The 144,179-nt window shown below is 42.5% G+C and overlaps 2 protein-coding genes across 4 annotated transcripts; one reads left to right on the top strand and one right to left on the bottom strand.

Annotated features, from left to right (window-relative positions):
* Positions 1 to 2,974: 2,974 nt before the first annotated feature.
* Positions 2,975 to 9,883, top strand: slc26a2 (solute carrier family 26 member 2). Its single transcript, XM_068573741.1, has 5 exons — positions 2,975 to 3,052; positions 4,161 to 4,770; positions 5,294 to 5,584; positions 5,705 to 6,153; positions 8,017 to 9,883. The coding sequence occupies exons 2-5, from the start codon at positions 4,177 to 4,179 to the stop codon at positions 8,837 to 8,839; spliced, it is 2,157 nt and encodes a 718-aa protein (XP_068429842.1). The 5' UTR covers positions 2,975 to 3,052; positions 4,161 to 4,176; the 3' UTR covers positions 8,840 to 9,883.
* Positions 9,884 to 30,039: 20,156 nt separating this feature from the next.
* Positions 30,040 to 85,193, bottom strand: htr4 (5-hydroxytryptamine receptor 4). Of its 3 annotated transcripts, XM_068572012.1 has the most exons (7): positions 85,107 to 85,193; positions 81,774 to 81,887; positions 75,096 to 75,296; positions 63,629 to 63,782; positions 59,668 to 60,224; positions 42,515 to 42,614; positions 30,111 to 30,162 (listed from the first exon to the last, which is right to left on the bottom strand). In XM_068572012.1, the coding sequence occupies exons 2-6, from the start codon at positions 81,878 to 81,880 to the stop codon at positions 42,551 to 42,553; spliced, it is 1,083 nt and encodes a 360-aa protein (XP_068428113.1). In that variant the 5' UTR covers positions 81,881 to 81,887; positions 85,107 to 85,193; the 3' UTR covers positions 30,111 to 30,162; positions 42,515 to 42,550. The 3 variants fall into 3 exon arrangements, with proteins under 3 accessions (XP_068428093.1, XP_068428113.1, XP_068428103.1); XM_068572002.1 differs by lacking the exon at positions 85,107 to 85,193 and having other exon boundaries at positions 81,774 to 82,004; XM_068571992.1 differs by lacking the exons at positions 42,515 to 42,614; positions 85,107 to 85,193 and having other exon boundaries at positions 30,040 to 30,162; positions 81,774 to 82,004.
* Positions 85,194 to 144,179: the final 58,986 nt, after the last annotated feature.

Here is a 144,179-nt window from a genome sequence, read left to right as displayed (position 1 = left end):
TTTGTTAAATATTTTGAATGAAAGATGACGAGGATTTGGTTTTTGCACATCGTTTGGCTCATTTCAACGAAAAGAGAGCCAACAGCTCTGAAGGGCTGAGAACCTGTGACGTCAGAGTAGATTATAATCCGATGTTGTCCTTTTCTGGTTTCGCTACATGTTTTAAAAACTATACAAAATTGTTAAATTTCAACAAAGCCCTCTTCCTCAGCACGAAGCGTATCTTTCATATCTCTGTCGGCACTTCTCTTCTCATACATGAGCATCACGAGCTTCCAGGAATATTACTTTGTCTTTTCTTAAATATTTTATGTCGTCAACTCTTAAAATCATCACAATTGTGTAGTTTTAACATTCCATAATTACATACATGATGAAATGATGTCGGGATCAAAGCAGAGTGGGTGTCGTCCACTTTAAATAATCTTAATATTAATGTCACGGCCTTTTAGTTCTGCAGATTGGTGAGTCCAAGACAAGTCCAAGTCAGTTTAAAATTCCCCTTCCTGGTCCAAGGTTTTTCTAAAAGACGTTTATTAATAAAGGTATGAAAATAATGTCATAAAACACATTGTAGATTATTCTCATGAACGTAAAACAGTCCTACCTGTCGAAGTCTTTGTGTCTCCAGCAGAGAGAGTAATCCCTCTGTCCTGCTCACCAAATCTGCAGGTGTGTGAGGAAAGAAAAGGGATTACAGGGACGGCTTTAAATGGTCATGTGTGGACGTAATCCTGCATCCAATTACACCGGCGGGATTACGACACCTTGTCACGTTCAATGACATTGAATTGAATGAAGATGTAAAATTATACAATTAACATGTTTTGTTTTAGATCCACACTCACACACACACACACACACACACACACACACACACACACACACACACACACACACATTCTGTTAAACCTCAACAAACAGATCCAAACACAGTCATACAGTTTGTAAACTGGAGAAGAAGAAAGGTTCACAAATCAATAAAAAAAAATTAAAAATGTAAAAAGTTTGAAAATTTGCAAATTACTTTTTTTTTAAAAAATACTTCCTGACGATGGGATTTCATGAGTGTACTTTTCCTGAAATACCAGCCACAAGTGTAGTTTTTTAAAACTCCATTTGATCCATTTTCACTGTTAAAGTTAAATTCTATTTGCTTGAAACTCTTCTTGAATAAATGTTAGTTACAAACGATCTGAACTTATTGAGCCCCGAGTAAATCAGATCATATTTTGATCATAACTATGAACATCCAGCATGATCTGAGCAACGTTTCCTAAAAATGCCTTTTTTTCGAGCCGCCACCGAGTTTTCCCAACTCCGTGGTTCAAGGCCTAAACAACAACCTACAGAGTTTAACATCACAATGAAACAAAGCCTTGGCCAGTTACCAAGGATTTTAATCAAAAAAACTGTGTCATTCTGTTCAAAAATGGAAAAGTTATAACCTTTATGCCTATATATGCTCGGATTGTGGCATGCTGGGTATTAAAATGTGCATAAACTTCTGCTTAAGACGTGTGAGTAGGGGGAAAAAACAGTCCGGCCGCATTTGAATTTCTCAGGTATTAATACACAACCCACAAGGATCTGTCATACTTTAATAGTTTCCTACAACTCATATGGTTAAGAAGAGGTGTCTTTTATTAAAAAAAAAACATTGTAAAGTGTATTTATCAACAATCTAGTGAAACATTATGGCCGCGAGCAAAAGTGTGGACAAGGTTACGGGCTTTATGTAAATACACAAACTTAACGGTAAGTTACATTTTTTTCTGTTTGGTTATAATCCTCCCACAAGGCTTTACTGTATTTCAGCAATTTAAATGAAGTTAATCCTATAAAATCATCTGTAAAAACCTCTTAAATCCTCCAGCAACACTTTGCTTTTCATCTGAATGCAAAGGAGTTTGAACCATATGGAGGAAAAGTTGAGTGTGTGTTATAATATTCGGGTGTTTTTTGTTTTTTTTGCTAAACAGTTTATCTTAAGAACTCATAACTTCCTCTAGTGCAATGTCCTATGCTTATGAATTAATAACTGTATCTATATTTGTGGTTTTTCCAGGTTTATTACTGTGCAGATTTTCAATATAAATTAAAGTTGGCAGTAAAAAAAAACATAAGAGGACCCCATCAAAACTATCACTAACTAGTCCTCCTTTCACACAGTCACCTGTAACACAGTGCTCATTGTTCAGTGTTGTTGGTGATGTCATGTTATGCATACTACATCTCTTGCTTATCGTATTGCATCACGTGGTCTTCACTGTGGCGATGAACAGCAAGCATCCCTCACCCCGACAGCCTCTCCCAGGAATCTGAGACTAAGAATAACAAACACAGAGAACATAAGTGGCCATGCCAAATTGGAGCTGGTCATAAAGTTACACCTTTCTCACGTGTACAGCTGTCTTTAACTTTACAGTGTCAGTCTGTGAGCGCACCTTCAGAGAGGTTGACAGCCAGAGGAGCTCTCACTCTGTCTGGAAAATCAGTCACCGAGAATAACGAGAGGAATTGTTTTATTAGACGAGGAGGACAACTTCCTCGCTGTGTTTCCAAATAGTTTTCTCTGTTTCACAAGTGGCGTATTGGTTGATGAGCAATTAAAGTTTTAGGTTAAGTCAGTCACGAAAATGGAAAAGTTGCTTTGAATTTTTTTTTTTAAGGGTCTTTCTGGAGAGTTTTCACGGAATATTACAGTACAAAAATATATTATATCTTAAGTACATTTCTACAATGACCACATAAACTAACTCCCGTTGCTTTAACTCCTGCTCTGATGTTTGCATTCATACATTTTTAATCCTTTAGTTGTATCGAGCGGCGTCTCGTTTCACTACAGAGTGGCGCGCCTGTCAATCACACAGACCGGCTCCGGTTGCCGGGCGGCGGGTCACGTGACGCAGGCCACACCCCCTACGTTTCCGCTCCTACGTCATCACGCACGGAGCCACAGGCTTAAACATGAATTTGAGGCGGAATGACAGTTTAAAACTGAGGACCACTTTGAATTAACTTCGTGAACCCGCGACTGAATCGAGCTCAGGTCAGTGACTGTCACACTTGAAACAACAACAACATAGTAGTGTACTAGCATTGTTGTTGTTGTTATTGTTGTTATTGCTGTCATGTGGATGTATTTGAGCCGGCTGTAAAAGTTGCAGCTGGTGTCCACGTTGTCAACTTGTTTACAATGGTGCCCATTCATAGCGACACTGCTGCTTACTGGGACTTAAACTGTGCTTTTTAGTGGGTTTTATGTCCATAAAACCTGAAATAACTTCGGTTTAGAAGTATTATCTGACACAAGCGTCGCTTCACAGGACCTTTATGACGCATTAGTGTCAACACAACCACACATACGTGTGTTTAATAAAGCAAACAAAACCAGCTACGTCACAGTAATCCTATTAACGTAAGTCTGCGGAGACGTTTTGTGACGTTTGACATTAAAACGGAACCAACCTGTAAAATAAATCACCTTTTAATGCAAATAGCACGTGCACGTTTTGGGAACTTCTTTTGGTTTAATTTTTTTTTTTTTTAAGTGAACAACTGCGTTTTTGCGTTGGACTCAATACGTTACGTCACCAGCTGTTTATCCCGCATTGTAGTCAAGTTACAAAAGTTGAGACTTATACTACTCACACACACACGTTTAAACAGCTAAAAACTAGGATTAAAAATCTACTTTTTATTCAAATTGAACGCAGTTTGACCTTCTTAAATGACTAAATACAAGCTTGCCGCATGTATTCACTCATAAAAAGTGGAACAACTTTATTGAAGTGGAACTAAAAATCCAGTCATCACGCAGTCAGTTTACATGCTGACCTTAATTTGACACATTATATGCCGTGTTATCTGTTTCCTTGCATGTCAGGCGTGGTGAGTGAGAGTCACTAAAAGCACGCTGACTCCTTTCCAATATCAGGAAGTGACATATCTGTATTGTGAGGTAACATCACAATTTTTTGGGCCTCAGCAAAATGTCCGACATGTGCAGCGCTTCCTCTTCGGTCATTCGTGTTCATGTCATTTTTTCGCGAGGACCAAATACTAAAAGATGCAGCACAGAGTAGATCTAGATGATTTCCTGCAACGTTGGTGCGACCATGTGACTGACATGAACCCTTTCTTCAATCTGCTAACAGAGAAAAGGGCTCCGCCATGACTCACTCCGACTGGGACCGGCAGCGGCAGCCTCTCGTCCTGCAGCGCGTGGAGAAGGAAGCGGCCCCGAGCTGGCGGTCCTCTGCGTCGCGGCGCCTGAAGAAACACTGCTCGTGCACGTCGGAGAAAGCCAAATCCAAAATACTGGGCTTCGTCCCCATCCTGAAGTGGCTGCCGCGCTACCGGCTCCGCGAGTGGCTGCTGGGTGACGCCATGTCGGGGCTGATCGTGGGGATCCTGCTGGTCCCCCAGTCCATCGCCTACTCCCTACTGGCCAGCCAGGACCCCATTTACGGCCTGTACACGTCCTTCTTCACCTCCATCATTTACGCCATCTTCGGCACTTCCAGGCACATCTCGGCGGGGGTCTTCGGGGTGCTGTGCCTGCTCGTGGGTCAGGTTGTGGATCGGGAGTTGGCGTTGGCCGGATACCTCACGGAAAGCGACGGCGACGGAGGCGGCTGGAGTAACGGTAGCGCCGCCCTGTTGGCCGGCCTGGGGAACGGCAGCGTCGCGGCGGTGGGATGCGACAAGAGCTGCTACGCCATCACGGTGGGAGCCACGGTGACTTTCACTGCCGGGGTCTACCAGGTGAGAGAGCAGGGGCGGCACGGGAAGCTGGGTTTTACGGTCATGGAAATCCTGGAAAAGTTATGGAAATGAGTTATGTTCATGTCGTTCATTTACGCTGAGTTTGAAATAATTATTATGCTTTTACAAGAAAGAGGATCAAAATATAAGCAGGCATGCATACAGGCATCTATATAAAGTTAGTTTAAATACTACATTTTATCACTTTGTAATCCAGATTTCAACACGTTTGATCATGGAAATTTGGTTTAAAGTCACGGAAATATGGTTAAGTCGAGGAAAAGTCATGGAAATATGGTTAAAATTCGTGAAAAAGTCATGGAAATTTGGTTAAAAGTCATAGAAATCATTGGTCCAAATTTGTATGAACCCTGGGATGGATCTCACGCTAAAAGTTTGTCTTTTTACAAATGTTCTTCTCTCTCTCTCTCTCTCTCTCTCTCTCTCTCTCTCTCTCTCTCTCTCTCTCTCTCTCTCTCTCTCTCTCTCTCTCTCTCTCTCTCTCTCTCTCTCTCTCTCTCAGGTACTGATGGGTATTTTCCAGGTCGGCTTCGTCTCAGTCTACCTCTCCAACTCCCTCCTCGGCGGCTTCGCCACAGGAGCCTCCCTGACCATCTTCACGTCCCAGATCAAATACCTTCTGGGCCTGAAGATCCCGCGGCCCCAGGGCTGGTTCGTGCTGTTCAAGACGTGGTACAGCGTGCTCGGCAACCTGGGAAACACCAACATCTGCGACCTGGTGACCAGTTTGGTGTGTTTGCTGGTCCTGATACCTGTCAAGGAGATCAACAAGCGCTTTAAAGCCAAGCTAAAGGTGAGCATACCTATTCGTTCATTAGACTCAACGGAAAGGTCCCCCATTCAGTTTGTGAAAAGGTTTCAGGTCCGCCTCGAAAAAAAAAACCTTTCAGGAAGTCCTTTTTCCCTCCCGTAGGCTCCGATTCCCTTCGAGCTCTTCGTGGTGGTCATTGCAACGCTGGCGTCCCACTTCGGGCGCTTCAACACCGACTACGGGTCGGACGTGTCCGGCGACATCCCCACGGGCTTCATGCCCCCCCAGCTGCCGATGTGGAGTCTGATCCCCAACGTGGCCGTCGACGCCTTCTCCATCGCCATCGTGGGCTTCGCCATCACCATCTCGCTGTCGGAGATGTTCGCCAAGAAGCACGGCTACACGGTGGACGCCAACCAGGAGATGTACGCCATCGGCCTCTGCAACATCGTGCCGGCGTTCTTCCGCTGCTTCACCAGCAGCGCCGCGCTGACCAAGACCCTCGTCAAGGAGTCCACGGGGTGCCAGACCCAGGTGTCCGGGCTGGTCAGCGCCCTCGTCCTGCTGCTGGTGCTGCTGCTTATCGCGCCGCTCTTCTATTCCCTTCAAAAGTAAGCATGCACATTAACGGCAATTCAATCAAAAGGTTCAAATAGATTTGTCATAGGATGCTATTGAGCCAAAGCAGAACAGTCTGAGGCAAATGCCCTAATATGAGAAAACCCAACTGCCCAGAAAAGCAGTTCAAGGTTGTTTTTCCTGCTCGATGGATTCCAGTAATTCTCATTGTTTATCTAATCTGTAAAAAAAAAAGAAAAAAACCTTGAGGAGCATCATGATTACAAAGCTTACATCACCAGCCTTGTGCAATAGAGACCGCCTCACGTTTTCATACTGAGCAAACACATGATGTTGAATATCTGTAAAAAGAAAAAAACTTCACATTCCAATGTTTCAGTTAGTTTTAGGATCTAAGGCATTGGTGTCAAACTCAAATCTGCCTGATGAAGGAATACAATGTGAGCAGGTGTGCCCCAAACCATATACAGGTATGTGTGCAGGTGTGCTCCAAACCACATACAGGTATGTGAGCAGGTGTGCTCCAAACCACATACAGGTATGTGAGCAGGTGTGCTCCAAACCACATACAGGTATGTGAGCAGGTGTGCTCCAAACCACATACAGGTATGTGAGCAGGTGTGCCCCAGACCACATACAGGTATGTGAGCAGGTGTGCCCCAGACCACATACAGGTATGTGAGCAGGTGTGCCCCAGACCATATACAGGTATGTGAGCAGGTGTGCCCCAGACCACATACAGGTATGTGAGCAGGTGTGCTCCAAACCACATACAGGTATGTGAGCAGGTGTGCCCCAGACCACATACGGGTATGTGTGCAGGTGTGCTCCAAACCACATACAGATATGTGAGCAGGTGTGCCCCAGACCACATATAGGGATGTGAGCAGGTGTGCCCCAGACCACATATAGGGATGTGAGCAGGTGTGCCCCAGACCAAATCTGTCACACATGTTATTAGCAACTCACAACTATTTGTTGAACCAGAGTTACGTCATTCTCAACTGTGAGAAAAAGGCTTTGAACAAAGTGAACGTGATGACGTGCATTTGATCTTTGTCTTTATTTTCTTTTTTTAAGAGTTTGGTCTTTGATCGGGTAATATGCATTTCTTAACCCTATATTAAATGGATTTTTGTTGCAATAACAAAGAAAATAGCTTACTTATATTTATAGAAATGCATGTACGATAATATTACATTTGAATGAACAATAATCATATGCAAATATGTTAGGGTATATTTGGTATATTAGTTTAAACAGTGTTGCAGTTCCAACCGGCCCTTTGAGGGCGACCGTAATGCGAGGTGAAAAAGAGTTTGACACCCCCGATCTAAAGGTTTTCTCTTGAGTTCACGCGTTTTCCAGCTTGCTGTTCTTATCTCTTTCACCTTGAAAAGAGTTTTCCAAAATGCACTTAGACAAATACAGACGACCTCTAGTTGAAGATCAATGCTGACTCTGCTCGCCCTGCCAGTTGGATTATCTGCCGGTCGCAACCTAAAGCAGATAAAGACGGACTGATTTATTGCCGGTTGCAGAAGGTAATCAGGACTCCTCACTCGTTGGGAGATGTTCGGAGTCTTGTCACCATCTGTTGTGATTACAGCTGATTACCTTATTGCCGTTGATTTACTGCGTTATCTTTGTACACGCCTGTGTACTTGCCGCGGCTAGACTGTTCCTTTAACCCTTTTATTATCCCCCTTTCTCTTTTCTCTCTTCGGCGGATTCTGCCTCGTACTCTCTCACCCAGTGTTTTTCTTAGAAGAAAAAAAAAAGCTCAGAGAGAGGTCGAATGCCACGTGGCAGAGTTTTCAGATCGCAAAACACCGTGTAGCTTTCTCTCTTCCTCCGTGAACTCCACTGAGCCCTGAACCTTTTGCCCTCTGCAGGTGTGTGCTGGCCGTCATCATCCTTGTCAACCTCCGCGGCGCTCTGGAGAAGTTCCTCGACATTCCCGCCATGTGGCGCCTCAACCGCGTGGACGCCTCCATCTGGCTCATCACCATGGCCACCTCGGCGCTGGTCAACACCGAGCTGGGTCTGCTCGTCGGGGTTCTGGTGTCCGCCCTCAGCGTCCTGGGCCGGACCCAGCAGGCCCGGGTCTTGGAGCTGGGCCTGGCGCCGGCCGGGGAGCATTACGAGGACCTGTCTTCGTACCGCGGCCTGCGGACGCATCCCGACGTGGCCGTTTTTCGATACGACGCTCCCATCTATTACGCCAACCAAAGCATGTTCAAGAAATCCCTCTACAAGTGTGTGGGCCTGGATCCCGTCAAGGAGAAGGCCCAGCTCGTGAAGTTCAAGAAGAAGAGGAACAAGCAGCAGCAGCAGGAGGCGGCGGCGGCAGCGGGAATCCCAGATGTGAAGCCGGAGGGCGACGGTAAAGAGGAAGAGGGCGGAGCCTCCGTCACCTTGATGCCGGACCAGAAAGCCCGCCGCTTACGCAGCCTGGTGGTCGACGGCAGCGCCATCTTGTTCCTGGACACCGCCGGAGTGACCGCCCTGAAAGAGGTCCGCAAAGATTACGCGGAATTTGGGATCCGGGTGGTGCTGGCCCAGTGTAATACCTCGGTACTGGACTCGCTGGAAAGAGGCGGGTACTACCCCGACAAAGACGGAGAAGAGGACCGAATCCTCTTCTTCACCATCGCGGACGCTGTCCACTACGTCCAAAGCCTGTCGGCGACCAACGGAGACTGTGACGCCAAATGAGAACGCAGTATTTATTTCACACCATTTCATCACGGTTCTGTCGTCCCGGGAGCATTCTTCCGAGACGTCTTTAAAGAAACGAAGCCAAAGAACTGAGCACTTTTGCGTACGGAAACCCCAAAAGAGTTCTTGCAAAGTCTCCCATCAATGTAAACAAACTATATATATATTTATATATCCGTACTGACTCAATCTGAAATCGTCGTAGTACAACAGCTGTTTTACTGTAGAACACAGTACACTTTTTAATAGTTTTTGATCCTGCTATTGGTGTCCCTATAATGCAGAGCGGCTGTAAAGCTTTATTTAATTTCACAGCAGGAACTTTAGCTCAGTAAAAGGATTTCCAACGCTGTCGCGGAGCTGCTGTCCGTAATTGGAGAGTCTGAATATTTTTTAGGGGGGGTAAATTTCAGCGTAAATGGTGATTTCTTTATAGTTATATTTATTTTTTGGGGTGGGATGGCAGATAATGTCTGATGGGAAAGTGTAGCAATGCCGCTATGAGATCTTCCTTTTTAAAATATATACTGAAGACCTTTAATCAACATAAATCCCACACTCATGAACGCTCATGACAGTTCATAAAAGCCATCAGAGAAGACAACAGGTTTTGTTTGTTTTTGTACTTGGTCGTGTTTACAAAGCCTTACATGACATGACTGTTGACGGACACGATTAAACGTCTGTTTACTTTCCTTCTGGCAGCCTTCATGGATCCAAACTGCATCTTTAAGTGAAGCCTGCAGGGCCTTCTTCTTGTTACCGTCACTTTAAAAGTTATGTCCTGAGAGCAAAAGTCATGTTTTCAGGATAAAGAGCATGGAAATACGGATGCAGTGCTTTTCTGTCTGTCTACAATCTATGTTTGCTGAGGGTGACGCCTTCTCTAGCTGTTACTGTAGCTTCGGTAAATACATATTAATACATAACTGTCAGCAGGGTGACGAATGGAGGGCAAAGTTTGACACTTTCCTGCAGTGATAGCGCAAAAAAACTCCTCATTACTCCTTGATGAGTGGTGAGGAGCATATATTCATTTATATGTTGATATAATATATTCCGGCCAACTGGAGTCAGTACTGTATCGTCAATAATGTACTGTTCAACAATACATTATGGAATGTATCGTCAATAATGTACTGTTCAACAATACATTATAAAATGTATTGTCAATAAAGTAATGTTTAACAATACATTATAAAATGTATTGTCAATAATGTACTGTTCAACAGTACATTATACAATGTATTGTCAATAAAGTATTGTTCAACAGTACATTATTGAATGTAATGTCAATAAAGTACTCTTCAACAGTACATTATACAATGTATTGTCAAAGTATTGTTCAACAGTACATTATTGAATGTAATGTCAATAAAGTATTGTTCAACAGTACATTATTGAATGTATCGTCAATAATGTACTGTTCAACAGTGCACAACAGTACATTATACAATGTATTGTCAATAAAGTAATGTTCAACAGTACATTATACAATGTAATGTCAATAATGTACTGTTCAACAGTACATTATTGACGATACAGTACTGCCTCTCATACCTTACTGCTTAAGTAAATTATTGTAAAATGTTCATTATTATTATTTGAATACTGGAGGTTCATTCATTTCTCAGGGTTGGTTACACGATGGTGGTCTTTGTTGGCGATCGAAAAAAAAACATATTCCGGCCAAATAAAACCATCAAGGCATCTGCAAAAAGAACGTGAGGAAGTTCTGCTGCTCGCTGTCAACACGCTAGAGTTTAAACGATGTGAAATGTTCTCAACATTGACCTCGCCAATGATTTATGAGCACTTGATACTTGTGTTAAGTCACACCGAATGTAAACGTGGAATCTCCACAGGGCAACTTTTAAACGTTGGAAGGGAGGGAGGCCTAAACAAAGAGCAAACAGGTTGTTCTGCTCGAGCAGGTGAAGATATTGAAAGAGAAGCATGAAAGGAATGAAACCGGTTGGGGATGAACTCGTGTTCAGTTGTTTAAAACTGCTCTCATGAAACTGTTTAAAGTGTAAAACGGTTACAAAGTTCACATTCATCATTTTCTATCAGCACAAGTGAAATCCAGGTTCACGCAATCATTTTGTATACATTTATAAATATGTTAAAATATATGCAATATGAGTCACACCTTTTTCCTTGACTTCTCATTGTGTGTGTGTGTGTGTGTGTGTGTGTATATAAATGTATGTATATATATATATGTATGTATATATATATATATATATGTATATATATATATGTATGTATGTATGTATGTATATGTATGTATGTATATGTATGTATATGTATGTATGTATATATATGTATGTATGTATATGTATGTATGTATGTATGTATATGTATGTATGTATGTATGTGTATATACATATATATATATGTGTATATATATATATATATATACATGTATATATATATACATATATATGTATGTATATATATATACATATATATGTATGTATATATATACACATATATATGTATGTATATATATACACATATATATGTATATATGTATATATACACACATATATATATATATGTATATATATACGTATATATATATATATGTGTGTATATATATATACACACATATATATATATGTGTGTATATATATATACACACATATATATATATGTGTGTATATATATATACACACATATATATATGTGTGTTTATATATATACACACATATATATATATGTGTGTTTATATATACGTCTGTATATATGTATACATATATATGTATACATATATATGTATATTTACACACATATATATATATATATATATATATATATATATATATATATATATATATATATATATATGTGCACATAATGTATTTGTGATTTTAGAAAATATGTGTGTCAGTAAAAGGTCTGGTGTTTATGTATTTATAATTGAAGCTGTTTCATGTTGTGGATCCTGTCGGCCAATGAAACGCTCCGTCTGTTTCACTGAATCGTGTGTTTATATAAATATATAATAATATATAATAAGAATTAGCTGTTGAGATATAAACTAACACTCCATTCTCAGCCAAAAGAAAAACTCCCACCAGCACCGAGAACACTTTAAAAAGTGAATCAGAGAAACAAGTTTGTTTGCTGGACGCGTCGGGACTTGAACCTTCACTCCTTTTGTCTCACGACCTCTAAACCTCTCAAATAGCCGTTGATCCTTCACAGAGAAGCGACTCACTCAACCTGCAACAGGGAGTCTGTCCAAACCTGCAGGATATCACAGCAGATCCCTTTTCTTTCATACCTGCAGATATAAAACAATATCGCTTGTTTCATACGCTTCCATAACACAGGCTTTGTGTAGCGTGTTTATTGTGTATTGTTCCACACTTTCTTCCCTGTTGCGTTGGTGTGTTTTATGTAAAGAAACTCATATTATATATTGCTTTACATGAAGAAACGGGACTTTTTTTATTGGCGCCATGCAAACAATCAAAGGGGAAACTAAAAGTGTGTGTGTGTGTGTGTGTGTGTGTGTGTGTGTGTGTGTGTGTGTGTGTGTGTGTGTGTGTGTCTCCCCCCTGAGGTTAATGATCTTCCTCCTGAACCAACACTGCTCTCTGCAAACATCCAGCAGCCTTTTGTTCTCCATGGTGTGTTGACTCCGGTTGAGTTCACAGTGATTCTCTCTCCTTTCTGCTAGCGTCTGCATGAGGGAACCTGCGGTTCTGTCGGTTCTCTCTGGAGACGAGACGAGGAGTCGACATGGAGAACGTGAGCGTCTTTCATCTTCATGCAGAGACGTGAAATGAGGATCAAACACGTCAACATTTTGCTCAGTGAAATTTATTTCGACAAGTTGTTCTTTCCTGTCGCGAGAGTCATCTGAAGGTGACCTCTCTTTCTCTCTTCACCTTCTCTCTTTCTCTTTTCATCTTCTCTCTCTTTCTCTCTTCATCTTCTCTCTCTTTCTCTCTTCATCTTCTCTCTTTCTCTCTTCATCTTCTCTCTCTTTCTCTCTTCATCTTCTCTCTTTCTCTCTCCAGCTTCTCTCTCTTTCTCTCTTCACCTTCTCTCTTTCTCTTTTCATCTTCTCTCTCTTTCTCTCTTCATCTTCTCTCTCTTTCTCTCTTCATCTTCTCTCTTTCTCTTTTCATCTTCTCCCTTTCTCTCTTCATCTTCTCTCTTTCTCTCTTCATCCTTTCTCTCTTCATCTTCTCTCTCTTTCTCTCTCCTCAACCTTTCTCTCTCCCCATCTTCTCACCCCTCTTTCACTCCTTAACCTCATCTTCTCTCCCTTTTACTCTCACTCACTCTTCCTCCTCATCCTCTCTCTATTTCTCTCCATCTTCATCTTCTCTCTTTCTCTCTCTTCATCTTCTCTCTTTTTCTCTCCTCATCTTCTCTATTTCTCTTTTTGTCTTATCTCTTTGTCTCTCTTCCTCTCTCCTCTCAACACATTAATACTTTCTCGTTGCTTCATGAGGAACTGGTTGTTGTAGGGAGACGTTTGAAATACTAAAATAAATTTAAGTTAAAAAATAAAAAACACAATTCAACAGAAGGGACGCAAAGACAGAATCAAACCTGGATAATGAGTGTTTTAGAAGACGTAAGACATGGAGTGGTAGCGTCTCTGGTTAACTTGCTGTGTGTGAAGTGCAGACGCAGTGGAGTTGTTCTGCCACCAGGTGGCGGCATCGACCAGGAAGCCGGATCGAATAAGAAGAAAACTGCTTTTAATATATTTAACATTTATTTCAGGGAAAAATCAACAGTAACAATGTGGCGCCAACGAGCTTCTTGTGCTTTTAATGACATGGATTAATTTCAAACTTATTAGTTCTGATCTTCTGTCAGTATCTATCCGCTTTCTGTCTCTGGACTTTATTTAAAGCCAACTTCTTCAGTCTTGAGAATTAAAGCACCTAAAAACCTGTAGCATACCTACTGTTTTTTATGAGTGTAGACTCTACACTCATAAAAAAAAACCTGTAAGCATTTTTGTTGCAGATAATATTGAAGCTCAAAAACTAGACCAGAAGCTTCGGTCCAGATCGACTCCAGTTGAGGGTTTCGAACACTGCTGAACACTGAAAAGTCAAAATGGAGTCAAAAGAGAGATGAAGCTCTTTCTGACTCTTTTACAGGAGACTAAACGCACACATGTGGTTCATGGGATGCAATAATTAAAGCACCCAATAAACGAAATTACCTGATTTATTCAGAATAACTGCACATAACACTCGATCTCAATCAGGTAAAAGAAAAGAAAGCCGGCAGGAACGAGGATCCGGAGGTGATTATAGTTGCTTTTCACGGTTTGGTGCCGCTCCAAATTAGCATTTCTCAGGGCGACGCGGCAGCTGTGTTGACTGACGAGAAACTCCAGTTTCACTCTCGCGCTCGCTTCCAGTCTGCAGCTCAGCTGTTTGTTGTTTTTCACCATTAATCACCAAATCCCGAGCTGACCTTCATCGGGAATAATAAGGATCTGTAGGCGACGCAAGAGCGATTCAATAATGGGATCTAAAGTTCATCGGCAGCGTTTTCAACTCGAGGCTCAAGCCCTTAAAAACTGTGGAACCAATTTTGGATCCAGACCTCTGTTTCCCCTGTGTTTGAGTCATCGTAGGAACCACAATTTAATTTAAATACTTGTGTTTATTGTATGTATTTGTTCAGCAAAGTCTTGGGAAAAAAATGTATATCTGCAAAAAAATCATTTTTAAAAAGATATTTTGATTGTAACTATGAACATTCAGCTTGATATGAGCCAGATTCCCCAAAAATGCTTCCTGGAGCGTCAATAAGACACCTTTTTGGAAAGATTAAGACCTAAAGAATCAAAATCTGCAACAAAAATCACAATAAAACAAAGTCTTGGCCTGTTAGGAAGGAGTTTCAGTCAAAAAACTGTGTCGTTCGGTTCAAAAATGGAAAAATTATGTATTTCAAGCCAAAAGATTGTCTGAATGGGGCATGCTGGGACTTAAAATAGCCGCGGGAGGATTTCCGTGCACGGTTTCCAAAAGGTTGAGCTCCTCTGTTCATTTTATTTTAGAAGAAAGGAGATCAAAATTTATTTTCTGAGTCCATCATTAAAATTCTGATTAAAATCAATAAATAATATTTAAAAATATGCGTGTTAAACAGTGTGTTCTCTCTCGCAGACGTAATTATAATAAGGAGGATACATACAGGGAAACGTTTTAATAGTGTTTTACAAACTGTACGACCACATGTGTTGTGAGCATGTTTCCAAGATGGCCGCCAGCAGTTTGGCGTCGTTACAACACAACAAACCTTCAGTCTTTTATTTTGTGTTGTTTGTGTGTCAGAGGAGACGGGAAACGAGGAGGAAGAAGCGAGCGATGAAGCAGGAAGAGTGTCCTGGACGGGGAAGGTGCTGAACGCTTGTCTCTAAGTGCATTATGGGTGAGCGTTATTGTTCTACAAATCCTATTTTCTGAGGTCACCGGCAGGTTAATACGATGGAATTAAAAAGGCCGGCGTGAGGTCAAACGTTTTACAACAAACACATTCTCAGGTAACGGAGGCCGAGGTCTCCGCTTCTCTGACTCCGGCTCGTCTCCATTTTTATTTCAACTCCAGCCGCTTCGTCCCGTCAACGCCACGAGCTTCCACCGCCGACATGTCTTTGTTTGCTCTGGTACAGACAGAGGAGGGAAGGAGGGAAGGAGGGATGGAGGGATAGAGGGATGGAGGGAAGGAGGGAGAAAAGCTCACGGATAAAGCATTTGTCATCCAGAGAGTTGTCAAAAAAAAATCCCAATGTTCTGTGAAGGGACATTTCCTCAGAGTTCTCTAAAGGTTTTGGAGGAAGCCAACAGGCATTGTATGCTCGCTGTCAGAAACTGTTTTCCCAAGCGCTCTCTTTCACATCAGCTCCACTTTCTGTCTCCACCCCCTCCTCCCTCTTACCTCAGAGACAGCCGACTAGATCTGGAACGAGTCGATATTTCCGCCGGTGAAAATGTCTGCTGTTTTTGGTCGAAATAAGTCGCCAGAGTGCAAACAAAAAGGTGTTTTTGTTGCTGTTCGGGCACAAACTACGGCGTCCTAACAGGGTCAAACTAAAGAAAAAGTCGGAAGGTAAAAAAAAAAGGTCAGTTTCTCTAAAAAAAAAAATCCCCAAATAACATTCCTTATTGACAGAACCATGTTGGGATTGACATGGTTTAAGTGATGGTTTAACTGGGAGAGTGAGACTCTTGAAACTGACGAGACCAAAGCCAGGCCACGCCCCTCCACAGCTCCACCCTCTTGTCCAGTTATGGTCACCTTTGACTCCAAAAAATGGCACAAACATGGAAGTCATGGTTTTAAAGCGTGAGTCGGGTGACCACGTCCTCCTCTCTCGTTCATGTCTGTGGCCTGAACATTTAACATCTAACATTGAACATTTGACTTACTGCCCCTTACGTTAGCTGCACGCGGTTGTCGAGCATCCGTCTGGTCTCTAAATGTGCAAACAGAACTTCCAGAGCTCAGATTATGCACAATATTAATGCAGAGCCATGATTGGAGTCGCTGCAGAGGCCTGGAGGGAGTCGGAGGCGACCCGCTGTCCTCCAGTGGGCAGATGGCCGAGGGCAGCGACACACACACACACCAAACACACACAGACACACACACCAAACACAGGGCTTCATCCACTGACTGAAAATGAGTGGATCAGTGGATCAGTCAACCACCAGTGGCTTGGACTGCATTTCAAGCCAAAGAATGACGCTCAGCCACAAAAAAAAGAAGAAATTAGGACCAAAAAATAAATAAAAATTAGGACCAAAAAGAAAAATGGACCAAAAAAATAAAAAAAAGATTAGGACAAAAAAAAAAAAAAAATTAATCAACTTTTTTTTTTCGTTGTCTTTTTTTCCCGTTGACTTGAAAAAAGGCAACGAAAATAAAAGTCAATTTTTTTTGTTTTTGGTCCTAATTTTTTTATTATTTTTTGTTTGTGGCGGAAATGGACTTCCATAGTAAATCCGGCCCTGTTGTCTGATAGTTATTTCATTGTTGTTGCTTTGAAGGACGCCCCCTGTTGGTTTCCTGCCATCTGCCCGCCACACTTTGATAAAATACGTCAACTGCTGTTTTAGTCTCGTTTGTCGGCGATGAGGTGAAAGCATCGCGTCTATCGGAAGACTGATGTGAGTAAACGTCCTCACGAGGAGACACAGGGAGAAAGAAACGAAGGTAGGACACAAAGGAGGAAACTGAAAACTGGAAAAAAAAAGATGAATTAAGTGGCTCATCTGCTCGGAGCGCTGTCATAGTAGCGTGAAAGTATCTCCTCTCTCCTGACCACCAGGGGGCGACTTTTCTGGTTATATAGAAGTCTATTCTTCATGTGTTAAAGCTGCATTCTCTCTCCTGACCACCAGGGGGCGACTCCTCTGGTTGTATAGAAGTCTATGCTTCATGTGTTGAAGCTGCATTCTCTCTCCTGACCACCAGGGGGCGACTCCTCTGGTTGTATAGAAGTCTTTTCTTCATGTGTTGAAGCTGCATTCTCTCTCCTGACCACCAGGGGGCGACTCCTCTGGTTGTATAGAAGTCTATTCTTCATGTGTTAAAGCTGCATTCTCTCTCCTGGCCACCAGGGGGCGACTCCTCTGGTTGTATAGAAGTCTATGCTTCATGTGTTAAAGCTGCATTCTCTCTCCTGACCACCAGGAGGCAACTCCTCTGGTTGTATAGAAGTCTATGCTTCATGTGTTAAAGCTGCATTCTCTCTCCTGGCCACCAGGGGGTGACTCCTCTGGTTGTATAGAAGTCTATGCTTCATGTGTTAAAGCTGCATTCTCTCTCCTGGCCACCAGGGGGCGACTCCTCTGGTTGTATACCTTTGTTCAGTTAGAACTATTGTTCTATTGACGTAAATTGCTGCATGGATCTATAAAGTTGTGTTTGGTGGAACTACAGAGGCGTGTTTTCTCATAAACTACCTGCAGAGAGTTCCTCCATCATGATCACCCGTTTCTGCGAGAGAGGCTTTCATTTTGAAGCAATCTTTCTCTGTTTAATAAGCTGCATAATGTTCAGCTTTAGACTAATCGTCCTATGCCTGTGAGGCAGAGGATCATAAATTCAAATCGTTTGTGTCAAAAACACAATTTAGATTTCTAATTTTGTGCTCATTTCAGAATTTGCGCGACGGAACGAAACATAAAAGTCGCCGTCCTCGTCTACGCGGGAGCATTTGGAAAAGATCCGACTATTTATCTCACCACTTAGATTAGGTCATTTACATCCACTTCCCCTTACGTCGCATTTCGGTGTAATGAGAAGGAAGCCGGCTGAAAGACGATGCACGGAGGGACTACTGTGTGTGTTCATGATGCAGTGGTGGGGTTTCTCCGACGGCAATCGCAAAAGCATGCGCATGAATCATGTGAAACTACGTCCGCTGGATGCCGAGATCGTCCTTTTAGTTCCTGAAATTGTACATTTTCTTCACGAAGCCTCGGTAAACACAAACACCTGAAACACACGCACAGGGATAACAAGACTACTTTACATCTGTTTCTCCTGGACGACAGCCGGCCCTCGTTAGCCACCTTTAACAGTGAAGTCACAGGACTAACGAGCCTTTCAGCTGCGATGAGCACCGATGCACAAACAGCCGCCATGTTGCATTGTTAGCCTAGCGTAACGTTAGCGAGTGTTTGTTTTTAAATCAGTGAATAAATGCCACAACAAATCAAGACAAACCTTTTGAAATCCAAGCCCTTTACTCCAAAAATGAAAAAGTGGTCATATCCATACTTTGTTTTTTCCTTATGGATCATATCTTATCACAAAATGTGTCATATCTCCCCCATTCAAGGTCGGAATTGAGTCGAGAAACCCTCCTTTTGATCGCGTGAGCGTCTGGGAGCCGTCAAAACCACCCAAATGAGACTGACAAGCCTTTTTACACACTCAAAATGAGTTAGGAAAACAAAAAAAAGATCTTCTCCCACAAGAAAACACTCTAACTTTCTTCCTGGACCTTGAATGCGCCTCAAATCACAAGAAGTTGGGATGGGACATCGTTTTCACCCAAAAGTATGTGATATTTCATATTTTGACTGATGAAAATGCCTGTGATTCAGCGTGTGTTTGACCCCACGGTCTATTTGAAAGTATTGGTGCACTCAGTAGGTCATAATCTATTGAGAAAGAAGCGCTAATCGCAGGTAGCATGCTGCTAACGGTTCGCAATTATGTATTTTTACAAAACTTGTGGAGCTCTCTCATGGTCATATTTGACACATTTATTGTCGAATTATGTTAAAAACATGAAAAATGTACTTAGATTGTATTGAGTAATGACTTGCTGGTTGATTAGAGGCCAAGGACAATATGTCTGGGTCTTCATACCAGAGACCACCAGAACCTAAGATATGAGCCCTTAAAAACACAAACCTCCACCCCTAAAGACAACAGCTCGTAGATCAATACCTCCTCCCCTCGGGGTGGAGGTTTGTGCTACGAGTTATTGTGTGTTTTCATGCCACAAACTCGTCAACATGAACGGGGTCAGCGGCAGCAGTCAGGCGCTCTCAGTGATACCATGACTCCATCACTGCACTGCAACAAAAAACAACAGACGCACACACTACTGCACTGGCAGTCAGACAAGTGGAGCACGAAACCACATTTCACTGCGAGAGGAAGGACGAGGCGGCCGACTGTCTGGAGGGAAACAATGACAGCGAGCTGCAGTCGGCAATTACCTGGAAACCCAACGAGAACCCAGAGACGTCCCATCATCCCCCGTCAAGACGCTTTGCCACCGGGACTGGACCCCTTTATTTGGTCTGCTGTCAAGTTACAAACACAGCCGCCCGAGATGAAAGCAGTCGATTACTGACATTGATACCAACTGAGACTCACTCACTCACTCTCACACACACACACACACACACACACACACACACACACAAACACCAACACACACCAACACACAAACACCAACACACACCAACAGCCCAGCGTGAGGAAATGTTGTGTGAACAACATGTTTTCTAGTGCGGATAATCTCATCTAAACTTGCTACTATATATATATATATATATATATATATATATATATATATATATATATATATATATATATATATATATATATATATATCCTGTTGGGAGGCGGGGTTTGTCCCGCTCAACGTTGACTGTAAATATTAAGCAGTTCTATTCAGTCGTATCCAGTTGGAGCCGCTAGATTCCTGCAGGATTAATTTCTTTATGTTGTGCAAACAATGTATTTGTGCACATAGAATAAAAGCTTGTGTCAACAACACACGGACCCCAGGGGCTTTATAATCCACATGTGAGCCACTTATATACGTATTTATATACAGAAAACATAACAACATGTAGGAGGGAGACAGCAACAGGGAACCAAATTATGAGCCAGCGTGCTAAAATATGGTCAAGAAGAAGTCAGAGAGAGGAAATATTAGAAATAACACGAGACAGAACGAGATAATGTGTGTTTTAGGTGATTTTAAAAGAGTTAAACATTCCCTCAAAAGCTTTTCTGGGTTTTTCTCTGTGTCTGTTTTCTGCTCTGTGGACCTGCACCAGGAGGTTTAGAGTAAAGTGCAGCTGGGCTCCACAGGAACAGCTTCTGACATGTCGGACCGGACTGAGGAAGGGGAGGAAGAGGAGGAGAGTTGTTATTTGGAGAAAATGAAAAATGACGAGGTCGGACATGAAGCTATCCCCAGCGGGAAATGAGAAGGTGGGGATGAAGTGCAGCCGGAGAGCTGCAGAACTCTGAGAGGAAACCGAGTCATGAATCAAATTGATTTATTTTTTTCACTTTATTTTGTAGAGGGGCGGTATGGAGAGAAGAAGAAGAAAACATAAACCCATTTTGAGTTTGTCAAGATTTGAGAGTAGAGAGACGAGAAAAAAATACATTTTTGGAAGAAAAACTTTTTTTTTATTGCTTTTTACTGGTGAAACAAAGTCATAGCGTTAAGTTATGACTGACGGTTGCGTAATCTCGACACGTCTGAGCAATTTGCATTCGAAAAAAACCTTTAAAATGAATAAAGGAAGAAAATAACTCTTGTTTTAATATATATTATTGGATATAACAGCTTCCAGACCACGAGGCTCCAGACCTTGAATATCAGACGTTCAGGTCCAGGAACGAGCGTGATTGTCTTTTTTTTTTCAACTCTCTTCCTCCTTCTTGTCTTGAGCTCACTCGTACCCGCCTCCTCAAACCAGAACAATTACAGCGATGCGGAGCCGCCGGTGGACATTGTGCGAGTGGAAAAATCCATTTAACGCTCCGGGAATGAAAAGACTCTCCGAGTGATGGAAGGAATAAAAACATTTTAAAAAAAAGGCCCCGCTGACAGTCTGCGTGATGGATTAGCAGAGAATGGAGCGTCGCCGCCGCTTTTAGCGCCACGCGGCGTCGCGGGGGCGGATTATTTATTAAGAGGGAAGAGGAACCGTGTCTCACAGGGAAATTTAGATCTCATTGAAAAAGGAGTTCACACTTTTGTGTGTCCGGTGTGCGTTACGCTTTCATTACCTCATTTAAAATAACACTTAAAACACATGGAGGATCACTGTGTGAGGATCCAGCTCGCTAGTGACAGCTGCTGGACAGGTGGGGGAATTACAGGCTCTGGAAAAGACACGCCTTCTATGTTGCGCTGTCACTAATGAGACCACGCCCTCTATAGTTGATGCCACGCCCCCATTGAACCCTCTAAAAAAACACAAACATCACATCAGTGACTTTAATGAGCTACAGATACTGTGATGAGAATAACGCAACAATGGCGACTTCAGACCTGCGGCTCAGCGTCGGCTGCCGTCGTCAGGAAGGATTCTCTCCTCCTGATTGAAAACCACCGTGTGGACTCACTTCCTTATCTCTGTCTGGCCGTGTCCTTACGTCAGCTCTCCGTTTATCTCGCTTCTGTCCGTCTGGCTGGCTCCTCTTTTTCATTTGGAGTTGCTGTGGAACACAGAAATACTTAAACCAGCTCCACGGACCCCCATGGTGGTCTGCACCTCTTTGACCCCGAAATCCAGTAGTCGAAGGACCCCCAAATGAGTTGTAATACGTGCAATACTTGGGAATAAAATGTGTATTTTCAAAGATATACCATATAACTATGAACATCCAGCATAATACGAGCAAGATTCCCCAAAAATTGCCTCCTCGAGCGCTCAAACTGTGTTCAGGGCCTTAACAACAGCCCACACACTAATAAGACATCTTTTTCAGAAAGATTAGGACCTGAAGGATCAGAAATCACAATAAAACAAAGCATTGGCCTGTGAGGAAGGAGTTTTAGCAAAGAAAAATGTTCGGTTTAAATACTTGAAAAATTACGTATTTTATGTGGAAACATTGTCCGATTATGGCGTTTAAGTAAATATTTAAACTTGACGGTTACTTACTTTTTTTTTTTAAACCACAGGTCTCTTCTCACGAGGTTTACGGTGTTGTAACAATTCAAATGAAGTTAAACAACTAAGATAATTGAGGTGTCGTTTTTAAAAACCCTTCTTTCTTCTTATTTTGGTCTTTTTCAGCAGTGAAAAGACTCGTTTGTTTCCTGTAAAGTCAGTTTTACGTCAGTTTTGACGAATGTTAATGTGTCGAAAGTAAAGTAAACCCAATTTACATAATACAGAGCGGGGCGAAGGGAAAGAAAAGAGGCATGTTTATCATGTTTTCTTCCTCGCATCGACACCGTGGAGACGTTTTCATCACATTTCCTCCAACATTTATTCATTAAATCATTTATGCTCATCTCCAGCACTGGGACGGCCCTCTAGAGGACGCTGTCCTCCCTCTGTCTCCACTGGAAGGGCCCGCCATCGCGTCTCCTTTCCCATCGCTTCACACCTTTCTTTCACCTTTTATTTGTGTATCTTCTGCCTTTCAGAGTGAATGACCTGCTGAAGCTGCTGAACACAACAGTTCTGTCACTACGATGTGAACACAACATTTGTGTCTCCGTCGCAGCGTCTAGAGTCTTTAAAAAGGTTTGTGTGGACGCATTCAGCCACATATTATATTCAGGGAAGATGTCTGCTTCCTTCAGCTGTCTTCACTCATCTATGAGCCGATCAAAAGGATCCACTTTTTACGTCTTTTTTATATGAAACTGCAGGACAGTAAAACAAAAATTAATAATTCACCCGTGAATATTACCCGATGGCTCGAGGGATGAAGACATGTTTCAAACCCAATAAATAATAATACATTATGAATAATAATGCATCCTCCCTATGAAGACGAGCCGTGTGGCGTCCCGACCGCCTGGTCGCTCGTTTGAGTCTCAGCTTATGAAATAAATACAAAAATTAAATAACCCCGAAACACACAGAGGTGATACAAAGTTGTCCCACGAGGTAATTGTGTTGAACCGTTTTAGAAATCTGATCTAGATAGTTTTCTGCTTCGTGTTTATGCTGTAAAAAATGGAGGTGGGAAAATGACATTTATTCAGTTACTTGGATACAAGTTTGTAGTTTCAGTTGCTTAAGTGCTATATTTGGTGTAATATTCCTTTTAATAAGCTAAAGTGCATGCGCGAGACAACATTATACATGCCTCTATGCAATCTCACTTGCACAAGGTACCAGTGGCAGGAAGTCAGGGATTTTGTTATTTTTAAAAATATTAAATATTAAAAATCAGCGATCAGCTGTTAAACAGCCGGCCTGGTTACCAAATCCACGGCTCGCCACTGCAAGGTGCATAAAGGTAAATATTAAATATAAATATCGTGCTCTAGCAAGTAGAATAGAACATATGCGCGCCGCAGCCTCTTGTGGTCAGAATTAGTATTACAACAAACACTTAAAAACGATTTTTATCTGGCAAAACATTTTTTTTCTCCAACCAGTTTTTATAGATTTAAAAAAATAAAAAATTAAAATGATTGTGACACAAAACTTCTTTCATCTGTTCAAACACATTTCTCACTTTTGTCTCAGGGCTTCCGTAGTTTAGAAAAGTTCATATTAGTAATAATAATGATGATGATGAATCATTAAATCCCAACTTGTCCCTTCACAGATGTTTTTTCACAGATTTCATTTCATAAAATTGCAAATTGAATATAATTTGAAACAATATCAAAGCAGGAGATGCGCTTCTTACAAAGAGCAAAATCAAAAAGATTTGAAATGATGAACATGATAATTTGAGTGAGGCGGAGAGACGGTGTGTGTGAAGCATCATCATCTCTTTATGCGCTTTTATCTTCCACAGATTCATCTCTCTGAACCGCCGACTTAAATCTTCCCGAGTCGTCGACGTTTCGCTCTGGAAACAGGAAGCGGAGAGAAAGCCAGCGAGCGGATTATCTCTGAGCGAAGCGAGCGCTTTGACGGCGCTTTCGTCAGCCGCAGACACAAAGCAAGTCAACAGGATTATCAACATCTCTTAAATCTTTAATTAGCCTTTTCATCAGAACTGTCACATAGCAACAGAAAAAAGTCAAAACGCATTCCAGCTCCCTGAAAGAGAAGCTTCTTTATGTTCTTTTCATACATGAAAATACCCATTTTGTTCTGTCAAAATAAATACTGAAGAGTTTTATAAAAGTTTTTTTTTTTTGAGCTCCTTTGGACAATTTGTTGGAGTATTTTTTTTTTCTTCTCTATATACACATTCATGCTGTAAGCTTCAGAAACATAAATGAAATAAATTAAAGAGATGGAGGGGATACAGAGCACGTGACGGGGAACACAACATGGCAGCCGTCGTCCAAATCCTGCCGCACATTTATGTCATTTTATAATTCTGTCTTTAAGAAATAAAAGTCTCCAAACTGTCGTCCTGCGTCTCGTACAACGAAGCAAAAAGCTCTTTTTTAAATCACTGCTTTAAATGTTCTTCAGTGAGATTCAGACGGCGGCTGACATTAAAGAAGGCCCGTTTATGATTTCATTTTTTTGCAAATAAAAAAGGCAAAGAGGCTTCAGTACCAAATATTACCTGCACGGTGACATGAAGTTTCAAATCCAGCATTTCAAAATGTGCAAAAAAATAAAAAAAATAATGAAACCAGAACATTAAATTGGCGATTAATCTGGACAAACGTTTCCTTTTTGTTCACTGGATTCAGAAATAATAAATCATCAACGACAGCAACAGTTTTCCCCAAAAACAAAAAAAATCATAATTTTGGAGATGAATTGTACGCTAGATGCTGACTGAGGGATGTTTAGGAGGCAAAAGGCTTTTAAAAGGCTACGGAGTGGATTCAGGTGAAGAGGAAGAGAATGGAGGACGTTCACGCTGTGATGAGCTGGTCTGTGTTGGTGGCAGTGCTGCAGTTCCTGGCTCTTGAGGACCTTTTTGGCGTTTGAAGACCTTTGAGGACCTTTGTGGACCTTTGAGGATGTTTACGGCTATTTTGAGGACCTTTGTGGACCTTTATGGCTCTTTGAGGTCATTTGAGGCTATTTGAGGACCTTTGTGGACCTTTCCTGCTCTTTTAGGACCTCTGAGGCTCTTGGTGGACTTTACGGCTCTTTAAGGACCTTTGTGGACCTCTATGGCTCTTTAAGGACCTTTGAGGACCGTTGTGGACCTTTACGGCTCTTTAAGGACCTTTGCAGCTATTTGAGGACCTTTGTAGACCTTTACGGGTCTTTAAGGACCTTTGAGGACCTTTGTGGACCTTTACGGCTCTTTAAGGACCTTTGAGGCTATTTGAGGACCTTCATGGACCTCTATGGCTCTTTTTCCGGACGTTTGAGGCTCTTTGAGAATCTTGGTGGATCTTTGTGGGCCTTTGAGGCTCTTTAAGGACCTTTGTGGACCTGTACAGCTGTTTCAGGACATTTAAGGCTCTTTGAGGACCTTCGGGGACCCTGGAGGATGTTTGAGGACCTTGGAGGAATCCTTCACAGGTGGACGGACGCTCCGACTGTGTTTTTGAAGTAGTGAGAAGAAAAATATATGGATTTGTGTTGAAGGAGGTTTTTTCTTCTCCACGACCCGTTGACTCTCTCGGATCGGTTCATAACTCGAGCGTTTTTTTTTTTTCAATCTCCAAAAATGTTCTTCATGTTTGGCTCATTAAATTCATGATGGTGGGCGAGCTTGACGTTTCCTAATTTTAGACTGTTGAGGAGCTGCACACACACACACACACACACACACACACACACACACACACACACACACAGACACACACACACACACACACAATGGACTTGCACACCGCCTGACATTCAGCGGACTCAGATGTCATGGAAACTGCAGCCGTGGAAGTGGGCGGCGATCGAACAGCAAAGTGAAGAAGAAAAAATTGGGCAGAATATAAGAAAACATTATTTTTCTTAAAAGCATGACACTCAAGCCGCAAAGTCTGTCTCCGTTTATGCGTACGGAAAAGCTACAAACAAGTTTGTTTGAAAAGAAAATTGTGGGTTCAAAGATGCTGAAAACACGAACGATTGCTTATAAAAATAATTTTCAAAAAGGCTGAATTTGCAACTTCTCTCTCTCTGTGGAGTTTGGTTTCGTTTATATTCGGCCATCTTTGTTTACGGACGTGTGCGGCTTCCTCTGCAGAGAGAGGTCACGCTAGTCAAGGACAGAGTGAAGGAGACAAGGAAACGGCACCATCAGTATATCTGCAGCTTACGCTTCTGGAATATTAAACTCTGGAGAAAAGTTGACCCCAAAAAAAAGGTTTTACGCTGCGAGTCAATTGTTGCGAAAGACAAATGAAATGTGTGGAAACAGAATGATGAATTATTTACTGATGGAAATGACTCTTGTTAATCTCTACTTGCAAAATGTTGGACATCCAAAATCATCAGGATGGAAAAGCCAATTTATTCTGGGAGCAAAATATTTTAGGATACTTTAAGTGAAACAAACTGAAATGAGTGTCATATTTTTATAGACTTCTATACAACCAAAGGAGTCGCCCCCTGGTGGTCAGGAGAGTGAATGCAGCTTCAACACATGACGCATAGACTTCTATACAACCAGAGCAGTCGCCCCCTGGTGGTCAGGAGAGAGAATGCAGCTTCAACACATGAAGCATAGACTTCTATACAACCAGAGAAGTCGCCCCCTGGTGGTTAGAAGAGAGAATGCAGCTTCAACACATGACGCATAGACTTCTATACAACCAGAGCAGTCGCCCCCTGGTGGTCAGGAGAGAGAATGCAGCTTCAACACATGAAGCATAGACTTCTATACAACCAGAGAAGTCGCCCCCTGGTGGTTAGAAGAGAGAATGCAGCTTCAACACATGACGCATAGACTTCTATACAACCAGAGCAGTCGCCCCCTGGTGGTCAGGAGAGAGAATGCAGCTTCAACACATGAAGCATAGACTTCTATACAACCAGAGCAGTCGCCCCCTGGTGGTCAGGAGAGAGAATGCAGCTTCAACACCCCGGAGCGTGATCTTTCCTCAACCTAACGAAGTAGCACAACGTTAAATAAAACGGTCACGGACGTATTTTATGCGAGTTCTTAGCAAACGGTCCACGCAGTGGCTTCGTCATCAGGACGTGTTGACAAGCGGAGAGCTGGAGTTCGTTGGATTTGATGGTTTGAGACGCGTATGTGGATCCAACTGGAGTCCACTGGAGTCCATGAACGGCTCGTGGCACTTGGAGACCGCCGGAGGGGAAAGATGCTCCACAAGATGTTTGATGTCTGGACGAGTGTCTCCTTCAGATGATGGATGTTCACGCGTCGCTCAAGGACGCTTCAGCCTGACGAGGACCATCACGCCGCTCCACGCCGGTACGCCACAGCAACTGGCTTTCTCCCCGATGTATGTTGTCGATTGTACAGTAACAAAAAATAAATATATCTATTAAAAAATATAGATTCTCAGCTCTTAACGCGTCGTTGAGTTGGACTCTCTCGTCTCATCAACCGACGTCTTCTGGCGAAAGAAATGGAAGAAGTGAACTCTTCATCTGAGTCTGACAGCAGCTGACCCTCCTCTTCCTCTTCCTCTCTCTCTTCGGCTGATCTGAGATATGCCACGCTCATATTTATGCATCTGGAGTAACATGAGAGCAGCTTGTCTCAGATTGGATGTTTCCTTGTGAACTGGGTCAGTGGGGGTTTGTAATTACCTCGTCCTCGCACTGTTTTCCAGTCATGAGCTTTTTTCTCTCCAGAGAATCAACGCTCAACAGTGTTTTTCGGCTGATTAACGAGATTTGAGGGCTGCGATTTGTTCCTTCTCGACTCTTTTTGGAGAGTTTTCTGCGCCGACTTTGGCTTCACTGTTTGTGCGTCTCAGCCGGCGTTTAAGAAAAACCTGCGAGAGGAAACTAGATGCAAAGTTTAAATTAAAAAACTCGGCCCAGAGTTGGCAACTGTTTTCCTGTGAAAGTGGCTAATTCAACAGCTCGGCCCTCCAGACGCCACCGGGACAGAATTAAATATTTGGACTGGTTTATACAATTACCCCGTTTTTATTGTCCGAGAATTTTATCTATTGATTGCTAGAATTTCAACAAATATTACCCCCGAAGAAAAACATCACCTTCCCTTGTTTTATGCTCGTTAATAATACACTGTGGAAATAATAGACTGTTTTTTAAATATTCTATTTAAATAAAAGAGAAGTCTGAACCCATAAAAGGATAATTTGTTGTTGTGTGTTTTTGTCACTCTGCACGTTTGTGCGTACAATCTGTCGAAAGTTTCAAACCGACGCATGAGTTCAAACTTGGAACGATGCTTTCCATGAAGCGATGTTGGAAAAAAGACTCGCGGACGCGTCTCGTGTCTCACGTTCAATACGGTTTTGGTTTTTTCTCAGTAGTGTGTTTGCACATCCAGCAGAAACAAAGCGACGTTATCATGAATGCTAAGTTGTGTCTTCTTTTTTTTTTAACACATCTGGCTGCGGCGGCGTTGTGTCTTTCTGCTGTTTGGGTTTCCATGAACACGACCAGTGGAAACACGTCCGCTACATTCTGCGAGGTTTCATCAGAGGAAGGATTGACCCAGCGTTTGAGGGATGATGGGAAAAAAGGGGCGTTTCATACGCGCAAATATCACACAATGAGGACATGGACACACACACACAAACACACACACACACTTGTGCTCCAACGTCATCATCCCAGCGTTGAATCGTTCATGAGCAGCTTAATTTTTTTAGTGTCGTGAACCCCGAACTTTCCCTGCAGCCGCAGCCCCGTTGAGCTAGCGGTGCACTGCGGCGCCGGAGCTAGCAGCTTGAAGCTAGCGGCGCAGAGCTAGTGACGTGGGAGCTAGTAGGGTGGAGCTAGCAGGGTGGACCTAGCAACGTGGAGCGGAACGGAGTTAGCAAGGCGAGAGCTGGTGCCGGGGAGCAAGCGAGGTGGAGCTAGCAACATGGAGCTAGCGCTGTGGAGCTAACGCCATTGGAGCTAGCGGAATTAGAACTAGCGGAGTTGGAGCTAGCAGATTAGGGTTAGCAAAATGGAGATAGTGGGGCGCCGCGGCGCAGGCGCTAACAGCCTCATTAATAATGCACTTTGACAGTTTAGCTCAGGGGTTGAAACGCAGCCGTGCAACACACATCTTATCTTTCATCTTAGTGAGAATTTTTTGAAGCTGGGAAATTATTCAACGACGTACCGGGTCTTCAGCTTCTGTGTCAAGACTTTAGTTTAGTTTTGTCCAGCAAAAATGAATATTCCTCTAAACTCTGCCTCTTCATGAACATCACTCCAACTTATTGAGTTGTACACAGAACAACCTCCGTCAGATCGAGGGTCAATCTTTCCGACTTCGTACCGGGAAAAACCACAGGGAGCATCGTTCTAATAATCAATAAGGTCCTCTGAACGTAATATCAAAGAGCTTTGGCAACATAATTCCCCTCCACGACACCCAGTCGGTCAATAATCACACCGTGAAATTCCTCCTACACATTCCAGGCCGAGCTGCCGGTTCTCCGCGAGACGAGAGGAGCTCCGCGGATCGACCAGCGGGCCTCGCCGGTTCTGAGTCAGTTCCACTGGGACGGCTCAGTCTCTGTGGGCCTGCAGACGGGAGCACCAGCACGACAGAGAACTGGTTTTTAGTTCCAGTCACTTTCCTCGCCTGGACCCCCCCCCCAACCCCAAACCACTGAAGTCCAATCGGGGTGGTTCTTGTTCTCCAGGAGACCTGCTGGGGTCGTTTTGTAGTTCCAGCTTGCGAAGTGTGAGAGCCGAGGTCATCGGAGGGGTGACTGAGGCGGCGGCGGCGGCGGTCACAAGCAGGACTCGTGGGACTCTGTGACGGCGTGCAGAGACTTCTTCTTCTGCGCCGCGTGGTTCCCGTTCTGCAGGACTGAATACCTGCGAGGGAAACAGAGGACGACACACATTTAACATTATGCAGCTCAGAGCTGCTGAATTCTGGCGCTCTGGGTTCGATGGACTTTAAGTAGTAGACAAGATTCCCCAAAAATGCCTTTGTGAGGTTCTGGTTCGAGGCCTAAACAACAGCCACGTACTAATGAGACCCCTCTTTGTAAAGATAATGACATAAAGAATCAGAATCTGCAAGAAAAAATGACATTAAAACAAAGCATTGGGGCGTTACGGAGGAGTTTCAGTCCAAAACACAGTTAAAAATTGTCAAAGTTCTAACCTTTATGGGTAAACATGGCCGGAATGGTGCATGCTGGGTAACCATCTCTGCATAAATTTCTGTTTAAGACATGTGACGCGATCTAAGAAACCTCCCCCACCCACGGAAGCCGGCGCAGTCGAAAAAACAGAACAGGAAACCTTTCAATACCGCAGACGGCATTTAAACACAGATCTTGTGTTTCAAACACAGTTTTCTAAGTAATATGACTAAAAACTGCAAAGAAGAAAGTTAAAAAAGGATTTTCGGCCCCGCCCCCTCGTCCTCTGCTGCTGCACCAGGTCCTCATGTCTAACTATGAAGCCCTTAATCTCCGTCTCGACGTCAGCGAGTCCTTCACATTTCTCAAGAGCTGCTCGTCCGATCCTCTTCACACTTGGTGGGCGTCGTGCCGAGGACCCGATCACAGTGCGACAAAGAATTTTGGTGCAATTTTTGAACTTGCAAAATGAATAAAGTTTGAATAAAGAAAGGCTCATCGCCTGCACGCCGGGCATGCGGGCGTTTCAGCCAAGCGGAGCGTCCGAACGACCACCGCACTGCTAATAAATCCATGAAGAAGAGACGGGAAGGGGCCGTGAGGGTCTTTAAGGATGCAGGAAAGATGCTGCAGCTTCATTTACATCTTACAAAATGAATAAATTATCATCCAAACAACACAAGAAAACACGTTCACGGCCCCTGAAGGATTCACGCGGTACGTTCTCTACAGCTTGGAGAGGAAATTCAGTTGGTTGCAATTTGCAACCTCAACACTAGGTGGCACTGGCACCCGAAGAGTCTGAATGCACTGGAAAACATTTTAGAAATCCTGCGTCATCATTCTGGAGATGGATGAGAGGTCTGAATGTCTTTGAATAAACTATTTTGTGTGTGTGTGTGTGTGTGTGTGTGTGTGTCTGTTTGTGTGTTTGTGTGTGTAAAATATGTATTGTGAATGATTAGTGACATTCTGTGCAGACATATCTGTGTAAATGTACGAATGAATATATGTGTGTGCATGAAATGTATATGTACGAATGAATGTGTGTGTGTGTGTGTGTTTGTGTGTGCGTGTGTGCGTGTACCTGTGTTTGTGTGTGTGTGTGTAAAATATGTATTGTGAATAATTAGTGTCATTCTGTGCAGAAACCTATGTAAATGTACGAATGAATATATGTGTGTGTGTGTGTGTGTGTGTGTGTGTGTGTGTGTACCCGCATGTGTGTGTGCGCGCACCACAGTGGCCTCACCGCGGGCTATAAACCATTACGAGCTGTTGACACAAACACCCGGGCCCAACACACTTCCCGCTGCCAAACTGGCCGTGAAATTCACCTTCCAGCCTCCAACATTCAGGCTTTTTTTTTTTTTCAGGAGGAAACGAGCGGCGGAGCTTTCGCCAGAGCGGGGAGAAAAAAACACCAAATTGCTGCCACATTGCGGCGTTAAACCCTCAGCCTCTCAGCGTGTGTGTGTGTGAGACGTCGATGCCGCTGTTCGGTGGACACGAAGCCGTTTGGAGAGCCGCGTTGAGAGCAGCGAGGAGGCGGCGGCGCCCGCGAGGTCATTGATCTTTCATCGAGTAGCTCAAAGCTAATCAAACACGCTCACGCGAGTTATGCTGTTTGATGCTGGAGCTGTGCTGCGTTGATCTTCGCACGTTTACGCTGAAGCGATTTGCCAACGCAGCCGAGGATGTTTGTAAAAGAAACCGGATGTGTTAGAAATGTCAACATCAAAAAGCATCAACTTAACCTTCCTCTTGCGTTAGCTTGCTGTTACCGTCTCTTGTGTTAGCTTTCTGTTTCCATCTCTTGTGTTAGCTTTCTGTTAGCATCTCTTGTGTTAGCTTGCTGTTACCGTCTCTTGTGTTAGCTTTCTGTTAGCATCTCTTGTGTTAGCTTTCTGTTTCCATCTCTTGTGTTAGCTTTCTGTTTCCATCTCTTGTGTTAGCTTACTGTTAGCATGTCTCGTGTTAGCTTTCTGTTTCCATCTCTTGTGTTAGCTTGCTGTTTCCATCTCTTGTGTTAGCCGTCTGTTAGCATCTCTTTTGTTAACATGAAACAGAAAAACACGTGTCTTGACGTGTGTTCAACATTAACAGACTAATTTTGAGGATGAATGTGTTTCTTTTCACAATAATTGTTCATTATGTGCTACCATCTGCGTCAGCACAATTTTTTTTTAATTGATAGCCAGCTTATTAAATCCTTCAATAAACCTTTTTGTCATCATTCGATTGCCATTTAAATCCTGTTTTTAGCGATGAAAATACACATCAAAACACACTTGAACATGGAGTGAGTGCGTTCGAGCTGCATCTTCATGTATTAATAAACATGAAGTGCACTATGAAGTAAACCAGATGAGAGTCTGAAGCTCCGTCTCTCCTGCGTGATGAACAGAAAACCTTCATCTAAAGCCTCATTAAAAGAAACAAACTCTTAACATGAAAGCCGGTGGCGAACAGCGAAGGCTGATGTCATACACAGAAAGGCTTGTTATAACGGACAGGAAGCAGGAAGCAGGAAGCATCGGACAGGAAGCGTCGGACAGGAAGCAGAAAGAATCGGACATGAAGCATTGGACAGGAAGCGTCAGACAGGAAGCAGGAAGAGTCGGACAGGAAGCGTCGGACAGGAAGCAGGAAGCATTGGACAGGAAGCGTCGAACAGGAAGCGTCGGACAGGAAGCGTCAGACAGGAAGCAGGAAGCGTCGGACAGGAAACTTCGGACAGGAAGCAGGAAGTGTCTGACAGGAAGCGCAGCTCTGTTTTTGGTCATTTTTCTCTTCGGATCAAATGAAATTGTTGTTTTTTTTGCAGCGGGACATGTGGACTTCATTCACTCTGTTTACTGGAGGTTTTGTGTGTACGCAGCCGAGAAAACAGAGAGAGAGAGAGAGAGAGAGAGAGAGAGAGAGAGAGAGAGAGAGAGAGAGAGAGAGATCATCAACAGACTAAACAAATCTGTTATATGGAAAAAAAACAATCATCCTGTTAACGTGCCTTTGAGCAAAACTCTGATGTCTGAAGGAAGAGGAGATGCGAGGAAAGAGGAGAGGAAAGAAGAGTAAAGGAAAGGAGAGAAAAGAGAAGAAAAGGAGAGGAAAGAAAAGAAAAGGAGGAAAGGAAAGGAAATGAGAGAAGAGGAAAGAAAAAGAAAGTAAAGAGAGGAAAGGAGAGGTGAGGAAAGGAGAGGTGAGGAAAGGAGAGGTCAATCAAACTCATCTTCTCTATCTCTCCTCTCCAGGTCTGCCGTAACGGACGCCACCGCGGCATCGAACCGCCGGGAGTCGAACACACGGCTCTGATCCAGGAGGCCTCGAGGGATGAAGCTGCTCTCTGGGGAACAGGCGGCCGCTCGGGGGCTCGATGCCGATACAATCAATATGATGACACAAGAGAAGAACAACAAGCTTCTGTCGGAGAACAACCTCTCTCTCTCTCTCTCTCTCTCTCTCTCTCTCTCTCTCTCTCTCTCTCTCCACTTCTTCTGATGATCCCACTCAGTTTTTCTGCCTGAAGTGCAGTAATTGATCCTCACAATCAGGAAGCCATTTACCACCTCTCTCTTTCCCTCCTCCCTCTTTCTTTTCTTCCTCTCTCTTCCTCTCTCTCTCTTTCTCTCTCTCTCTCTCTCTCCTTGTGCTCTGCGTCAGCGCCATGTTTTCTCTCCTGGTCACCAAACTGCTGCATCGAGTGGTTTCAGCCTGAAGCCGCTCGACAAAAACATGTAAACACCAACAAGTGAGAGACGAGAGCTCGACGTGATGCTGAAGAGGAGAGGAAGGAAGGAAGGAAGGAAGGAAGGAAGGAAGGAGAAGGATGAACACAACAGACCGGGATGTGAATATAAAAGAGATTACACAGCACTGAAGAGTTTTATGGAAAACATATTCAAAGTTCACGCTGAGGAGGAACAACAAAAGCAGAAAACAGAACAACTTTCTAAACTTTCCCCCAAAAGAAGACGAGAACGTTCACCTCCTCTGACCTCGAAGGAAAGGTCTTTGTTTCGCAACCGAAATGTGAGTCTGCAAAACAGATTACTGTGAGAAACATCACCTCTATTACAGAGAGAGAGAGAGAGAGAGAGAGAGAGAGAGAGAGCGAGAGAGAGAGAGAGAGAGAGAGAGAGAGGAAAGGGAAAGAAAGGGAAGAGAGGAGAGGAAAGGCAAGGAAAAGGAAGGAAAGGAAATGAGAGAAGAGGAGAGGAAAGGGGAAAAAGAAGAGGAAAGGAAATAATAGTGAAAGAGAGAAGAGGAAAGGGAAGGAGAGGGAAAAGGAAAGGAAAGGAAGGAGGAGAGGATAGAAGAGACAAGAGGAGAAAAAGAGTAAAGAAGAGGAGTGGGAAGGGAAAGAGAGGAGAGGAAATGAGAGGAGAGGAGAGGAAAGGGGAAAAAGAAGAAGAAAGGAAATGATAGTAAAAGAGAGGAAAGGAAAGAAAAGGAAAGGAAAGGAAAGGAAGGAAACCAGCAGACAGGAAGTGGACTCTGCTCCAACAGAGTCAACACTGATGGAGTTTTTTTAGGAATCGCACTTGTTCCCGTCTCTCTTGCTTCTGCCGCCTCAACGTTTGTCTCTTTGCAGTGGGGTCAGGTCGCCTACAGGTGTGTGTGTGTGTGTGTGTGTGTGTGTGTGTGTGTGTCTGTGTGTGTGTCCTGTGTGGTGCTGAACCTCCTGCTCCGTGTGTCTCTGAGCATTAAAAACCGGCTTCAGCCGGGACGCGAGCACTGAGGCGTGAGGGTGAAGTACGCAGGCGGGAGGGCCTGTGGGGAAGTCAACAAAACACACATGCGTGTGTGTGTGTGTGTGTGTGTGTGTGTGTGTGTGTGTGTGTGTGTACGTGCATGTGGAAAGACACACACATGTCAGATCACACGTATCAGTGCAAAAGAAGCAGGATTCTTACTTAAAATACGTGTAAAGTAGCCTGAGTCTCCAGGTAAACAGAGTCTCTGTGTGTGTGTGTGTGTGTGTGTGTGTGTGTGTGTGTGTGTGTGTGTGTGTGTGTGTGTGTGTACAAGAGATCCCTGTGCTGTGGATCAGAAGTTTGATTATTTCTGGATGACTGACGCCTGCAACGCACCATCCCTCGACAAATTGCTTACATGTCTGGAATAAGGAGATATCACTACTGTGTGTGTGTGTGTGTGTGTGTGTGTGTGTGTGTGCGTGTGTGTGTGTGTGTGTGTGTGTGTGTGTCTGTGTGTGTGTCTGTGTGAGATATGTACTGTGAATGATTCGTGACATTCTGTGCAGACATCTGTGTAAATGTACGAATGGATATGTTTGTGTGTGTCTGTGTGTGTGTGTGTCTGTGTGTGTGTCTTTTAAAAGATATTTTGATCTTAACTATGAACATCCAGCATGATTTGAGCCAGATTCCCCAAAAAAGCCTCCTGGAGCGTCAATAAGACACCTTTATGGAAAGATTAGGACCTAAAGAATCTGAATCTGCAACAAAAATCACAATAAAACAAAGACTTGTCCTGTCAGGAAGGAGTTTCAGTCCAAAAAACTGTGTTCAAAAAAGAAAATATTACATATTTTATGTCAAAAGATTGTCTGAATGGGGCATGCTGGGACTTAAAATGGCCGTGGGAGGAATTCTATGAATATCTTCATACGATGCGCAGACAGAAAACAAACAACATTTTAGTTTTTCCTCTTCTCACATCCTGCAGCTCAAGACGCATTCAGGGAACTTTCATATTTGTTCCCACCGCTTCCTTGAATTCAGACGTCAGAGCGGCGGCGGCGGTACCCATGGAGACTGAGTTTCACCTTTAGAGACTGCTCGATGAAAAGTTTAGATTATTTTTATAAGCCTGTTTCTCTTCAACACGTTCCCCTGAACTACAGCGTTCAACGGAGCCAGAAACTGTAAAACTCTGCATCCGATGATTGAATTTGTCATTTGTGTCGAGTCAACCGATACGAAGCTTTAAAATGTCTTTTCAAAATAAAGTGCCTGACTACAGGAAACAGAGTTTCCACTCTTTGCATCCATGAAGTGTGGTTTCAAATGAAACTTTCCACGTTGGTTTACAGAGTTTTTTCAGGTTTTTGTTCAGGTAACAAATAGTTTGCGTTAGATTAAGTATGTTTGTTGTATAACCTGCATTAGTTCAGTGTGAAAAAGTACACGAGAAAAGTCAAGTAAAGTAAGTCAGTGTTGACAAACAGCGCTCTAAAGTCTTGTGATTTCTCTTAACAGACGTCAATTAACTTCAGACATTATTGTTTAAACGTGAATAAACCTACACATTATCTTCATATGATTTCTTTTTGGGATAAACAGGCACATGCAGCAGCTGTGAACCACGCATATAGATGTTGTTTATGCTTGATTTCATTGTGTGTGTGTGTGTGTGTGTGTGTGTGTGTGTGTGTGTGTGTGTGTGTGTGTGTGTGTGTGTGTGTGTGTTTGCAGATGCGAGCCAGACTTATCTACTGTATATTGTTTACTGTCGTCTTTCATCTTGGCAGAGTTGAGAGTCTGTGTTTGTGTGTGTGTGTGTGTGTGTGTGTGTGTGTGTGTGTGTGTGTGTGTGTCTATGAGAGAGAAAGAGAGACGGTGAAGCAACCCACACCAATTCAATTAGGAAGTGGAAATCCTTCCTGGCCGGTTAAATGTGGTTGCTGATCGAGGACAGCTCTCCAGCCGCTGACTAACAATCAGTTTTCCTGGAGAAGAAGCGACACTGAAGGCCAATAAAACACTTGATTTTACAGAAGACTGCGTTCACGCTCTGCCGGGAGCTCTTTAGCAAATTATGGGGTGGGGGAAACGTCCAGTCAACCAACTGAGCCGTTACCCAGAGCCACATCCAGGTGATGAGGGTCGACCACGGCGCTCTAGCAGAGCTGAACCTTTTTAAAAACCAATCCAGACGGAGCGATTGTTATTTAAATCTGTAAATCATAGCTTGTTTTATGAGAAAAAAGAGACCCAAATTGCTGCATTAGGATGTATTGAACACCATAAGTAATATACAAGTGAAATATATAGTTTGGTACATGAGACAATTCAAATAGCCCCAACGGCTCCAATGGATCCAATGGCCCCAATGGATCCAATAGCCTCAACGGCTCCAATGGCCCCAATGGATCTAATAGCCCCAATGGATCCAATAGCCCCAATGGATCTAATAGCCCCAATGGATCCAATAGCCCCAATAGATCCAATAGCCCCAATGGATCTAATAGCCCCAATGGATCTAATAGCCCCAATGGATCCAATAGCCCCAATGGCTCCATTGTCCTCTGTACTAAACCCTCTCTAACTTTGTTCTGCTTCATTTGATCAAAGTCAACCTTTGCAGACAAAATGTTCACGTGTTGAATGTTCACATGTTGACTGTTCACATGTTGAATGTTCACATGTTGAATGTTCACATGTGTTACATGGTTTGGGTGAGAGTTGGACTTTACGGCTGCTTCGTTTCAAACAAATAATCATCCTGAAAGTGTTTTTTTTATGGGCGGACATGAAACCTTTTCATTTCTTTCTGTGTGTCATCTTCATTTCCTCTTAACCAGTAACATATAACCTGATATCTCACATGTGTACCTTTTATTATAACACAGAAATGATCCAAATAGCCCTAGTGGTTGCAGAGAAGCACTCTTTGTAGTTTGGGGATGACATTTTCGAGGAAAAGAGCCTAAAAATAGTTTGGTGTTCCATATTAAGAAACTTGACTTGTGTTTTGGTTTGGTTTCCTTCAGGCCGTTATTTACAGAGCTGTTTCGGGCGAGAGGACACACTTTGACCCTCCTCACCCACAATGCAGCAGGGAGGGAGAGCCTGGAGGTGTAAAAAAAACAGAAGTCAATGTTGACGTGTTTGCACATCCGTCGTTCTTTTTACCCAAAAAGACGATCTTTTCCTAAAATCTGACAACGTCTTTAACTCTCAGACGGCTGCAGAGACAAAAACAAGTTTTACCAGCTGCCTACTGTTTTGTGGCGATACTGTATATTGCTGTGAGAGCAATGCATTCTGGGTGTCAGAGGCGCTGGCTTCCATAATCACGAGCACAAGTGTTTCCTTTCATGGTGATTTACAACTAATTTACAGACTAATTACTGTAAATTATACAGCTGTTGAAAGTGCAGCCGGTCATTTACTGTAACAACGCTGAGCAGAAACCAGACGTGTAAACACACACCGTCAATCTATCACGCAAATACACACACACACACACACACACACACACACTTCAGTTCAGTCATTTGCAAGGATTATTCTTGTATAACTAAAATTAACTTGAACTGCCGTTGTGCTGCATAATTGAGAAATGAAAAAAAAGATAAAGATTACCTTCTCAATAATTCATCCTTTAAAAACCAGAATTTTGCTTTTAGGGGTAACACTTTTGTCATGTTTTTTTTTTACTAAAACCTTTCAGCTTTTAAACTTACATAACATAATCTGAGCGTATTTCTGCTCACAGTGTTTGAAGTATCCGTTCCTCCCACCGACTGGATGGTGTGTGTGTGTGTGTGTGTGTGTGTGTGTGTGTGTGTGTGTGTGTGTATGTGTGTGTGTGTGTGTGACCCGTGACAGTATGAGGGCATTGATGTCACTTTTCTCCTCCTTGGGATCGGATAATGTTTCCAATTTCTGGCACAAAAGAAATGCGAAGTGCTCGGCACTTTTCTGTCGACATGAAAGAAGAAGAAGAAGAAGAAGAAGAAGAAGAAGAAGAAGAAGAAGAAGAAGAAGAGTGACAGGTTGAGAGGACCAATGTCCCGCCCACAACTGACAGCACACACAGAACACACTGCGGGAGGATTTATTCAGTTACGACGAAGGCGTCAAAAGTTGTCATTATAACTATAAAACCAAGGAATCCCTGTGTGTGTCTGTGTGTGTGTGTGCGTGTCTGTGTCCTTTGTGTCAGTCTCACCGCCCTACTTCACGCTTGCTGTGAGGGCCGAAGGACACGCTGTCAAATTTGGTGCAGAACACGTTCAATATTAATACGCTTTAAACACAAACGATAGCAGCACGCTTTTATTTTGAAGGTGTGTTACCAGAACAATATAAGAGCGACAGCGAGTTAACATACAGGATGTGAATCAGTTTTCTTTTTAACTCAATATGTATTCTAACGGTGTGTCCATCAATTTCGTTGCTTTTCTTGCATGTTTTTTGTAAGCAAAATGCATCTGGTTTCCTGTTTTGAGATAAGGTGCTTTTATTTTGAAGGTTTGAGTCGCGGAGTGTGCCATTTAGCGGCTAAAGCTAAGGTAGCTACAGAAGTATTATAAAAGGGTTTTTTATAGTATTGTGCTTTGATTATTTACTATCTGGTTTGACCACATCTGTTTTTTTACTACACAAAGTAACACATTTGTATCCTGTCTGATCCAACGTCACAACCAAGCTCTTCTTCAAGTTGTCCGTCTTCTCCGTGACCAGCAGACTTCCTCCCCGGTGGCGGCGGCGGGTCCGTTGAGTGCGGACAGCAGTACCATTTAAAGAGCTATGACCACGTTCACACTTATAGCTCTGAAAATGGCGCTGACGTCCACAACAAATCACAGGAGGCGTCTTGGAGGCGGCGGCGTGCGTTGTCGTGTTAAGAACCAACAACCAACACTGCGCTCCAGGACAGCCAGGGGGCGTGGCCTCGATCGGATGACGTCGTCGCGAGGCTGCTATGTTTTCCATTTCCGAGAATAAAAATCAAAAAAGTCAGCGACGGGTTTGCAAACATTTAGACATTTAAAGTTCTGCGTGTCAGCGGGGTGAAAGAAAAAAAGTTTTAAGAAACGGGGCTTCTTCTTGATTCTAACAAATACCCAGCATGCCTTTCTCCACTCCACTTTCAGTTTGATCAACCACTGTGCGTGTGTGTGTGTGTGTGTCGGGGATCTCTCTCATAATCAATGTAATGATGTAATTAGACCTGATCTTCCCCATCAGCCATCACTGATTAATGTTTCGTTTCATTTCGGTCCTCATGGTGCAACGTTTCATCTGGTTTAATTGTATTCTGGCGCGGACAGAAACAACGTCTATAAAATAATATAGAAAATATAAACTTGCGCTATTTTTGCTGCCTCAAACTTCGAAAAAAAACATACATCCTTGCGCAAGTTTAACATCTTCTTGGGGCTTCATTCCCCAAAAACCCGACTCAGACAGTAGAAACTGCCACAAAAACTCGTGGCAACTCGTAGTGGCAACTCGTCAGTGTAGGGGTGCCCGAGAGGTGCCACAGAAATGCCTGTAGGTGCCACAGCATCTGAGAGGTGCCATAGAAAAAGCCTGTAGGTGCCACAGCATCTGAGAGGTGCCATAGGAAATGCCTGGAGGTGCCAGAACATCTGAGAGGTGCCATAGGAAATGCCTGTAGGTGCCACGGCATCTGAGAGGTGCCATAGGAAATGCCTGGAGGTGCCACGGCATCTGAGAGGTGCCATAGGAAATGCCTGGAGGTGCCACGCCATCTGAGAGGTGCCAGACAGGAAATACCTGTGGGTGCCACAGCATCTGAGAGGTGCCATAGTAAAGCCTGTAGGTGCCACGGCCTCTGAGAGGTGCCATAGGAAATGCCTGGAGGTGCCACAACATCTGAGAGGTGCCATAGTAATACCTGTGGGTGCCACGGCCTCTGAGAGGTGCCACACAGGAAATACCTGTGGGTGCCACGGCATCTGAGAGGTGCCATAGGAAATGCCTCTACGATTTGAGCTCGCCCTCTTTCTCGTGTGGTGCGGACGCAGCATTAGTCCTCTACAGGGGTTTGTTTTTTTTCACTAACACCTGTCAATCACGAGGTAGCCTTGAACACGCGTCCCTCCTCCCGTTTCTCTCTAAAAACATGGCCGCTCGTCGCCAGCGTGTTTCACAAGACAGATTCAACAGAGGTTTGCTCAAGTGTCTCTGCACCGTTCAGGAAGCGGCGCACGAGAAACAATGTTGCAGGTTTTGCTACATTGTGTCTGAAGAGGCGCTCCGTATCGAGGACGAGGCTCTCAGGAGTAACGCCCGCTGGATCTGATGATACCGACACCGACAGACGGGCATTTTGCATTCGTCCCCTGTGTGAAACGTGCAAATGAACACACGCACACATCGACAAATAACGCAGGAAGCCGTCGGAGAGAGAGAGACGGCGTGAAGTATAACCGCCGACGTTGCAGGAGAAACGTTATTCATCCGGAGTTTATGAGCAGGGGAGTGCCGTCCAAAGAGACTTTCACATTTAGAGAGGGAGAAGTTGATTAAGAGCCTGAATCACTCCGAGGTTTACGAGTTCCACGTACGCAAATAAGACGATTCGTCACATTTTCTTCTTTTAGACGCCGACAGTCGACTCCGAGTGGAGACAGGAACGAGATGAACAGCCAGAGACACACACACACACACACACACACACACAAAGGCTCACACATAAAATAGAGTAGACAAACAAGAGAAAAGGAAGATGGAAACAAAAAGCAGAGGCTTCTATACAACCAGAGGAGTCGCCTCCTCTGGAGGTCAAGAGAGAATGCAGCTTCAACAAATGAAGCATAGACTTCTATACAACCAGAGGAGTCCTTTTCCATTCACTTCATCAGTAATCAGTGTAGTGAACATGAAGAGGTTTAAGAAAACAAAGATAAGCAGTGAAACACTAAACGTTCAGGTATCACCGGGTGTCGACCATCACACACATCTACAGCTCGTCTGTGCGTCGTGGGATGGAGCTGCTCTCCCTGAGGGTTTTAGTTTTCACACTTTCACACCTGTTAAAGGTTTTTTTCCTCTCTCGTATGTCTTACTAACAAGATCTCATTCCATCAGAACGACTTGAAAGACGCAGCAATCACACACGAGAGGCTTTGAAAAAGCAAAACTCTCGAGAAAACACGTTCCAGCACCTGCAGCATCGTCCTCCTCTGAGAGACAGATTGTTCTTGATGATTGGCATCATCAAGGCCTCGTTTTCCTATATTTATACACGTGAAACATTTATTGATGAAGCTGCGAACAACTGAAACATCTGACCTCAGTGTGTGTGTGTGTCTGTGTGCGTGTGTGTGTGTGTGTGTGAGGCTGCAGACTCACTTGATAGAGCCTTGAGACGCTCTACACACACAGCAGCTAGACAGGCACTGGCCTGGTGTTGCAGAACCAGAGCAGCAGCTTGGAGGCAGAGGAGCAGCCGCTGGAGAGACGGGAGGACGGGGAGGAAGAGGAGGAGGAGGAAGAGGAGGAAGAGGTAATGAGGAAATGACATGGTAAGGAGAGGAAGGATGTAGAGATTCGGTAAAGGATCGAAAGGAAAAAAAGAAGTAATGAAGTCAGCAGATGAAAAAGGGAAGAGGAAATGAGAAGGAGGGCGGGATTAAGGAAAATAGAGAACAAGGGATGAGGAGATAGGAGGAAGGATATGTGGCGGGTTTTAAGAAATTATGAGGTAAGAAAATAGATGAAAACGGAGAAAGCAGACACAAAATAGAGGAACAAAATGAAGGGAACAGGAAGGAAGAAAATAAAGGATGTGTCAAAAACATGTGGAGTGGATTAGCAACACAATGAATGAAAGGATGAAGGGATGAAGGGATGAAATAACAGGAAATAAAAGAAATAGATCAGACGAAACAATGCCGAAGGAGGAAGGAAATAGGAGTTGAGTGGGTAAAGTGAGAGGAGTGTGGCATCAAAGGAAACAATGGAAGGAAGGAAATGATGAAAGGTGACGACAAAAAAGAGACAAAAGGTAAAAAAAAGAAAGTAGAGGAGTGAGAGAAGTGGGAGGAGCCAAAAGGGAGAGACAGAGAGGGAGAGAGAAAGGGAAAAACAAGGTTAGTTTACACCCAGACGACCGATCGGACATCCGGTGAGACAAGACTGTGTGTGTGTGTGTGTGTGTGTGTGTGTGTGATATGTGCATTAAAATAAAACGCGATGGCGAGACTGTTGGTCTGCTCGTCCGACATCTTGAGTATTTAATGCCAAAATGGAAGAATGGGAGGATTTTTTAACCTGTCAATCACCTTGTAGCCCCGCCCCTAAAGCGTCCCCTGCTTTATGGTCTGTTTGACTCTAAATGACTATAATTTACTAAATGAACATCTTGCTGTATAGAAGAAGACTTGAAACTAGAGATTGAGACATAAACTCATGTTTACTATGTTTACTGAATACATCAAGAGAGAAGTAGAGTCACTTATATAGACTTCTATACAACCAGAGTCGCCCCCTGGTGGTCAGGAGAGAGAATGCAGCTTTAACACATGAAGCACAGACTTCTATACAACCAGAGGAGTCGCCCCCTGGTGGTCAGGAGAGAGAATGCAGCTTTAACACATGAAGCACAGACTTCTATACAACCAGAGGAGTCGTGTGTTTTGTAGCCAGACTGTGAGCATGTGTGGAGCGTTAGCTGCAGTTGTTTGTCGCTTGTGTTTGAATGCAGATGACAGCATTCAGCTTGTTAGGATTGTCTCTGTTTGACTTTGTTTATATCCAAAAGACAATGTGGTCCAGACACACACACACACACACACACACACACACACACACACACACACACACACACACACACATACGGAAATGCAGACATAAACACTAATGCAGAAACAAATATAGACACATGGAATGAAAATGGAAATAAATACACACATTCCGTTCCTTTTCTCTTCCTCTCAGACAAACACACACACCTGCCATCTCCATCTCTTTGAGTGTGTGTGTGTGTGTGTGTGTGTGTGTGTGTGTGTGTGTGTGTGTGTGTGTGTGTGTGTCATTGCTTCAGATCAACAAATTTATGCCACACACACTGAACACCGGTGGAAACGCGATGCAGAGAAGAAGGCCGACACATTTGTAGATGTGTAGAGATGAAAACAGAGAAAAAGAGGGTTAAGGAGACGGAAAGAGAGGAGGAAAAGAACGAGAGGGAGAGAGAAAGAGAGAGAGAGGACGGAGGGCGAGTGATGGGAAAAGACAAGAGAACATCGCAAAGCAAACCGCCGTCAAACTGATGAAAAACAAGTGACTGGAGGAGTATTTTCTTCCTCGCAACTGGTGGCTGCGAGTCCGCTTTGTCAAAGTGACACATCGATAGCGCACACAGAGGACACACACACACACACACACACACACACACACACACGAGGGGAGCCACTGAAGCGCAGCAGACAAAACACACGGCGCCTGTCACGACCGGTCGGCCGTCAAATGGCGGCGCTTTGCATCGAAGGACGCGTGGGAGCCCGCGGGGGAGGAAGGGGCGTGGCCACCATTGGTCCCGCCCCCTTATCAACATCTCAATAGTGTTATTAATAGTAGTGCATAGTAGTGAAGAGAAGATAAAAGAAGAGAGGAGAGAGAAGAGAGAAAGGGAAGAGAAGAGAAGAGAAGAAAGGAGAGAAGCATCAACACCTGACGTTTTCTCTTTTTTTCACTTTTTTGGTGGACACTCTTCCTCTCCACCTTCCTCTTCGTCATCATCCTCAGTGAATCCTCATCAACCCGTGTTCACGTCGGCTCGGTGCTGTCCGTGGTGCTGAAGAAGCAGATTCATGACTGTACGTCTTGTCGTCTAAGTCCCGCCCTCCTGTCAGTCACTTCTGTGTGTTTAACAGTCTCTCTTTTAACCACATTTACATGACTTTTAAACACATTTTTATGACTTTTAACCAAATTTCAATGACTTTTAACCACATTTTCATGACTTTTAACCATATTTCCATAACTAACCAAAATGATATGAGTTCTGGTGACATTTCCATGACCATTAACCACATTTTCATTACTATTTAAACTAACAATGAGGATTCAAAGCATACAGTAAACCTTTTAAACACAAACAACATAATAAATGTTCGGCAAACACGTCACAAACATCGCATCTACAAAATAACTCAAACACGAGGTTGAAATCCTGTTTGTTCAACACAATAATCTCGATTTATTCAGACTCCTGTGTCTGTAATCTCTTGACATCTCCAGCTCTTAACCTCCACACAGGCCTTCAGGAAGCACGACTCTCGCCAGGTGATGAATAAACCTCATCACATCTTCCTTTAGGAAACCTTTGATGCTTTGACGTGAACAACACATTCTCTCTCTCTCTCTCTCCCTCTCTCTCTCTCTGATGATGAAATGAAACGAGATAATCTTCCATCCAGTTGATGAGACGCTCAAAGCGCCAAATTGATTTCAATCCGAGGAGACGATTAACTTGTAATTGGAGTACAGAGGCGCTTCCGTTAAAGCGTGTTTCTACAAAGCGAGCGGCGTCATTTACAGGAAACACACAAAGGAACAGAAGCGTTCCCTTTTTGTGTCGCCGAAGGAAAAAGACGTTTATAGACTGACGCAAACATTGAGCATCATGCGGAGGATTCAGCGCGTTGAAGACTGTGGAACCAATTTTTGGCTTCAAACCTCTTTTCTCTGTGTTTCAGTCGTCGTAAGAACCCCAAATTAATTACAATACTTGTGTTTATTGTATGTATTTGTTCAGCAAAAGTCTTGGGAAAAAAATGTATATCTGCAAAAAAAAATCACTTTTAAAAATATTTTGATAATAACTATGAACATCCAGCATGATATGAGTCAGATTCCCCAAAAATGCCTCCTGGAGCGTCAATAAGACGCCTTTATGGAAAGATTAGGACCTAAAGAACCAGAATCTGCAACAAAAATCACAATAAAACAAAGTCTTGGTCTGTCAGGAAGAAGTTTCAGTCAAAAAACTGTGTCGTTCGGTTCAAAAATGGCAAAATTACGTATTTTAAGACAAAAGATTGTTTGAATGGGGCATGCTGGGGTTTAAAATGGGAGCGGGAGGACGTTAAAGGTGATTCATCCCTCCTCCTCATCCTCCTCCTCCTCTTCCTCTCTTTCCTCGCTGTTCAACAGTCGAGATCATTTTGTTCAGCTGAAAGCAAAACAAAAAGCGCGTCAGGCCGGCGGCTCGAGTCCGCCGCTACGCCGCAGGAGGCGCCGCAGGAGGCGCCGCAGGAGGCGCCGCCGATGACGGACGACGGCAATTAAGTCCAGTGTCATTTAAAAGACGGAAAGATCCAGAATGAATAGAGAGACTCTGACGAATGGAAGGAGACGTTCTCGTCTCCTTCTCCTTTCCTTTCCCTCTCTCTCCTGTTTTTATTCGCTCTCTCCATCTCCTTTCCTTCCCTCTCATGTCTCCTTCTTACTGTCTCGTTTCCTCTACCCTCATTCTCTTAATCTCCCGTCTTATCTCCTTCTTACCCCTTTTCTATTCTTTCCTCTACTTCGTCTCCTCCCCTTTCTTTCTCTCTCTTTCATCTCCTTTCTTTTCCTGTCCGTCTGCTCTTCCTCTCTTTTGTCTCTCCCCTTCCTTTTTCTTCTCCCTCTCTTCTTCCTTCCTTGATTTTCTTGCTCGTCTTTCCTTTCTCCTCGCATATCCTTTTTCTTTCACTCTCCTCACACTCTCCTTGCTCCTCTCTTCTCTCTCCTCTCCTCTCCTTTCCTTTCCTCCCTCCTCTCTTCTCTCTCCTCTCCTCTACTCTCCTTTCCTCCCTCCTCTCTTCTCTCCTCTCCTTTCCTCCCTCCTCTCTCCTCTCCTTTCCTTTCCTCCCTCCTCTCTTCTCTCCTCTCCTTTCCTTTCCTCCCTCCTCTCTCCTCTCCTTTCCTTTCCTCCCTCCTCTCTCCTCTCCTTTCCTTTCCTCCCTCCTCTCTTCTCTCCTCTCCTTTCCTTTCCTCCCTCCTCTCTCCTCTCCTTTCCTTTCCTTTCCTCCCTCCTCTCTTCTCTCCTCTCCTTTCCTTTCCTCCCTCCTCTCTCCTCTCCTGTCCTTTCCTCCCTCCTCTCCTCTCCTTTCCTCCCTCCTCTCCTCTCCTCTCCTTTCCTCCCTCCTCTCTCCTCTCCTCTCCTTTCCTCCCTCCTCTCTCCTCTCCTGTCCTTTCCTCCCTCCTCTCTCCTCTTCTCTCCTGTCCTTTCCTCCCTCCTCTCTCCTCTCCTCTCCTCTCCTTTCTTCCCTCTTCTCTCCTCTCCTGTCCTTTCCTCCCTCCTCTCTCCTCTCCTCTCCTCTCCTTTCCTCCCTCCTCTCTCCTCTCCTCTGGCAGTGAATAATTGCTCCTTGATCAGTTTGTTCTCTTTGGCAGCGACAGGCTTCAGATATGTGACTCCAGTGAGACTATAAACACTCAGTGTGTGTGTGTGTGTGTGTGTGTGTGTGTGTGTGTGTGTGTGTGTGTGTGTGTGTGTGTGTGTGTGTGTGTGTGTGTGTGTAAAGGTATTTTGTTTCCTGCTTAATGGCTGATTCATCATATTCATCCAAACAGCTCTTCACACTTCAAAGTCTTTGTTCTTCTAGAAAACTAGGTAATAATAATAATAGTAATAATAATAATATTATTATTAATAATAATACATGTAGTTTGTACAGCACTTTAAAAGGTGCTCAAGGCTTTTTACGTGAAGACAAACAATAGAAGCACTAAAACAAGAAAGACGACGATGGTGAGGAACAAAATGAAATAAACTCGTATCACAGTTAATAACAGATTTAAATGAAGGAGTTTAAAGTGAATTAATATGTAATTTATTCGCAGATTGCAGACACACACAAAATAAAAATAAAAGAATTACATTTTTTTTATATTTACAAATTTAAATTTTTTTTTAAAAATGACAAATTACAAAATTTATAAAAGATTAAAAACAAAAAAAGACTAATGAAAAAGTGAAAATTTTAAATTTTAAAACATTAGAAAATTTAAAAATTTAAACAGAAAATTTGAAAATGTAAATACTGGAAAATTTGAAAATTTAAAAAAATTAAAAATTTGAAAATTAAAATAGCTGGGATGAAATGAAAGATAAGTACAGCGCAGAGAGTATTCATACAATAACAAAAGTGCAAAATGCAAAGTATGTACATTATGTGTAGTGTGTATGAAGCGTAAATAAACATAATCATATGATCCATTAATCCATAAAGGATCAGTTATAATAAATACATTCACAGATTTATTCCAGTTATCTTCTTTCATGAAGCAGCGAGTCCTGTTTGTTTGTTTGTTTGTTTGTGTTTCGAGTCTTCTGGATTTAGACTTTTAAAAATAAGGAATCAATGATCTTTGTGTATTGTTGTTGTTGTGTTTTGCGTGTTTATTTTCCTGTGTGGATGTTGATGGAGTCAACACTTCAGCAGCAGTCCTGAAAGCCTCTGTGGGAGTCTTGTTACGTAAAGCCTCGAGCCGGAGGAGCTTCACACCGCGGGGCAGGAAGCACATCCATCATATCGCCAAATATCGTTTGTTTTTGAATATCAATATGAACTTTGCTGCCTCTTCATTTATCCTCCTGAATATTTAGCGCTTTAAAAGGCCCAAATATTGTTTTTATATCCTGAAAAGTTAGCAATTTGGCACAAAAAGAGTCATTTAGCTGATTCCTCTCAAACATTGGAAACCTATAATAACACGTTGCCGTATATTCTACTACACGGCATCATTAAAAGTGTTTTATTAACCCACAGGGATCTCTCTCTCGCTCCCACACATGTTGTATTAATATTCCATAAATGAATCTTCACATCTTCACGTGAACCTTCATGGTGAGATGAAACAAATGGTTCATTACGTTTGCAGCAGCTTCTCTTTCACACAGACGTGAGATGTTCAGGCGCATCCACAGGCGGTCCACGCGATGTCTTTAATTACATTCATGACATGAACTGGAGGGATAAAACACGTCTTTAAAAGTCTCTGGATTATGTAGAACACATGCAGAAGAGAAGAAAATGGACGCCGCTGCAGTGTTTCTATCTTTTATTTTGGTGTCTCATCCAATCAAGTGAGTTTTATTTCATTTTTTTATCGTGTTTTTTATGTTCATTCTGTACCGAATGTCTTTTTTTTTGTGTAAAGGTCCAATGCAAAAGCTTTATTGTGTTAATAATGCACGTTTCCTCCTCCAGATGTAGTCCAGATGTGTCCTTTCCATTCATTATGTGTTCATTCAAACTGTATCGCCTCACTTTTCTTATCAACAGCTCAATGATCACTTTTAAAAAAGAACAAAAGCAACACAACTCACACATGAACTGAGACTTCTTAGATCTCTTGTAAGTATCATTTCCTATCATGTGTTTTTTTTTTTACATCTCTCTTTCCCAAAAGCCCGATAATGACTTTCCTTTGTCGTGCAATCAAACCTTTTTTTCTCTTTCTTTTTAGATTTCGACTCTCCCGGCAGCGTCAATCACACTTCGCGGTCGCACAAAAGACCCTCGACAATGGGGAACTCGTCGCCCACGTTTGTCCGTGGGCAGAAAGTGAGTCACGGCCTCCGACACGCAGCCGCCGATGAGCTGAGGAGCGCGGCGGCCGCCGGGGGCGGCGGGCGGAGGGTGAGGGGGGTCAAATGGGAACAAACCCCAATCTGCGTAAATTGCAGATGCTCTATAACTGGAGCGTTTCCCAGAATGCAGCAGCAGCGGCAGCAGCGCCCCGAACGAGCCTTCGGTACAGCGCGTCCTTCCGTACCGTGGAGTGTGAATTAAGTGGCGGCGTTTCAGTGTATATTTATATAGATTTTTTTTTTTTCAGTGGCCTTGACCCCACCTTCGTTCGCGAGCGAGAGATCGTCTCGGGCGGAAGGCGAGATAAATACGAGCCGACTTGGATAACGACCGGGAAGCCGCCGCCGCCGCCGCCGAGCGTGACTCAGACATGCATTCATCTCCACCTCGGGGGTCTCGCTCCGGGGAGCTTTTCCTGTACTGTGCGAGTCAAAAAAGGCGGAGCCGCTATAACCCTGGCATCTAGAAGAAAAAAAAGCCCCCCCCCCCTCCCCACCTCCCTCTTTCCACCGCCTCTGATTGGCCTCGCCGTAATGGGACCGCGGGAGAAAGGTTACGTGGAAACAGGGTCGCCCGTTAAAGACCCAGCGGGTGAGATAGTTACAGCGCTCCTTTTTCTGCACCTCCACCCGTGCCGCTCTATTTGAAGGCGCCGCGTTTAATGAACCGCTCGCGATCCTCTGATTGACAGACGACCGGCTCCACCTCTGAGCCGCCGCCGCCACCGCCGGGCGGATGTAAATCTGTGGGATTGAGAAGCGGTCAGAGATCAGCGCTCTCTGCTCCGCCGCGGTCGTAAAATGGAGATACAGATATTTACTCAGCGCCTTTTTTTAAATTTTTTATTGGGCATCGACCTCGTCTGTGGCCTCGTGGCGTTTATGTGTCACAGGACTGGAAGTGTAGAGTAGACGCTTCCCGCACTAAGACGGTGCGTAGATTAAAATTATTAATCTGTTGCCTTAAAGGTGGAGAGAGTGGAGAGGTGTACGGGTCCTCGACTAACAAAGTAAAACAAAACATTCATGAAAAAAGAATCTTTTCAAAAACAAAAAAAATCCTTTTATGGGTTTTTTGACAGATTTTTTGGGTTAAAGCTGCATTTTCTTTCTTGACCACCAGGAGGCGACTCCTCTGGTTGTATAGAAGTCTTTTCTTCATGTGTTGAAGCTGCATTCTCTCTACTGACCACCAGGGGCTGCTACCGTGGTTGTATAGAAGTATATGCTTCATGTGTTAAAGCTGTATTCTCTCTCCTGACCACAAGGGGTTGACTCCTCTTGTTGTATAGAAGTCTTTTCTTCATGTGTTGAAGCTGCATTCTCTCTACTGACCACCAGGGGGCGACTCCTCTGGTTGTATAGAAGTCTATTCTTCATGTGTTGAAGCTGCATTCTCTCTACTGACCATCAGGGCGCGACTCCTCTGGTTGTATAGAAGTCTATTCTTCATGTGTTGAAGCTGCATTCTCTCTACTGACCACCAGGGGGCGACTCCTCTGGTTGTATAGAAGTCTTTTCTTCATGTGTTGAAGCTGCATTCTCTCTACTGACCACCAGGGGGCGACTCCTCTGGTTGTATAGAAGTCTTTTCTTCATGTGTTGAAGCTGCATTCTCTCTACTGACCACCAGGGGGCGACTCCTCTGGTTGTATAGAAGTCTATTCTTCATGTGTTGAAGCTGCATTCTCTCTACTGACCACCAGGGCGCGACTCCTCTGGTTGTATAGAAGTATATGCTTCATGTGTTAAAGCTGTATTCTCTCTCCTGACCACCAGGGCACGACTCCTCTGGTTGTATAGAAGTCTTTTCTTCATGTGTTAAAGCTGCATTCTCTCCTGACCACCAGGGGGCGACTCCTCAATACACAATACGACGGGTCACTTCTTACATACAGTCTTTGTATGATCCCAGCATGCTTTTCACCTGCATTCCTGCCTGCATGTTATGCTCCATCGAGTCCCAGAATTAAACATGTAATGATGCAGAAGATGAACGAGTGGAGACATTTATGGTGAATCTCTTCCTACCACCAGCTCGTGGAACTAAAGTACTTCAGCAGTTACACGTACGCGCCTGTACGTTCATCCTCGGAGGCGTGCAGCTGTAGTAGTATCATCACGCAGCCGTACATTCTCTACACCTATACCTGGTGAGGCTGTGAAGCGTTAATTAGCCTGATGGGTTTTTAATAACAGCACAATAATCAAAAGCACTTAACATTTCAGTGGTTTTAATTGATCAAACGCGCCGTACACCTGTGTCACATCTCCAATAGGAGAACGTCAGGAGGAAATCTTTCTGCTGGATGAAAACACTTCATCCATAATGCAAATGAAGTATCCATCGTTATCATTTGTACTCCCATTGGAAGAGGCAGGTAGCATGAATTACTTTATTATTATTATTATTTTTATGACAGGATTTACTGAATGAATTACGTTTTGCAGATCGACTTCCTCGGTTTAAATTGAACATGCTGTAGTTTTGCTTGCACACACAGTTTTTATGTACTGATGAATTATTTCCAACATGCCAGGTGACGTGTACAATAAGACTAAATTGATGGTTTGTTAAATCACGTGTAGATTTCTAAACTGCTTGAGTTGCTGGAGCACAAGCTCAGCAATTAACTTGTGAGTCAAATGTACTCGTAACGAGTATAAACGACGTTGAAGTAATACAGTTTAGAGAGAGAGGAGCGGGATCTCTTGGATAAATAAAGCACAGACGGGTTAAGTACCTGATTACGACCTCTGCTGACGGGGGAAATGCGCAGGATCAATCCAGAGATCAGTATCGACGCACCTTTCCCACCAGAGACACGTCGATCCTGCCAATAGCTCCCCACTGTAGACAGCTAGCGCTGCTGCTAGTTTCCCGTAAACCACCGAAGGTAGCAGGACCAGCCCCGGCTCGACACCCGGCTTGGGTAGCGGGGAGTAGCAACAGCAGCAGCAGGGAGCTAGCAGCAGCGAGAAGCTAGCAGCACTCGTTAGCTACAGCGGGGAGCTAGCAGCAGCGAGAAGCTAGCAGCAGCACTAGTTGGCTACAGCGGGGAGCTAGCAGCAGTGAGAAGCTAGCAGCAGCACTCGTTGGCTACAGCGGGGAGCTAGCAGCAGCGAGAAGCTAGCAGCAGCACTAGTTGGCTACAGCGGGGAGCTAGCAGCAGCGAGAAGCTAGCAGCAGCACTCGTTGGCTACAGCGGGGAGCTAGCAGCAGCGATAAGCTAGCAGCAGCACTCGTTGGCTACAGCGTGGAGCCAGCAGCAGCGAGAAGCTAGCAGCAGCACTCGTTGGCTACAGTGTGGAGCTAGCAGCAGCGATAAGCTAGCAGCAGCACTAATTGGCTGCAGCGGGGAGCTAGCAGCGGCGCGAGCCGGCTACAGCGGGGACACCCACCGAAGCTAGGTCTTTATCTGGACCAAAATCCAACCTCTAATGGAGCTCGTTATCTCCGATGCAACAACCACAATCTTCGAATGAAAGATCTTCAAACACGGAGCGTGTGCGTGTCGGCTGATTGTATCTTCGTTGTTTACAGATTCATGAATTCTGTTTGCCGCTCTCTCCCGCAAACCCCCACGGGGCCTGAAGACACGGGGGAATCGTTTACTTTGAGGCTTTCATATCGTGAAATAATGAATTGCCTCGTCGCTTAACATCAGTGACATTAAACAATGAAAGCGTGGATGTGTGCGGCCCGTGCTGAAGCGTCGGTTCAATGTACAACAAGCCAGCAAGGTGGCGAAAAGAAAGGAATTAAATGGAAGAAGCCACAGTGAGCCTCATAGGTTTGATTGACGTGTGTCCACAGCCGCTAATGGAGGCAACAAACACAACAAACTGCTGATTACCACGATCTGATTACCTCGTTCATTCCTGTTTCATCTGTCAGAGTCCATCAGTTGAAAGGAGGAAATGGTAAAAAAAATAATAATTAACAATTAACCCGGACCAGCAGAGACCAGGACACCATTTTTTTCTGGACAGGTCTGCTGCATTCACAGGTAGTATTGGATGATACAAAACTAGCTTCCTGCTATCGATACGTTGTGCATTTGTGCATCTGAAGTCATTCCCGCTACAAATAAATGTCACTTTTAAGTATATAACGACCTGTAGTATGATTACGCAATCGCTATAAACATGAGTTTGAGTCTCAATCTCTAGTTTCAAGTCTTCTTCAATACAGCACGATGTTCATCTAGTAAATTATGGTCCATTTAGACTCAAACAGACCATGAAGCAGGGGATGCTTCACCAGACACGTATACAAGCGTCTCCTTAGACCAAATATGGTCACTTCCTGTTCACCGGTTGCAAAAAAACACAATTCTGACGGCCAACAAGACGTAGGCGAACAAAACCGCTGTCGGCGAACCAATAGTCGTATGTTACACATCATTTTGTAAAGTCTCATTGCTCATTGATCGATTCTATATTTAACCCAGGGGCAAGTTGAGGTTAAGTCATCCTGCAATATGGTCCCATCCATCCATCCATTAGGACCTCACACTGTGTTCATAACCATTAGAGATCTTCTCGACCCCTGCAGGCTGGACCATTACAACCAGTCCAGTTGATCATGAGTCCACTTCCATTGATTAACGGTCCTCTCAGCCGCCCACTGATCATTACGTCTGTTGCGGGGTCCACTGGAGAGCTCTCTGCTCGAGGCCAGAGACCAGGGTTAAACCACCACTGAGACGCCAGGGCCGAAAGGGAAGCAGAGGCGTCTCATAACTCATCCATCACGCGCGTGGACAGGGATGATATATCACTTTGATGGTCACTTTCATCTGGCTGCTGTTTAATCTTATTTGTTCCCGTAGCTATGAACCTGGATGATCTTCATCCGTCAAAAAGCCTTGAACGTCGATATTTTTTAATTTCCGAGCTTTTCCTTGGGAGACTCAAAGCCAGCAAGTTAATCCTTTTAGTGCAGGACACGTCCAGACCTCTCGCACCTCCACAACCAGGCATTTCCTGTCTTTTCTGATCTCATTCATGCTACTAGAAGTCCCTCCAGGGTTCATACACATTCTGACCAATGGATTTCCATGACTTTTACCGAAATTTCCATACGTTTTAACCAAATTTTCATGACTTTTAACAACATTTTTATGACTTTTAACTACATATCGATGACTTTTAAACGCATTTCCCTGCATTTTAACGAAATTTCTATACATTTTAACCAAATTTTCATGACTTTTAAACGCATTTCCATAACTTTTAACCACATTCCCATGACTATTTCAACTAACAATGAGGATTCAAAGCATACAGTAAACCTTAAATGACACAAATGAATGAGAGACAATAGTTTGATTAAAAGAATAAACATTTATAGAGATGCCTGTATGTATGCTGCTGATATTTTGAGCGTCCTTCTTTTAAAAAGCATGTTAAACTTTCAAACTCAGCGTGAATGAACATCATGAACACATGAATATAACACATTTACATGACTTTTACTACACTTTTGGATTTCAAGGGGTTGAAATAACCTTTTTAGAAATGCCATGACTTTTTCAGGTTTTCCATGACTGTAAGAACTCTGCCAAATGCTGCTGCCCGATTTTATATATATATATATATATATATATATATATATATATATATATATATATATATATATATATATAGCACATATATAATGTAAACCTTCTCTCTGAGGACGTCAGAGCCGACCTGCGGTGCTGTAAATCCATTTATCTTCGTCGTTATCTTTGTTCGCTTTCGCCAGTGGAGCTCACTGCCAAATAATTGCCTCTTCGTCATCCTCAGCCTCACGGTGGCGTGCAGGTTTTGGTTGCTTGGTAACGGCAGGTGGACAGGAGAGCGTCTCCCCATGCACCTCGGATAAAAGGCTTTTCCACATGTTTTTAGGAACGGCCCCCAACAGATGTCGACACCAGCTTAGAGGCCACAAGCCTCAGATGTCCAGGAGTCAGCGCACTGTGGAGCTATCAATAGCTCACTATATGCACTATATATACTATATAACGAGCGATATAATGAACGAGCATGCTGGGACATGTGTGACGAGTGATCCCTGTCTGATACGAAGCAAAACTTTGCAGTCAGTTTGTTTAGTAGTGTCAGAAATGTCACTGGAAAGAAATCCCAACTCCTAAAGACTTGCTATGTAAAACGTGGCTTTACATTTGCTATAAAAAAGCAGCTAATGACGGCAGTCAGTGGGGGACGTCGAAGGCCATTACTGTCGAACACATTTATTATATATTATTGACACCGCGGGCCTGCAGGCTAAATTGTGAATCACTGCACATGTTTTGGTTTTGCCTCCAAACTACTCAAACTCCTGGATGTACAAATCGCTCCAGAGTTTGAATAGATACCAATAAACGCTAATGGCTTCATGTTTCTTTTTTAACAGCAGTTAAAATAATACTTTTTAATGTGTTTAAAAGTGCAATGACGTCAGTCAAGTACGCCAAACGTGCAATGCCTGAGCAGCAAGATGAGCCTCTTATGGATGTGTTCTTGAATAGCACACAAAACATGTTTCCTGATATGTTAAAAATAGCAATACCTCGTGTTACTTTCAGTATTTTGTCACGTGCAAGCAAAGAGTCACTGCGATGTCACCCGCTGGTTTGTGGACCCCTGGTTCAGCCCTTTGATCGTCACCTTCTCCTCATCTTGATCTGAACGAGACCTTTTTTAGGCGAACAAAGAATGTTACAATTAACTTTTAATGAGCTGAACACACACCGTGAAAGAGTAAGACACAGACAACGCCGTGGGACTGCCTGTCAATCACAAAGAAGCCCCGCCCTAAAGCGTATCCCTGCTTTACTAAATAAACATCGTGCTGTTTTTGAAGAAGACTTGGAACTACTGATTGAGGCCATAAACTAATGTTTCCAATGTTTATTTACATTAAAAACATTATTTCTACACCAACATTGTGGTTCTAACCTCCTTCTGTAAGAAAATGGAGGAGAAAAAAAGCCTGAAAAACAGGAAATGTTGCTGCCACATTGATGAAATGCCACTGACACACAGCTATTATTAGACCACATCTGTCTTTGGTTGAATCTAATTAGTAATTGGCAGCATAATTAAGGATTAAGAACACAGACAACCTCCGAAAATACCACAAATCCCTGGTGGTCTCCTGGTATATCCATTCCAGTGTGAATAAACGTCGTTTTATTTCAGCAGTACTTACTTCTCAGTAAAATAATGAGTGTACAGATGACTTCCATACGGACCGGGCTCACATTAAAAGCTTCCTTTAAATCAGTCTGAATAGTTTTCTGGAGCTCAAACACAAGTCTCAAAGGATTTGTAATACTTGGTAAATGTCATTTCAAGCATTTGAGATGCACTTTTCTACAATCTTGCTATTACAGAACATGTCTGCCAGATCGTTTTGTCTTCAGAAGTAAATATATAGATCTACTTGTGTCCAGTTATTTTTAAAGATGGCTTAATCCGCAACTTCTAACCTACAGTAGCCTTTCTAATAAAAAAAGGAAAAGTGTTAATTCATTACAACCTGTTCTCTGCGTGAGAAGGAAACCTCATTTGCAGGTGTGTGGATTGTCTGGAAGGCACCGTACCTTCGTCGGAGGAACTCATCGCGAAGAGAAAGTTAAGTCGTCTCTGACCTTTAGCGGCTCCTCCGGATGGGAAAGTAAGAAAAAGGACCTTTGCAGAAAAGTGCTCCAGCGGCTTGATAAGGTTACGGATTCCCGCTGAAAAAGACCGCGAGCCGTTGTGAAGGTGCGTCTTCTAGAGGGACACTCTGTACAAGTTTAAACTCTGTGCTTTTTTGGTGTAACAATTAGCATAATGGGTTCAAATAAAAAAACCTTTTGTTTCGCTGCAGTAATGTTAAAAAGCCTCCTCGTAATGTCAGAAACGTAAAACGCCGGAAGCAGAGATGACTTCAGATGCTGAAATGTTCTCAGACTGGTTGCACACCATTTAAAATCCACAGCGATTGCCCCAGGAGTTCAGACGTTTTATTTCTGAGCAATGATGAAAACTTTTTGGTGGAAAGACGGAAACGAATGTCCAAATACTTCAACCGGTCTGCATTTACTTAATGGCATAAAAGGACATAGAGATATAGTCACACGACAACAGTTTGTAGTTCGTATAACACAAACGTGTTCTCTGTTTCTGCTCTGGAGAAAGAAGAAGCACTGCTAAGGTTTTACGTTAGCCGGAGGTTGCAGGAAACAAAAAGAGGAGGGGTCCTCGAGAAAGACTGTTTTCTCCGGTAGAAAAACAATAAAAGCCCCTAAAAGCAGCTACTCTAAATAAATGAAAAGAAACGTTTGGCACGGCCTCTCTCACTCGGGGTCAGTTATACCATGTGTTTATGTGCTTTAGCCACTTAGCGGAATTGGTCCCAGCTCTGCTTTACGTTCACTTCGACGCGACACATTGAGGCAAACGGAAAACGGCAAAGCGAATGAATCACCTAAGTATTTATGACAGTGTGTCATCTGTTAAATCTCTCCTCTGATTAACTGGCTCTAATTGTAATTATTATCTCCTGAGGGAGATAATGAGATCGGTCGTGTGTCTGTGTGTGTGTGCATCACTATGTCTGTCCACGGCTAATCTGGCATCCTGCTGCACCAAACTGGATAAAATTGTGTGCACATCCATGGCTGCATGCTAAAGGATTTCTTTTCATTAAATTTAGCTGACACTTTAATTCAAAGCGACTCACATTTTTGCTCTTGCAGCAACGGGGGAGCAATTAGGGGTTGGACACACGGACGTGGACTAGCAGAGGCGAACCACCGATCCTCTGATTGAAAGACGGGCATGCTAACCATTGAGTCACAGTCGCCCCTTTCTCGTGGCTTTTGCGGTGGCTCACACACACCCCCCAATGCCTTTTAACGAGTTCACACCATGCAAGGTTACCGCTGTGGTCGTTGCAGACACACCTGAGGAAGATCTGCGCTCTTTTGAGAGATCATACATGTTGTCATTCACACACCACTGTAGTGCAAAGAGGACTCAGAAACAGAGAAGCAGGCACACGGAGAAGACCACCTACCATGATACTATAAGCCAAAAATATATACTACACACTGCACTACAATAGATATAATGTCATATTTGCAAAATGATTTAACCTTCCAAGCAATAACAAGGATTCTATTAAAAATAAGCTGCTCCATTCATCAATATTGAACACCGATAAGATCGTCCTATCCAGACATGGGGGACACCGTGGGAAATAAATTAAGTTTGCAACCGGCCGCTACGAAGTACACATTATACGCCCGACTCTTATCTCTGTGTAACACAAGTTCTGTGTCAGGAAACAGTAAAAGGTCGGGAGAATAATGAGCTGAGACTGGCAGGGTATTTACAGAGATAGAGTCAGCGCTTACACCCCCCAAAAACAAATCATTCTTCATCACAAGGCCCTGATGCTACTTGCTATTTGACCCCCCCCAGAACATTATTCAGTAAATGTGTGCAGTATTTACTGTACGCAGGCTAAATGGCTACCGCTGTATTCTGTGAGATGTCCATGAAAATGAAAATTTGAGAAAGTCAGGACAAAAACAGGAACACCAAGGGTAAAGAGCCACTAAAAGAATGCAAAGATTTCAAGAATAAAGTTTTTTGAGAAAAAAAAATAACATTTTCTGCAAATTTTCTATTGAAATTACCAAAATTCCTCAGGTTGTTATTTGGGTGTTGAACGATATTTCACTTTGAACCAAAGCAACAATCACGACGGCGTGATTTCACGACGTGAATAAATATTCTGAGCATAAATATTCTGAGCATAAAACAGGAACAGGAACTGATTTCTCACATTCAGCTCACAATTCCTCCCAGAACAACTCACAATCCTCATAAACACGGAGCGAGACCCGGACGTTGATGATTTCGGAGGACTTACTTGAGTACATGTGTGGAGCCGTTGATCTGCGTGGCCGTGCACGGAGCGCCGGACCCCAGGATGGACGGCCTGCGGTACCTCTTCCTCCCGCAGCACAGGATGATGAGGAAGGCACGGCGGAAGGACTTGTTGAGGAAGGCGTAGAGGATGGGGTTCAGCATGGAGTTGATGTAGCCCAGCCACAGGCAGGCCGCCCACAGCTTGTCCGGCACTGTGTAGTCTATAAAAGGGTCCACCACGTTGGTGATGAAGAACGGCGCCCAGCAGAGGCAGAAACACCCCATGATGATGCACAGGGTCTTCGCCGCCTTGGTCTCAGTCCGCATGCGGTGGTTGCGCTGATGGTCGGCGGAGTCCGTGCCGGCGCCCGCCCGCTGCAGCATGCTGATCTGCAGGGCGTGCGCGCGGGCCGTGACGTAGATCCTCTGGTAGGCCAGCACCATGAGGACCAGCGGGATGTAGAAGGCCACCACAGAGCAGGTGAGGGCGTATGGCTTGTTCACCATGAAGACACAGGACGTGGAGTTGCTGCCCTCGCTGTGGCGCCGCTCCTCGATCTGGTGGACAGAAGTCACGCGAGAGGGGACAGTCAGAAGAAACAACTCAAGCCAAGATTCAGATTAATGAAACGTATAAGACCCAATGCCAGAAGCCCTTTGACACAGGCCCTTTACCGAAGGCCCTTTACCAGAAGCCCTTTACCAGAAGCCCTTTACCAGAGGCCCTTTACCAGAGGCCCTTTACCAGAGGCCCTTTTCCAGAGGCCTTTTGCCATAGGCCCTTTGCCAGAAGACCTTGGCCAGAGGCCCTTTGACATGGGCCCTTCACCAGAGGCCCTTTGCCAGAGGCCCTTTTCCAGAGGCCTTTTGCCATAGGCCCTTTGCCAGAAGACCTTTGCCAGAGGCCCTTTGACATGGGCACTTTGCCAGAGGCCCCTTACCGAAGGCCCTTTACCGAAGGCCCTTTACCAGAGGGCCTTTACCAGAGGCCCTTTTCCAAAGGCCTTTTGCCATAGGCCCTTTGCCAGAAGACCTTTGCCAGAGGCCCTTTGCCAGAGGCCCTTTACCAGAGGCCCTGTACCAGAGACTCTTTACCAGAGGCCTTTTACCAGAGGACCTTTTTTACTTTTTTACAAGAGGCCTTTTACCAGAGGCCTTTTACCAGAGGACCTTTGCCAGAGACCCATTGATAGAGGCTTTTCAATGCATCAAATCTAAAAGTCTATATTTCCATACAGGCAAATATTGAAATACTCAAGTAAAGTGCAAGCCTCAAAGTTGTACTGAAGTACTAGTGACAGTTGACAATGTATTTTTCATAGCGCAGACTCCTAGACTTGAACCATGTGCCGTTAAAACCACAGACCGTGATCCCTGAACCAATCAGAACTGTGTATTCCACAAGGCCACGAAAACAGCAGGAGCCAGTAAAAAAAAAAAAAATAGACGGCGGAGGCACTTGTACGTTTGTCTCCAGTGGCTCCAGAGTTCTGCTTGTTTTGTTAAGTTCTTTGAGCCGCTGTTTGTGCCAAAAACTGACTGGCTGCTCAGAATATTCAACAACTCTAATTGGACCCAAAGAGAACAGCGCTCACTTTAGACTGCTGTTGTGCTATAAACATCTGTGCGTGTGTGTGTGTGTGTGTGTGTGTGTGTGTGTGTGTGTGTGTGTGTGTGTGTCTGTCACTGCCAATGCTGCCAAAGACGAGCCAGCCAGTCCTCCTGGTGACAGACAGCTTCCGAAGTAACTTTTGCTGGCGTTTGGATAAAGGCAGAAAAGGGCGAGCGAGGTTAATGGTAGCTGGGGAGTCTCTCTCTCTCTCTCTCTCTCTCTCTCTCTCTCTCTCTCTCTCTCTCTCTCTCTCCTCTCTCTCTCTCTCTCTCTCTCTCTCCTCACACTTTCTTGTTAAGCACACCTACCTGTCTGCCTGTCTCTCCTCTTTCTGCGTCACGCTGCTTTGTTTTTTTCATTCAGAACATTCATCCTTCCAGTTTTTTTCTTCTTTTTTTAAAACTTTGCATTCATAGATTTTTTCTTATTCACAAATTTAATCAAAAAACATTGTTTGAATTTTAAACTGTTCACTTCCATCCAAATTATCACATACTGCATGCATATTCATGGTCATTACCATGACCATTATTTTTTGGGAAGAATTTGTTTCTTCTTTATCTTGTAAGTTATTTTTTTATATTGCATTTTTTTTAAACAAAAGTGAGAAACTCCTTCAAATTAAAAATCCCACAGGCGGAGGAATAAATAAACAGCGAGGATAGTGAAGTTGCAAAAAAATAGATATTAAATCAACCAAAGAACACTAACTGAATGTGGCTTATCTATTTTGTGAAATTGCAAAGTTAAGAGGCAAAAGCTTGCTCTACCTTAATTTTAAGAGACTTTAAGTTACTATATGGACACAATAGAGGGTTCAATGTGTAGCGCCTTACAATCATGACTACAATTCTAGTTCATTCAATCATTTTAATAACTTTGTGTTCACATAACCAGCAGAAGTGGAGTCAAAACACCCTCAAGTGTTACGCCCAGACCTTCTGGGTAGTTGCCCAAAAGGCCCTTTAGATGCTTCATATGTGATGATACAATGTGTCTATCACGTGATGATACAATGTGTCTATCACCTGATGATACAATGTGTCTATCACGTGATGATACAATGTGTCTATCGCGTGATGATACAATGTGTCTATCACGTGATGAAACAATGTGTCTATTGTGTGATGATACAATGTGTCTATCGTGTGATGATACAATGTGTCAATCGTGTGATGATACAATGTGTCTATCGCGTGATGATACAATGTGTCTATCACGTGATGAAACAATGTGTCTATTGTGTGATGATACAATGTGTCTATCACGTGATGATACAATGTGTCAATCGTGTGATGATACAATGTGTCTATCGCGTGATGATACAATGTGTCTATCGTGTGATGACACAACGTGTCGATCCAGAACTCCTCGGCCGTGGGAGCCTTTGAAACGACGTTGTGTCGCAATTCGACCGATTTGGATGCTTGAATTGTTCATTTGAAAAAGGATTTTTGTTGACGCTCGAGGGGAAGAAAGTCTCCGCCAGTTAACGACCTTCAACCAACACGTTTCCTCTCACATTGATCCAGACCCGGGGTCGCAGGAAGCTCTTCTAATACCTTCAAAGCATACGCAGACTATTCTCTCTCTCTTTCTCTCTCTCTTTCTCTCTCTCTTTCTACCTCTCCCTTTTCCTCTACCTCTCTTTCTATCACCCCACGCTCTCTACCTCTCCCTTTTCCCTTTTCTCCGTCTTTCTCTCCCTCTCTCTCTGTCCCTCTACTTTTCCTCTCACTCTCTTTTTTTTTCTCTCCTTCTCTCTCTCCCCTCTCACTCCATCTACCTCTCCCTCTCTACCACTACGTCTCAACCTCTCTCTCTCTCGCTCTCTTTCTCTCCCTCTCACTCCCTCTATCTACCTTTACCTCTATACCTCTACATCTTAACCTCTCTCTCTCTCTCTCTCTCTCTCTCTCTCCTCTTTCTCTCTCTCTCTTGCCCTTCTGTTTCCGCCGGACACGTGTTGTTGATGTTGTTGATGTTGTTGCCGTGGCAGCGTGTGAAGCACTTCCGTCTTGTAAACAAAACAAACTCTTTTGGTGAAAGAATGTTGTTTATCGGCGCTGGATCGAATTCTTTTATTTCTTCTGACCGTTTCTCTCATTTTTTGTGCCGTTTGTTGTCTCTGTTTCTCCCCTCCAGAGAGCTGGAACATCACTTCACCAGCTGCGAGTTCAGATCTTTTTAAACTATTTTTAGTCTCTTCTCTGTCCCCATACATATATATATATATATATATATATATATATATATATATATATATATATATATATATATATATATATATATATATATACATATATAGGTGTGGCTCTTTGGTGAGTCACTTCCCCCCCGTCGCGCTCACCAGGTGGTCGATGCCGATGCTGTTCCAGCCCTGCATGATGGGCAGGAAGGAGATGACGGTGGGGATGACCCAGCAGCCGCCGATCATCAGCGCCACGCGCATGGGCGTCATTTTGTTCCTGTAGACCAGCGGCTGGCAGCAGATGGCGTAATACCTGCAGAGCCACGGTGGAGGAGAAAATCAATCAATCAATCAATACATTTGGATTTTTTTTTTCCTGCTTCAATTGTTCGTTTGAAAAAGGATTTTTGTTGACGCTCGAGTTGAAGAAAATATACATATATATACATACCAAATGTACCAAATATACCACATATGTACCATATGAACCATATATGTACTATATATATATATATATATATATATATATATATATATATATATATATATATATATATATATATATATATATATATATACCATATATACCATACGTACCATGAATACCATATACACCATATCAGAATCAGATTCAGAACCATTTATTGTCACGTGAGTTTGCACAAACAAGGAAGTTGTCCTGTGGTACTTTATGTACTTTATGTACTTCATGTACCACGTATATACCATATCTAGCACGATCTACCAGTTTAGACAGTAAAAGAACAAAATTATGAGATAAAAAGTCAGAATTAGGATATAGGAAGTCGAAATTATGAGATAAGAAATTCAAAATTATGAAATACAAAATCATAATTATGAGATATAAAGTCGTAATTATGAGATAAGACATTCTAAATTAGGAGCGGCACTGACTCATCTCATAATTTCGATTTTCTATTTCATAATTTCGATTTTCTATCTCATAATTTATTCATTTTATTGGCGGATATGAGCTTCCATAGTGAAAAAGACTGTTGTAAATTGGCAAATCAGGCCATTGAAGGTAAAAAAAAACACTCAAATAATCTCTGAGCTAAAATAAAGTCATAATTTTGCAGGAAAAACTCACCTGAATAATTGTTTTCTATATATATATATATATATATATATATATATATATATATATATATATATATATATATATATATATATATATATATATATATTGACTACAGGTACAAACGGACAAACTACAATATTTTTAAGTCTGCAAAAGAGCTTTTGATGCTCAAAATATGTATTTCGTGGACGTGGACTCTTCCTTTGAAGAACCTTTTGAAGTCAGCGATCCCTCCGCTCCAGATCTGTCTCTGCTCTCGTCCACTTCCTCCTCTGTTTTTCACTTTGATGCGTGCGAGCCGAGCAGCTCGGTCTCCAGCGCTCTGTGTTCGAAACGAGTCAAACAAACCGGATTCTGCTTGTTTTCCAGCGATGCATTACAGCGGGATTATGAGAAGGAGCGCTTCTTAAACTCTTACTTCTCTTTGTGTTTGTGTCATTCAATTGGGAACTTAACTCTCTACCCAACACACACACATACACACACTGTGTGTGTCCGTGTGCGTGTGTGTGTGTGTGTGTGTGTGTGCGAGCATGGTATCAAACAATGCAGCAGGAAGCAGCGCGCTGCCGGGCGGCGATAGCGCCGAGACGACGCTGGCTCCGAACCGCATGAATGGGATGGCAGTGGTGAGAGAGAAATACTGTGAATGAGCACCCGGGAGGGTGGGAGGGAGAAAGAGAGGGAGGGAGGGAGACAGGGCGTGAAAAGAGGGGAAGAAGAGATAGACGGAAGAGAGAAAATGAAAAAAAGATGACCAAAAAATGGGAAACGAGGCGGAAAGAGGAAGAGGAAACTAAGAATAAAAAACGAAAAGAAGGAGAGGAACAGGAAACAGAGGAAGGAAAAGGAGGATAAAAAACAGAATGAGCGTCAGGAGAGAGAGAGAGAGAGAGAGAGAGAGAGAGAGAGAGAGAGAGAGAGAGAGAGATTAATCCTTATTAAAAGGGCAAATGACAGATGCTGCATTGCTTAGTGTTGCAACTCCTCAACATCTGCAATTTTACTGGCCTGATCAATGTGTGTGTGTGTGTGTGTGTGTGTGTGTGTGTGTGTGTGTGTGTGTGCGCGTGTGTGTGTGTGTTCACTCTGAGTGCTCATACCTGTTCCAGTGTGATAATAAACGGCTGAAGTAAACCAAGCGAGACACTCAGACCTCCATTACACCCAAACACCTGTGTGTGTGTGTGTGTGTGTGTGTGTGTGTGTGTGTGTGTGTGTGTGTGTGTGCGTGTGTGTGTGCGTGTGTGTGCGTGTGTGTTTATCCAACAAAGTGAGGACTTTTTTCTGAAGTCTTTTATTACTTTCACTTTTTCCTATAACGTAATTGTTTAGTTTTAATATATTCATGTTTTTAATGCATTATGGAAATCATTTTGATTTGCCTATGAAACGATTATATTTAAACTAATTATATTTTGGCTGTTTTTTTTCCTACAAGGGAGCCAGTGCATTTTAACTCTTGATCTCAAGTAATAATGAAACGACCCAGCAGACCCGTGACAATACAAACACAACGAAACTAAGTGGAGCTGTCAATCAAATCAGGCACCAGAAGTGAAAACACCTGGAAAACACCTGGACTAAAGGGACGCGGTGCATTAGTCTCTTAGGAGCTTTTTCAAGCCTTTTAACCTCAATTCCACCTCTTTCCTTCATTGCTATGTTTGTATTAGTGTTCACATCTTATTTTTCTTTTGTTGTCTGTCTTCTGCAAATTTCATTTTATGTTTGTAATTTTTTGTAAAATTTTAAATATTACTCAGGTGGAGGCTTTAAATAAGCCTTCCTGCACTGTGGTATTCATTTATCTCTGTTATCTTTGTTTGTTTTTTTCAATGTTATTCTTTGAATTGTGCAAAATAAAAATGAATCAAAGTTCGATGGTTTTTTTGGTGTGAGTTGCCTCGTTTTTGCCGCCATCGGCAGTAAAGACGTCTGCCTCGCCCTGAATATAAAGGCACGAGATGACACTCTGCTGTTCAGTTGTTCAAAAATATTTGGACTTGTATAAATATATATTTTGGTGCTTTTGAGTCAAACAAGCGATGTCTCTCTCCAGAAATCAGCTGAAGATAATCTCTGCAACTCACGCCAAATTAAATCTCCATTGCTGAAGAGCACAAAAGGACTTGGTTTGGGTTTAAATAAGAACAACAGATAAGTGCGTGGGGTTAGTAGTGTGTCTGGAAGTGATGTACAAACTACAGTAAAATAAGTCAACATTGACCGGGTTTCCAAACGAGACATGAACATCTGTTTCCTGGGTGAAAGTCCTGAGCCGGAGCCAAAGGGTCTCACCCTCCCACGCTCCTTTTGCAGACCTTCTCGCTCTTTATACTACTAAGTAACTCATTTAATATACTAATCCAAACACTTGATTCATCGCGAGGATGCTCATTTAATCAAACAACAATCCATCATGTCGTGGTCGGCTTTCCGCTGATTGAGGTTCTGACCCCCAAAGCCGTCCGGCTGAGTGTACACATCTGCATCGCCCTTGCTTATCCCTCAGAGGGCCGACTGCTCGGCAGCAGCAGTATTAAAGCTAATCCGCTTCACCCACTGCCGTCAGTCTGTGTGTGTGTGTTGATGTGTTTGCTGCCTGCATCCCCTCGCTCCGGTCGTACCTCATTACCTTACTGGCGGTGCGTGGCATTTCGCAGTAATTTGCAGAAGCTGTGTGTACTGTGTGTGGTCTGCATGTGTGCAAAGGTCAAGAGGCCCTTTTTCCGTTGGAATCGACCCGATAGAACGTGTTGAAAGGTCGCAAATGGATTCTTGAAGAGTGGATGTGGTGACACATCCACTCTCCCCCCAGAGTCCCCAACACAAGTAGGAGTCCTTTGCATTGTCTGAATAGAAATGCAAAGGATGCATACTTGTGTTGGAGACTCTGGGGGATTGTGTGAATAGAAATGTCCATCAACAAACATGCACAAAAGCACCACACACACACACACACACACACACACCAACCTGGGGAAGATTAGAAGCAGACGTAGCTCGGTTGAGCGACAGCGTGTCCTGACCGCGAGCACTTTAAATGGACCCTGTTTCCTTTTGATCCACAAACCATTTCTCTCTGTTTATTTCGGACTTTTTTTTTAAAATTCAGACGTTATTTACACGGACGCTGGTTTCTGGGAACGGCCAAACCCAAAAGGGCGATGCCATGTTCCACGTTCGCGGGCCGCCGCGGGACATTATGGTCGGGTTTGTGTCTTCACCCTCAAACAGAGAAGCTTTGTACATATAGCGTGTACCGTTAACGTCGGGTGGGCGTCCCTCGCTGTAGAAAACTAGCGCTGCTGCTAGCTCCCTTCTGCTGCTACTGCCCGCGTCCACGCTGTAGCAAGCTAGCGCTGCTGCTAGCTCCCCGCTGGTGCTGCTGCTACCGCCCGCACGAGTCGGGCCTCGAGCCGGTGGTCCCGCTTCCTCCAGTGGTTGTTGTTGGAGCTAGCGGGGAACTAGCAGCAGTGCTAGCTGGCTACAGCGGGGAACTAGCAGCAGTGCTAGCTGGCTACAGCGGTGAGCTAGCGGGGACACCCACCGAAAGGTAGTAGCGGCTTGTAACCCGACTTTTACGATACCATTACCTAAGACATTTACCTGCATCCTCGACCGGCAACCTTTTTTACTGTCTTTATTTTTGCGGATTTCTTTACTCCGAGGTGATGACTTTTGTCTGACAGCCGGGTCATTTTGCAGAGAAAAAAAATCTGAACATGTGCAAGATATCCATAAAAAAAGTCTGTGAGACTATTTTGTTAGAACAACAATCGAGCACAAAACGACGCTAACTGCAAACGGCTAATGCCGTTTAGCTAACGGAGGTCTGACCTCTGAACTCTTGCTATTGGCTCCATTAACAGACGAGAGGACATGGGGAGTTTACACTGAAGTCAGGATGTGGCAGCCAAACTTAAATAAGTCGGGAGGGAAGGGGGAAATACCATTTTGTTGTTTTAAGAAGTTAGTTTAAATTCTCTGGGACTACTTTTAAGGAATCGCACGTTTATTAGCATTACGCTGACTAAACAGTCGTGGGCCCCGTCGCGTTAGTCACCGGCTCCTTTTTCCTTTAATCGATGTCGACGTGTTTGTTTTCAGTCGCGGCGATACGAGAGGAGGCCGAGCCTCGTGCCGAAAAAGTGGCATGAAGGAGAAAGTGAAGCGCAGGATGAATGCGTCAAAGCCAGAGGCCCGACTGAAGGACGTTTCCCTCGTGTCGTTACGCTCCCTTTCCGTCTCTGAAGCCCTCTGTGATCCCGGAGTCCTTCACGTAACCGCTGTGGTATAATTCCTATTCTCTACAGACTCTGATCTCTCTTCTCCGTCCTTTCTTTTCTTTCCGACATGAAGCTTTTCTCCTCCGTGTCAACACCACACAGTAAAGTCACAGCAGTATTCATCGAGCAGTCCACATGTTAACCTTTTAAAAAACTATTTTTAGGCCCTTTTTATCGAAAGTATCATCCCCAAACCAATAAGGGTGTATCTCTGCGACCACTTGGTCAGATGTGTAAATATCAGTCTGTATGTTGCTGGTTAAGAGTAAATAAAGGTGGTACAGAAAAAGATGAAACGGTTTCAGGTCCACCGAGAAGACAAAAAATCACTTTCAGGATGATTATTTGTTTGAAAGGATGCAGCAGGTTGTTGTTTTTTTTACATAAAACAAGCTAGGAATTACAGTTTTATATAATAACTGAAAACTAAGGGCTGTTAAATTGTTGGTGCTGGTCAGTTGATTTACCTGTGAGAGACTCATTTAAAGACTCCTCCATGTAAGTCAATGGGGCCCAATGGCAACATGTGACGGACCTGGAGCAGTTGGTTTTTCCACCATTATGCCAGGATGTGCTTTTATTTTACAGCTTTTTTTATATAATACAACTTAAATAGTTGTAACACAGTAGAGACCATCCAGTGACATTGTGGTGATTATCTCCTTTATTTGTCCTACCTAAGCTCCCTCTCTCCCGATGTCACTTCTCTCTGTCGCTCTCGGTCTGAACGTCTCTTCGTCTCTTTTGTGTTGGAGCATCCTCCTCGTGGCGGTTCTGGTATTTTTAGTCTTAATTCATTTCCATTCAGCTCTTTTCAGCAGCTTCAGCTGACGGTGGGTGAATGAGACGCGTTATCCTGCAGCTGCTCACTCGCTTCCTATGTTCTCTCGGTTTTTCTTCTCCATTTCCCCTTCTCTTCTCCCGGCGTCCATCTCTTTTCCTCCTCTTTCTCCGTCGCGTACACAAGCTTATGTTGTCTGTCGGCTAAGTTCTTTCTCTCGCCGCTTTCCGCTGGTTCAACTCAGTGTTTTGGTGTTTTATTCGTGTTAGTTCTGGCAGTGACCTCTGACCTGCTTCAAGGTCGGATGAGAGGAGAAGCTACAATTAGCTTAATCTGGTTTGACCGGTCACATTGCTAAATGCTTTATGGGTAAAAGACCAAGTTAATTATGGCTGAAGACTTTGATTTCGGGGTCCTGGTATTCCTCATACTGGCTCCTGTCTCCTCCGTCATGGTCGACCGGGACACCTGGGCCACGGCTAAAGTCATGAGTAACCTGTGCTTTTCATGCCCAGTCCACATTTGATCAAGACTGAATACTTCACCTGAGTCCAGATACCATCGGGGATTTAATAATGTTTCCGAATAAATCAAAATGAGTCCAAAGAGACGAGTCAGCCAAAGTACAAGGCGCTTCATCTCACTTTTTTCATGCCTGGTCTTTTGTTTCCTTTACTCTGACCTTCGTCAAGTAAAAACTACATGGAATTGTGACACCATTTTTATTAAAACACATACATTATCGTACCAGATGTGACGCAGCAAAGAGTTACATTTCACATTAAATAAATCAAATGAATGGGTGTTGTCAGTAAAAAAACAACAACTATATGTTCGTCACAAGTTTGAGTTCGTAATAAGTCATAATGGGCTACTTACCATATTTAATTAGTTATTATTTTTCTGAACAATACTGGTAGGAATAATGACTAAACTGGCATAATAAAATATTTAAAATAAAAGATAAGTGTTGTGGTAATCAGCATCATCTGTTCAACTGAGGGAAAAAAACTAACAAATGTCATTTAAAAAATATATGACATTAGTAAGTAATTTGATGAAATACAATCTGTCTGAATTTCCACAACAGCTGCAAATTATTAAAAATCTGCTGCTCTGAATGCTTCGAGTGGCGTCCACCACCAGGATAAGACCAACCTCGTGTGTCCCAGTCCAACATGGTGGCCATGTTTTTTTCCCCCATTGATGTTTACGCCATGTTGTGTTTCTGTAACGCTCCGTCAACAGCTCAGCAGAGCATTCGTTTTCTTGGGGTCAGGAGGTATTTTCTACATGCAGTGACAGTATTTGACAGCAGTGAGAAATAAATAAAATGGCAATGTACTGGAAATGTTTGTCATTTTTTTTGTTTCTCTCTAAATTCTTTTACAGTATGAAGTCAAAGGTTTCTCATTGTTTCCTTCTGTGTTTATTCTCTTTCTCCTCCAGTGATGCAGTCGACAGATGCTTCCTTTTAGAGCTTCATTGTAATAATATATCAGGGAAATGTGTTGTTTTCTTCCCCGATCTGTTATTTTCTTGTTTTGCTCTTTTTTTGTGTGTGCTATTCAGAATGCTGGAAGCTACAAATGACATCAGCAGCCTCGCTGAGGTTGCCCTCTGCTCCTCAAAAACAATACACATGTTGGACGGGATTTATTTCCATCTAGCGTTTCACTCAGTTTGTCACCAGGAGCTCTGAAAACGTCTGGTTTCTGTTGAAGAGCTGCACCTTCCCGTATTTTCTATAGACTTCACGGCCACTACATACACAATCAAAGGAGTTGCCCCGCGGTGCACAGAGCGAATGTTTTAAGACACCTTCGTATCGACGTCACTCGGCAGAAGCTAATGCTAAAGGGACGCAGAGGTTGGTCTACCCGTCTGGTTGATAACACTTGTTAGAAATGGAGATGTAGAAACTACTAATTAGTGTTGAAAAGAAACATTCGATAAAGTGCAATGAAGGAAAAGAAAGGTTGTTGGTGGTCAGCGGTTATGACTGTCCAGAAGTCCGTAATGCTTCCTGGTTTAATAAGGCTGCAAAATTGGTTTTGCATGCAAACAAGCGCTTTCTTTGTCTGTGCTCTAAATCCATAATTCTTTGTTTGTGTGTCACCGTGATAGCATTTATCTCTGCCTGCCAGATTAACTCCTAAACCGAGAAGAAGTTATGGATCCAAGTTCCGGTAATAAAGGAGGATTACCAAACATATTCAATGCTGAATCAGCCAAAACTTTCTTTTAATCTTTAGTGTATTTGTGGCCCTTGTTCGGCAGAATGCGGGAGCTAAAATGTGTGTTTAAGATATCCGGCACACACATTTAGATCCACTCTGAGAGGAAAAAGTAAATCCGGGCTTTTCTTTCATGGGACTCATTTTGCTGCAACTGACAGTTTCATTAGTTTGTCATCTCATCCTGCAGTTTGACACGAGGACAGACTTTCATGATCTGTTTCTGACAGTCTGCCTCTCCCTTTTAATACAACCACAAATATGATTATAGCTCCTAGATGTCCTGTAATTACAGTTTGATGGCTTACGGACTGCTCGACACATTAAAGTTAAACACTGACTGTCTTTTACGACACCTGTTCTTACAATAAAAAGTATTTTATTAGAGCTTAACAGCACCTTTCATTAATTATCACATAACTTGACCACCACTTTAATGAGAATTTAGCTTTTCCACATGAATATGTGCAGAGTGTGACTGTGGTCAAAAGCATTTCAATTTTAAATGTAATCTCTTTTATTAGAGCAAATATTTAATTCATAAAGACAAGATGTATGATAATAGGGCACTTTAATTATGGTCTGTTATACATTATTCATCAGTTGCGTGAACCTTTCTCTTTTTAATTTGAATTGTATGGAAACATTTTTTTTTTTGCTTTTTTTGAAAAAGGCTTTTTTCAGATAATGATACCGAAAACCTGAACTTAACTTCATAATTGCTTTAAAAACTACAATCATTGGTAAAAAAAAAAAAAAAAAAAGAATATGCTAAAACAATGAGACAGATAAAAAGAAAATAAATGCCGAAAACAAAACAAGTAAAAAGTTCTAGGACTGAAACGGAAACGCAATAGTGGATTGATTATTAAGATATGTTGCATGTTATTAACCATTACTATCAAAGCACAAACAGAATATATGAACGCATGAAGGGTCAACCGAGCTACCTCATTATTTTTTCACGGAGTAATGTAACTTTGATTAGTTGCGTGATGAAGGCGATTCCCTCGCCTGGAAGTTGTGCTCTTCCAGGACAAACAGAAGAGTGCAAAGCTCCTCCGGCCAGATAATTGAATGAAGAAACTATTTCCTCTCTCGCTGTTGCTGAGCTTTGCATCTTTGGAGTTTCTAATTTGTATAATTCCCTGTACTTTTCCCTGGTATGCTTTCTGTGGGTTCTCCATGACTAAATGATAAGCAGGAAGAATCAAAAGATAGTGGCTCAGTATTGTCTCCGCGTCCTGCTACGGTGCCGCATGGTACACAAGACTTATTGTCCCTTGAAGGTCTCAAAGATTATATTCGGTGCACAAATCCCTCGGGGGCCGAATACATATTACAAGAAGTCTGACTTTCAGAAAGTTTTCCTCAGCGCCACTTGACGCTCGCTTCTTTCTTTAGGGCCTACGATATTGCAGCGTCTTTGAAACTCACATCTGAGTCATCTAACATGCTTTTTAACTGGAAAAGACGACAAAGGCATCGATTGAAGTTGTGATGGATAGCGAGGATTAGCAAGCTAACGAAGACTAGCTAGCTAATGAAGAATAGCCTGCTAGTGATCAGAAAGACAAACACATTCAACATGCTTTTTAACTGGAAAAGACGACAAAGGCATCGACTGAAGTTGTGATGGACAGCGAGGACTAGCAAGCTAACGAAGACTAGCAAGCTAACGAAGACTAGCAAGCTAACGAAGACTAACAAGCTAACGAAGACCAACTAGCTAACAAAAAATAGCTAGTTAACAAAGAATAGCCTGTTAGTGATTAGAAAGACCAACACATGCAACATCCTTTTTAACTGGAAAAGACGACAAAGGCATTGACTGAAGTTGCGATGGACAGCGAGGACTAGCAAGCTAACGAAGACAAGCTAGCTAACGAAGAATAGCTAGCTAACGAAGAATAGCCTGCTAGTGATTAGAAAGACCAACACATGCAACATGCTTTTTAACTGGAAAAGACGACAAAGGCATCGACTGAAGTTGTGATGGACAGCGAGGACTAGCTAGCTAACGAAGACAAGCTAGCCTAACGAAGAATAGCTAGCTAACGAAGAATAGCCTGCTAGTGATTAGAAAGACCAACACATGTAACATCCTTTTTAACTGGAAAAGACGACAAAGGCATTGACTGAAGTTGTGATAGACAGCGAGGACTAGCTAGCTAACGAGGACTACCTAGCTAACGAAGAATAGCCTGCTATCGATCAGAAAGACCAACACCGGCACATAGGGCGCATGTATTACAGTGAGGCTGGATGAATCACCTTTATAGCGCTCTCTCGCAGTCTGAATTGTCCGTTTAGATTTATGTCCGCTGCTGTAAATGACAAAGTGTTGTTTTGTTTTTTTTCCTCCTGAAGAGGCGTTCCGGCGGTCTGGCTGCAGAGGCACTAGAACATAATTTATCCCTTCTACATCCTCACATGGCCCGGCCATCAGTCTGGAGGTCCTCTCGCCGGAGGGAACATTAAAGCTGTCGGAGTGAAACGCGCCGCTTGAGTCGGATAACATCGCTCTGCTGCGACGGCACTCGCCGACTCATGTTTTCTGCTCCCGACCAGCTGCAAGTGCAGCGGGACGAGAGCCGTACAGGAAGTGTGCCGCTGTTAAGTCTTCTTCAGGGGCTTATGAAATGTTAAATGTTTGGGGGGGGGAAATAGTTACTTTGGAAATAGTTACTTTGGAAAAGGTACTAGATAGTAGTTTGTTTAGTTTTTGGGACACTTTTCTACCTCGAATGAAACTACATAAAAATACAGAAAACACATATCAATGGCCGAAGACGGAAAAATTAATAAAAATAGCGTTGTTTTTTCTTGCAGAATGCTATTTGTTACGGACACCCAATAGAAATAACACTTAAAAAAATATGTATACAAAGAAAAAATACAAAATTACAAAATTATAAAATTTCAGAATTTCACTAATATACAAATATATATATATATATATATATATATATATATATATATATATGTATATATATATATATATATATATATATATATATATATATATATGTATATACAGAAATATACAAAAAAAAAGGAAAAATACACCAAATGCAGATCATCATTTTACAGAAAGGAAATTTTCCTCCAGCTTTCTAAAACGCAGAGTCTGTGTTTTTTTAGACGTACATGTACACACACACACTCTCTAACCAACACACACACACACACCACCTGGCCCAGAACGTCTCACCTGTCCAGGGCGATGCAGCACAGGTGCAGTATGGACGCGGTGGTCAGCAGGACGTCCAGCGACGTCCGCACCAGGCAGAAGGTCTCGCCGTAGATCCAGTGCTGGTGGACCAGCTCGATGGCGCCGAACGGCATCACCAGCACCGACACCAGCAGGTCGGCAAACGCCAGGGACACGATGAAGTAGTTGGTCTTGATCTTCCTGGTGGAGGGAGGAGAAGGAGAGGAGGAGTTTAGATCACTTCTCGTGATGGACGACTCGATAATGAAGGATCACTGTGGAAGAATGATATTTCTATTTTCTCGTATTTTTTATTCTACGTTGTTTGTTACTTTCCTGTAATTTTGTTCCCCACGATTGTAAATTGATCAACACGTACACAAAATATGTTCCCTTTGTGTGCCATCTCGCCGATAAAGTATATATTTAAAAAAAGAGATCATGCAATGGAAAAGTGTGGAGTAAATGTAAAGTAAACCGCTGATTTGACAGTTTTATTTGGAAAAAAACAACAATTATTAAAAATGTTTAATTTTCACCGTCAAACAAGAGACCACGCCCTTTTCCCCCACTTCCTCCCCTTTCCTTCTCGGGGCTTAGACTCCGATCCAAACCTCATTCGCTGCAAATTTTTTATCTTTTTTTCAAAACATGACAATGAAAATTCAATTACAATCATTTTTCCCGGTAAAGAGACAATTAAACGCATCAATGTTACTATATAACGGTCGATAAGTAGAATAAAACACTGAGACAAACGACTTATGGGTCCGACTTTTAAAGGACTCTCAACACCAAGACTCGGGGTCTCGGGCCCGAAAGCGCTTTTTGTAAAAATGACGGATTCCCTTCAACGTGATTTGTCTCCAAAAACACATCCTGTGAAGATGACTCACAGATTTACGAGGTGAAAACAATACCTGGTAATTATTACTTTGGCAACGCTCGTGTGCGGTAACTCATACTGAGAGAAGTATTGCACCGTGGGGCAGCAACAACTAATAACGGGCGTATTGTTTCAATGAAAAGAGAGTTGTTGTTGTTTGTGTGTGGGCGGGCTTATGATCGAGAGATCCGTGAAAATCAATTACAGAAAAACAACAGAGCAGCTCCAGAGAGGTCTCTGGGTTCAAAACAAAACACATTCAATGTTTTTGAACGTACTAAAAAACCAAATGGTCACGTTTATTCATATATTTCACTGCTTTTGTGAACCTAAGATCTTTTGGTAAACCGATTCCCATCACATAAAACAGTTCGACCACATGAGTAAAGTTATGTTTTCACAAGAGATCAATCAAGATTACATTTTTTTAGCTTTAGAGTCATATTTTCTCTTTACACTTGTGCCTTATGACAATGGCGCCTCATTATATAGCGAGCTGAGATTGTTCTGCAATTGTTGATGTATCTATATTGTGTGTTTTTGTCAACTAGAAAATTGAGTAATGCATATTAATTTAATCAGACTTGTTAAGGAAGTAATGGGCCCGCTGCTTTATGAACCAGTTATTTCAGTCCCGTCGCACACTCGTACGTGTGTGTACGTGAACAGATGAAGTTGTGGTGCTTCAGTGAGGGAACGTACGTAGTTTAACACAAATATTGTTCTAAAACTTAAGTAGTTTTCTTGCGCAAGTAAACCCTAAAAACTGAGTGAGGAAAACTGTTTCCTGTGAAGACGGAGGTCGTTTTGTGACACATCTCAGAGGGCTTCAGCCCAGTTTGACGCTCAGCAGGTCGGTATTTGACCCGTTGGGAGCGATAACTCGTTGTTTACTATGCTAATAGTAGCTTCTTTATTCCTGACACACACTGTGGAACAATTAGAGCTTACAACAATGTTCGATCTCATATGTGTTCATTATGCAGCAGAGACACACACACACACACTGTCTGCCATCCGCACACATGCTCAAATGCTCTCCCACTCTCTCTCTCCGTTAGCTCCCCGCTGTAGCTAGCGCTGTAACCTCTCGTTAGCCGGCCGCCAGGTCACAGATTGTATTTGTCTCTGATAAATCTCCCAGATTAACGAGTTATTGTCACATAACAAATATGGTGTCGGTCGGCGGCCCTCGGCGTCTCGACAGTCTGTCACCCGTACTCATGCACAAATACTCTCACCCTCTCTGTTTGTCTGTGTCTCACACACACACACACACACACACACACACACACACACACTTCTCTTGTGCAGCTTTGTGCCTGACAAATACCAGAACTGTCGACACAAAGTGAGAGGGCTTACGTTCCTGTCTGCGTGTACCATAAAAGTCGGGTTACAAGCCGCTACTTCCATCGGTGGTTGTACCCGTTAGCTCCCCGCTATCGCCAGCTAACGCTGCAACCTCTCGTTAGCCGGGCGCGAAGTCACAGGTTGTATTTGTCTCTGATAAATCTCTCAGATCAACAAAGTTATTGTCACATAAGAAATATGTTGTCGGTCAGCGGCCTTCGGCGTCTTCATGGCGACGCAGACGGACCCTTTTGGCGTCGCTATCAGATGTTTGAGTGTGTAGATATGTTGTCACATCATTTGTTAATATTGTTAGTTGCTAACGCCAACTAAGTACAATGTTCGTACACATTTTTACCGATGGATTTCCATGACTTTATCAAGACTTTAAACCAAATTTCCATGAGCAAACATGTTGTGAATTCTGGGTGTTTACATGAAAAAGTATTAAAATGTAGTATTTAAACCAACAATGAGGATTCAAAGCATACAGTAAACCTTAAATGACACAAATCAATGAGAGACAATAGTTTGATTAAAAGAATAAACATGTATAGAGATGCCTGTATGTATGCTGCTTATAATTTGATTGTCTTTCTTTAATAAGTATAATTAGTATTTCAAACTCAGCATAAATAAACGTCACAAAGACATGAATACAACACATTTACAAGACTTTTACAAAACTTTAGGGATTTTATTTTTTTCAAGGACTTTTCCAGGCCCGAAAATAACCCTTTTAGTTTTGTTGCCTAAACCTAACTTCCTCTGTAAAATAGAAGTTTCTTGTAGCATCGACACGTAACAAGCGCTTAGAGACACGCCGTCAACTGCCACGTCCAACCAAGAGCGTTTATAATCGGAGTAGATTATAGATTATAGTTTGAGGCGTTGGAGCGGTCGACTCTTCAGTCCGCCAACCCGTCAAAGTCAAGTCCATTTTATTGGAAAGACAGAAATCGCACCAACCGGCCGTCCAAGTGACAGTCGGGCGGTCCGTCCACGCGGCGTCTGCAGCGAGCTCTGCGTCTATAAATAGCCTCGTGGCGGCGGGCGGCTGTGAGGGTTTTCCATCTGCCCGTCACTAACCCAAACAGCCCCTTTTTAAAAACAGGCTGTTGGCGCTGGAACCGAGCAGCTGTCCGCCTCGCTGTGTGTAAATCTCGTCGGGCGTGCGCGCGCACATATGTTCACGTGCACGCGTCGGAAAACACACACATGAGTAGAGGTACGATGAGTTGTCTAGTGGGGTGTGAATGCAAGCGGAAACGCACACGGTGCGCGCGCCTCCTGTAGATTAATGAGGTTTATATATACACACACATACTGTATTCTTAAACACACGCGCGCACACACACACACACGCACAGTTGTTGGCTGTTATTCAGGAGTTTAAAAAACCATTAACGGTAGCCGGAGTGGGGGGCGTTTAGTTAGCATGACGTAGCGTGTTTAGCTTAAAGTGCTGAGAATAAATAAACTTTATTTAAAAGGAGTCGTGTGGCTGGAGGTCACGCAGACGTGATGAAGATGAATGTTCTTCGTAAATCAGTCATTTATTCTTTAAATCCTTTATTATAATTTTTAAAAAAATCTTTCAGTTCAATACTGTGATTACACCTTAAACAATGGGGCTGAAATATTGTCACATACCAAAAGTTTTGGGGGGAAATTAGTTTAAAACTTTGTTCATTTGGCCGGTTGAGTAAGTTTCGAGGCTAAAAACACATAAATTAAACGCTGCTGGGGAGGGAAGAACAAAACAACTCCACTGACTATGAAAACAAGCATCACGCTGTTATTTTTGTTTTTTAATAATGGCGCCTGAGGCTTTAAATGCTTCTGCAACAACATAGTGATTACCAACTGCAGTGAATTTAAATGCTAATGCTAATCTTTCCCTAAAGCCATTTAAAGCCACTTTGAGAGGATTTTAATATGTATTCATATGATTATTGCATTTATTAAATTGGTTAGATTAGTTGTTTTTTTTCTTCATTTCTTGTAGAAAAATTAAATAACGCCAGTGTCGTGTGGTGGGGTTGAATCCAAAGATGTAGAAGCCTGCGTTAAACATAAAACAACAAAAACAAAGTACCGTAAAGGCATTTGCAACGATAATCAGACTTTTTCACCCACAATCTAAATTAAATATCTTCCTGCAAACAACTTTTTAAATACACAAATATGCTTCTGAGAAACAAAATATAATATAAAGACTAAGATGGTCGCACGATGTCCAGTATAAACAGCATGCCGACGGTGCGGCATCGTGTGTGTGTCCGTGTGTGTGTGTGTTCCTTGTTCACACACACACAACATGACACATTGAGGGAAGCAAGAGGTGGTTGGTAAGAGTGTGTGTTTGTGTGGTAGTTATTGATGAGGGGTGTAGCACGCTCTGAATCACCCTCCGCTGGTGTCAAGCGCATGTGTGTGTGTGTGTGTGTGTGTGTTTGTGTGTCTGGCAGCTTTCCTCTCTCGCAGGCTGCAGAGACTTAACTTGTTGCTTCCTTCACTTTGTAATAATATATGTCTTCGATCCTTATAATTATAAATAATCCTAATTTCATAATTACCAAATTCTTTGCATTTTCCTACAAGTATGCAGCATCGCGTGTCAATTTCTGCTCGTTACGTTCAAGCAGTCTTTTCAAAACGTTTGTCTCCGAAATGAACACAACTTACGTAAGTTTGGGAAAAGACGGCGTCATATTTAGTTCAGGTTTTGCCAACAAAACGACCGATCGGTTGAGGAAAAGTTTGTATAAATTGAGTTAAAATACCAAAACAGGAGACTTCTTGTTTCACACGGGGATCGAACAACGGTCTCTCGAGTGAGAGACCACGTAGTTACCGTAAAAGTCGGGTTACAAGCCGCTACTACCTTTGGTGGGTGTCCCCGTTGTAGCAAGCTAGCGCTGCTGCTAGCTCCTTGCTGCTGCTAGCTCCTCGCTGCTGCTAGCTTCTTGCTGCTGCTAGCTTCTTGCTGCTGCTAGCTTCTTGCTGCTGCTAGCTCCTCGCTGCTGCTAGCTTCTTGCTGCTGCTAGCTCCTAGCTGCTGCTAGCTTCTTGCTGCTGCTAGCTCCTCGCTGCTGCTAGCTTCTTGCTGCTGCTAGCTCCTCGCTGCTGCTGCCCACGTCCCCTCTGTCCGAGTGGGTAGAGCCGGGGCTGGTCAAGCTACCTTCTGTGATTGTCGGGGAACTAGCGGGAAGCTAGTAGGTAGCTAGCGGGGTACTAGCAGCAGCGCTAGCTGGCTACAACGGGCAGCTAGCGGGGACGACCACCGAAGGTAGTAGCGGCTTGTAACCCGACTTCACGGTCGATGTGCACTGGGATCTTTTGCACCAGTTGTTGAAGCCCAGAGTCTCAAACTGGTTCGCACCTTGAAAACATCTCTCGCGGTTCACTTCATCGAGGCAAACAAAAAGTTTTTCCACAACAATTCCATGCGCCGCGCGGTGAGTGATTGATATACAAGTACAGTCTGTTTGTGGGTGAAATGTTTCCGCAGCAGCTGTGAAACAACATGCTGACAGTTGTGTTGTTTTATTAATGATGTGCTCAGCGTTATGCTTTATAGTGAGTCACTTGTGAGACACACAGCAGGAGTGTGTCTGTCTTTTTGTGTGTGTGCGTGCGTGTGTGTGTGTGTGTGTCTTTCCCAGTGGACAGAAGGACAATGAGGCCGGGACAAACAAAGATGGTGTGTCATCTCTCTGTTTCCTCAGGGAGGTGAGACATCACAGCGGTGACTTTGACACTTGTCAGTGTTAAACACACACACACACACATTTATAGACAGAATTGAAAGCTCACTTTAATTACTTTTTATTTCCACGTACACACACACAAACACACTTTTGATTTTCATACATTCATTCATCCCACAACCCAACACACACACACACACACACACACACACACACACGGTCACCCTGAGCTCTTATGGCAGGTGTCGCAAGATGTACAAAGAGAGAGAGTCCAACTATCAGAGACGGTAGGAGGAGGAGGAAGAGGAGGCAGAGGAAGAAGTGGAGGAGGAGGAAAAAGAAGAAGACGAGGAGGAGGAAGAAGAAAAGGAAGAAGTGGAGGAGGATAAGGTGGAGGAATTATTGAGGTGACAGCGGCTCTGCCAGTGTGCCAGCCATTGTTGCTGTTTCTCATTAAGCTTCACATATTCATGAAAGGTATTGTTTTATATATATATATATATATATTCTTTGATTTATTGCTGCTGTATATTCTGCTGAGGTTCTGTGTTCAGTGTTCACTCTCTGAAATAAGTATAAGAGTATTATTGTAACAAACAAAGAGTTGGAAGTTCAATTCAAGGTATCCGTGTGTGTGTGTGTGTGTGTGTGTGTGTGTGTGTGTGTGTGTGTGTGTGTGTGTGTGTGTGTGTGTGTGTGTGGAGAAGGAAAGGCAGCTCCGTCCCACCTGAGCTGTCGGTCCTTGCAGACGGCCACCATGACCAGCAGGTTTCCCAGGATGCTCATCAGCATGACCAGAGACAGGAAGCAGATCAGAGCCACCCGCTTTGGCATGCTGTCGCTATGGAAACAACAACAAAAACAACACATCAGTTCAACTCTGCAGAGAGAGAGAGAGACCACCGTCTGCCAATTTTAGCAGAAGAAGAGAAAGCAGATCCGCTGCAGTTAGACCAAATTTTATGTTAAAATCAATCTTTGAAAATGGCAAAAAAAAGTGAAAAAAAAAAAATACACTGTCAGTAATGGCTTCACTTCACTCAACGATACAAAGAAAACAGAATTGTATGTAATAAAAATCTGAAATCTGATGCAACACGACACTTTTAACCTACAACGGTGAATGTGACACGTGATGTTTATTAAATATCCACTGAGAGACGTTTATATGCTGCGATGGTGAAAACCTGAAAACTGATCAGAACCAAAAGCCGAGCTACACACTTACACACACACGCACAAACAAACTTACACGCGCACACACACACACAAACTTACACAGACACACATTTACTCATGCATGTGCACACACAATTACACGCACAAAAAACCTTACACGCGCACACACTTACACGCAAAAACGTACACACCCACAAACATGCACACACACAAAGAATTACACACGCACGTACACACACATTTACACGCTCACAGACGTACACACACTTGCACATGCACACTTACACACACATGCACACTCACACACCCACACCCACACAAACATTTACACATGCACGCGCGCACACTTACACACGCACACACACTTGCACATGCACACTTACACACACTTGCACACTCACACTTACACATGCACACTTACACACGCACACACACAAGAACGCACATTTACACCCACACCCGCACATTTACAAGCACACAGACACACGCACACTGACACGCGCACACACACAACTGCGCACGCACACTTACACCCACACGCACACTCAGGACGCAGCAGGAGTGTGTGTCACATCAGCGTCTGATTGGCAGCAAATGGAGAAGGAACAACAACAGAAGCTGCAGGAAACACCATGGCAACAGAAAAAGAAATGAGCTCGAGTTTAACTTACTAATTATATACTTATAATATTATGTATTTATTTAAAACATCCGTTAACATCCACTGATCGCTGACCCAACGGCTGTAGCGGTAGCCTGCAGCTTGTCTGATAAAGATCAAAGAAATACGTCGATCTAAAAGTTCATATCGCGCTTGGCTCCAGTGCAGAACGATGACATCACTTCCAACAAATGCAGCATTTATTAGCATTTAACCGTCCTTCATTCTGGGACGTTTCCACTTGTATCCGGGTACCAAATGTCCAGTACCTGCTTACCCAGAAACCACCTGCACCTGTGAGCCAGAGAGAGGAAGTAGTGCAGTGACCAGGCCAGCAGCTGATTAACGATGCCGCGCACACACTACTGCGAAAAGAATACGTGGCAATTAATCAACAATAATTACAGAAAACATCTCCAAATGACCCGAAATGAAGTCCGTAGATTTGGATGTCATCCAGGCCTCAAAATGGAGTCCTCTCATCACTGCAGCAAAGAGCTCAAAAGCATAAAACTCAACCTCTTTGACACTGAACCATCAATTTAACTGCTGTCTTGTGCTTTTTTCATCCAAGGTGATTTGACAATGAGCGGATCAAGGATTCCTCGACAGCGTCTCAAAACAGTGTGAGTCCGATTCAGGCCGGGGCGCTTATTCACTATATGCACCGGCAGGAACCTTAATATATCTTAACGTCGTAAAAACTGCAGACGATGCATCTCGGCTGCTGTAACCTTGGCACGGATTCAACCAAACGTCTCCCATGTAGAACAAAGTAGTCGGCAGGGAGTTATGAATCAAAGCCCCGTCAGAGAGGGGCCGTGTGGTTTAAGAAATGACTTGACTGAAAATGACTTGTTTAAATCTCAGACCTGTATGACATCGGTAACGCATCATCGTAATCCCTCGACTCCGAGTACCGTAATCCCTCGACTCCGAGTACCGTTATTTCGTGTCCACGTAATCTGCGATATGCTACCCTATCCGCCAAATTATTCTACTCTCACCACCCGAGGTTCAAACACAGAGTGGTGGCGTGCAAATGAGGCTTGTTCTTTGATCAGCGCGCAACGCGCGATGCAGCACATCAAAAAGGGAACGCTGACAGCTTTTCAACGGATGCATCATTATCCCAAAAGAACCTCTCCGACGCCGCGCTAATCTTCTTTCATCTTGAATTTGTCGGCCGCACGGTCAGACCTCTTCCCCCCTCGAAGGAGACACCGACACGAGTGTGATTGTAGTAGTGAACACCTTTTAACAAGCAGGCAGCATACAAAGAGCCCGCGTGTGGATTGTAACAACCCACGAGCTGCACGTCCACGTCCGCGCTTACTTATCGTTAGCTACATAGTCTGCCCCAGTGGAGTTAGGGAACAATTAAAATACAATTCATTTCTACATTCAACACTTGCAAATGACAAGGTTTAACTCAACGTACTTCTTTAATTTCTACCTTTTTACTGAACATTTTATTAGATGTTTTTGTATAGATCACATAAATTGTCTCGAGAAACTCCCTGAAAAAACGTCACAAAACAAGATTTTAAAAAGTCTTCGTCGAGCTCAGCAATCATTATTTATTAACTGGATTTTGTCTGTTGGATGAAAGATTTTCTGGGCTGTGGTTTTTATTCCACATCATGTAAATGTGTCTTTATGTATATATCTATAAAAATATATATCAAATAATTGCATTGCAAGTTTCCTTCTGCCGACTGTGGCTCAACACACTGACAGGTGAGACGTTGGAGGCATTTAAATATCTCTCTTAATCTGCTCCCTGTGCTCCGAATGGATTTTCCAGATGTACGAGAAAAGCACTTTTTTTCCGTATACTTTCATCCGCTCTTCAACCTGCGAGACTGCGGACGAGATCGCAGCAACGCGGGAGCTCGTGACTTTGTCGACATCCGAGACACGTGAACTTTGACCCGCGGCTAAGCTGAACTTCTGCCGGGCAATCAGCAAGCTGGCGGCTCCAATTAAGGACAAGATGAGGGTTGACAGGACAGGAAGCTGTAAAAAAAAAATTTAAAGAAAAGAAAAGAAGCCCCAATTCGTCACTGGACAGCATGAAGTTCTTAAACACAACACCGGCTTCATTCCTGCTTGTTTTTTCCAGGCTTCGAGTGATCTTGTGAGGCAAAATCTCAACAAAAAAAAGAAGGGAAAATGTAATCTGAGCTGTAACAGGAAGTGGAAAGAAAGATGACCTACTCTGCCTCTGAGTATCTTGAGCATCACGGCCTCAGAGTGGCTCCGTAACAGGTACTAAACGAGCTGCTGAAGTGCTGCTGATTGGATCCAAAGAGCACGTTTTGGGGTCTTTTTCCCCCCTCTCTTCGGCGCTGATGATGACAGGCAGGCGGGAGCCTCGGTGGTCCACGCAGATGGCCTGGAAAGAGGCGACTGTGCGCGTCTGACTGAACACATTACGTCAACCGAGGTGAGCTGATTGCACAGGAGTTCTCACCTCCGGAGGGGCTTCGACCGAGTCACAGGGAACGTGTGCTTGTTGCATTCAAAATGTTCCGCTTTTAAAATAGTCTGCGTGTGTCGTTAGTTTCCCCCTCGCCTCACGCTCGACCGGAGATGATGTCATCGAAATTCGGCCAAAAAAGCCACGAGCTACGTTAGTCATTCATCTTATCGTGAATTTTTTTTTTTTTTTTTTTTTTTTGCAAACGTGTGTCTGTCTGCTGCACATTTACAACCTGGTTTCACTACCAAGTCGTCAAAGATGGACGTCCGTAACAAACTTCCATGTAAACCCATCATCATGAGGCGGGTAAGAGGGCAGGTGTGGACGGGTATTTTTCTATGGTACATATTTTGACTCAAATATATAGTAAGTATTTCATTTGAAAATAAAAAACTGGAGGTGGCTCAAGGCCATACAACCGGACATAGCAGGAGTCAGTCTGAACAAGACTGTGTTGTAATCTTACTTTACAAATGTAAGGATCTGTTTTTATAGCAGTTTGAATATTGGAAATAGTGACATTGTGAATGTCATTATGTCATTGAAGCTGACTTTGAAGTCACCTTTCTTCTGTACTGCAGAGTACAATCTCAAGGCCATACACATGGACAGAGCAGGAGTCAGTCTGAACAAGACTGCGTTGTACTTTTAATTTACAAGTTAAAGGATATGCCGTTTGAATATGAATATCATCATTTCATTGAATAGAGGTGCATTCACAATTGCAATTGAGGCTCACTCGGCGGATGTGAGCTCACTTGACCGCAAGTCTCTGACGAGCTCATGCATCATGTAAGATCTGCTCTCCTTTACCTAGAAAGTTCTCGTGCATCTGAGGACATCGGGACACATCCTCTTCAGAAAAACAGATTTCTTAAAAAAATGTAAAAAAAACACGTCCGGTGTACGTCATCCTCTTGCATTCTCATCCATTTATTTTGGTCTGTGAGTTTGACGAGATGTATAATGAGCCCGAGCCTCCGTTAGTGCGCAGAAGAAGCCGGTCAGAGAATCAGGGCTGAAGTAAATACAGACCATCGTCGCTCCACCATGACCACGCCTACGAGTCTGGAGGAGAACCAGTAAAAAAACGCTGCTGCTGTGTCATGAATGTTTCTTGGTGAAAAAAATGCACCATGGGAGTCGTAGTTGAGCGCTCTTCCTTTGTATAAACAGGATTTTTATTTGATCAAAGAACCAGATATTCATCTTTTTGGGAAATTTGTATGTCAATCCGAGCCTTGGAAGAACTTTTTTTATTTGGAAAACAAACGAGACTTTTAACTTTTTGGATCAACGGACACCAGAAATAACTCCTCCTCTCGTCGCTTGACATATTATTTTACCTTTTAAGGTTTATTTTCTTGTTTTGTTTGGTAGCAGGGTTTCCTTAAAACTATTGTCCTGATATTCATGTCACTTCAGAAACAGCACGAGCCCAGGACGTTTGGAGCGAATCCAAATCACTTACATTATTTTTCACTCATAAAAATGGCCTTGGCAGATGTCTGCACTCTCCCAGTGCCCTTCTAGTGGTTTAATAGCTGGTTAGCGGCTTCATAAATCCAACTAAAGCACATTTCTGTGATGGAGGTTGTGCATTTGCTCACCCCAATTGACCCTCCCCAGTCCACTCAGTCCACCCAGTCCACTGTCCCTCATTCAGCCTGTTTGTTTTCTCTTTTCATGCTCACCCAAACACGGCCACATGTTCCACCAGACAGTGTGTGAACATTTCATCGACAGCAGAAGGCCTAAAAATGTTACATTGTCTCTCGTAAAAACAATTTTTAAAAAAAACCTATTTTGGCTGGAGCTGAAGGCCTAAGTGGGAATCCCTAATTGCAAACAATAGCTCGTCTGGACTCCGGCGTTCCCTCTCAGCAGGCAAAGACAAGCCGGCTATTGTGCAGACTGGAACTGGAGGCCACGGCGCCGTCTAAAGCGGTACCAAAACGCTGCTTCTCGGCATCACAAACAAGGGAAATGTGTCGAAATAGATGGTTGGGTCACGACTGTTGGGTCACAACCGCTTCTCCCGCTGGCAAGAGGAAGAGGAGGCCGGAGAAGAGAGAAGGATTGTGGGTGAAAACTCGGGAGTAGAAATAAACTGTTACTGCAAGGTGGTTCACTTGGCTTGAACTTTTTTGCACAGAAGAACAATAAATCAATGTATTAGATTAATTTATTTGAGCAGAAATGAGCGTTCTCTCACACAATTATATTTCTTTTCGAACTCAGTGATTTGTAGTCTTTGTATAAAATGAGATGAAGAAAAACAATCACATTTTAGAGACTCTGAGTCCTGAAATTCAGCTTTTCTTTTCATTTTTTCACATCTCTATCCATCTAAAACCTCTCATTTTTAGAAACGTACACATTTTCTTCTGACACGGACATCAAAATAAACCGTCACTAGAATGGAAACCATTCAAGCCCGACACCTGTATGCAATCTTTTTAAATAAACCCCAACAAAAAATGTAAAAATCCCACCAGCTGCAGGATCAATAAATCAAACATCATTTACAGCCTTTTTCGTCTCAAATCTGGAATTACACACCTTTGCATATTTGCCAATCAACCCTTGACGTGGTGTTTTAGTCACGGCGGCGGCGCCTCGCTCCGCTACCTGCCGTCTGTTTTTCCAGTCACAGAAGATTATTTTCTTTTGCTCGACAAGCAGCCGAAGTTCTCCTCTGATCGACGGGTTTCTGAGTCCACGGGTCAAACTGAAGTTTTGTTCCTATTAGGCTGTGTTGTCTTTACCTCACCTCGGACAGGGAGGCTTTACAGCAGAGAGAGAGAAGCAGCAAGAAGGTGTGAAACACAATCTGGTTGAAAAGTGCCGGCGGTAGAAAAAGCATTGACGTGTTTTTGACAGCTTAAAAAAAAAAGTAATTCAGACCTGATCAAAAGATCACGGTGAGCTTCTTCTAAATGTTATTTTCATTGTTTTGTAGCGAGAACACTTTGGGCAAAACTAAAAAGGGAAGAAACACCAAAAGCCAGACAACGACCTTCTGTTCTCGCCGTCGTTTGTAACGTAGACCTTTATGTCCAGTCTACTCCCGCTTCACAATGACAATGTTGGAAATGGAAGCATGTTTTCTGAGCTTTTTTTGGCGAACTCAGGATACCAGTCCCTCGGGATACGTTCCAAAAATAACCCGCAATCGACGAAGTAATCAGCTTTATTTTTTACAATTATCATACATGTTTTGAGGCCGTACAACCCCTAACCACACACTTTTATACACTTTTTTCAGACATGCATTGACATTTTCTCACATTTCTCTCTTATTTAAACACTCTCAAAGTTCAAACTTTCGCAGATTTAAAAAAATAAGCCCAAACATATTTATCAAATTATATTTTATTGATCAATCTACGAGGTCCTCTGACCGGGCCTCTTTGTCCCGGCGCCGCTCCGCTGACTTTTTAGCCGAACGTATTCTGCACGGAGGAGATTGATTGGTGTACAGTACAGTCCCTTAGCCAATCAGGACGCCGAACACGATGCGCGTTCATACTGTGCGCTGTAAAAAAAAAAAATCCCCCCAAAAAAGAAATCCGCGAAACAGCGAGTCACGTAACTTCTTGACATGTGTCTAGAGGTTACGTGACACGTTACGTGACACGGTGGTTGGGGACCGCTACTCTAAAGGACATGCACAGATACTGCAGTAAGAACAAGTCCACGACTGTTGAACGTATTCCCACGGCATTGCAAAAAATTGTCCATTATCAATATTAAAAGCTTGATTTTAAGATAATTGTGGGCTATTTTTTTTTGGGCTATTTCAGGATACTCTGCTTTGATTTTAGACCAGAACACCGGCAGAGTTGCATTTTTGGGGGAACGTGTCACGTAATCTCTTGACATAAATCAAGAGATTACGTGACACGTAACCTCTAGACATGTGTCTTTTTACGTGACACGTTTTTACGTGAGACGTTAAAAGTTTGAAGATTTTAAGACAATTGTGGGTCTGAAACAAAGCTCGTTTCAATTGATTGTAGATGTCAAACTTGTGTATCTCCCTCAACTCCCCCTGGAGCTCGGCGCTTTACTGAGCGAGCGCTCAAAAAGCCCAACAGCCCCCCTGCAGGGGTCTCGGAGCGCTTAACCTCCGGCGGTGCTAAAAAAAATGTTGAAAAAGATTCAAGGCGAACTCGGATCGCTTCGAGCCATTAGTTTCTAACAACTTCCCGACCAGCATAAAGCATCGATTCCACCTCCCCGGAGCAAGAGCTGAGGCCGTTTTTGCAAACGCAACCGCCGTAATTGGCCCAAAACGCTGCAGCGAAAGAATGAACAACGCCCGCGGAAAAAATAGAGACGAAACACACACAGGCGATGAAAAATAGACAAACGCTCGACAGAGTCGAAGGATCTCTTTTAAAAAAGAGGAAAACACCATCTGCACCAGATGACTTGCACAAGAGAAGCAATCATTATCATCAACAGTGCACAATGGTAATCATTCAGTCACGCATGCACACACACACACACACTATTTCACAGTCTTTTCAGACTCCTCAAACTCACACAAACACACATAATCATTTGGATGTCAATCACAAGCTATTCACTCCCCTTATTTCAGCTTTTTCTCTCAATGATGGAGCGTCAATAATAGCTCTACCTTCGTCTTCCTCACACACACACACACACACACACGTGTCTTTTCACGGTCTTTCTAACATGTCCATCAGCACACTAGTAAAACCTCATTTCACAGACATTTTGTCAAAGCCAGATTACACTTTTATGTACACTTCTTTACATCTTTTCAGTCGAAATCACAAACTTCGAAAAGGGGAAAGCACCCGAATAAGCATGCAGGAGATTCATCCCGTTTATGTATTTCAATTCTGGAGTCATTCACAGTAAGCAAGGAAGACGAAAATCTAAATCCTGCATCAACAAACACCAATGGGATAAAGTTGGGACTACATATTATGCTCCCCTGTCGTGTCCGAGGAGCGGCCACGAACGCGAGCGGCTTGCTAATGTCGATTTTTTAGTATTTTTTGGGCATCAGCTGCTGCTCGTTGCCAGACACACAAGTTCCACGTTGCTCATTTGGTCCTGCGAATATGCAGGAAGAATTCCCCGAGTCAGGTTGCTGTCAGTTGTAATGTCTGACCGGCTGACAGATGACTGGCGAGCTCTTTCTTTCCTGCATCGCAAATGAATTTGCTACGTGGTGTATATAAAAAAACTGTCCAACACGAGCATAAAAAGGAATAGGAGCTGTTTGGAACGACTGAAATCAGCTTTGAGATTAGATTAGATATTCCTTTAGTAGTCCCGTGGGGGAAGTTTACAGGATTACAGCAGCGAATGGGGGTAAAGTGCACACAAGAGACACAGTACCAATCTAAAACAAGTAATAGTAACAGTAAGAAAATCTACAATCACTGAATATTATATCTATATCTATCTATGTATATGGTTAACTTCAGTAAATGTTCATAAAAGTCAGAGTTGGGACTTTAAAAGTTATCAATACACGGAAAAGAAAATCCTTGTCAATGTTTTCTATAATGAAAATTCTTGTTTCAATTAGCTGGTAGGCGTCTGTTAAAATCACATTATGGAGCTTTTAACAAAGATCCAGGCAGTTCAACATCCTGGTTGCAGGTCCCAGTGTCCATTGGTTGATTGAAACAATCATTTATTCATTCATTTTTGTCTAATGGATCCAACCCGAGCTATTTAGAGTCCAAACAAACAAAGTGTTCTCCATTGATGCTGCGTGTAAATCACCCAGTTAAAGTAATGTGTTCAATGGATTGAACGCCGCTCTGCTGTTAATCATGTCAAATGGCGTTTAATGGCGCTATTTATTCATCGTACTGTGTTTTCTATTGTTTGTTGACTGTATGAGTCTTCTCTTGTAATGCTTTATAAGGAACTAAACTGATAAAAGACTGCTTTAAAAAAGCGGCTTCACTGCCACTTAGAGCTGAAAACAAGTGTCCAAAAAAAAAAGAGTAAAACATCCCGGTCTGTTTTCCCCGTTCCAGTTAATATCCGGTTAGTAATACTTGTGAGATTTTGTTCAGAGTAAAGAAGATGGCACACAGCACAAATAGAAAGTAAAATACTAGGGTACCCTTCTTATGGGACCAAGTTCCAGCCTCTAATTTCCACTTACTTCTTCTAGTTCGACCTTCCTTCTGTATATTGAGACTCAACCCTTTGCCTCATGTTTAGAAAACCTTCTACCACACTTCAGTGCGCCAAACCCAGTTTACCAGTAAAGACTTTCTATTCCATCTTCCCCTGAATTGGAGTCTAACGACCGAGTTCATTGTCTGTGTGAAAGAAACAAATGGGATTTTCAGTCCAGGCTCATTTTCCAGTCTTCTAAACAGAACGAAGCCTTCCCCGTTTCCTGGACATGGAATGGCGGAGTTCATTTCAGCAAATTGAAACTCATCTGCTCTCCCGAGATGGTCCACCTGAACGTAAATCCCTGCATGGGGCAGGTAATGGTGTGTGACCGATGTCACAGGAAAGGGAAGGACAATAAGTGTCCACTCACCTTCCTGACATTAAATACACCGGAGAGGGTTCAGAATAGAAGACAAGGACCTCGAGAGTCACGAGTCTCAGTGGGAAACCTTTGGTGAAAGTCATTAACGTCTCGGACGTCCAGTTGGCGAAGTAAAGGCCCAACGGCTGATACTGGTAGAGAAAGGCTTTGCTGTTTATTCCAGCGTCATGTTGGCGACATTCTTATGTTGACTTTAGCTTTTGTGAAACCTAACACCTTCGGTAAACCAATTTCAAGCACCAAAACAGTTTGAACACATGAGTAAAGTTATGTTTCCACAAGAGATATGAAGAACTTCCAAAAATCGAGATTACATTTTTAAGCTTTAGGGATATATTATCACTTTACACTTGTGCCTTAGGACAATGGTGCCTCATATAGAGAGTTGAGATTGTTCTGCAATTTTTTATGTAAAACATGGGTGTGTATCTCAAGTGCCTTTAAAAGGTGAATTTAAGAAATTATGTAAAATTGAGAAAATGACCTCAGGGCCCAGAGGGAGACACAAATGATTGAGATCATTGACCCTCCAGGTCATCATTGTACATGAGAATTGGTTCTCTGGTTAAATAAAGGTCAAATAAAGATTATGTCTACATATCGTACGATAAGTCAACTAAATAATTATGGTGTTATGGACTTTTTCCGATTTAGACTAAGTTCAGTAAAATATCACAGCTGTAACAGTCGGAAACATAACTCCTTTTGGAAAGATTCAGGAGATAAAAACTCCATAAAACATTTTTTTTTTTGAAGGCACAGGCGGTCTAAAAGACGTCAATTCCACCTGAAACATTCAGACACGTCTCTGAAGAACAGTCAGTCGCCTCATCATAGGAATCTACAGTTCATTCGATCAAAGCTTTCCTGAAAATGTGTCCGTGACCTCTACGACCCCGCTCAAGCCCTCTCTCTCCTCTCTTTGTGTTGGTCAACAGTATCTGACTTTCCAAAGGGCTGCAGAGCCGGCTAAAGCAACACTTTAAACACTATTGAACGGTTCAATGCTCAGATGTAGAATCATTAAAGCTTGAGAAACTCAACATTTTTCTTGCATTTAGGAATTTCAATTTAGAGGAAACTGCTTCAATTTGTGTATTTAACATAAAAAATTGGACTTTTACTGGAATTCAGCCGCCAGTAATCTCATTATATTTACTTTTCCTACAGCACATTCAAAATCTCTGAAAAAAAAGGCCTTTAGATGGTTTAGCCCGAGGCTAAAGTGGATTTTAGCATCATAAGGTGTCGGAAGCAGGTAAAGCCAATTACGAAGACGCGCATTGACATCTACAATTATGATATTAGTATCAGGCCCTGCAGCGGGATCTAATCGCTTCTTATTAATTGATCTCTTTACTAAACCTCGGTATTAATATATCACCTGTTGCTTGTACCCTCACTGTGTCGGATGCACGACAAACCTGTTGGACTAAGACGTGACACCGGCTGCTCGAAGAGGTCGGTGAAGGTCACAGTGACAATACATCCTTTAAATGTAGGAGAAATAATGAGGCGCTTTTTTTCCACCGCTCTGCATCTTCGCGCCCAACCCTCCGCCTCGAGTCACAGTTCTTAATTCAGCCAGAAGGTGAGAGAAACGATTCAGAACAACATTAGAGACGGAAAGCAGCGCGAGGCCTCGGATAACCGCGTTAGCTGCCGCCTCGCGAGCGCTTCCCCATTCTTTTGTGACAATTTTAATCCGACGGCACGAGGTGTGATTCTGACAGCGTTGCCCACCCTGGAGGAGGAATGCAACAGACACAGGAGTTCAGCCTCTTCCAATTACCTGGCAGGAAGTCTCTCTGGTCCCGCGATCCGCTTCCCTTTCCAAATCATCCATCATTCATCGGCCTCATCCGGATGTCGGCATCGGCCGTAATGAAACCGGGGGACATCCGAAAAATGGGCTGCACCTGGTGCCGGTTCTGTACCGAGACGGCACGACGGCGAATGTGATGCAACAAACCTCCAAACCCCACCAGGTAATTTGTCACGACTGCAAGTGCAAAATTAGCCGTGAATGAGGTTTTTCTTGCATTGTAATGAACTCCTAAAGAATTATGTGGATCATTCCAAGATGTTTAAATGTTGCCGTAAAATACAGATGTTTGAGGGAGATATTAAAATAGATATTGGAAAGGCAATCACGTGCGTAAGAATGGCACTAACCCCTCCGATGCCACATGAGTCATCTTAAGCATCGTTTGTTTGTGAAGCTCAACCCCACAGCTATATAACGATATAATTATTGTTATTAAAGTCCAAAAACCTTTCAATCAGTGCGAATGAATCTGTTTTTGTTTGGTCAGAAAGAGACGCTCCGACCAGCCGACTCGGTGATCCGTGTCACACGGGAAGCACTTAGACTCGCAGAGACCGTTGAACAAACGCCACTGTGCGTGAGGCCATTATTTTTTAACGTTTTGCCGAACGGCGGCTGAACGCATAATTACAACTCGGCGGCTTTGAAGCTCTCACGTCTGCAGAGGCTCGCTGCCGACCGCTCATCCGTTATTTACAACTTCTGAATAAAGAGAATACCTCAAAATGCCTTTTCCTGTCAGTCCTCTGGGGGGAAGAGATCATGAAAAAAGAAACGAGTAAAAAGCGATGTACAGATCAGTTTGCGACAACATAAAAAGGTCAAGTCTTCCTCGTCTTAAACTTAATTTCTCTGCGAATGCATTTTGGTCGGATGCCTAAAATAAGCTGAAATTTTGCTTTGTTCTACAATATAAAAGTAATTTCAGTAATTTCTTACACGGCTACTATAAAGAGTCTGAATGAGGCGACTAAGCGTCAGCCTTTAGCTTAGCATGTGACCGCGGTGGAGTTCCTTCATAGCCCAACGTTAGCTTTTAACTTGATGAATAAAACACAAAAAGTATCCGACAACGTTTGTTTCCAACTTCCGGTTAGAGAACGTACTGTAGCGCGCGGAGAAGCTCCCGAGTACGTTTTATATTTGACCTTTAAGACCTTCTTTGTGTTACACTTTTTATCATACGGCAAGTTTTCAAACCTGCAAGACAGACAACCGGATGAAGAATGTCATTGAAACACAACAAACAACAACGGACACAAACCCAGGCGACTCGTGCTAATACTTTGCTAGCCGGAAAGTTAGCGCTAGCTAGAAATTTAGCGCTAGCTAAAACGGCTGCGAGCCCGTCCCCAAGTGAGGAAACCCGCTCGAGAGCGCGGGGGAAGCCCGTCACGATGCAGCAGCTGTCCTTCCTGCTGGAAAACCACCATACCGGCATAAAACGTCGGCCATTTTGTCGCGGGAACCCGTGCGACGCTGACTTCCTGTCGGCCCTGCAGCTCCTCGATGTGCAGAGCGATACGTTCATTCACAAACATGATAGGAGTCAAACTCATTAGTCACTTACTGCCGTATTTCTTGGTAAAATTCAACAAAGACGTCCCGCTTATCTCGTTAGCGTGAAACAGATCTTATCAACGGACCGACAGGCTGTCGAGACTTCACGTCAAAACAACTCCGTTTCAGACATCGAGCGTCACATCAATACAAATTAGTACGACGACTTTTAACAATAAATCTCTCACTCAAATTAAAAACATGTTTTTTTTTAATTGTATGGGAGGCGGAGAGGAGCTGAAACTGTAATTAGTCTGCTCTAAATCTGAACAATGACCTCATTTCGTCTGTCTGGTCTCCACCGCTCACTACAAAAAGAAATTTAATGAAACAGTTTTGGGTTTTTGAGTGATGGGAAAACTTCACAAAGGTGCGTTTCATGTTGCAGCAGCATCCGCAGAATGAAATGAAATGAAGCCAGCGTGTCGATCGCTCTCTCTCGGGTGGATCTGAGTATATATTTTGGGTCTTTGGGAGGTTTTGGAGTCTTCTGCCTCGGGATGTATGTCCGCTAAAGCTCTTAAGATCTGGGATGAGTGAAATACTGCGTGCGCATATTCGCTGAAGGGATTCCCGTCCTGAGCTCAGAAAAGTCAGTAAGTCAGTAAGTAAGTAAGTGTGCATCAAAGAGTCAGAGGAGACACTGAGGCGCTTAAAGAGGGGAAGAGACACAGAAATGGAAAGTAGAGCTGAAGAGGGAGAAGACAGAGAGACGTGGAGGTGGAAGCGAGTCCACATGCGGTGGACTGACCCACATTCATCAGCCTGTCATCACAAGAGCTCAAGACAGACCTACACATTCCCTCCTGGAGCCTGAAGAACCAGGGTCAAGCTCAGAGGGACATGCTGTGTGTGTGTGGGTGTGTGTGCATGTGTGTGTCTGTGTGTGTGTGGGCGTGTGTGTGTGTGTGTGGGCGTGTGTGTGCATGTGTCTGTGTGTACGACTGTCTGTCTGTGTGTGTTTGCACGTGTGTGCATGCGTTTGTCTGTCTGTGCATATGTCTGTCTGTCTGTGTGTGTGTGTGCATGCATGTGTTTATGTGTGTGTGTGTGTGTGTGTCTGTGTGTGCATGCATGCGTGTGTCTGTCTATGTGTGTGTGTGCATGTGTGTGTCTGTCTGTCTGTCTGTGTGTGTGTGCATGCGTGTGTCTGTCTGTGTGTGTGTGCATGCGTGTGTGTGTGTGCATGCATGTGTGTGTGTGCATGCGTGTGTCTGGCTGTGCATATGTCTGTCTGTGTGTGTGTGCGTGCGTGCGTGCATTTGTCTGTGTGTGCGACTGCCTGCCTGTGTGTGTGTGTGTGTGTGCATTTGTGTCTGTTCGTGTGTGTGCTTCTGTCTGTGTGTGTATGTCTGTATGTGTGTGTCTGTGTGTGTGTCGCTTTCAGTGCCTCAATGCGGCAAAACACTCAACGTACATATTATAAATAATAAAATACGAGACATTTACAACACATTAAAATCTCTAAAATTGGTTTAGCATTTTGAAATCAGCGGCGTCAAATCCAAACGAGTCAAAGGAGCACGAAGCTGAGAGGAAAGCAGCGCTTTCATTCAACATGAACCCGTCGTCGCTCAGCTGCACGCAGTCCTGAAGCGGCATCGTCACACACACTCAGAAATAATGGAGAAAAAACATGAAATAAACGGGAGACTTCTGTAAAACAATAAGTAATTAAAGCAAGCGCTCTCTCTCTACCTCTTTCTCTCTCTCGCCCTTGTTTACCTGAAATGTGCACTTTATAATTGTGTTATAATATACTTTTAAGCAAGCAAATCCACTTTTTCATGTTAATTAAAATGAAGAGAAAAAAATGCGATTAATTGCAATTAATCGCGAGTTAACTATGAAATAAATGCGATTAATCGCGATTAAATATTTTAATTGCTTGACAGCACTAATATATATATATATATATATATATATATATATATATATATATTTTAGGGCTATCACAGGTATAAAAACACATGGTGTGTGTGTGTGTGCGTGCGCATGTTTGCGTGTGTGTCTATGTGTCTATTTGATTATGCGTGTCTGTGTGTGTGTGTATGCGTGTGTGTGTGTGTCTATCTGTGTGTGTGTATGCGTGTGTATATTTAAACTCTTGACAAACAGAAGCAAAACAGAAGTGTTGAGTTTATGTTTCTGTTGAGCAGATGTCTAATAAAAAACTATAAAATCCATTAACATTAAATTTACTTTCGTTTTAATCTCGAGGAAAACGGTTAAAGTTCATCTGTTGATGTTTATTCCTCCAAAGGAATTCCCTCACGTTCCTCTCTTCGTCATTACTGCCCGTCTGTTTCAGGAACTTCTTCTTCTTCTTCTTCTTCTTCTTCACAGCCACAATAGGTTTCATCCACGCTCACTTTGTTGGCTCTCCTCCTGCTGTCTTTGTTCAAGTGTCAAATGTACTGTGTTAATGGGACAAAGTAACATGCGCACACACACACACACACACACACACACACACACACACACACACACACACACAAATACACCCACACACACGTGCCAGAATGAGTCAGTTTCCTGCAAACACTGACTCCACACACACCACATGTTTGACTATACTTGTGAGGATCTTCATTCATATCTGACCTGCAATAGACTTTGTCTCTTCATCTGGGAACTGGTAACACACACACACACACACACACACACACACACACACACACACACACACACGCTTTTTGTTGGTTGTTGCTTAATCATGAGGCTCAAATAGGATCGTTTTGGTAATATGCTCCACATATAAATTCATCAGTTGAAAGCAAAGTTCCAGTCCTGTGATGATCTCCTCCTACAGCGGCGTTTTGTTTCCCTCTTCAAGGCGATTGGACGAGTCCTCCTAGTTGCTTGGTTACTTTGTTGAAGGGCAGCCCGCGAAAAAAGCTGCAGGAATAAATATGTGAACTGCAGCTGATCCAATGGGAAGGCTCCAACACACCAGCACAGGAACGTGTGTAAGTGTGTTTGTGTGTGCTTTAATTGCATTTTAAAGTCAATTATAAAATTGTAATAATTGATATAATTATGTTTGTTTCTTCACATCGGCTGAACGCTAGTTTAAACTGAGGAAGATAAACATCTGGATCTTGAGGACTACCTTTAAGATACTGGATGAAGAGCTGAACCACAGGAGGAAGAGTTACACTAATGGATGAAGAGCTACACTAATGGATGAAGAGTTACACTAATGGATGAAGAGCTACACTAATGGATGAAGAGTTACACTAATGGATGAAGAGCTACACTAATGGATGAAGAGTTACACTAATGGATGAAGAGCTACACTAATGGATGAAGAGTTACACTAATGGATGAAGAGCTACACTAATGGATGAAGACCTAAACTAATGGATGAAGAGTTACAGTAATGGATGAAGACCTAAACTAATGGATGAAGAGTTAAACTAATGGATGAAGAGCTACACTAATGGATGAAGAGTTACACTAATGGATGAAGAGCTACACTAATGGATGAAGACCTAAACTAATGGATGAAGAGTTACACTAATGGATGAAGACCTAAACTAATGGATGAAGAGTTAAACTAATGGATGAAGAGCTACACTAATGGATGAAGAGTTACACTAATGGATGAAGACCTAAACTAATGGATGAAGAGTTACACTAATGGATGAAGAGTTACACTAATGGATGAAGAGTTACACTAATGGATGAAGACCCGTCCTCCTCCAGCAGCTCACATGTGTCACATGATTAAAGTCCACCGTGAGATCGTAGGACCGCGTCGTCTCGCTCGAGGGCCACTTCAGCAGATTCTTGTAAAAAAAAAAAAGCTGCCGCCCCGCAGCCAGCGACAGACAGATTGGGGAAATTAGTCTCTATTTGGGGGTCAATAACCAAGCTGCTCTTTCCACGGCAGCAGAGTCGAGATTTGCCTTTCAGATTTTGTCGCAAAGTGCTTTCAGGCATAAAGGAAGAAAAAAAAAAGACAAATTACTGAGCGTCCTCTTGAGGACTTTATCTGTACATGAGGGGTTCAATGTAAGGTTTTGGAAGTCTCCCAAAATCAGAATCGGTTTGTAATTCTTCACATAAGTTTGACCGTTGGTGGGTTGTCATCCACATCGTGCTTCACAAGGTCAGAGACGCAATCCATCACACAGTCGACTGTCAGAATGATCCGATGATGGATGACAGGCGTCAGACTTTGGTGAGATACCTGACCCTGTTTTTATTTTTCGTACAAAAAGAAAGAGTGTCCCAGAAGTAAAAGTCTTATATACGTTCGAAAAAGGTCAACTGGCCTCACTTTTTGATAATCAAGTGTTTGCTGTTTTTAAATGGCAATAAATGCACAAAAAATGTGATCGTCCATATACTTTATTTCGTCTTTTTTTAATAAATCTGCTCGATCGACCCCCCCATGGGGGTCTGCACCTCTTGTTCCCCGTGTTGGACTAGTCGTAGGAACCCTAAATGAGTTTGAATACTTCTGAAGAATACTTCTTCAGAATCTTCTTGGGAATAAAATGTATATTCAAACAATAAAAACACTTTTATACCATATTTTGATCATAACTATGAACATCCAGCACGATATGAGCCAGATTTCTCAAAAATGCCTCCTGGATCGGTCCCCAAACTGAAAGGTTCAGAGCCTAAACAACGGCCCACATACAAATAAGACACCTTTTTAGAAAGATTAGGACCTGAAGAAATCAGAATAAAACAAATCATCGACATGTTGGGAAGGAGTTTCAGTCATAAACTTTGTCGTTTGGTTCAAAAATTCAAAAAAATACTTATTTTATGGTAAAACATTGTCCGATTCGGGCATGCTGGGTAGCAAAATATCCACCAGCTTCCGCATGTGATGTATCACGTGGTTTTAGACATGTGGGCGGACCAGAGAGGCTTCAGGACTTTGGCTGTTTTGTGACTTTACAGGTGCTAATAGGTGGTTTATGAGGATTATAAGGATTTTATTTTATAAAAACTGAATAGGCGAAGGGACCTCGGTGCAAATCTCCATGTTATCCCGAGAAAAAAAAAAGTCAAAGTAGTCCTCAAGTCTTCTTACAATACTTCAAAGAGATTAAGTGAAAAGAGAGAAAGGAACAAATGAATGGATGAATGCAATCTCAAGGCCCTCGAGTCGTTTTTTTTAAATTCCTGAAATAAAATCAAATCGTCATTGAGAGATGTTGAAAAGATTTGCTTTAATAGCTAATAAATATGTTTTTGTTGAAACGATTAAGATGACACATTGACGATTCATTCATCCATTCAAAACCCCAAAATTGGCTGTTTTGTCTGAATTTGACATTTAAACCATAAATTGACGTCTTTTAAGAAACGTTTTGGTGCCTTTTTGGACGCTTATTCCCTAAAATGCTTTTGTCCAAAGCGATGTGAAACGAGGTGTCAGAGTCGATCAAGGCAACGTCTCCAGGAGTGAATACTCGGTAAATTACACACTTCACTACACACTAAAGTGTTGTGACACCAATTAGAGCAGAAGAAGCTTTTTAGTTGCGAGACGGCGCCGCTGGAACGGCTTCTTTGAATTTGATTTGACTGATTTTCATTTATTATCTCACGCAACATGTTCTCCTAATTGGCCTTTTAGTTTCTTCAGTGATTACATTTCATTATTTGTTTCCCTGTCAGCGTTGTTTGGTCTTTATTGGCCAACATTGTTCTTTGCCACCAAGACGATCCCTTTTTTAATACATCATGTATTTTCTTATTGACTTTGTTGTTATAGCTGCTCAATAAATGGATATTAGGAGGATATTTCTTTAAAAATGTATATTTTCATATCCTGTGTATGTTTTCTGGTCCAATGCGTTGTCTCATGCTTTGGTCGTATCGTGACAGACATGAACGCTGTGCGGCTGGTTTACACCAACGAGGGTTCATTTAATGAAAGATTAATGTTAGTTCTGAATCAGAGTTTAGCAAAACTCGGTTTAAAATGAGTAAATCTAGATTTACAATGAAAAATAAATCTCTATTTAACTTTAAACTCAAATTAAATAGAGTTAAATCAATTTGATTGCCCAAATATAGATGAATAAATACTAAATACATATGTTGCGCTGTATTTCTTAACAAAACGTTGCATTGTTTGCTAGCTAGCATGCAAAAATAAAAACTAATCTTTCTTTAAGTTGTAGTTTTAAAGTTTGGTACATGATTGTAGAAAATCCCTGAACAAACGCAAGCCATGCTTACTTTCACATATATTTACATTTTTCTTTCTTTTGCTGTCGATCTCGTGCATTTTTTATTTTATGTTTGTAATTTTGCAAAGTTTTTAAATATACAGGTAGAGGCTTCAAATAAGCCTAGTTGTCTTTTTTTGTCTCTTCCTGCACTGTGATATTCATTTATATCTGTTGTGATTTTTATTGTTTGAATTGTGCAAATGAATTTAAAAATATATATATATATATTTTAAACATCAATGTTTTTTGCAGGTTTTAAAAAAGTATCCTTCTTGGTGAAACTCAGTCTATGACTAGTACAAAACCCACAGGAGAGAAGCAGAATTAGAAAATCAAAAATTTTAAGTTATTTGAACCCAAACCGCAATTTCTTAGAAACTAAGCTAATTCCCGTGAAGACGAAGAAGTTTATTTTGAAAGGACTGAATTCACATTATCAGAAGAAAACACAGTTTCCAAAGGTGTGTGTGTGTGTGTGTGTGTGTGTGTGTGTGTCTCAAAGAGAACAACTCTGCGTGAAAACACCGAGCAGACTTTAGCTCAGAGCCGCTTGTCATCCCGCGTTAGCTAATTGTTCTGCGCCGAACGAGCTCCGTGAAACATGACATGTTTGTTTCGACGGAGAAGCTGGCAGAGAGACAAAGTCTTTCATCTGAAAGTCTTCTCACAGGGGGGACATTTTGGGAAACACATGACAGAAAAAACTCCCCTTGCTTTGTTTGTGTGTCCTGTACACGTTCGCTCAGAGGGAACCGGCAGCTTCCTCCGTGCGCCGCCGCCGTTAGCGTCTCGTGTTTGTTGAGAGATGAAAGTGGCGAGAAGATTAAAGTATGATGCCTCACATCATATATTCAGTGTGAAACAGTTACCTGTGCAGGACGCTGGGCACTGAATATAGAAGGTAAAAACACAAAAAGAGCAACGTGTTCTAGAAATGTAATTCAAATGCAATTTGGAAACGGGCGTCTGTCAGCAGAAACTGGGAATGAAGTGTCCTGCGGGCTTTTCTTCTACTTTACCTACACATGCATTGGTTTTCATTTCACTCAAACCTTGTTGCAGCTTTCCAACACAACCGTATCTTCAATGTCAGCCACTCTCAGGGTGAACGTGTGTGTGTTTGTGTATGTGTGTGGTGGAGACGAGTTGTGCGACAGAACGAGCAGATCGAGGATCTTTCGCGGGAATGTTTGTTTGTTTTTCCGAGAGCGAGAGGATCAAAGAGCAGCGGGAGGCTGAACCGGCACGCGCCTGAGAGGGCCATCAGTGGCAGATGGGATGAATCACCTTGTCATGCATGAATGGAAACACTGTATGATAACACACACACACACACACACACACTCAATCCACCTCTTGTCCATCTGGGAGGAAAACCGATTCAGAGACTTGACAGATGTCAGTTTCGGGTCGTTTAGACAGCATCGTTACAGTTTCTTCGATTCAGAAATGATCCTGCTGAAGTTGATTGAGGGTTTCTTTCAAGGCCTCAGGTGTGTGTGTGTGTTTGTGTGTGTGTGTGCACGCTTGGCCTCGTGCATCCGCCAATGCTTATTTTGATTCTTGTGTGAATGGAGGATTTTCTTATTGGGATTACGCAAGCGGTTGCCGAATGAATTATTCAGACGGAAAAAAGCAGCGCGTACTGCGTCGGCTGCCAAGTCCGCACTTTGACGCGCAGCGCACCGAACGGCATGAAGCGGGGCTTAAACGGGGGGATAGAAAAAGAAAGAATGGACTCGGATTGCGCTGCAGCGAGAGGAAGGAACCAACACGGGCGAGACGGGGGGAATGAATGAATGGACGCCTGGATAATGCGCCGCGTACGGAGGGCAAACGCTGCCACGCCCTGCAAGTGTGTGCGCTGTAAACCAAAAAAAAACAGGCACTATCATCAACTGGAGGGCGATCTCTAAATACGCCTTTGGATGGCAAAGAGAAACAACAAAAAACGAGAAAATATAATCAGAATCAAACGTTTTATTGCCACGTAAGTTATTACAAACAAGGAATTTGTCCTGGCGGAGGGTGCATCATAAAACACAACAAAAGCAGCAACAACAAGGAACATTTAACTGTACAAGTGAAAGTATAAAATTTGGATAAAAAACAAGTAAATAAATAAGTAAATGCCGTAAATGTGCAGTAAATAAATAGCGAATTTTTTGCAAGTAAAATAAAAAATAAAGGGGTAACGATCAATAATGATAATAATAAGAGTAAAGGTAAAATAAAGTGCCCAGAATGAGGTAATGAATGTTGAAAGTGACAGGTGATGAGTAAAGTGGCGAGCGACTCGCCGAGTGAAGCGAACACGAGTGAGCAAACAAAAAGAGCGAGCGAGCAAACAGACGTACTGTAAAAACACGAGCGGAGGCGCAGGTAGCGAGGCCTTCGATCGCTGTTTGGCTTCACGCCGTCTGACGCCCCCCCCCTCCCTCGCTGGAAAGCAATCATCCAGAAAACAGGACCTGTCACAGGACACCCGAGGCGGCGTGGAGGTAAACCGCAGAGCGAGAGGAGGGGAAAGGAGCCCGCCGGCCGCTATCTGATCGCCGGCGGTATCGACTTCCTGCTCCGGCGCGCGGGCCTGTTCCGGGACGGTCACGCTCGGCGGTTGCATAAAAGTCCCTGACATGAGCGTTGCAGGATGTGTTTGATATTACGTTGCAGGATGTGTTGTGCCATATGTAATATATATATATATGTGTTGGTTAAATATAGCTCCCTGGATATTAGCAAGGGCATTCTTCTTGTTTCTTCCAGGGCAGCTGGAGCTCGCCTCAACGAGATTTGCTGCTGAAACTTGGGCGATGTCTTCAGTCATCACGGCCGGGAGTGAAGATCTGGGGCCTGTTCTCATCTCTTCCATGTCTTCTGACTCCTCTGGTTGTATAGAAGTCTATGCTTCATGTGTTAAAGCTGCATTCTCTCTCCTGACCACTAGGGGGTGACTCCTCTGGTTGTATAAAAGTCTATGCTTCATGTATTAAAGCTGCATTCTCTCTCCTGACCACCAGGGTGCGACTCATATGGTTGTATAGAAGTCTATGCTTCATGTGTTAAAGCTGCATTCTCTCTCCTGACCACCAGGGGGCAACTCATGTGGTTGTATTGAAGTCTATGCTTCATGTGTTAAAGCTGCATTCTCTCTCCTGACCACCAGGGGGCGACTCCTCTGGTTGTATAGAAGTCTATGCTTCATGTATTAAAGCTGCATTCTCTCTCCTGACCACCAGGGGGCAACTCATGTGGTTGTATAGAAGTCTATGCTTCATGTGTTAAAGCTGCATTCTCTCTCTTCACCATCAGGGGGCGACTCCTCTGGTTGTATAAAAGTCTATATAAATGACTAAAATAAATATACTTCTCTCTTGATGTATTCCCTCAGTAAACATTGTAAACATGAGTTTGTGTCTCAATCTCTAGTTTCAAGTCTTCTTCTATACAGCATGATGTTCATTTAGTAAATTATGGTCCTTTAGAGTCAAACAGACCATAAAGCAGGGGACGCTTTAGGGGCGGGGCTACAAGGTGATTGACAGGTCGACACCAGAGACGTACACGACGTCTCTAAATCAGTCCTTGCGATTGCGATACTTTTGCTTCTTTTGGCGTAACCTGCCCAGAGAGATAAACCAAATAAAAAGCCCCCAAAAAAATGAAACCGAAGAAAGATCCATTTTAGATAAAATGTGTGCTGCAGACTTCACTGGGCGCTTTTCTTTCGCTTCAACGGTGATTCGTGAGGGAAAGACAGAGTTCCAGCGGCACTGACATCACCGTACATGTGTGTGAAGCTCCAGCAACATGCTGCCATTGTGCGACGTTCAAAAGAACCAACCATTAAGTATTTGCTTTGCTTCGCACCCTGATGAGGAGCCGCTGTTTGGATAAACCTCGTGTGCACGCAACGAGCGGGAAGACGTGTGTTGCTGAGCTTTTGTTGACGGACGCACAAAAGAAATGAGGACTCACTTAAACTCAAGTTGAAGGTAAACTTTTTTACCTTAAGTTTATTGTAATTCTGTGTTTGGAGGACTGAGAAAAATAAGCTTTTCATTGTATAGAATAACTGTCTGTTAGCTGTGCATATGACAGTAAAAACCTCTTGAATGTTGAAATTATGAATCTTTTTCAAGAAGATGAGCTTCACAGTATTTCATGTCCATGTGTAATAAATCTTAATTAATTCAAGAGTTTGCGTTTAATAGTTCATTCAGAGAATAGCTGCTTCTGAGCTAATTATGGTGGATTAAAAAAATGTACAACTCATGAAGGAAAGTGAATATATGATTGGAAACTTCATCCGTTCCAGAGACACACACACACACACACACACACACACAATAAACCGACTCGATGCATGCCAAAGGAGCGATAAGACGGCAATGCCATGCCTCCAATTCCAAATGAGTGGGTTTTAGAGTGAGAATTATGCTAATTTCAATGTTAATTTGGCATCAAAGTGATCTCCTTCCCAACAGTATTATTGGATGTTTTGCTAATTGATTGGATTTGATTCTGTAGAAAGTTTTATTCCCCTTTTTTCGCGCGATGTCATGATCCCTCGATTTCATCACGCCGGCTGCTTGTTTCACCACGAGATCTGTCGCTCTGATCAGACGCGAGTCCCTCGATGTGAAGACATGTGTAACACATGTGACAGGAGGATGCATGTTGGTATGTAGGTTGCTGCGTGGGGGGCCGGTGAGTCACAACGCGTGCGGTTCCTGCTGGTCGAGGCTCGAGGCCGTCAACCGGATCCCACTCGTGACGTCACGACACAAAAGTGGGTCGTCGTCGCCGCCGCCGCCGCAACTCTCTCGTCTCTGGAACGAGCGCGTTACTACATTAATCCCTCTAATTCTCGGCTTTTAGGAGACGACGCAACCTTCTATCTTGTCTAATGACACGAACGTACGGCGTTTTGGACGTTTTATTACAGCAGCTAATTAAAAAGTAACGAGCCGATGGGCCTCTGGGGCGGGAAAATTGGTTTATTTTAATTTGTTGTAATGTTTTGTGGTCAATGAAGACCACAAAATGACTTTATTATGTATTCTATGTTTTTTACAGTCTGGCGCATCAAGAAAAGCCGCGCTTTGCATTAATCAAGCAATAAGGTACGAGAAGCAGTACTGTATCGTCAATAATGTACAGTTCGTAAGGGAAACCCTTGAACAGGACATTATTGACGATACAGTACTGCCTCGAGTACCTTATTGCTTATTATAATACGGTTACCTGCGACATTATAAATAGTAAGCTGCCTTTTTAGCACAAAATAGCACAAAATCCACCTATCTACAGGCATACAGGACATTATGGCCCAATACAGTACACCTTGTGACTCACTCTCAACCAATCAGAGTGCTTGATTTTATCTACCCGTATGATAACTTTTATTATTAGCATTCCAAATGAACCTATACTCTATATCTCTTTTGCTATCACCTTCAGCGTCTGAGAGTCAAAGAAACCATCAAATTCATCATGTTGCTTTTTATTTTAATGTAACTTGTATTCCTGAACCCTGAACAAACGTTAGAGACCGAATATAGACGGAGAGATTCAAACTAATATGTATATAAAGACCTTTTCTCGTGGTTAGACCATCTGTGGTGAAAGAGCTCTGCCCATTTAATTGAATTATTCCAAGGATCTGTTCAATAACTGCTTTTTTCTCTGAAAGGAAATTGAAAAAGGTTGATTTCCACCACAAAAAGAAGTGGTCCAACAACACTTTCACAGTGACAATTGAAGTCTAAATCTCTCTCTTCACCCTCGAGGCTGAAGAGGACTTTAGAAGCTATAAAATGACTCTTCATGTTGATATCTGCAGGGCAGTAAACAGCGAGCGGGGCAGTAAACAGCGAGCAGGGCAGTAGATAATAAAAATAAAATAGCCTCAACTGACCATTGTTTCCTCAGCTGGGCCACAAATGTGCAGATAAGAATGCCCTTGAAGGAGGAATCGGGGCAGTATATTCGTTTTGGATCGTGTTTTTTCTCCTGTGTTTGAGTCGTCGTACGAACCCCAAATGAATTCCAATACTTGTGTTTATTGTATGTATTGTTTCAGCAACAAAAAAACACTTTTAAAAGATGTTTTGACCATAACTATGAACATCCAGCATTAGTATTAGCAATGTGCATCAAAAGGACTCCTCGAGAGTCCCTGGGTTTTAAAAAAAACTAATAGTGTAGAAACATTAAGACCTAAAGCATCGGATATAAACACAATCAAGGACGGCATTGGCAGGCTAGAAAGCATATTCAGTCCAAAAAAATCAGTTAAAAAATGAAAAAATGGCCTACTTTTTGCCAAGACAGTGTCTGATCCAGTCGACCTTTAGTATGAAATAGATCAGCTGTTTCCACATGTGTCGTATGACTCGGTCCAATGAGACCATAGGATTTTAAATCGCCCGCGGGGTCAAAAAAAAATACTTAGCTTTGGATTTTTATTACTATATGAGACTCGAGAGCAAGTGATAGTTAAATAAGGTTGGAATAATAATCACACACACAGGACTTTCACCCAGGAGACCACTGTTAGTGCTAAACTCAGTGAAACGATGTTACACATTCGTTACACATTCATTACACATTCGTTACACATTCATTACACATTCGTTACACATTCATTACACATTCGTTAAGATAGTTACACATTCGTTACACATTCATTACACATTCGTTACACATTCATTACACATTCATTACACATTCGTTAAGACTAATAGCACTATACAGCATGATGTTCATTTAGTAAGATGATTGGTTACACATTCATTACACATTCGTTACGATAGTTACTCTATTTGTAACTTTATTTTTCATTCTCAATCAAGTTTCTCAACATTAGTCACGTGGAACGTCCACATTCAACACGTACTCTGGTCCGCCTCGTTAAAAACTGAAGGCTTTAGGAAAGAACTGCAGCAGATTAACAAGAAGAAAAGTGTTGAGATCAAATGACGACAATCAATGCGCCGCCCCAGTGGACATTTGGAGGAACTACATCGTGTACATTTCGGCCGCGAGAATGTCATTGAAGGTCATTTCAATAAAAACAGGAAATACTAAATGTGAAGAGTTTGCATTTGTGTGTTTGTGTCGTGCAAGAGCTGCATCACAAACACAGCGATTATTCCACAAAAAGTAAAGATTGAGTCTCACCTCTCACTGACAAGCTCCTCCATCACCGGCATCTGGCCTGCAGCGCTGACGTTCATGTAACCATAAATGCAGAGAGTCCCTGCGGGACACAAGGTCACAGTTAGCACACGGTCATGATCACGTACAGCGACGTCATTATTATCACAGGCTCGACTTTTTAATTGCCAATACACCGCGGTTCCTGCCGCGCGGCGGCCTCCGTGGCCGACATTAACATAAAGCAAATCAAAAACCAAATCAGAATCATGCAAATGCAGCAATTTTCTTTGACATTTGACGTTGTGTGCAATAACCTTTTGGATTCAGCAAAAAAAAAGGTAGACTGACTTCATATTTGCTGCCTCTTCATATTAAATCCGATTCCCCCCGGGGCCTCAGAGTAATCTCAAAGACAGACTTGAAAACGCAGCTATTTGCGGCCGCGCGGTTTCTTTGTGGAGGGCGGAAAGATTTCCGGAGAGATCTCCTGAGCGAGTAGAGGTGAGCGACGTATCACTAAATAAACAAATAAACAAACAAACAAACAGGCTTCAAATGCAGCAGTTGGAGGTCCAGTTATGCTCCGTTTTGTTGTGGAAGTAACGTGACCACCAGGTGATGTTTAAACTTTAAAGCAGCTTTCATAGTCACATTTATTAAACACACACTTATTGTTACTAACTCCATTTTGATCTTTTATATCTCAAACTTCACGATGGGAGAAGCTCCTGATGCTGGAGCGTTAAGATTTTAGTGGTGACTCTGACCTGTGTTGCATTAATTGCAATAAAATTGGGTCGAATTAAACACCTACACACTTAAAATGAAGACATCTTTGGTGATAATGCATTCTGGGATGCGGGTTGGCGGGAGGATTAGGACCTGCAGATCGACATCTCGAATAACTAAACCCACCGGGCTTCAGCACATGCGGGCAGTACATGTGGACATATGAAGCACATTGCACTGCGTTGCATAAATAATAACACAAAAGGGCAGCGCTCATGGACAACAGATCCTTTTGCATTATGCAGCATTCATTAACTTTTTGTTGTGAAAGAGAGGAAAGAAAAAATGTCACACATGCATAAAGATGTTTGCTCTTAAAACCCAGTTTTGTGACTTCCAGAAAAAATGCTGAAGCGCATCTTTTTCTGCATCAATATTCATTATGACTCACACACACACACACACACACACACGCGCACACACACACACACACACACACACACACACACACACACACACACACACACACACACACAGGTGCACAAGTGCAAGCAAACATGCAACTATGTAAACACACTTGTATTACATCACGGATTACTGTCCAACAGATGGCATATGTTCAAGATGTGCACACACACACACACACACACACACACACACACACACACACACACACACACAGGACTGAATACTGGGAGATACAGACTCCAGCATTCCTCAAACATTTTCCTTCTAATGAAAGTGAGAACCTTCATGATTACTAATAATATATATTTTCATGCCTCGTATTTCGCTCGTTTTACCCCCAAAACTTTGGTTTTCTTTGGACGTGCGCAAATAAGCAAAAATAAATAAATAAATAAATACTGGGAGAGTGGAAAGCTCATTTTCATAGACTTCATGTATAGTCTATGTATAACCGTTGCTCGTCCATGCATTTCCTCCTGTTTGACCATTTTTAAAAAAGGGACGCGACAAAAATAACGAGGATTAGGGGATTAGGGATTAGGATTAAAGAAGTAGACCTTCCCAAAAAAACAAAAAACGTTACTGTCATGGCCTCTGTTTGTTTTCTTGGTGATCTGTGGTCATGACTATCAGAGTCGACAGTATCTCTTGATAACGGTTTTTAAATACACAAATGGAGCTTTGGAAGTTTGACTTGATGTCATTAACACAACGCCGTTCACATGAAGCAGAGGTGGATGGAGACGAGAGGTCAAAGGTCAGCTGTACAGCCGGTTTGAGCACAATGCCTTCTGATCGTGTCCCAGTGAATAGCCTTCATGTACGACTCCGTACGGGCGCCTGTCGGGGGGCGTTATGATCAAATACGACGTATAGACTCAAGGACACTTGAGGCCTTTGAGTTGCACATGTGCGATGCTTTTATAGACGTGGATTCAGAAGACGAGGCGCTTTAGAGGCACACATCAAGCTTTAATCATACGTGCAGAGGGCAAAGCTCTAATATCGACGTATTGGGAAAAGATGGACCCCCGGCTTAAAAAAAATGTAATCACAGGAAAGCTTTATTAAATCTATCTCCAGCCTGAGACGAAGAAATATTGTGTTTTAATACCTGGACATCATCAAGTACAGCTTAAGATTTATTATCTGGACCTCATGTACCGAACATGTGAAGTAGAATACGTGAAACATATTTTTTAGATATTTTAGATGCCATTTGGTGGCTTGAATGTTTGTTTTATCATCTTTTATATTTAAAAAGTAAATAAAATTATCTTAAAAATTGTATTCTGTTCCAGATTTGTACACATTATGATATTGCTTTTTATTTTCCTATTGCTATTTATTGTTGTTTTTGCTGCTTATTCTGATGTTGTCTTACTATTTTTTCGCCGTTCACTTGCTTGTACACTCTTGGTAAACTCTTTACAAAAAACTGCAGTGCTTATGAAATATGGTATAGAAATACGCCACTGATATACAGTACTTTAAAGAAATGACAGTGGACATCGCATGAGGACCTTTTGTTCATCCCTTCGAAATATATGTCTACACATTGTTTTTTCAACAGCAATATCATAGATTTTTTTATTGTGATTTCTTTATTCGTGTTTCTCGGCTACGCACCAATACACCAAATTCCTTCTACGTCAAACAATTTTGCACCAAACCCAAATCTGAGCTGTTCAATTATTCAAGTTACCTAAAAAATGCAATCACCCACTCACCAAAACTATAACTACATTTTTCATTGATTACTCATGATCAGAAATAGTACATTAGCACTTCACTGACTACAGTACCGTGGATCCAGCAACTCAAACTCCTCCAAACTCACACATCACATTTGTTCCATTTACCCCAACAAGATCCACTGAAATTTGTTACTTGGTGCATAAAAATGTGCTTCCCCCCACCCAAAAAAAAAAAAAGGAAATGCAGGACAATCCCAGCTTCATAACAGCTTTAATATCACCTATAAAGTGCTGTACTATGGTAAAAAATATCAGCTCACATGGCGATAAGCGCACAGCGAAGCTTTACCACCTTCATCCTACACGTGAACAAAGAAGGTCGTGACACCCAGCGTTAATTAATCCAGAACAGATTATTACATCATCATCATCATCATCATCATCAGGAGACTGATATGCCACCAGTCTGGAACCTCTCCGGGTCTCGGCGGGCCTGCCGACTCTGTTAATAGACGCAGTTGGGTGGGTGGGTGGTTGCGGGTGAACGCATGACGGAGCTAATGGACGAGGCCACGGAGAGCAGTACTGGAGTCTGTCAGCTCTCATCCAGTCACACGGAGAGGATGGGAAGGTGAAAACACAAAGGGAATTGGTGACAGTTTGAGAAACTAATGGGGCAAAGCGAAAGGAGAAAAAAAATGCAGAAGAATGAAAAAGAAATACTGAGCAGGAAGAGACAGCCGTGACACAGCAGATTGCTGCGTTTCCCCGCGACTCAGACTGAACCGATTCTGGGGCCGATGCATCACAACATAAAAGTCGGGTCGGGATGTACCCAGCTGGGCTCGTACTCCGCTAATGATGCCCGGCTTCCTTCCGTCACTGCAGAGCGAAAACACACTAAAGTGTCTGTGAAATCATGTGTCATGTGCCTTTTGATAAATGTGCAATATTCTAACTGACATAAAACTTTCTTCCACCTCTTGAAATGTGCAATATTCCCATATAACTCTCCCGTTTTCCATCTTAACAATCCAGGAACAGCACTCAAGGCTAGCCTACTTATTTATTTAACACTTTTTAAAAAACTGTATCTAATACCGTTCTTGTACATACTACCACCTTTTGCGTATATACTACCATATGTAAAGTGTTTTTATATTGTATAGTGTGCTAGTGTTTTTATTTCCAAAACTGTTGACTCAGAAGGGCCTCATATAAAAAATCCAATGTGTCTGGACTCTTGGTCTAGGCACAAATGGCAAAATAAAAACCATGAACCCAAAGTGTGCTCTTGCACGGCATTGTGGGTACATCTTGACATCGACAGAAGCCGTGGCAACAAACGGAGGACCGAGTCACCAGAAAGAAAAAAAAGCAGTGGTTTTGAAAGCAGCGGTCTGGACTTTACAAAAAGACAGAAGTATTCTGTCATGAGATTTTATTCGTGGCTACAGGAATTTGTCAAGAGGTTTTTTTTCGTGGCTACATGACTTTGTCGAGGTTTTTTTTCGTGGCTACAGAAATTTGTCAAGAGGTTTTTTTTTGTGGCTACATGAATTCGCCAAGAGGTTTTTTTCGTGGCTACATGACTTTGTCAAGAGGTTTTTTTTCGTGGCTACATGAATTTGTCAAGAGGTTTTTTTTCGTGGCGACATGAATTTGTCAAGAGGTTTTTTTTTCGTGGCTACATGAATTTGTCAAGGTTTTTTTCGTGGCTACATGACTTTGTCAAGAAGTTTTTATTCGTGGCTACAGGAATTTGTCAAGAAGTTTTTATTCGTGGCTACAGGAATTTGTCAAGAAGTTTTTATTCGTGGCTACAGGAATTTGTCAAGAAGTTTTTATTCGTGGCTACAGGAATTTGTCAAGAAGTTTTTATTCGTGGCGACATGAATTTGTCAAGAGGTTTTTTTCGTGGCGACATGAATTTGTCAAGAGGTTTTATTTGTGGCTACATGAATTTGTCAAGAGTTTTTTTCGTGGCGACATAAATGGGAGACGCAGCTGCAAAGAATTAAAAAAGGAGCATCGTAGCTGTTATCCGCTACAGATACGCAGCGGAGCAACAGCTCGGGTAATATGCACACGCGTGTAAACACGTCCGCTGACAATAAGAGGTGGTGGCGATGGATATGTTTACTGGAGCTGAAGCCCGTTTACTCGGTGCGCCGCGTCTCCCCGCAGTCATCGAGAAAAGCCACTGAAGAGAACGTCACCGTCAGCAGACTGGAGCTCATAAAAGGTTTAGCGTTCGGGCCACCGGCTGCTCCTCGGTTGCGGAGAGACGTGCGAGACGAGTCACGGCGGGTTGTTCCTGTGCCGAAGCGACAGCCTCTCCCCCGGGAGCGCGTTAAAACCCGGTCAGATCCAACCGTCTGGCTTTAAAAAAAAAAAAGAAAGAAAAACACTGACAAACTAAGTGCGTGGGTCTGGATAAGGGGATCCGATCTGCACGTGCACATCCAGCCTTCTTCCTGGTGGACACAGCCACCGTCCCCAGGGCTTTCAACCGCAAAGGTTGTTGTGAAGTAACGGTTTCGTTTTGTGACAGTTTTACGAGACCTTAACTTTGTGGTTTTGTGGTCCCGTGTTGGCATTAATGCTCAGTTCATTCCTTAATGATGCTGCAAATATGTTTTTATTGATTAGATCGCTTAATTGTTAGTCTTTGACCCTTTCGTGAAGTAAGAACAGATTGATGACGTGGTTTGACTCGAGTAGTTGGATTATAGACCGACAGACACCTGACCGGATTAGTAGAGAGGCTCGTCTGTGTTTGTTAAACTGTGTGTTCGACAAAGTTCAGCCAAAGGTTTTCCAGTAAAGGTGGGGCTGCTAAAGTCTGCTAAAATTAGGCTCCAGTGAGCTGTTGGCACAGCAGCCTCCTGGAGGAACTCTTTTATGTATATATATATATATATATATATATATATATATATTTGTATATATATATATTTGTATATATATATATTTGTACATATATATATATATTTGTATATATATATATATATATATATATATATTTGTACATATATATATATATATATATATATATATATATATATATATATATATATATATATTTGTATATATATATATATAAACAATGAACTGCATGTATCTATATCTATAGCAGAAGACGAAAATTAAATGCCGATTAAAAGGCAATGAGGTTTTTAAAAGGTGGACACACATTAAATGCATCCAGGTGAGTCAGTTGTTATCCAGAAAGACCACTTCTGGTCCGACAAACAACATTCTGGTTTTATGGATGTTTTTTTGTTGCCATAACCCAAATGAACGTAGTTATTTTAAGCCCAACCGTGAGGTTTTTCCCAAACCTAACTCAGTGGTTTTGTTGCCTTAACTTACCTTTTTTTTTTTTTTAACATAAAGACATCTTAAAAAACAAACAAAAAAACTCTGACAATTCGTGTCCATGTGCACAAATCCTGCCACACTTCCAGCTCTTTAACTTTCTGTCAGTTTGTCTTACACCTGCTCTCTTCTCTCCAGGTACACTTGCCTGCTCTACCTGTTTCTCAAACCCACCTGCCAGTTCTCATCCACAGCTTCCCTCTGCCAAGCCTTTCTCCCCTGAAGCTCTTTCCAGGTCTCTACCGCCCAGCCTCCATCTCACCTACCTGTCAGTGAAGGAGCTTGTTTTTCATTAAGCAGCCTGTCCAGCTTCAGCATTTGATTTGTGCCCCAAAAGCAGTGACCACATAATCAACATGAGGAGCTGATGATGATGATGGTGCACAAAGGAAACACACAAACGCGTTCGGCTTCAGCAGGAATGCAACTTGAACTAATGGTTTGACCATCGGGTTCAGCTGGCATCGTGCCAGGTTGTTAGAGTGCAGCTGTTACTGAGTGGTGGAGTCGGTTCCCGCCGGGTCACACACACACACACACACACACACACACACACACACACACGTCCTTGTTTGTACTCCCATGTGGAGACCATCATTCTGACCACCACAATAGGACCCCTACTTCCAACTTTGTTTTTGCACACCAATGTATTTTATTAAATTTTTTTGTCTTAGCTTCTGACAGAATGTGAATATTTTTTGTCAAAAAGTGACCTTTTTTTGGGGCAATAAGGATTTCGCCTCACAAATAAAGAAATCAATCTATATTCAAAATGTACACTATTACTCGTTTCAACCTTTATCAAAAGGCAGCGCAGACCAGATCCACTCCTTCCGCTAATATCTTTCACAATAAAAGCCCTCGACGTTTAAACTTTGAATCTGTTTACTGAAGATAAAGAATAAAGAGGTTTTTCTGTACTCATTACATGAGTAGAAACCTAAACGTGAGGCCACATCTATAGAGGAACACACACACACACACACACACACATACACACACACACACACACACACTTTAGAGCTGGACAGGAACTAATCAGCAGATGGTGTAAAGACAGACCACACACACAAACTTAGACCACGGCTGCGCAATCCTCTAGATTTTAGGAGTTTTCTGCAAATCCTTTGTTCTGTGAACCAAGTTTATATCAAATTTGATCATATATATAGTCTCGGAGGACTTTTGATGATAATAAATGACATTTTATCTTTTGGAGGAAAACAAAAAAAGCCTACGAAATGTTGTTTTTTTAGATGTAACTTAAAATTAAGAAAAACAGGATAAAACTACTGGGATGATATGTGAATAAAAAATAAAAAGACTTAAAAAATCCTCGTCTTTCATATTTCTCAGATTCAAATATGCATGAGATGTGAACAAAGAGGTAGCACGTCTTTTTCAGAGAGACTTCTGATCCAATCTCATCAGAATACATTAACCCGGAGGAGCAGAGTGCGCTCACTCTGAGGACTACAATCAGAGGAAAAGGTGTCTGAAAGCTGCCATTACATTAATGGCCAACATTGTGTCTGAAAGAGCAGCTTGTGTATGTTATGAAACTCGCTCATATTTGGACTTGAACCGTTTAAACCATTTTTCACATCTCTCAAATTGATTAATGGGATTGTTAAAATCCTGCTACGGCTTCATAATATGGTGATTTTTTGCATAATATTACACATGCAGCCTCGAGTTATATATATATATATATATCTTTTCTTCACAAGTGAACTGGTAAATGTAAATAAAAGTAAGATAATTTTAAGTTTTTACTGACATAAATGAAGAGTACAGTTCTGGGAGAAACATTACATAATTTTGGTTGTTGGGATGTGAAGATAATAATATAGTACAATAACTTGTATTTTTACTGTGAGGATAATGGCGGAGCCACAGGCGGAGATACGAATGAGAGACGACATCTTTGATCAATACTCGGTGGATCTGAAGCTCTAAAGGTCACTCTGAAGGTCACTCAGACCTTCAGTCTAATGCCACTTAATTAACCAGGAAGTAAAACTCACCCCCACAGTTCAAGCTCCAGCCAAACAACGTCAATTCGATTCCACTCCAGTCTTAATTAACCTAATGTTAATTATCAATTAAGATTTTTAATCTAATTAGTAAAGAAGTACTGCCTGAGGAAGTGATTTTGAGAACTGACCTTTGAGTCCACCAGACCTCTGTAGCCACTTCTCATCTCCACTTTAATCCTTCATTAGCTGCCACTAACATCAGACACCTGTATCCCTGTGCGGACTGTTGCCTTTTGAGTTGCATTGTGGGTAATGTAGTCACCAGATGGAAGATTGAATGAGTGGAATGAAAAATTTGAAATCTCTGTGGTGGATACCTAATATGTTTTAAATATGCATACCATGTTTTTTTCTTGATCTGTACCTTGTGACCTGATATAAAAGGGTCCCCCAAACACACGGCAGAACCATGGCCTTAAGATTACCCACAATACAACAGTGCATTCAGCACCTCCCCAGTAAGTGATTTTAAACTCCTTTTATATGGGAATACTGTGTGGTATCCTAAGCTCCTAAGGGGTTATTTCTTTGTTTTACCATGGACTGAAAGGAAAAAAATGACGGGGAAAACACCGCTTTCAAACAACATGCGAGAATACAAATACATCGCAGATGCTCATAATACTTGAGATTTCAGACTTTGTGTGAAGGGGCTTAAATTCTGGTTTCAGGAGATTGAAATCAGTGCATTTTGGCTCAGAATGAAGGTTCATCGGATTTGTATTTTGGCAGCAAACCAAACACTGCATGAATGAAAGAGGCAAAACAAGAAGCTGCTCTCATGGTGTTAAATGTAGACTGTTTGTGAGAAATTGAGCACATACAAGCTGTTGATACTCTAAATATTAGCCAGAAGAATGTGTTTGTCATGATCCAGCTGTGTGGGTTTGTCCCCCCCCCCCCTCCCTACACCATCTGTTGCCTGTCGCCTCACTAAGAGGCAAATTAAGCCCCACGGGGGGTCAAGGGAGACCTGAGCCGGTCAGGAGCTGATGAGCTCAACGAGGACCCGACAGTGAGATCCCTCCCAGACTGGGAACCAGTCACCCACTGGGTGAGACACTGGCTGAGCTCCTCTAACAACAGTTTCTACTGATTTAATGAAGCAAATTTACACCTGTATATGTGTGAAAACATAATGCCGGAACCTCCTGCAGCTAGGACTCCAGCAGAGACCAGTCCACCATGGACAAGACCCAGATAGGTCAGTTCCCAGTAGCAGCGCACTATTCTCCTGGAGACAAAGGACGTATTGCTGGGCACACTAGATGGAAGGAGTGCAGAGGAGAACCAGAACCAGGACTGAGAGGGTCAGACCAGCCAGACCATTCTGAGGTAAAACAAGAGGTTTTCTAAAGGGACCCTGGTGCTGAGAGACACTACCACTTTAGTCCACAGGGACCGCCAAAAACAACATGACGTTAAAAGTTCCTTGTAGCTTTAAAGAAGTGAAGAGAAGACGTGAGACATTCAGCCGACAATAGTTGAAGTTAGAGTTTCAAATATGAATCTATTTGTTGGGGGATTTGAGAACTAATAACAATACTACTTTGTTTGCTTGGCATCATTTAATACTTACAATGCAGCTGAAGGAGGACTGACATGAAGGGGATTCTTTTGAATTATGCAAATTTTAAGACATCATTTTCATTCGGTTGCACGACATTGATGTAAATATACATAATTTTTTTAAATCCTTATACTCTACGTGTACTATTGATTCCAGAAAAGGAAGATCAGCCTTTTTATAAGATGTTTTTTCTTGGTTTGAATTCCACTGGTTTGACGCCAACTCGACCAAAAGCACTTTGGAGATTTCCTTCATGCTTTGACTATAATTCGATTACGTTCTTCAGACAAAGGTCACATCCTTTTTGCAGTCGCCATAGTTTACATAAATCTTTAAAGGTATTTTGTCTATTGCTGCATTATGCACTCGCGACGCCAACGAACCATCCAAGTCCTGTGCAAGCGGTTTAGAAAACCTGCTGATCCTCACAGTCTGCTCCCAAACTGACAAAGAGTAAAGGGTATTACATTAGCAATTTATACTCAAGTAAGCAGGAAATATACACATTTTCCGATTCAAATTTACGAAAAGTCTTGTGTATGAATTATAAACCAAAAGGATTTTATACAACATTGTTTTGTTGTGAAAGCAGCCTCAAGTTGAGGAGTTTGAAGTGAAATTAGTTCATATTAGAATTCATGCATAAAGCCCTGATGAGTAAGTGTTAAATCTTGACATTTTCTTTACTTTAGCAAAGCGTAATTCAGTTTTTTTTTTCCTTTAGAGAACCTACAAACAAGTAAAATACAGAATCATCTAGAGAAATCTGTTCTCACACAAAAAGGAAACTAGTACTGGGAAAAGGTCCCAAAAAGCTTCATGTAAAGCAAAAAAACTACAGAAATCCAAGATTTGCTGAACGGAGTAAATCTCAAATCTCTATTCTTCATCACTGTCTTTGCTAAAAGAAACTTTCATTAGAAGAGATTGCGCTCATATTCTCACCATCTTGACTGAAGCTCACGCTGTGTTACATGTAGTGGAGAGACTTCAAAGCAAGTGGGGCATGATTTAAGAGAGTTTTTCTCTCATAAAAATGATGTCAGCGTGTGAGTTAATATCTCAAAGCAGCAGCACTGGGATAGATCTTGAAACCTTGAATTGATTCTCTTGCTTCTTTCCGCTTGACGGACTTTGCTAATTACCGTTCTGTGTCGGGGAATAAATGCTTGTTCCTAGTTTAGGACACGATGATTAAAGTCTTTACTGCACCCTGTGTACTCGACGGAGGACGAAGGGGTAAAGGTTTGTCCCACCTTGAATTCCTCCCCTTCTGTTTCAAGTCCCTCCAATCATCTGCCTGCTCCTGTGTTCTCGGGGGCCCCTCCAACCAAAACCCCTCATTACTCATGACTTCCCCTTTTTCGCTGTGTTTTGAAGGAGCAGCAGAAATGACCCTTTAAGCATCTGGACTGCCTCGCTCTCGAGTTTCTCTCCCGAGAGCCGGCACATAAACGGTAGGCTCCGGTTGGGTTTTATTCGACGGGGGCGGGTAATTCGGTGAGGGGCATTGCGGACCCTCCAGACGGGGCCCTTCACTGTGACCGAGGCCCCAGGCCCGGCTGGCAGCAGGAGGGCAACCTTCTCCTGCACCAACCAAACGAGGACACACACTGTCCGTAACTCCTTGATTAATTTTCCAATTTAATTTAAATGCTAATTTGAGTTTGATGGCGGTCTTGGGAGCTCTTCTTTCTCTCTGTCTTTCCTTCAAAAGCAAGATGGATGCCTCCACTTTATTTACTGTTTTTCGGTCAAGCTTCTGCGCGCGGAGGACTCGGCAGTTGGAGAGCTTCGCCCCGTTTGCTTAATTGGCAACGATGAACTTCCTGTGGTCTCTATGTGAGCAGCTGAGGTGGTCTATTTGTTTCTCCACGGATGAACTCCGGCGAGGCATTTTGGAGCCATTTTCATTTGCATACTCCACTCAAATACTGCTGCTCCGGGTTCATTAAGGAATCGATCCAGGCCTTGAATCATTCATGTGTGTTATAAGGGAGGCGAGAGGGACAAAAATAATGGGACCGAAGGAGCGAGAGAACGTAAGGAGGAGAATAAGATCAATATCAAACACAAAATAAAAGACAAATGATTATTTTTGGACCTTGCCCACAGTCATTTGACTCTGTCTCATCATGTTTTTATTCCTAATGGCAGCTGACAGTGGATGGTATTTCAGGGGTACTTGTCCTGCTAAATGTCAGTCTGGTCTCGGTTAAAGGCCTCTGACTCAAAATAAACCCTATAAAAGGAACCCAGCAAAGAGGAGAGGAAGGAAACATCAGAGTCAGCAACGTAAAAGTTGACCTCCCTCCTGCTCTTCTGTTTTGCTTCTTAACTTAATTGATTTATTTCCAGTGACTTAAAGCAACATTTGACTCACCAGTTTCCTCGCCGAGATCTGCTGATGTGGCGACGCCGCCTGACGCTCCTTTTTGCAAACGTCCAACGAGTCAATAAACACAAGGTTGATCTGAGTAACTGAACCGGCTGCTCGAGGAGTCCTTTAGCACTGTGCAGCGACACACAGTGAATACAGTGAGGCAGCGGTGAAACAGGAAGTAGCTATACAGGTTCAAGGGTGTTTTGGACATTTGAGAACAGATCTTCAGTTTCACTTCTCAAAGTTGCTTAACACGTTTGAATCTGGTCCCATGCTAATTTACACTAAAAGCGTTGCAAATTATTTCGAGTAGATTGCATGCAAAGTCAATGAACAGATGTGAATGGTTGCGAACAACTCGTAATTTCCCTGTGAATGAAATATTTCGACTCGGACAAAAAAAAACGTCACGGTGAGTTGCGAAAGCCAGAGATGCTTTGCCCGTTGTTACCGCCATCTTGCCGTTGCCGATAATAATATGAACCCAGACACGAGGCCGTTGGATGTTCCGACATTTGTGGGACTTTAAGTATTACACAACATGTATAAAGCAGAACTAGTGGTTATTTCCATGGTGGATGGCGGAAATGATAACTGTTTTCATGGAGAAAAGCCACGGAGATAAGCCGCGCCCCCTATCCGCCGCTAAAAAGCAAATAAAGCAAATTAACCACATTAAGTCAAACGCGTAAACTTAGGCGAAAAAGCGTTGTGAACGTATCAAGGGGTCCAGTCCACATTGTCCAAACCAAACCTCCCACTGCAGATTCCATCACCGTACCAACGCTCTTCCTCCGGCCCTGTGACGGTAAATCTGAGATTGATGAAGCTGACGTGGTAACACCTTTTGCCGTTAGCTAAAAGTCGTGCGGCGGCTCAACTGCCGACTCACTTTTTCTTCAGGATGAAGTTAAGCTGACTATGAATCTTCAAAGCCAACGTTGACTCTCAACTATATATTTTAAACCTTGGAGCACTTTCAGAATTCTGAGCTAACGCTGACTTTCGGCTATTGCTTCGTGCTACATCACGTCCAACCAAATGGTTGTTCTTAAACAGCCTTGTAGTGTTCCTCAAGCGGTGAGTCGAAACTCTGACTAAACACAGAGTTAAACAGAGGTAAAGACAAAACACAAGCCTAATGATTACAAACTGTATTTGAAGAATATGATTGGACATTAGGAGGACAAGTGTTGGCTATTTTGGGCGTAGTTTGGGAATTCCTGGTCTAGTCTTAAAATAAGTTGTGGAGTCTGGATAACGAAGCGTGTCATGAAGGCTCGGATCTTTTTCCAAGTTTAGATCTTCAAGAAAAGCTTTCGTTCTCTTTGGGGAGACGAAAGCACTCTCTGAAAATTAAACTTGCATGAATTTGGATAAAAATAAAACCCAGAGTCCCAAAAATAAATCTAAGAAGACTAAGAAGGGGGAGTTTCCTCGTGGAAGCCTGGTTTTATCTCGTGGCTTTTTAGGGGAGATTGTTATCAGACTCAAAAGGGGGAGCCCACACCAGATTTATGTATATTTATGGGGTAAATTAAAAGATTTTTTTATGTTTGACTGAAAATCCTTAAGAGTTGCTTAACTATTAGTTAAGTAAACGCTGGATGGAAAAGTAATCGTGTCTGTTTTGATAATCAATAATTCCTATCATTAAAAATGATGTTTTTTTTGCCATATATACTTGAATAAACCGAATATTATTGGATTTTAAGACACCAACTTGGGCTCTGAGATGTTGAGACATTAAAATAAATTGACAACGAACTGATTGATAAATTCAGCAGTTCAGCTGGTAATCTTCAGCTGCAGCCCTGAGACGGATGTCATTACGTTTTCATGACGCCGTTGCACAAAAGCAGATGTCTGAGAGGAGCAAACGAAAAACAAAAAACCATCAGCTGGAATCGTGTTGTTCGGATATTGGCTTGAACTGAATGTCGGAACACTCAATAACACGAGCAATCAGGAGGGGTCCCAGTGCGCCGAGTAGTCATCAGAAACTGACCTTTCAATTCTGTCCGTCTGTCTGTGTGTCTGTCTGTCAACAGGCTCTCTCAGGGTGACTCAGTGGAGATTTCAATAGCAAAAGCCATAAAAAAAACACCTTGCTGGACTGTCTAAAGATCACCTGTAGAGAGTGAGTCACTCATATCTCGATAACCTCTGCCACTGAAAACACACACACTCTGATTGCAAAATCTAGAGAGCATCTCACACAAAGAAGGAAAAAAAGATAAGACATTTAATAAAACATCAGGCCGAAAATATAAATGGCTCCTTAAAAGCAAAGTTTGTGTGGAGTTTGATGAAGAAGAAGACATCATGCGCCGAACAAATGGTAAAAGTACTGATAATAATTCAATAGAGCACTCCTGAAGTCTTGATTATGTAATAAGTCTCCTTGAGTGAGACAAACACATGCACAGTTAAATACGTGTTGCATTGAGTCAGAAGACGAAATACGACTTTAATACTGTAAAACAACGTCCAGTAACCTCAGACTCGCTGGTATTCCTGTAATAATAAATGTTCTAACAGGGCTATGAAAAAAAATCTGCCGAAAGCACCATCACCATCAATCTCCCCGATCACTGAAACAACAAGTTGCCAAACGCATCAGACGCTCATCCAGGTGGTTTTAGGATTTGTTTTTCAGGTACGGCGACTTCCAACTGTGCAACTCTGGACTAGAGTCAAAGGAAAACATTTCTGTGTGGCAGGTATTAAATCAAAATGTCGTGGAAAGAAAGGAAAATAAGAGTAAAACGCATGATGTTTTGTGCTAAATAGTCATAAAAACGTGTGTTTTCCAGCAGAGATTCTGACAAAAGGACTGAGCCAAAGCTTGTGGGCCTCAGTAGCGAATGCATCCGTCACTTTATTGACTTAACGTTTAAAATAAATGACTCTTTCTAGTCTTTAAGCTCTGTTTTATTGTGTTATGGTTTCATGTAATTAGTCATAAAAACATGAGCTTCACCCTGTAGGCTAATGCTACGCTTTAATGCCACCAAAAGCCCCCCAAAAAAGGTTGTGATGAAACCAGCCGAGTCTTCGTGACGCTCTCACTGGAAGTCATTTAACGTTTTGTACTGCAACGTGGAGATCATTTATCAGGAAGGAGGCGAGGATTGAGCGTTGATTTTACCCTTTTTATCCGACCGGGAAGTCGATGAAGATATCGTCTGCAAGTATCACTGAAAGTCAACCACTAAAATGGTATCCTTTCAATTTTGAGACGCATGTTTTGTTTCCAATAAAACAAGTTTTTATTTTAAACTAATCCTTGAGGGCAAAAAAAGATGACAACCGTGTTACGACATACACACAACTCTCTATCTCTCACACGATGCAGCCTTCTGTGTCGTGCATTTTTCAACACGTGATTATATTTTTACAACCCAACACTCCCTCAACAAACTAGCGAGTCACGGCCGGCGGCCCGGCTTTCTCTCGCAGGTTGTTGGTGGCAAAGTCCAAGGCCGGAGATGCTCACTCATAACAATGCCCTCTACAGTACCGTCTGGATCGGCTGGGACTTCAAGGTCAATGGAAACTTTGACGGCCATCTTTTCTCCTCCCGTGTTTTTATGACCGGATTTTATTGAGAAAGAAGCAGCAAAGCCTTCAGTTTGATGGCTGTAAACCGGCAAAATAAGGCACCGGATCTCCAGAAACTCGTAACCTGCGACTGCCTGATGGTAATCAGTGTCTTCCCTTTTTTGATTGACTATCGGACACCGATGTCAGGAAACCGATGGTCACTGACAGGTTTTGGGTTCTGTGACGCTATCCATCCATGTCTGACTACTTCCCTGCTTTGCCTTTTACCTTTTTCACGAGAATTGTGTTTTTTCAAAACTAAAACTGTGCCATCTCATTGTCCACAGTTCCGATATAATTCATTTAAATTGCTAAAGTACTGTAACCATTGTGAGAAGATACGTGTCGGTTTACAATTTTAAAAAAAGATCGTTGTATTTTAATAATTCCATAAGCTCCTCAACATGACTAAGCAATTATAGCGTTTCACTAAATCATTCATAAGTACCCCTAACAACGTCGTAAATGACTTAAAGCAACTTCCTTGTAACCTTCGAGACTGTGGGAGTCTAACAGTAAGAGCATTGTCTGATCAGTATCGGTGTCTCACACTGCAAATAAGGAACCAGAGTTGTTTTTAGTTTTTATTTGAGGCATTTTCGAGGTCCTGTGATCTCAATGGTCCTCAGACTAGTCTGAAAGCACGTCAGATGACACATGCGGAAGGAGAAGGTCAGTTACATACCAAGATTGTTATGGTAGGACCAAGATTCAGGTCAAAGTAGGTCATATTTCAATTTCTGAACCGAAAAACATGTCTTTTGGACTAAAAATTCTTCAAAACATGATAATTATTGGGATTATTGTGATGATTTAGGTCTTAATCTTTCCAAAGATGTTTAGTATTACTCTGGGGCATGATGGGAAGGCACCGAACAATACAAAAAACTCTTCTTTTTTTTTCAAAGACAGGTAGATGTGGAATTGTTAAGAGATCAAGAACAATAGGGTCTGGTATTCATATCAAGGTCATATGAGCTGTAGAGCATTTAGGGTCCCTTAAGGGTTTAGAAAGTTAAAGAGAAGACGGACGTTTCTCGCAACAAAATACAGAAACACAACGCCAACGACCAATGAAAGTAATTGCTCTGGAGGAGAAAGGAAAATAATACATTTGTCACGTGATTTTGAAAGATACGCTGGTTTTAATAGCGTATTTTCTAAATTAATTATTTTCGGTTTTCCTTTTGAGTGACGGTCCCAGGTGCTATGGACCCACCGATGCACCTCCTCCCTGCACATTACTGCTCTTTCTTTTTAAATATTTCACAGAGTCATCACTTCCTCAGCTGGAAACATCAGCTTTCCTCCCTGTGAGGTTAAAGCCAGTGAGCTGAACTCAATAAAGACCGCATTAAAAGTGGCATTGGGTCCTATAAACAGAGGGGGAAGCGTGCAGAGACTCGGGGGGAGAAGAGGGGGAAGCGGGAGGACTCCAGCGGCATTCCCAGTCCCATTAACCTTAATGGTTGTTGGTGTTGAGCGGCGGCGATGGAGCTATATGGAGGTCAGACGTGGCCGAGCATCGCGGCGGCCGCTCAGTGACGACCTGCTGGAAAACTGCTCCCTGGTCTCTGGTTGAACAGGCGACATAACACACTTCCTAAAGACACACACACACACACACACACTTATCAGGACGACTGTGTGTGTTCAAGTTCATAAAAGTCTTACACACAGGAATTTTAAAATATATATTGTAGAAAAAAAAATATTTTTTAGAAATGGTTTGGAAAAGTTTTCTTCTACTGATTGGTGATGTGTGGATATCTAACGGTAAAATTTTTTGGCATCAATGCCACATTACTATGGAAGCCCATTCCCTTCCCACCACACACACAAAAAAGGACTAAAAAAAAATAAAATATTATGACCAAAAAAAAAAGTTTTTTTTTTTGTGTGCAGCGAGAATGAGCTTCCATACATAACAGTCAAATGTAAATATTTACGCGAGCGTACAGAGTTAGGAAGTTTCCCTCAGTTTTTAACCTTTCGGATTTTTAATCATCAGTCTGATTCTTATTAGAAGTTTAAAGGCCTTTTTAATAATAATTTAAAAAATGGCAGCAGCTCATCTTGTTCGACTCACGCGCTTTTATGAAAGGATCGCTCGAGTCTGTTCCATCAAAGTATAAAAAAGCATGAATCAGCCACTGGGTTTCTCTGCATGAATATCTGTCTGTTTGGATGAATCCTCTGCTTGTGAGCTTCTTTGCAGGTTTGTGTGAGTGTGAGTGTGTGTGTGAGTGTGTGTATGTTTGCCTTTTTTATTGCGGTGCCATAATCCCAGTAGTCCTTAGCAAGCATTTTTCCGGCATCCCAGAGTTGATAAACTGACTTGAACCTCTCTCGTCCGACGCCGTGAAGAGGCGGCGTAATAAACCGTTTTACAAAGCAAACTACCTGCGATCTGCCAGATTAGATCCTTTTATTCTTCCCGAGGGACGGAAACTTGGAACAATAAAGAAAGACAAAGAGACAAGGGCTCTCCTCACATTTTCCTGCAGCGCTTTTAATTACAAGGAACAAACTGTCTCTGACCGAGCGGTCGTAACGTTCAGGCGGCGGCGGGTTGATCATCGACTGAAGACAACCTTCGACCTTCCTCGCAAACCGGCGAAAGCTTTCTCGATGTTCTGCCTTCTCCTCCAGCCGGTCGCTGTAATGCCCGAGTGCTATCTGATGCGGCGCAGGTAGCGTTAGCTAAGTTTATCAGCGCGGGACTGTTTGAAAAAAACAGAGCTGATAATTCTCAGTTTGACATAAAAGTAGAGTTTAAAAACGTAACACGGTGACACCGATAACCCGGCACCATAAAACACACACACACACACACACACACACACACACACACACACACAGTAAGCTACTGGTTTGATTATGTGTTCGGCACAATAAATCAAGAGCTTTGGGTCTTGTTGGTCGTCTAATGCAGAAGTCGTTCGCCTGCCAAGTGCGACAGATGCTGGACTTTGTCTGTCCAGAGGGAAGTTTTCCCATGACACACTTTGAGGAGGACGTGATTTAACGTCGACGACGGAACCAAAAGCTGTTTAAATTATTCACCATTAGCGTTCGCTTTATGACTATGGTTCTATTTTTTTTTTAACATACACATCAAGACACATTTCCATGACTTTTAACCAAATTTTCATGGCTTTTAACCAAATTTCAATGTCTTTTTATCAAATTAGAAAGACCAAACATGTAGTGAAATCTGTGTGTAAACATGAAAAAGTGATAAATTAACATTGAGGTATTTATCCCGTTGAAAACTGTGTAACCAATTTTGGTCCAGACCTCCTTTTTCCTGTGTTTGAGTCGTCGTAGGAACCCCAATTTAATTACAATACTTGTGTTTATTGTATGCATTTCTTCAGTTAAGTCTTGGGGAAAAAAATGTAGAAAATATTTTGATTGTAAATATGAACATCCAGCATGATATGCCTCCTCAAGCAGTCAATAAGACATCTTTTTGGAAAGATTAGGACCTAAAGAATCTGAATCTACAACAAAAATGACAATAAAATAAAGCATCGACCTGTTACGAAGGAGTTTTAGTCCAAAAACTGTGTCTTTTAGTTTTTTAGTTAAAAAATTAAACTGAGGCTGTTGTTGCCTATTTTTTCCCTCACCTGTGTTCAGAAACTTATTTTAGTGCAACGTTTAGCTGTGAAATGAGAAAGTTTGTCTGTCTTTGGGGGGGGGTTGGGCCGGATTTGGTGGATCTCCACCATCTTGGCTGCTCGAGGATGAAACAACTAAAAGAGACGATGCAATTCAGTCAAGAGCCGAGCTGTCTGATCACATTACTCTATATTCTTATAAGAAAAAATACATAAATGTCAATTAAATGGTAAACTGAATGAGAAAAAATAGGCAAAAAAGAATATTGATTTGACCGAGACGGACCTGAGAGGTTTCGTGCCAACACCTGAGCAATGAGACAAACTTTTAGTCTGAAAAGTGGCGACTAAACTTCCCCTACTGAGAGTAACAGTATGAGGGCCTTTTTTTTCTCTCCTCTTCTTCCACGAAAAGAGCAAGTTCACATGTCAAGTCTTCCGAGTACTCCAGTCAACACAGCGGCAGCTCGGCTAAAAATAGGATCCATTACATTAGCGGATCACAAGTGCGCCGGCCGGGGCTTTTTGGCAGGCTGATTCGAGGCAGCGGGTCGGTAACGAGACACTGAGCCTCGAACTAAACACTCAGCGGAGCGGGCGCTGAGACCAACCCAAGCTGTACGCTGCTTTTACACGCCTCTACGCTGACGATTCCTCAAGAAGAACTGTGTTGATGCTCACAGATGCTTAGTGATGCCTCCGGAGCGGCTCGGAGGGCCGTGTGCACAACCCTTAAAGTAAATAGCTCCCTTGGGACTCTCTCACACTGTTTAATCAACACATTCCAGGACGTTGGCTGCGATTATTAGTATTTTTTGTGTCAAATGTGGCAAGGCATCTCCTCGTCGCAGACACAATAAACTGGCTATTAGCTATTTTAACTCCGTCTGTGAATTGCCATGCTTTTAAAAAAAATAATTTAGGAGAGGTTTGCGCAAGTCAGGTTGTTGCATCGAGGTTTTATTTTCACGAGGAGGTGCAGAGATCCAGACCGATACAAGGACCCCATGAAGAGGAGGAGGAGGAGGAAACGAGGGTTTGGACCCCAGAACACCAGCTGCAGCTCACAGATACAAGGACTTCTTCTAGAAAGCATCCGTTCTTATGTATTTAGACAATGCACATGTTCTTTTTCACTATTATTTGCACGGCTCAACACAACTTAAAATGTTCAACCTCAATCACGTTTCTTTTATATATTTTGGGAACTATGCAATAGACGTTCAGCTGAAATCACTGGGTAAAGATTTAAATTAAACTTAAAGGAGGCATCTCGTGTTTATTCTTAAGTTTATACTTGTAATTTGATATTCTACTACATGTTTCATTGTTAAAAAATGTGCATTATTTGTCCTTATATGGATGTCTGAATCACTTTTTCTGTAAGCCCCACCCCCTCACGAAATGGTCAACTCTGATTGGCTCTGGCAGTCTGTTCTTATGAGTCTGCATGTGACATAATAATGGGAATTTGTAGGTTGCAGTTCCAGATTCCCAAATGTGCACGAGCCCTGAAAGCACTGACTTTTTCATGATGTATAAAAAAAGTGTAATGCATAATACAAAATGACATTGTGAAACAACACGACAAGGACACTGAAAACCAATGAAGACCGTGAGAAGACAAATGACTCAATGCGACGCCATCTTTAGATTAAAAAAACTGGCAGCACGGTCACAGCGAGACCGTCCCACACCGCCAGGCGGGAGGTTTTTATTTCTGCTCCCCACCTGGTGGACGTGTCGGATGGGAACCGAGCAGATAAGCTCGTTGGTCCTCCTGCGGCAATAAAACACGGCATTCCTGTTATTTCCGAGCGAATGTCCCACCAGTGACTTGACTTTTATGTGCTGGGAGCCGAGGAGGCAGCTGGCAGATGTAGTTAGATGTCATTTCCTACTAAGTCACTGCTCCCTGTGTGAGTGTGTGTGTGTGTGTGTGTGAGGGGGGGAACCTTGAAAACATCCTCGTGCAACACATGAAATAAGAAACAAATGCACGACACGCGATATGTTTGAAGTAAAAATTGTCCCTGTAGCCGGATGGTGAGGGTTGTTCTGAAGGACTAGTGGATGAACAACATGTTCAGGGTCCAAATGAATGCAGCATCTTTAGTGTTCAAGGTGCCGTCGATCCATTAAAACCTTTTAATCTTTAGCGGCACAGAACATTCTTTTTTAATGTGAAGCAGAACCTTCAGCCATTAAAACTCAAGAGGCGGCAAGAAGAATCTCCTCAAAGTGATCCAACATCTTACGGCGTAAACTTTATTGGCAAATGTAATGTTCACAATGAATTAAAGTGTCACAAACACTTGTCCTTCTACATTTAATAAAAATGGTTTTCAGACCACAGAGGCACTGGAGGAGCACTTCATTCATTCCACTAGACACACACAAGTGCATCAGGGGTTGTTTTTTTAGACGTTCTCCTTCACAGTCAACTTCTTTTTTTTCCAAATCCTACAAATTATTTCTGATTTTGTTGATTACCTTTCTTGATATCCTGCCGTGTAATAAACTTCAATTAGTTAATCATGGGAAATTAATAAGGTTACAACATTTAAAAAATACATATTTAAATCAATGCAAAATCACAGAACATTGTCTGGTTACTTTGTATTATTAACACAAGTTGGTGAATAAGTTTAACCCAGTTCCTTCTTCTGTCCAGTCATGTTGAAATTGAGAATGTAAATTCCTGCAGTTACTGTGTAACACTGCATTCCTTCTCAACAAGAGTTTTTTTTTTCTTGACAAGTTGTTTTTGTACTACTTGAGTAAAACATGTAAACGGTTAGCAATGTTTAAAAAAAAAAAATCTAATTGGAACATACAAATCTATAGTTGATTTTTGTTCATTCTGTACAATGTTCTTGAAACAATGCCTTCAATCTCAATATCCAGACATTACTTAAATAAACTATTGATCTTAAGTAGCAATAAATATTGTTATATTAGTAATTTTATAATATATGTGTATGTATGTTAAACTAAACTGCTTATTGAATTGAATACTTTATTGTCACTGTCAAAAGACAACGAAAAACAGTTTAAGCAGCTCCCGTGGCAAAGACAAACATTTAAAACAACCATAAACTTAAATGGTTGAAGGCAACGGGTTTCCACGCAAATTTCTAGTAAAGTCAATTAGTTCGGGCTAAGAGTATATAGTTCGGGAGATTTTTTATATTGCGAATATAATAAACGTGATAATAAATAATAAAATAACTCCAAACCTCCACCATGCAGCTCGTGTCCCCCCTTATGTTGTGATTCACGTCCTATTTTTTTTCTATGAAAATACTCCGGGGGCTTGTCTTTTAATCCAGGGTGCTTGGTCTCCATGTGGCGAAGCAATTTTGAAGGCTTCATTGCCTCATTAGAGAGCCGTTCGCCGCATATTGTGCAGAGTGGGCTTGGTCTGTGGGAATCGCCTGTCGCGATAAATCCATATTTCAAGGAGAACTCCTGGTATTGTCTGTTAAAAGCTTTCTTTTTCTTGAAATTTACAGGCTCTTCTTCTGTCTCTTCACTGGGCCTTTTCCCCTTCGAAAAGAAACTTTCCAAAGACGTCTGTTTTTTACTCATTTTGCAAGCTTGTGGATAAAAGTTTCGCGCTCAAGTAACCGAAACAAATTCGGTCAGTTTTTCAAAATAGAAGATTCTTAAGACTCAGAAAATTAAAAAAAAAACGGAAAAAATTAATTATTTCTTGGGCGGCCCGGTACCAATTGATCCACGGCCCGGTACCGGTCCGTGGCCCGGGGGTTGGGGACTACTGCTATAGGGAGGAGCCCTCCTAACTGCTATAGTTAGGAGGGCTCCTAACTAAATGTACAAGCTATATGTATATTTAGTTAGGAGGGCTCCTAACTAAATGTACAAGCAATATGTATATTTAGTTAGGAGGGCTCCTAACTAAATGTACATGCTGTATGTACATTTAGTTAGGAGGGCTCCTAACTAAATGTACAAGCTATATGTATATTTAGTTAGGAGGGCTCCTAACTAAATGTACATGCTGTATGTACATTTAGTTAGGAGCGCTCCTAACTAAATGTACAAGCTATATGTATATTTAGTTAGGAGGGCTCCTAACTAAATGTACAAGCTATATGTATATTTAGTTAGGAGGGCTCCTAACTAAATGTACAAGCTATATGTATATTTAGTTAGGAGGGCTCCTAACTAAATGTACATGCTGTATGTATATTTAGTTAGGAGGGCTCCTAACTAAATGTACATGCGATATATATATATATATATATATATATATATATATATATATATATAGTTAGGAGGGCTCCTAACTAAATGTACATGCTATATGTATATTTAGTTAGGAGCGCTCCTAACTAAATATACATATAGCTTGTACATTTAGTTAGGAGGGCTCCTAACTAAATGTACAAGCTATATGTATATTTAGTTAGGAGGGCTCCTAACTAAATGTACATGCTGTATGTATATTTATGCATTATAGACATGGGCCTCTTTCCTGCACTTTAAACATATTTATTACCGGTTGTCTCAACTAATGCAGCCATTTGTCTTGTTTGTCTGGTTATTCCTTTTTTTTCCCAATAACCGTCTTGGCTGCTTTGAAAACAACAAGTGCTCTTATCAGATGCATAACTAAACAGTAATAAATCCTGTGGGCGGGTTTCCTCACTGAGGGGATAATAAAGTCTAATTTTAGGAATAAAATGGCTCCACGGGATCAAAATAAACAAAAGGGAGTTTCCTCGTGCTGATTTTTAATATAAAACAAAATCGATCACTTACTATTATTTTTATTAATATCCCAGCTGGCTCTCAGGTCACAGAGATCCCCGTATTAAAGATAGAAGTCAATACATCAGCAGATGACAGTAAGCGCTCCCTGGGAACGCCATGTGATGGGAACCACGTCCCCTTAAACCAGCTCCTGTCGGAGCGCCGGTTATAAATAAAGCCGCGGCCCGGTTTATGTGCAGCAGGAAACAGACGGGGCACAAGTTGAGGGAACGCTGTCTTTATTTTCTATCTCCAGACTCTCTCGGGAACCATTCATCTCGATAATTAGTTCCACGTTGGAGAGGGAATGGAGGGAAATGTGACGGTTGGTTTCTGTTCAGCGTTCCAGGAACAAGAAAATGTGAAATACCAACGGGGATTTAATTGGATTGGCTGGTCGGTGTAATGTCTTCACTCGGAGGAAACAACAACTTATGAATGAAATATTAACTGTGTAATCGTGTTAAACACGAGATCTCATATGAAAAAAAAAAATCCTGAGGGGTAACACCAATCTAAGGCATACAGTCCAGATGTTTCATGGCGGCACTAGAGGAAGCGGGCGATGACCAAAGTCGTAAAGATTTGTCCTCTCGGGGACCGTGAATGTCTCAACCAAATATCGTGGTAATCCAGCTTGTAGTTGTAGGAATATTTCCGTGTGGACCAAAGCGGCCGACCGATCAATGTTCCCATCACTCTGCTGCCGATATGATTCAAATTGTAGATGTATAGCGCACAAATATGAAATAATTGCATTGTAAGTGTGTAAAAAACAATTACAACAACAGTAAGTCATTAAAAGTGCCTCACCTCTTGTTTTGCTCCTTGTGTGATCATTAAAAGGTCACATTAATGAGTATGTGGATAAATTAATATGCCACCGGGAAGGTTTTATAACCTCAATATGTTTTCACTACCTCTCACAGCAACAATACCTACTTTCAATGTGGAAAAAGGAATACAATTTCACACAAAAAAATATTTTTTGTTTGATTTATACTTATTGATATATTCTTTAATGTCTCAAAAAGACTGCAGTTTAAGATTAGATTATAAAGGGGATGCAATCGCATCTTTAAAACACTATGTCTCTTTCCATGCAGCTTCTGAGAGACTTTAAGTACATCATCAACACATCCTGACGTCTACAATGTAAGTGGCAACCAGTTACTTTAGTTGTGTATTTGACATGCAGAAGCATAAGCAAATCAGGGCGCTTAAGTAAACTATTGTAAATATGCAGGCGACAGGGAAAAGGTTGCCAATGCCAGACATTGCCAGACTCTATGATCTTGGACTATATGTTCAACTGACTGCTGCAGTTCTTCTCAGTCCGGCCGAGTGAGAGTTCAAGATAAGTGCATTTAGTGAAAGACATCTTATTATTTTAGACAGTGTGTGTTGGGTGCTGAGGTCTTGTTGGTGCCGCCTCAGCACGCCACTATTGACTGGCCCGACAGCGCTGCCAGGATAAACCGATGAGTTCTCACCAACCTTTCCAACCGAAGGTAAACACTCGGGCAGCTGGCAGACAGGCGCTCATGGACTGATGTTCAAGTGTCAGCTCTCTCTCTGTCTCTGTCTGTCTCCCTCCTTCAGAGACCAGGGCTACAGTCGGAAAGTCAAAAAGTTACCGGATGGGAAAAGGTCCCGAGGTCAAGGAAAGACGTGAAGGAGAATCCATGAGGAGGCAGGAAAAGACAACCTCAGCAAATAAGACCGCACTTTGACTAAAGTACGTAACTACGATGCGATGGCGGACGTTGCCAAACTACGCCGATCCGTGTTTCCATTGGACAGCCAAATGGTGCCACCGCAAGGAATTGTGGGTCGGCATTATCTTCTGTCCTTTCGTTAAAGGGTGGTCCGATGTATCGGGGTGTGTTCCGGGTCATTTCCTTCAGTTGGGAATCTTTCAGAGCCCCCCAAAAAATGACTTCTCGGCCGGCAGCCTCTCGCTCTCCTCTGGCCGACTCACAGAAACCAATTCTCAAATCTCATTCCCTTTCCACGAGACGGCTTTCTGTGGGCGGCGGCTGTCCGCCCTCCTCTCAGATGGAGCGGAAGCCCAGCCGGTGCATCCAGGCAAGTGGGATGACCCTTCCAGGCAGAGTGCACACTTTTCCCCCCACACACTTGCATGAATACTCGTTTCCAGTTCAGTTGAACAATTGGGGACCACAGAGATGCAGAGAGACACACACACACACACACAAAAAGAAGAGAAGTAGGTCATCTGAGATAAACTGCCTCCAGATCACTGCAGCTTACGAGTGAGTTGAAACATAAAGTTGGTCTTTTGTTGATTGGATCAGTGGGTGCCAACATGTTTCTGCTCGTCATCCCTTAATACACGGCGATGTCTACTTGCTAGTTGCACGTGCAGCTTATTTTAATATGTTCTAAAAGCACAAAGAGGTTAAAGCGTTCTGCACAGAATGTGTTTTCTTCAGGTACTTTGTGAGTATTGTTACCGAGAATCTGTGGATTCACGCGGCTCCTGATGATCAACATATTCTCCGGCTTCTCCGATTCATCTCATAAGCCGCAGATGGAGGAACCTCCATTGGCGTCTTAATCCTTTAATTCAGCAAACGTTGGCATGATATCTATTTTGTCTGCGTTTTTTTGCTTGCCAAAGTTCAGCGTCACGTGTCAATTGCCGCTCGTTTCATGCATACGGTCTATTCAAAATGAACTTCACAGGAGGTATAAAGAACCGAAAAGGTTTTTTTTATGTTTTTATGATAACGTGGGTTACTCATGAATATAAATCTACGAATTACAGCACATTCATTTTCGTAGGTAGAGCTAAAAAATGTTGGATTATAGCAAAGCCTGAATTCAGTAATCATGTTTCTGATCTCTGGTTTGTGTCAGACAACTTCATTTGTACATTTCTGGAGCAAAAAACACACACAAAAGCAAACAAGCTAAATCAACTCTGTGTTATCAGTCGTTTTTGGCCTTTCCTCTCGGCCTCCTTCACATGGAAACAGGAAAGCAAACGCAACGGGGCCAGAGACAGTCGAGGGACCGATAAGGAATGGAAGCCAGGTGGCGGAGGACCGAGCCGCTCCACCTGCCAGCATCTCCAAACCAGGAGTTTGGCAAAAATATTCTTTATTGTCCCAGGTGGAGGAGTTTGTGTCGAGTAGTCTGCTGCAGGAGTTCCCTCTCCACGCGCATCCTGCAGATCCCCAGTCGTCTGACACAGTTGTGACTTCAACATTAACACGACGGAGGAATTTCACTCGCTCCCGTTGACTTGTATCGAGCCATTGATACTTGTCCACATAGGTGATAAATCAAAATGTGAAAAGCCAAAACTAAAGTGCAAAGAGACTATTGAGCGATTGCCTCAGCTGCAGTGTTCAACTGTTGGTGTATTTTCCTGCAATTCCCCCACTGCGGGACTAATAAAGGATTATCTTACCTCAATGAACAGATTTTCTTTTGTTGAAATGGTTTAAAATAGTAATATAACACCTGTAACTATATAAAATAAATGTATATGTATTATAGAAAATGTCGAAATAATGGGAGGAAAAGGTCAAAGTAACTAATTGTCTCAGGACTTTTTATACCCATTATCTACTGTATGAAGGAAAATAACTATTTAGCTCATCGCCAGTCTGTAAACTAAAATATTGTCAATGGAAGTTGTCATTGTAACGTTTGTTCAGCTGCAGGCGTCACAAGGCCTTCAAGCACCGGGGGTTTGATGACTAAACGAAATGCAAAAACACTCCCCAGAGAGTATTTCTCATCACAACTATTCATACCGGCAGCCATTAGCAATTGTTGCAGTACTCTCGAAATAAAAAATGAACCATTGTCATAGTCGTTTTCAGGTCTTTTTGGTTGGTTAATGAAGTTTTGCAATCGTCTCCACACCTACATGCATGTAGGGAAAGGTGTCCGACAGAGGAATGAGTAGCTGTGTGTTTAACGGGAGGTTTTCTCTCCCTCGGCAAAAACGCAATACAGCTTCAGCAAAAAAAAACAACAAAACCCTACACTTCCTAATTAAAAGTAGATTTTATAACACCTAAATTATTCATGTTCACCCGAGGAGCCGATGGTTCAAACCCCGGCGGAGTCTGTTTGCTTTGTTGCGACGTAAATACTCGAGAAGGCTTTTATTGCATCGGGAACACCGGCGGTGAATGAAAGCTCCAACCGCTAGCGTTCCTCAGGCGGCCATAAACGTCTGCAAGGTGGTGTTATTTACTTGCGCAGCGCCGCGTCCCTCGTTAAGCTCACGGATATTGAATAACAGCGTGATAAATTACATGTTCAGTTTGTCTTTATCCAACGTCTCCCATCAGACAGAACAGCTGGAACACAAACAGGGAGAGTAGTAGTTTAGTGGAGAGGCCGTCGGCGTGAGAATGTTCTAATACTTGGCGAACATTTGAGACTCCCCGGGCTTCTAATGCACGATAAATAGATAAAAAGGGGGGATTTTAAAAAGAAGCTTTGTGATGTTCTGTCACAGGGTGGTAGCAGTTAGGACCCAAACAGCGACAACGATGTAAAGTAATTAATTAATTAACAAAAAGACCGGATCAAAAAAGGGTCAAAATGGCTGAGGCACAAACAGGTAAACACGGGCTAACACACAGTATGATTAGACACTGGGGCAGAAGACCAACAGGGTTTGAATACAAGGGAAGGTAATGACGCACATGTAGAAACAATGAGGGCAGGTGAAGGGAATGAACAATCAGGAAACACACGCAGGAGGCAGACCACAGGAAGTGCAGGGCACACAGAGGACACAAACTACAAAATTAAACAGAAAACAACCCCACACCGTGACAACCGTGTTTAAAGTCAGCAAAACCTCCCAAAGTCAAGTCGTCTGAAACCCTTATGAGTGCAGAGATGACTTGCACATTCCACGGTCTTTGATTATTCGTCGAGAAAGGCTTATGAGGAAGAGTTCATTCATATTCTTAAACTGATTTTGTCGTTTTTTTGGCATAAGTGCAAAGAGATGCGAGAAGTTTTGTGTCACAATCGACTCATAATGTGTAAAAACAATGACTCATTGGAGTGATATTATTATGTAAAAAGGAGAATTCCACACAGCAGCACGAGTGAGTCGGAAACTGCTGAGAATCGTATCTGGGATCAGCTGAGAGATCTAAACTTTGACAGCGTCTTTTTCAAGCTTCTTATCGCCGGCCGACCAGCAGCCGCTTCAACAAAAGAGACGTTTATAAACCCGCCGATGTCGGCTACAAGATATATGAACACCGCCACTCCCTGCTTACGTCCACAAATGCTTTAGTAGGGAAAGGCTTTTTAGCTGGGCTAATAAACGTTACCTGGCAACCTGACCCCCAGCAGCCACCTTAATGGCCACGAGGACAACCAGGTTGTTCAATATCGTGAAGCTCAAGGTTTGTACACGGCAACAAAAACGACTTGTTCGCGGTCCAACATAGTTTGCATCATTGCAGTTAACGTAAGACATGACCGTAATGCCACAGGAAGGGTGCTTCGTGTGGCGGTATTAAACGGTTTGACCCTGAAGGGCGAAGCTTTGTGTGGCGGTATCTAAAGGTTTGACCCTTAAGCGCGATTCGTGTGGCGGTATTTAACGGTTCGACCCTGAAGGGCGAAACTTCGTGTGGCGGTGTTTAACGGTTCGACCCTGAAGGGCGAAACTTCGTGTGGCGATATTTAACGGTTCGACCCTGAAGGACGAAACTTCGTGTGGCGGTATTTCACGGTTCGATCCTGAAGGGCGAAGCTTCGTGTGGCGGTATTTAACGGTTCGACCCTGAAGGGCGAAACTTTGTGTGGCGGTATTTAACGGTTTGCTCTGAAGGGCGAAACTTCGTGTGGCGGTATTTAACGGTTCGACCCTGAAGGACGAAACTTCGTGTGGCGGTATATAACGGTTTGACCCTGAAGGGCGAAACTTTGTGTGGCGGTATTTAACGGTTCGACCCTGAAGGACGAAACTTCGTGTGGCGGTATTTAACGGTTCGACCCTGAAGGACGAAACTTCGTGTGGCGGTATTTAACGGTTTGACCCTGAAGGACGAAACTTCGTGTGGCGGTATTTATTAACATCCTGGGAGTGAAGCCGGCCTGAAAGCTGTTGTAGGCCCAAAACATGATTTCCAATTGGTCATTTTGACCTTCTTCACTCCCAAGCAAACTGATAACTCCCAATTGTGTGTATGAACCATACAAAGAAGCACACGCACGCACACACACACACACACACACACACACACACACACACACACACTACTCCAGCCCTTGTGGTGTGTTTACTTTGCAGTGGCTCCCACAGCGATTGTATCGCATCTCGTTCCCTTCGCTGAGCTGCCTGAAGATTTATATGTTTATCTCCCGGCTGTTAATCCATCACTGCAGCAGCTCCGCCTCGAATCAATTTTTTTGTTATTTAACATGTGTAAATCCGTTCGAGATAACGCAAGAAAGTCAGAGCAGGTAAAAGTGGGATTTAAAGTTTTCTGCAAGGACTAATGAGTCTTTACTTTAGTTTCCATGTGTGTGTGTGTATTTTAATGGATATAAATGTGTGCCATGGAGAAAGACAATGTCAAATGTAGATATTGAAAACAACAAGGACTTCTTATCTCTCAGCCAGTGGTTGGCATTTTAACGAGGAAATGGAACTTTTTATTTTTTTAAATGTATTAAACAGTGACATAAAAGTTAATTCTACTAATTATACATTTTAATTAATATTTCAAGCCCAACATCATTTCTAAATGGATTTATTCACATAGTAATTTGACCCTGGTGGATACATGGAAGTCTGATTAACGAGTGTTTTTGTCACATTTATATGCTCTAAAGCCAACAGTTGGCGCCTTATCTCACTCGACCTGCATTCACATTAAACCAACAGAGTCCTTGGTGACTTCTGCTATACTATAGTATAATATAAGATACTAAACTATAATATAGTATAAGATACTATTCACCAGACGTAACTCGCCAGTAAACAGAGTAGAAGAAGAAAAAAGTGACTTCAGAAATTTGAATTGTTCTTCCATGTCTGTGGATTAATTTCTCTGGACAACATGAAACAATTCTTAAAGAATGTTTAGTATTTATTTGGCAAAGGCACTTTTCATATCTTATTAAGAGCATAATTTTTCAATAAAAGCCAAAATAAATAAGAAAAAAACACCTTAAGTGAGCGTGAAAACGTTTTATGGAACTTTACCGTTTCCATACAGCTTCTCTAATGTGATACTTAAACGTAGGTTAATGACTTCCGTCACAGGTCTTGTTTCTATAACAACTTTGTTTTTCCTTTTTCTTCAGCGCCACATCTCGAGAAAATGTGTAATAAAAAAAAAGGTAAAAGCAGCGTAAAACATTTACAGTAACAAACTGTATGTAAAAGATGCTGGAAAAGAAAATTTGGGGGTTTGAAACGTCTCGTTGTGTCCTTGCCTCAAACATTTTTTCCAGTAAGGAGCCCCAGTCTGGGCTGGTGTACCGTAGCGGTATAAACATCTCACAGGGAGGCATTTTTACACTGGCCTGGGTTTCACACTAAAATTCCTACGTTCACGAACACACACACGCATAAAAAACACTTTATCTTACAACTCCAACCTCCTGACCCCCCACAATCACCTCATCTTATATGGATGAAGAAACAATAAAATGAACCCCATGTTCTCGTCCATCTATCTGCACGGGTCGGACCTTAATGAAAAATAAACATAGCTTGACTCCTGGCCTCTCTAGAGCATCTGGGTAAACAGCCGAATGAGTCCAACGGGCGAAAGAAAGTGCAGCGCTTCTGCACTTTCTTTGAGCTTTTGACGACTCAGCAACAGGTTTCCCTTCTTCAAACCTTTGCTGTAAACACGTTTTTTTCAGCAGGGTTGTGACAGTTCATAAGATGTCGAGAAGAAGAAAAAAGTTGTACCAAGTTATTAATATTCATCTTGTGGCAGTTTGAAGTATTGCTGTCGTATTATATATTATATAAGTAAGGCTTGATTGACAGGCACTCAGCAGCATTCCTCTTTTAACCAAGTGTCATTTTCGGACTATAGTAAACACATTTTCATTCACTCTTAAACATGCATTCTATCTGCTGACCATCAGGGGGAGACTCCTTTGGTTGTATAGAAGTCTATGCTTTATGTGGTTCGTTCTTCTGACCACCGGGACTTGACTCCTCTGGTTGTATAGAAGTCTATGCTTTATGCGTTAAAGCTGCATTATTTCTCCTGACCACTAAGGGGTGACTCTTTTGGTTGTATAGAAGTCAATGCTTCATGTGTTAAAGCTGCATTCTTTCTCCAGGGGCGACTCCTTTGGTTGTATAGAAGTCTATGAGAAAATGTCTCTACTTCACTCTTGATTTATTCCCTCAGTTTTTCCCCCTTTTGATCCTCTAAAAGGCAACGATGTTCATCGATTCAACAGTTACCTGGTGCTGAGCAGCATTACACTTTGACCGGTAGTGTCTGACTACAGATTACTGGTCAAAAGAATTAATCCAGGATTTCTTAAAGAAAAATCTCTCTCTTACACACAACTCCAAAAAAAAAAAAATTTGCTTGTCGTAAGCAATCAAACATTTCCAAAAGGCACTGTGTGTGTTTGTGTGCATGTCTTCATGAATGTTTCATGTATATTTTGGATCAGTGTGTTTGTCCGCTTTTATTGATGGTACCATCTGTGTGCATGTGTGTGTGTGTGTGTGTGTGTGTGTTGAAGCAGGTGGGCAGCCTTCAGAACAATATTCACACTCTTCAGTTTCTTTGAAGTGAGCTTTGATGTCGAGCGGAGAAACACACTTTAGGATTACAGTGATGTTTAATTTGGCCTGCATACACACACACACACACACACTTCAGACGTTACAGACATCAGAGATGATTACTCATATTTAGTGGCATGTGAACGCAGTGGTTAGCTTTGAGACAATTACATCAGTTCTGAGTCCATTTATACCAGTTACCACGGCAACTACTGCACATTTCTCAAGAGAACCGACTGGAACAAACACCAGAACCAAAGTCAGACGACGATCACACACACGTCGATGGTTTGTTTTGGTAGATTCCTGCAAAACAGCTAAAACCTTTCTTTTTTTCTTTTTTTTTTACAAATATTTCATTCTCTTTTTTTCTTGATTCAGATTAAAAGCAAAAAAATAAATGAAAAAAATCCCAGAATCTCAGGCTCAGTTGGGGATTTTAAATCCTAAATTATAATAAACATCTCATAGAGACTCTCAGAGACACATTTTTGCTTAAATGGGGAAATACGGTGCGGTACGAATCTCTAATCTTAATTCCACAGTGCTGTATGGAAAAAGTACACATTTAATCCAATTAATTAACCTTTTGATCAATACGATCCGATAGTTGTTGAACTATTTCAGTCTGGACTAAAGCGGTAGACCAACAGCATTAATATTACTAATAATATTAATAACAAACACCTAATGTCAATATATTCGTATATTTATTCAAATAATGAAAGAGCAGGTTTAAGATTCTTGTGTGTTATTTTAAGTATAAGAAACATTTTAACGGCTTCAAGATTTTATTTCTTTGTTTGTGCTTCTTTCAAATATTTCTGCGGTAATTTTTCTCCTCTGCGGCGCCATCTTGTTTTTTGGGGGGGGTAAGAAATGAAGTGCGGGGGTCACATCCCAGTGGAGTATTGGACTGCTCTTGGGACGTTTTTTTTTTTTTTTTAATGGCACGAGACGAGTCTCTGATCTCAGAGACTTTTAGTTCACGACCCAAAAGACTTTGTGTAATGCGCTTTCAGCGGCAGCCACTTCAATCTCAATGCACATTAAGGGACGAACAAAAGCTTAATGGATGAAATGTAAAAAATGCAAGCGAGCAGACAGAGTGCAGCCAAATGAAAATGTGTCGTGCTTGCATGTTTTTCCCAAATGAGAGAGAGAGAAGGTCAGCAGCAGGCTGATATATATATATATATATATATATATATATATATATATATATATATATATATATATATATATATATAAACGTAACAAGGCTGGTTTGGCTGTCTGAGTCACGGCTCCATCCCGATGAGTAAAAGTCGTGCAGCGAGTCCACAGAGGAAAGGATCCCACCTGAACATGAAGTTTATTGATTAAATAAAACACTGATTGATGGTGAACCCATGAATTGCCGAAACCTTCACAAAAAAATAGCCGACGGGAGATCGATAATCGCGTGATCCTGTAAAAAATCGAATCGAAAACATAAATTCTGTTTTTACAAAGCAAAAGTTAGAACTTTTGTCTTTCCCGTCATTTCATAAAAATGCGCACACGTGAATAATTTGAGAAATATTTGGTTTCCACATTCAGAGGTGTGAAGGAAAATTACGTTTTGTGTGTTTATTTGTTCAAATATAATGAAAACACACACATAAAAAAAAGCTTTTATCAATTATTGTGTTTTAACTTGCATAACCTTTTAACTTCTTATTATGAAGAGGTTTTGAAAACTTTGGGTTAAAAAAAAAAGACATCAGTTTTGAAGTTCATTAATAAATAACAATATACACGTCTTTTACGCTGGCTGCTCGGCCGTAAAACTTCAGATATGCTGAGTCACTCAAAGCGCTCCTCGCCTTGAGAATATTCCGATAGAATAAGGTAAGGTTTAAACATAATCTCAACAAGCTGCAGACTCCATTTTTACGGCTACGACAAACACTGCTTTTGGCGCACAGAAAAGTCCAATTTACAAAAATTCATCTGAGAGCCACAACTTCTTGTCCCGCTTCAGGAGGAAAGGGCCGGTGTGAGCATAGCGACTGCGAAATTAAATTATTCAGAAGCCCCTCTCATGTCTCCACAAAAGAGAAAAATAACAGCTAAAAGGTAAAGTTAACCTATTATCATAAAAGCACAAAAGATTCTTGAGGAATACAGTCGTGATGAAGGGAGCCGACACAAAGACCTGAGGAGGGATCGTTCCTCGTGATTCAGCTTGAAGAAAAGCACCTGATTCTTATTGGAGATGAAGGCGGACTCTACCAGCCTGCAGCTCGCATGCATAAAACATGAGGGAATACATTTGGGAACACATTTTGGGGGAATTTAGCTGACGCTCGAATCGGGAGGCACTTGGAGAGTGTGTGTGAGCACAAATAAAAATGCAACTCCCATAATGACAATTTAACAAGAAAATCAATAT

This window comes from Clinocottus analis, unplaced genomic scaffold (genome assembly GCF_023055335.1).
Source record: "Clinocottus analis isolate CAN_PGR_092001 unplaced genomic scaffold, fCliAna1.0.p SCAF_1, whole genome shotgun sequence".
In the NCBI taxonomy this organism is placed as follows: Eukaryota; Metazoa; Chordata; class Actinopteri; order Perciformes; family Cottidae; genus Clinocottus; species Clinocottus analis.
The sequence above is the reverse complement of the archived record's forward strand: the minus strand, read 5'-3'. Positions and strand labels throughout refer to the sequence as shown.

What these genes read in the sequence shown, in the direction of transcription:
- slc26a2 (XM_068573741.1), top strand. Translation starts at nt 4,177, where the DNA reads ATGACTCACTCCGACTGGGACCGGCAGCGGCAGCCTCTCGTCCTGCAG. An exon ending in TCACTGCCGGGGTCTACCAG is followed by an intron (nt 4,771 to 5,293) that starts GTGAGAGAGCAG and finishes TCTCTCTCTCAG; the next exon opens with GTACTGATGGGTATTTTCCA. An exon ending in CTCTTCTATTCCCTTCAAAA is followed by an intron (nt 6,154 to 8,016) that starts GTAAGCATGCAC and finishes TGCCCTCTGCAG; the next exon opens with GTGTGTGCTGGCCGTCATCA.
- htr4 (XM_068571992.1), bottom strand. Translation starts at nt 81,916, where the DNA reads ATGTGTTGTTTTTGTTGTTGTTTCCATAGCGACAGCATGCCAAAGCGG. An exon ending in TGCAAGGACCGACAGCTCAG is followed by an intron (nt 75,297 to 81,773) that starts GTGGGACGGAGC and finishes TCCCTCCACCAG; the next exon opens with GAAGATCAAGACCAACTACT. An exon ending in TGCTGCATCGCCCTGGACAG is followed by an intron (nt 63,783 to 75,095) that starts GTGAGACGTTCT and finishes GTGGCTCTGCAG; the next exon opens with GTATTACGCCATCTGCTGCC.